Raw genomic sequence first — 141,386 nt, 5'->3', positions numbered from 1 at the left:
GTCAGGGTTACCTAAAGAAATCTCGTCTTTGAAAAACCAAACATACATACATAATACAATACTGTCTCTAAATCCATGAACATGAAAAGCATCTGTTTACTTAGATCTCCTTTCTTACAAAAATGGCTTGTGGTTTGTTTGTTTGTTTTTTGTTGTTGTTGTTTGATTTTTTTTTTTTTTTTTTTTTTTTTGGCTTATAGTTTTTACTACCAGTACTATTTTCCAAATGGTATTTAAAACTTTTTATTATCAGCCAGGTGAGTGCAGTGGTGGATGCCTGTAATCCCAGCACTCTGGGAGGCAGAGGCAGGTAGATCACTGTGAATTCGAGGCCAGCCAGGTCTACAAAGCGAGTCCAGGACAGGCAAGGCTACCCAGAGAAATCCTGTCTTGAAAACCAAAAATGAAAACAAACAAAAATGCATTGTCTATCTGATCCTAGCATACAGAAGTACAATTTATTTTTTGTTGTTTTTGATATACTGGCTTTGTATGTATGACTATTACTAAATTTGTAAAAGTTACTATTCTGGTAATTGGTAATAAGAAACTGCTATTACCATTTAATTACACATCAACACAGCTGCCATCCTAAATTTTCATCTCAGATGGTTTCATATATATGTGAGTACCCTGAATAAAAAGTATTATAGTGTTGTGAAATGGTATGTGAGATTTATATATATATATACCTTTCACTAAACTAACAAATGGCTTTTTAAAAGCCCTGCAAAAAACAAACAAACAAACAAAAAAAAAAAAACACAAAAAGAAACTGGCAGAGCTAATACTTTAATTTGTGAATCTGCTCTCTTTAGCTACCATAAAGAATTTAAAAAGTCACATTTGGAAAAGAAAGGCAAAAATCTAGACATCAAGATAGAACTATTAGAAATATAGATTTATTCTAGCTATTATTAATCATGACCTAGTTATTGGGCCTTAAGATACCAGCTTATGTCAAAGAAAATTAAGTGCATAATTTTTCTAAGTACAATACATACACTGGACACATACACATACTCGTGCACGCACGCACGCGCACGCACATGCACACGCGCGCACACACACACACACACACACACACACACACACACACACACACACACAGAGTGTCTTACTACTATAGGGGAAAACAGACAAACAAAACCAGTGGACATGGGAAGCCAGAAAAGAACTATATTCTAAGAGAGGAGTGATGGTGGTAATGAATGTGGAAATCAACACATTTCAGAGGTTAAATTTAGAGGTTTGGGTCACCATGCTTGGCAGTGAGATATGGGGTTGGAGATCTAAAGGGGAAGAGGCATAGGTTTCTGGTGAAACACAACTGGAGAGTGATAAAACAGACACTGGATGGAGGAGAGACAGAGTTTTGGAGGAAAGAAGATGAACTGTCTCAAAGGCTGGAAGGAGTGAGCCATTCTTAGCACGGTTAGGCTGAGACATGACACTCCTAGGGCAGTACTTTAAGCTACAGGACACTGGAGGATCTCAAAGAACTTCTGTCAACCTCTTCCCTAAGGTAGTCAAAGAAACTATTATCCCTCTCTGCCAAAGCTAGTGTAAAGCCTAACAAGGTCACTCTGTCCCTCCTACCTTGAGAGTTCTCATTCATGGGAGGGTCCTGCTTAGGAGGAAGGACTGCTACAGAGAGACCACAAAGAAGAAGTAGACCCTGCTTGCCTGTGCAGGCTTGTGGAGGTCAGAGGCTGACATAGGGTATCTCTCTTTACCACTCTCCACCTTTCTATTTTGAGGCATGGTCTCTTCCTGAACCTGAAACTCATCATTTTGTCTGGCCAATGAGTCCCCACGATCCACTAATCTCTGCCTCCCAGTGCTGATGTTGTCTGAGTACTAGGGATGTAGACTCAGGTCCTCATGTTGCACAGCAGTCACTGAGCCATCTCTCTAGCTCGTAACGGTTAATCTTCATTGTCAACTTGACTGAACTGAAGGATGCTTAGGAAATTTGTAAATCAGGGTTTTGCCTGTGTCTGTTAAAAACATTTCCAGGACTGGTTGGGGCAGGGAGCTTGAACAAGAAGACAACAGATACTTTCAGTTTAAGGAACTTGGATTTTAAAAGATGAAAAGAATTCTAGAAATTGGCTTCATACAGCATGAATGTATATAATGAACTATATCTCCTCAAATTATTAAAATGCTAAATTTATACTTATCTTGTCACAATTAAAATTTTAATAATTTTATATGATCAAAGTATATTAAATACATCTATGAAAATGTATTATTCTGTATATTATGTGCTCATAAAGATGTCTGAAGAACAAGGCAGCAGCATCTCCTGTCAAGCTCCCCATCATTACTTTTTATTTTTGTGGTGCTGGGAACTGAAGATGGAGCCATGTGCTGGATGGAGGTGATGCCGCTGGTGGGTCCATTCTCCCAGTATGAACTCCCATTCAGATGATGCCTTCATTAGGACTATCACGCATGCTAAGCATACACACTGCCTCTGAATAGAGCCTTAGCACCAGTGTTGCAAAACATCACAAAAAACCTCTTCCAATAATCTTTAATCACATTTATAAAGTCCCAAACCCCAACAGACTAGAGGACACTGCCTCACTTTTAAGCCGTTCTGTATACCATCCTCCCCTTACTCTCTGAATGCTGTTCACTGAGTATTTTGGCCCCTTTGGTGATCGTCCTCTTTGTCCTCCTCTTTAGTATCTGCTTGTGCTTACATTTCTGTCTCAGCTTAAACACCATCTCTTTAGAGAAGTGACAGAGGTTGAGCTGTTAGTACCACAATGTTGTAAAGCAGTCTCAGAGATTATTAACAATCACCTAAAATTTTTTTTTTGTTTAATGTCCCTTTTCTCCACTACACAGTACATGTTACACTTACCTTACCTTTCCACCGGCAGCACACTGGCACAGTACGCACTTAAATACTTGACAAATGAAAACTTGTAACAACTGCTACCACCTGAACGTAGGATTTTTAGTTTCATGGGTTAGTCTGGTGACAACACAGAAACAAGAACCCCATCACTAAGAAGACCTTTGAGGAATCACTGAAAAGAGACCATAAGAAACTAACTAGTATGAACAGCATCCCAACACTTAAGAAATAATAATAGAGAATTGTGCAAATGAAGGACCACTCAAGATGCTGCTAATCTTTAGCAAAACTAAAAGATGAGCATAAATAATTTGTAGACACTGTGAAAGAGAAAGCTGTAATCACAAGGTGTCAGTGCTGGTGCACTATGTACAGGAGACAGAACGACTCCTCCAAAGATGACCTAAAACCTGGGGCAGTGTTCTTCATAAGGCCAGGAGGAATAATGTTATAGATCAAAGATGGCGGTAATTGGCTGACCTTATGAGAAAGAGACCATCTTGGACTATCCAAGGGAGCTCAATGTAATCACAGAGTTATTTCAATGTGGAGGAAATGGTCAGAATTAGTGGGAGATTTGACGGTGGAGAGAAAGGCTGTGTGCTAGGCAATGCAAGGCAACCTCAGCATGCCAGAAAATGAAAGAGTCTTTCTAGAGCTTCTAGAAGCAGTACAACCTTGCCAATATCTTGTCTCTAGTACTCAATGCAAACTGGAGGGCTGTCTTTCTGTTGTTTTCTGAGGTAGAGTCTCAGCTACCTAGTCCAGGCTGCCCTCCAACCAGGATCCTCTAGCCTCAGCCCCACGAGTCCTGGGATTACAGATGTGCACTACCCTGACAGCTTAGAGTGAGGATTTTAAACTCTAGATCCACGAACCATGTGAGGCTTCAAGATACAATCCAACCTCCTCCTGTGCCTTCTCACATGGTGTGTATCTATATAGAGGACATGTTTTCCAATAGGAAGGGCCACAACTTTTTGTCAAGATCTACCAGCCCAAAACATTGGATTAAGATGCAGAAAATAAGTTCATGATGCTGAATAGTGATACAAGTCTACTAGAAAGCATAAAGACTAATGACAAATCAGAATTCAAAATTTGTTTTTACATGCTGAATGAGCAGGGTAAGTGAAGTAAAGACAGAATCATGTGACTTAAGATGAGACTCTATGAAAAAAGACCAAGGGTGTAACACAGAGGAAGCTGAGGGTGTCAGTAATTGAGACCACCAAAACCACCTATAGAACTACAGGCCATTACAAATAAAAAGTCACATTTCTTTTTTTATTATTTTATTTTTGTGCATATACATTTATATTATTACACATATATATAATAGATTACCTATGGCAAGAAGGACCGTGACACAATCAAGAATAATATAAATGTTACATTCTTAGTGTTTTGGCTATTTGTATTTGACAGCTTTGAAGAAGACATCAGAAAGAGTCACACTTCTACACTGACAAAACAAAACTCTGTAAGTCCAATTGTGGACTTTTCTTTTTATTAGTTTCCTGACTATTATATTTTTAAAAATCATCACAAATTTGTTGAATTAAAACAAAAGTCTGAAAGCAACAAGTCTAAGATCGGGTATTGGCAGGGTTTATTCCTTCTATGGGTTGGAGAGAAACCCTGTCATGCCTTTTATCCAGTTTCTGTTCGTGCTGACAACCCTTGGTGCTCACCGGCTGTGGAAGAATCACTCCTATCTCTGATTAGCTCCTTCCTTGAGTCCTCTTCTGTGTGCCTCTCTCTGTTCCCTCCTGTTAGTCACTAGTCGCTAGATTTTTGGCTCATGTTAATTAGTAAAATATCATCCGAATCCCTAACTAATGACATATGCAAAGGTTCTATTTCCAAATAAGGCCACACTGAGGCTCTAGGTGGACATGACATTCCCTTTAGCCCCTTTTATAAGGGTCCTAATTCCATTCATGAGGGTTGTACCCTCATTATTTAACCACCTCCAAAAGGTACCACCTCTAAATGTTGACACTATGGGGGCCAAAGTCCAGCATAATAATTTTGGGAGGGCACTAACATTCAGACTGTAGCAATACACAAGACCCTCTGGTTGGAATATTTATAGACAGACAGATCCATTCTGAGACCTAAGATACCATATTCCTAAGAATGGCCAAAAGAAACAGGAATATGAAGTCCAAAGGTTAGAGGACTTGAGTCAGACAAGGAAGTTCTCAACTATGTAGGAACATTTAAACAAACTTTTCTTTGGGATGAAGAACACTTTGTAACACTCAGTTTTCAAAGGATGAGAGTGGTAGATCTGTCACTGGCCTTTCTCAAGTCTCTCTTAGGTAAGATGCAGCCTTGATGGGAAGGTTAGGCTTATAGATCACTGAAGAGTTAAATTCTGAGTCTGTAACCACTTCCCGTGCCTGTCTCTTTAATGACAAGTATAAAGAACTATAAAGCTCCATGAAGAATGCAAACACAAATAGTGTGCATGTAGGGATATGGGTTGGCAAGACATCAGCCAGAAGGTACATATGGTAAATGAAATTTGGAAGTCCTAAGGACCGAAGGGATATCAAATTGTTTTAGCAAGTAAACTGCTAATGATAAGATGAACGAGGGAGTAGCATGAGGGAGAATGAGGTTAGAGCTGGATTAGAGGCCAGAATCCCATCCTAGGGATGAGAAGGAGTTTAAAAAGGAGTGATATGGGAGACAGAGGCAGGTGGATCTCTGTGAGTTTAAGACCAGCCTGGTCTACAGAGAGAGAGAGTCCAGGAAAACCAAGGCTACCCAGAGAATCCCTGTCTTAAAAACAAAAACAAAAACAAAAACAAAAACAAAAACAAAAACAAAAAAAACCCAAGACTGCCCTCCCCAAAAACCACACACACACAAAACAAACAAACAACAAAAAACCAAAACCAACCAAACAAACAAAAACTTTTAGGAAAATTCTGGATACTGTAAAAGACTGAGAAAAGTTAAGAAAGAAATCAGAGACCAAAAAGAGCATGCAAAGGGTAAGGAGATACCAGCTACCTATCAGAGGCTCTGTAAATGCCAAGTACACATTCAACAGATCAACTGTGAGGAGCAGATAATAAGTGGAGTTTCAGGAAAACAAGTAGGTGTGACTCCTAATCTGTCTAAATAAGAACAGAGGACAGTGATGCCATTTACTGGGTTGGGAAGACTAGAGCACAATGGTAGTAGACTGCGGGATGAAAACTGAACTAAAGCTCCACTTGGAACTAATCAATTTGGAAAGACTAGGATATTTAAGTAAAGATACCAGACAGGCCATTAAACGTATGACTCTAGAGCCCAAGGCCTGGCCATGACTAGCCATAGAAGAGGAGGATTACAGGAGGCGTACAAGAAGGGAAAAAGAACTGTGTTCTGAGAGTTTTAGTTAGTGGTGTTGGAGATCAAATCTAGAGCCTTAGGTGTGCTACACAAATGCTCTACACTGACGGCTACATTCCTACCCCTACGTTTTGAAACAAGGCAAATTGCCCAGGCTAAGTCTTCAACTTGCATTACTTTTTTGAGCTTACCTAGCTGACATTACCTTACCTAGCTGAGATTAATCATACATATGTGCTATATATGTGACTTTCTTTTTTTAAAAAAAGTTTTGATTATTGGATATTCTTAAGTGCTTGTTGAGTTTTGCTTCAGAGTTATGATCTCAAACCTAGCTGGATTGTAAGGTCCTAGCCCCAACCCTCACCCCCAAGCATTCAGCTGCTTGGCAATAGGAAACTTGGAAAAGGTTTTTTAAAAAGGGTTTTGGCTCATCCATGATGGTGGTTTTGCCAAGTGATCTAGAATAGAGAAAAAGGGATAAATATGCAGGAAGAAGTTAGAATATGCAAGTTAGAAGTCAGGAAGAGGCAGAAACTCATTCTGTCCAGTGGGGCCAGGGAAACAGTTCAATGAATGCTAAGTTCGAACCATAATAGAGTGGTAAGGAAGGGACCTGCTAGAGAACAAGAAAAGACATACAGACAATTTGGAGCCTACAACAGAAAACTATTTTATGTTCATAGACCTAGGTTTGTTTATGAAAACAAAGGCACTAACTCTATTTCCTGATCTCACAGTTCAAGTACATATTGAGAAATTGCTTAGTCTCTACACAATCCTAAACTCCACCACATGTCACTGGAGTTAGAAAAGACCTCACATATTGGACAAACAGAACTTCTTCAAAGAAGGAAAAGAAATATAGGAACCAGATTCATTTGCTGTGAGCAGAGGGGAAAGGGAGGATTTGACATTAAGAAAAGGCAAACTCACCAGCAGTTCACAAACAAGTATAGCTACATCTCACCCCTCTGGTCCCCAGAGACAACCAACTTCTATTTTTAGCAATTCTGCTGGCTAGCCTTAACACTTCAAAAAAGATAATAGCCATTATTTCTTGGTTTATCAACTTTACACAGCACCTGTAGATTTATGACTGTCACGAAACAGGGTTGAATTCACATATTCTTCTAAATCTGTTTTGATTTTTTAAATTTCTTTTCCTGTGTGGTTAAATTTTCCTAGTGTCTGCAACCACAGACAACCTCTTGAGACCTCACCCCGTGAGATGATTCTCCCAGTGGTATCTAACATGCTTTTTTCTCTTGCCATTCCTTCACCTTTGTCATCTACTTAAATATCCTTATGGTCACAAAGTTTCTGCTCTGAAATTATAACTAATCATGATTAATCTCCAAATTATTTCTACATAGTGAAAAAAAAAAAAAAACCACCAACATAATTAAAACAAATGTTACCACCACCCTGTAAATGCACAGAAAAGGTCAATCCTTGAGCTTGGATCTCATCTGCCTTTCCAGGGCCTGTTACTCAAAATCATACTGTAGATTCCTTACTTTCCATCTTGACCAACCAGCCTGAGCTGGTCTTAGAGTACTTCTTTCATTTTCTGTTTTGTTCTGCTGTTTGAGACAGGGTTTCTATGTATATATAGTCTTGGCCATCCTGGAACTTGATCTGCTAATCAGGCTGTCTGTCTTTGAACTCATAGAAATCCACCTGCCTCTGCCTCCCAAGTGAAGGGATTAAAGGTGTGTGTGTGTCACCACTGATCAAAGAGGACTTCTTTATTTTATTTTATTTGTTTTTCAAGACAAGGTTTCTCTGTGTAGCCTTGACTGTCCTGGACTTGTTTTGTCGACCAGGCTGGCCTCCAACTCACAATGATCCACCTGCCTCTGCCTCCTCAGTGCTGGGATTAAAGGCATATGCCAACCGCCGGTTGGCTCGAGTACTTCTTATTTTACTAAAGAAAAGCATTCTTTCAACATATTCTTGGTACTTTCTAGTTTCCTGCTCATGCTAATCAAATCTTGAAGCCATCCTGCTCTTGCTGCAGGTACAGAATAAAATTAAGAATAAAAAGGGAGGGCTATAATCCAGCCATACCCATCTAAGATGTGTGTGGGCTCAAGGCCAAACTACAACAAGCAAATTTCCAGATACTTCTTCAGTCATCACCTTCAGGCAATGTCCACCCCTGCTTTGCCCTCACAAACACTTGCCTCCGCCATTTTCTAAAAAATTAACTATTATGCGTGTCACAGTGTTCATGGAGAGGTGAGAGGCCAACTCTGTGGCCGGGTCTCTCCTTCTCTTTCATGTGGGTCTAGGGATCACGCTCAGGCTGTCACATTTGCACAGCAAGTGCTTTAACCCACTCAGCCATCTTACCTGACTGCTTTCTCCCCCTCTCAATGAAAACTAATAATTTGTGTTTGTTCCTGGAGGTCAAACTGAGAGTACAGAACATACGTATCACTGAGCCTTATCCATGGCCTTGCAGTAATTTGTTTTAATCCAGAGAAATGCCATTGGTGATCTAATCAATACAAAATCCTTTTTATTTTGCATATTACTCTGAGCCCTTGACCACTGTAAACAAACTTAACACATAGTTCAAACACTTTGTATTTATTTTTGTAACACACACAGCGCTTTAAACAGTGTCCTCTTTTATGGCTGTGTAACATTCCACTGAGTGGATATATCATAATTTATTAACTCACTTGGGAAGCGACACAAAGAGGTGGTTAGAGTACGGACAGTGCCATCAGGCAGGCCTACCTCAAGCCCCAGCCCTGCCCAATTTCCAAAGCCACAGTGTGCTACTACCTCACTCTCTTTAATTCACACAACACTAATTGCTCAGCACCACTCTACTATGTTCCAAATACCATATGCATCACTGAATATACAAGAGTGGACACAAGAGACAGGGTCCCTGCCCTCAGAAACAAAGAAAATAGATACACAATTTCAGTTATGTTAAGTGCTATTAAAAATAAAAAGGCACCAAATGAAAGACTGGAGTGCCTTGAATTCCCCAAGCACCAAGAGAGGATAAGAGTACCACCTGCGGCTCTTAGGAAGCTTAAACACCATCAGCGTAAACATCAGCACCACTTGTGGAACACAGCACATACCCAATACATGTTACCTACAGTATTGCTTGGGACAAACTGCAAACACCTAAGAAACAGGATCCTCTCCCACGAGTCAGTTTAAGTCTTATGCATTTTCAAGGCTGGTGCTCTACAAAGAATTCTGATCTATTCTCTCTCCTCGTGTTCATGCTTCCTTTTCCACTCTTGAACACACAGTATGCTTCTAGAGATTGGCCTAATTCCCACCTGCAACCCTGTCATCTGGTTATATAGGTCCTATTTTTCCAGCTTCTTAAGCCTGGTGATTCTGGACTGGACATCAGTTTCAGATTTTATGGGTTTTGGAGATACATGTTAAGGCATTCCTCTAAATATCATCCAAACACTTTGGAACAAACTATATGGTCTCAATCAGTGATGTTCTTTAAAAATTTGCATTTAAGCCGGGTGTGGTGGTACACGCCTTTAATCCCAGCACTTGGGAGGTAGACGCAGGTGGATCGCTGTGAGTTCTAGGCCAGCCGAGTCTACAAAGTGAGTCCAGGACAGCCAAGGCCACACAGAGAAACCCTGTCTTGAAAAACAAAAACAAGCAAAAATAAATTTTTAAAATTGCATTTAAGCTTCATTGGGCAGAGGGTCCCAGAACAGCTTTGCTCTAGGAGTACTCTGGCCTCGCTACACGCTCCTGCTCACCAGAAGGGCTTGTACTCTGATGAATGAACCTCATGGAGTCCCAGCTTCCTGTGGGCTCCTGGAGCCATCTTAACTGCTCCTTTCTGGCAGTTCTTCTCCTAGCCTCCAGCAACTTCTTTATGCAGGTCAGTGCCCAGCCTGGAGGAAAGCCCCCTGCAGCAGTCCCCTCCACCTCTCCAGCTCTGCCTCATGCTCCTGGAGTGCTCTTCATCAGCTCATGGGACCACCTGCTTACATCTGGGCTGCCCGTCTCTGGACTGCAGCCTAGAAACTCCCAGGCAGTAGACGGTAACGGTGGGGCTCCCTTACCTTTCTCTTCTCTCAAGGATCCCCATCCCATGCTGCCTGACTTAATCTGAAACTGCTGCTCACAGGCTGTCTGGTTTTCTGGCCAGTTAAGGTTGGGAGAGAACCAGTGATCTACTACAGTCAGAAGTAGAAGTTCTCAGGTTTGACTTCAAGTCCCTTTGATCCGGTATAAGACAAGGTTAATATGTCCCGCTCTCTCTCCCTGTCCCCTCCCTTCTCCAACCCCACAGCAGGTATAGAACATGCCATAAAGAAAGGGTAGGCCTCGAATTGACAGAGAACTGCCACCTGAGTGCTAAGATTAAAATTGTGTGCCAACATAGTCTGCTAAACCTCATTTTAGACCTTTCTAGACTATAAATTCAAATAATGTTTTTCATTTTTCTGGTCTCCACACTACTTAAGTTCAATACAGTACAACAATGGAGCCCTACTCTGTCCATCCCTGCTCTATCCTCTCCTAAGACCCTGCTGTCAGCTTTGCCAGCACTGCAGGATTAAACACAAGCACTGCAGGATTAAACACAATTACACATCTGAGTCACTTGCTAGTCTTAGGCCCGGCCTTACTAGCTTGCCTCAAATGAAGAAGACAGGACACATTACTTCCAAGAGTTCAGACTGGGACAACTTAGCAATCAAAGCCTCAGTTATAATACAGCCCCTAATGGGGAAATAAAGTAATTTTCTTACAGGGGCTGGAAACATTTTATCACAAGCCCTGTAGGCTCTTCACAAGCACAAACCCTGAAAGTACAGTATGAAAGCAGCTCCTGATGCCAGCTAACACATGGGCAGTGTTTTGTAAGCCCTGCTTCAGAAAAAAACCCACCTGCATATTGAAGAAAGTCTTTCAGAATGTTGTGCCTGAGTTGTGCTACCCAGCCAAGGCTGATCTTGTCAATAAGATGACCCAAAGTTCTTTCAGGTCAGAATTTATACACATGCCCTTTCTGTGCAGACACAGAACTAGCACAGCACAAGCACAGGGTGGGCTTTTAAATTCCTTTTGATGATATTTGAAGGGTTCTCTTTGTTTTACTCAAAATTACCTCCAACAATAAGAAAAGCTACACTATTAAGACTTACGGAAAATAACAAATGCCTAGTGCACAAAAAAACTTAAGGATAATAAAACAAAGGGTGATCGTCTAGACAAACTTAATAACTGCATTTTGTGAATGGGTCGAGTGTTATACTTTAAAAAAACTAGTCATAAAAACAAAACAAAAAAAAAAAAAACTAGCCATGAAGACAGTCCATTCATCCCACTGACATTGCTATGTCTGACCCACTAAACCTCCTTTTCATGAATTATATAAAGGATGAAGTATACAACACAATATTCTTCTCTTTTACTTATTATACACAATATATAAAGTTCATATATATGAACATATATATGATCTTATAACATGAAATATATATTTCAAAAAGTATTTCGTTATGGAGCTAAGCTGGCTCTGAACCTTTGATCCTTTTGCTGCAGCCACCTGAATATGGGGTTCCACTACATATCTACATATCTGACTTTCTGCCCTACTTCTTGAAAAATATTTTTAAAATAATTATAAACTACATGTAGGATATGTGCATATAACTAACAGTTGCCCATGGGTGGCAGCGGGAGTCAGACCCCATGGAACTGCAGCCACAGGTAGTTATGAGCAGCCCAACATGTGTGCTGGCAACCAAACTCAGGTCTTTGCGGAAAGTACACCCTTTAACCACTGAGCCAGCTCTCTAGTCCCATCTCTTCTATTTTAAATAAAACTTACCTACTCCCAACTGTCTACAAGTAATTTCTGAATGCCAAAATTCAATTTATCTAGAATTTAAATATATTGTATATTGAATGTTTTAAAATTGTTTAATAAAAAACACAAAGAAAATACTAACTCTGTTGAATATTTTGTTGCTATAAAGGTGCATTTATATGTACACACAGTCTTCCAATGTCACTCATTCAAAGAGAACAGTATTCTTGGGCCAAGATACAGCTCAGTGACAAAGTGCTTAGTGAGCATGTGTGAGGCCATGAGTTTAGCCCCTAGTACTACAAAAACCAGAGCAATGTCTCAGTAATGAGCATGTATATTATGGCAGGTTTCTTAAGGGTTTGTCTCATTATTTCAGTCACATCTTGCTCCAAGTAAGAGGATCTGAGAAGACGTTCACTTGTTCTTACTAGTGAAGGATTTCTTTTCTTTTCTTTTTCTTTTTTCTTTTTTTGGTTTTTCAAGACAAGGTTTCTCTGTGTAGCCTTGGCTTTCCTGGACTCGCTTTGTAGACCAGGCTGGCCTCGAACTCACAGCGATCAGCCTGCCTCTGCCTAATCCCTGCTGGGAATAAAGTGTGTGCCGCCACGCCTGGCGTAAAGGATTTCTTTTAAAACATTCAAAATGAAGTTCTGCAGTTTGGTTGTCTCTTACAACTTGTAATCAGAATTCACTATAAACTAAAGGTGTGTGTGGCCTCTATGAAGTGTGACAGAGCTGCCCTACACCCAGATGCAACCCAGTACTGGCCTGGGCAAAGTCAGGAGAATGTACCAGCTGTGACATGTGGCTAAGCCTTATCGCCATTAACACATCTCAAAGAAGGCAATGTGTTTAACCCAAGGACTACATGTGTGTCTGTAATAGAAAGTTAAAACTTTTCATTTTATTTCGGCCAATCATTCTATACACCAGGACTTAAGGAATCCTGACCATGTCACTCAACATATCAGTTAAACATGTTTAAATCAAAATCACTAGCATAGCAATCAAAGACTTTCACCATATAAGGAAAAGCAGGAGGAAAAAGTGGAGGCAGCAAGTAAAGAAACATTTATCAGACACCTTGCTCTGACAGAAACAGAAATAAGAAGGTAGCATTTTGGGAGCCTGGTAAAGACGGTGGGTGGTTCTAGGTTTTCTGGAACATTTATATGCTAACAGAAATCAACCTGATGTAAAGGTGAAAACATACCATGTAAAAATATTGTCTATACTGTAAAGTTCAATACAAACACAACACACCCACCCCACATTTTTTCTTGCCCAGCTATTTAATTATTTTAGCACTGTTTTCAAAGCCTCCAGCTTTTCTCAGTTCTTTTCCTGAATGTTCAGACTACCTGCTCCCAAGATCATATGTACTTTTCCTGTAACTATTTTGAAATTTCTGTGTTTGGCAGCCTTCCTCTGCTATCATCAACTCCAATGTTATATGATCTCTTTCACCTTCTGTTTTTAATGTCAGTCCCCTTCACTGCTCATGAAAATTCCTAAATCCAACTTCAGATTTGTAAAGGGAACATCAGGGTCACAATAGGACCACAATTTCAAACACAAAAACCCAAGATAAACCTTTTAAAAATTATGTTGCAACTCCTCAGTCAGCAAGGTATTAGTAAGGTTTATTACTTGGCAAAGCTGTTCTCCTACGTTTTAACATCCCATCCTGATATTTCTGTACAAGGCATAAAGTGGCCAATGCCAAACTCTGGCTGCCAGCAATCTGCATACATACTAATTACATCACCACCACAGGGTTTTCTCCTTCCCCAACCCCCACTCCAGGCTCAAACAAAAAGCCAGTGTGCATGCACATAAAGCACATTTACAATGTCTGTGCCACACACTAACCAGGCCTGCTCTGCAAAGGGATTAGGGGGTTCCTAATTCAGAACTGACCATTGCAGCAAGCAGCCAGAAATCAACTATGATCAGTTCATAAACGTACAACAACTCTTTCAAAACTCCCTTTCTAAAAATGAATACTTTATCGGGGAACTTGTAAATGTTAGTCCAGAACAAAGAGCACCTCCACTCACTGATACATTCTGCTTAATGAAAAAAAAATTTTTTGTTTCAAAGTATACTTGTTTAAGAAGCATTTTAAAGTAGAATGGCAACACTTTCCAAAATGTACTTTGAAAATAGCAAAGCTTTTCAGGAAAAAATAGTCAATTTGTCCTTTATAAAGAGAGGAGAAGTAAAATTCAGTAATTCTTACATGCCTAGCTGGGCAAATCATACTGGCCTGAGAAGAGTGCTGTAAAAATAACGAGATTTTCTAACTTTACAATCAAGCCACAGATACAGAACTAACCATCATGTTAACTATTAGACAAACTGTAAAATTCTTTTGTCTTTTCAAATAGGTATTATTGTTTTTGTTTTGGGAAATAGAGTCTCACACCATAGTCCGGGTGTCCTGGGATGCACTATGGAGCACCAATCCTCCGTAATACCACTGCTGGGATAACAGGTGTCTGCTACCCCACCTAGCTTTAAATGGTGTTCTTAAACACAAATAATGTTACCCAGATTTCTACCAGTCTTTTAAAAATATGATCCTGAATGTCACCTTGGAGTCCGTATAAACGCACAAGTGTAGAAACACTTACAGGTAGACTACCTGGGGAAAGAGCCCCTCTGATTGGGAGCTTCAGAAAGATACCTTCAACAGCTTTACTCCAGGCTGCAGCCCTCCCTTTTACCAGAGCTTTTAATGGTGCTTGGCAAAGTGGTTTTCAGTCAGCTCTTGCTGGACTGAAAGACCACATGAATAAAGGCCATTTGTCCAAAGCTTGTCTAATAGGTCCACCTTCAGGGTCCCACCACTGACATCTTGAGAAATCCCGGAACAATCCTCATGTGGTAAGAGCTGGAGAGATTGTTCAGTAGTTAAGAGTATTTGTTGCTTTTGCAGAGGACATGGGCCTGGTTGCCAGCACCCACAGGGTGGCTCTTTAGCTCTAGTTCCAAAGGATCCGATACCCTCTTCTGTGGGCACCATATACACTGTACACATACATATCGATAAAATAAGTAAAAATTTTAAGGTACGATAATGATACATCATCTCCACTTGAGAGGTGAATAATCAGTTTTTTGGTTTTTGCTTGTTGGCTTGTTTTGGTTTTGTTTTTTTTTTTTTTTTGTTTGTTTGTTTTATAAGAAATGAAGCCACCAGCAGAATTATTTTTCCAGTATCACACAGGGTGCGTGCAGCAGAGATCTGATATCGAGCCTTCAACCTCACACCCCAGTGACAGGATAAGACAACAGGCTTCTTAATTCCCAGCACCACCTTTCTGTTAGATCCCCTAAAAGCATTCTCCAAGACAGGGTTTAATTTTGGGGTAACAGACAAGCAAGAGATAGGGGCACATAAAACACTTGGGAGTCAGTGAGCACCTCAAGTGAGGGCAGTGGTCTGGGGTGCCTGGGGAAACCAAGCCCAAGTGCAAACCACAGATTTCGCAACCATGTACTGCGCTCTTGCTGCAGAGGAGCTTGCCTCTCTCTCTTCCTCTTCCTCCCCTTCCACATGACCCTCATCGTTCTTTTCCCCACCAGAAAATAGTGTAGCATTGTTACCGCCATAGTTTGGCAACATTACACGTCCCAGCGACAGTGACTGGCACAGAGCAGGCAGCAAATATTTATTGAATGGAGCAAAGACAAAACTGTTTCTATGGTCAAGATGGGACCGTGAGTGCTGCTCCTAACCTACTGGAATAAAAAATGCACTCTCAGCATTTGGTCACTGGTTTAAAAATGAACATTTAAGAGCCCAGTCTAAGCTGAAGATAGACAACAAACAGTAAAGCCTTATGCCCCAAGCCAGTACGCCTCGAAAACAAAAAACCAAGAAACAGTTTAGTATGTGCTATCATACAAATGCAAGGCTCAGAAGACATATTTTTAGTATTTAGACTATAAAAGCAAACACCATTACCCTAAAGATTGCCTAGACTAGATCATCTGTACATGAATAGCAGATGTTTTTGCGGTTGTTTTCAATCCTCTCAACATTCTAAGGGTGAGAGTGGGATGGAAGATAGGAGACATCTTCCCAAAGTCCAGCCTGCCAAAGCCCCCAAATACCACACTCCACGGAGAAATGTATTCCTTAAAACACTACCAGTAATTAACAGATACAAGTTGTACATCAAATCGTTAAGTATGCACAGCCGGCATACACAGGGGGAACACAAGGCTAAATCAAATGGCTTCAAAGACAATTCCTGACCATTTTACCTCTTTCCCTCTGGGTGGGCACCCATGACCGAAGTCTTGGCTACCATCAGCTTCTCTCACGTTCTTTATAATGTGAAAATCTCTAGCGTCTCATGACAGCAAACTACTGCGGCCAGAAAAAGCCAAAAGCAACAGGGACTCCCCCTCCCCACTCCCCTTAGCCACTATAGAAAAAAGGCACGTATTGACGTGGGGGGCGGCGGGGAAGGCGGGGGGGGGGCTCTTATCCCTAGAGATTCACCGCAGTGTTAAACCAGTGGGATTTCAGGAACAAATCTGCCGATTCCAAAATACAGGTTAAGCATCTCGTCCACCATGAAGTAGTTCTGCGCCCCTGCACCACCGCCTTTGTCTCAACTGTTCCTGCAAACTCGCATTCCAATGCCCTCCAATAAACAAGCTACCTAAACGAAATTGAGGGGAATGCTCAAAGTCTTTCTCTCTTTTAATTTTGGGAGGGAAATGCAGCAGGGTTTCAGAGCCTCTTTCCCCAGCAGGGAGCAGGCCAGGCTCCACAGCGCGGGGACCTCGATCTCCCCGGGCAAGCGGCGGAACGGCGCGCAGACACCCAGCTACGCCGCCCCCGCGTCCCCCGCCCGGCCTCAGGCTCGGCCTCGGGCTCCGGCCTCACCTCCGTGGATGGGCAGCGGTGCCAGCACCTGGCCGCGGACCTCGGCCTTGGGTGAGTCGAGCCCGTAGCGCCCGCGGTCGATGCGGAACGTGAGCGGGGTGCCGCGGCCGGGCTCCTGCACCGTCACGTTGATGAGCGCCGTGTAGTATTCCTGGCTCGCGTTGTCCGCTCGCGTCGGCCACAGGCTGCAGGTCAGCAGGGCCAGCGCCGCGAGCCGGGCCGGGCCCGCCCGCGCCGCACCGCTCATCGTCCCTCCGGCCGCCGCCGCCGCCGCCGCCGCCGCCGCCGCCGCCGCCGCCGCCGCCGCCGCCGCCGCCGCCGCCGCCGCCGCCGCCGCCGCCGCCGCCGCCGCCGCCGCCGCCGCCGCCGCCGCCGCCGCCGCTCGCGGACCGGGCTCCGAGGGCCGGCGCTGAGAGGCGGGGCGGGCGCGGCCCGGGCTGCGGCGGGAGCGCGCGCGCGCCTCGCGACGAGCCGGGCACGAGCACGGCCCTCCTGGGCGCCGCGGCCCCGCCGCTCGCCGCCCTCACGTCCGCGGCCCGCGCGCGAGTACGCGCCCGTGGGTCTCTCAAGGGAGAGCGGCGCGTCAGGCCGCGTGCTTTCTCCTTAGGGAAGCTCGACGCAGAGGGACCAGGCCTGCGGACAGGAAGCCTGAGACTCGAGAAGGGTGGGAAGAAGTGGTACCAACTGTCCCAAGAGGGTCAGCAATGCCGCCTCAGGCTCGTGCCCGCCGCCGCCCGTCCCTCCAGCCGATCGGCAACGCGCAAAAAAAAAAAAAAAAAAAAAAACCGTCCACTGCGCATGCGCGGCAGAGCCTCCTCCTGCAGGAGGGCCAGGGGCAGTCCAGTCACCTGCTGGCTGGCAGCGGGCTGGGTGAACTGACCCGGGCTTCATAGCCTGCTACGACCTGGATCCATGAAGCTTTCCAAGAACCTGTAGAGATGTTAGAGATACAGCAATAAAGGAAACCAAGCTAAACGTTAACAGTTTTAAATAAAATGTCTTTGAGAGCTGACATTCCCCACTGGGTCAGTTGCATGTTGTTTAATAATTGATGTCGGTCCGGAGGGTGTTTTTGTATTTGGGGCCCAGTAGTCCTCGACACAATAAGGCATCTGAGTGGTTAGCAAGATCTGTTAGAGACAGATGTAAACTTCATAAGGTTGGTATGGTCATATGCTTCCTATATACCGCCCTCCCCCAGGATAGCCAAATCCACAGAGCCTCATTTCCTTTCTGTAAAATACATGGTACTGCCAGGCGAGGTGGCACATGCTTGTAATCCCAGCACTCAAGGAGGAAGAGGCAGGCAAACTTGTATGAGTTGGAGGCCAGCCTGGTCTACAAATAAGAGTTCCCAGGACAGCCAAGACTACTTAGAGAAACACTGTCTGGGGGGGGGGGGGAGAGAAAGAAAGAAAAGAAAAGGTAGAGTACTTGCAACATTTAACAAGAGCCATGCTCTGTTTCTCCTGTCCTTGGGCCTCTCTTCCCAGGACTGAGTGGACTACAGCCCCTATTCTCAGGTCTGAGACCCTGGGGTTGCATGTCCGAAAGTCAAAGGCATTCTTAGAGCCTACATGGGGCTTGGTCTAGTTAGAATCTCCCCTGCCCCTCCCATTTGTCATGTCCTGTCCTCTTGGCTAAAAATGCTCGTAGCCTCTAGTTTTTGCCCTTACAGGGCTCTTTAGTGTGTGGGGTGTTCATGCCCCAGTGAGAAATATAAATACTGCACAAGTCCACAGACACTATCCGATTAAGCCAGGCCAGGAGGAGGAGGAGGAGGCCCCCCTATTGACCTCTTTCAGAGTTTATTAAGGAGAAAATTGATTTGAGAGTGCTTTTAATTAATTTTTTTTAATTCAAGTGTATGTTTGCGTGCCTGTCTGAATTTATGTGCACACCGCATACACATGCTGGCGCCCACAGTGGCCAGAAGCAGGGAGTGGATCCCCTGGAGTTGGAGTTACAGAGGGCTGTGAGCTGCCATGTGAGTGCTGGGAACCAAACCTGGGTCCTCTGGAAGAGCAGTATGAACTTTTAAGCACTGTGCTGAGCCATCTTTCCAGTCCTCCTGAGAGCGTTTACGTTTACCCTGACAGTCACTGAGACCTCCACCACCACCAGCAGCTTGATTTTGTTTGTTTGAGGCAGAGTCTTGCTGTGTAACCCTGCTGGCCTGAAACCTGGCTGACCTCAAATTCACAGCAGTCCTCCTGCCTCTACCTGCTGAAATGCTGATGTGTGTGCTACCACATTTGGTTATGACCTCCTCCTTAAGAGAAGGTCTTGATGCAGACACCAGCATCTAGGGTGATGGATGGTAAAGCCACTTTGTTCTGGAGGGTGTCACTTGTCTTTGACCTCACTGTAGTAGTGATACAAAGTTGCCTTGTTTTAAAATAGTAGGACACACCCAGCAGCCTTAACCCTTTAACCGTGTACAGCTATTGGCATTAAATGCACACTCTTGTGTAACCGTCACCAGTATTCGTCTTTAGAACGCTTGTCATCTCGCAAAACTGAAGCTGCACCCACCAAACAACTCCAAAGCCTTCATGCTTTCAGCCTCTGGCAACCACCCTTCCACCATCTCTCTGGATTCAACTACTCTAGTCTCTCATACAAATGTAACTATGCGTGGTGGCACACGCCTTTAATTCCAGTATTTGAGAGGCAGGCGGATTGCTATGAGTTCGAGGCCAGCCTGATCTACAAAAGTGAGTCTAGGACAGCCAAGGCTACACAGAGAAACCATGCCTCAAAAATAAATAAAAATGGAACTATACGGCATTTTCCCCACAATTTACAGTCTGATTTTTCTGCCCCACAGATAACCATTGTAATGTACTCAATGTGTCTCTTTGTGTTCTTGCAAAATGTTTATTGTCTGGTATTATGTACTTTTCAATTTATTAATTAATACCGGGTTAGGGATGTCTTCCGTCTTTTTAGATTTATACTTATTAATATTTATGTTGAAGTGTAACATCTGGGGATGGTAAGGTGGCTCTAGGGTAAAGTGATTACCGTGAAAGCATGAGAACCCCAAAACTCACATAAAGCCAGATATGGTAGCACGTGTCTGCAAGCCCAGAGTTCCTATGGAGAGATGGGAGATGGAGACAGGAAAAGGACCAGAGGAGACATTGTCTCAAACAAGGTAGAAGGCAAGGAAAGGTGCCCAAGGTTGTTCTCTGACCTGCACACATGTACTGTGTCATGAACACATCCATGCAGACGGTGAACATGCACACACACATGGTTCCTTTTAAAAAGGAACGTAACATCTATAGTGTAGAAATCTTGTGTGTACACCCAACACTTCTTTATAATAATTGGAACAAGACAGAGAACACCATTAAAAGCCCTGAAAATCTCCCTGGCTTTCTCGGTGACAAACACCCTGCTATTTTGATTCTTGTGGCCATAAATTAATTTAATTTACGTAGATGGAACCACACAACACATACTTTGCGGTGTCTGGTTTCCTTTCTTAATGCTATGTCTGAAATTCACTTTCTGTCATTTTAATTTAGCCATATTCTTTTTTATTTCCTGTGTAGTATTCCACTATTGATTTACCCATTTTCCTACTGATGAGCACTGTTACTGATTTTTCTCTTGGGGCTATGAAAAACAAAGGTGTTAGGAGACCTGTATGTCTCTATGCTGCCACCTCCCCCTCCTTGTTGTCCTCCTGTCCTCTTCCTACTGGACTTTGAGCCCGTGGCCTTCCACATGCAGGACAATTGCTCTGCCACTAAGCTTTATCTTCAGCACATTGCTATGGCTTGAATATTTATTCCCAAACATTATGTGTTGGCAGCTTAATCCCTAAAGTCACGTGGTAATGGTGTTTGGAAGTGATTGGGTCAGGACGGTGCTGGCTGGTGAAGAGGCTGACCCATTTAGGGATTTGTGGAGCAATGGACCAGTGTGTTACTGAGGAATATGAGTGAGTTATAAAAGCAAGTGCTCTCCGGTTTGACGGCTCTGCCCCACCCTGCGATGCCTTCTGCTAGGACAGGATATAACAAGAAGGACTTTCACAAATGTTGGTGCCATGATCCTGGACTTCTCAGCCTCCAGAACCATAAACCAAATACACATCTACCCGTTATCAATCACCCGATCTCAGGTAATGTGTTATAGCAACAGAAAATGCACTGTGTCGGCAGGTTTAGGTGTTGCTTACTTGCATCTCTGAGAATGTGTGCTTTAGAGTCCCCAGGTAGGGGTGTACTTAGCTTTGGAAGAAGTACCACTGTATTCTTAGCTGTCCTTTCTTGACCCCGACTTGAATCTCTTTTTTTCTGTCTCTGTATAAGATTCTTCTGCTGTTGTTACTGATCATTTTCATTCCCAAAATATGACCACAGATAAACTATTACAGAAACTGGTCCAATGCTATGGAGCAGGCTTGCTGGAGATGTGTCCTGTGGGTTCTCCAATCCTCAGCATCCTATAGATGGCCTATAGCCCTAACCCAGAACTATGTAGGAATTGCTTCTAATGCTGGCATATTCACCTCAGCTTCTCTCTCTCCTCCTTGTGAATTATGTGAACAGCTGTGTACTCTGCATACGATGGCTTTACAGGGACAGGATCTAGGGTCCCAGAGTCCAGTCTTCGGGTCATCAGATCCAATACACAGTGTCTTACTTTTCTATTCCTGTGACGAAACACCATGGCCAAAGTAACTTATAGATGGAAACCTTTCTGGGTGATCACAGTTCCAGAGAGTTGGAACCCATGGCCATCATAGCAGGGAGCCTGGCAACAGGCAGGCAGGCGTGACTCTGGTGCACTGGCTGAGAGTGTACAACCTTACCTGAAAGTAGGAGGCAGAGAAAAGTAACTGTGGTGTGGGCCTTTGAAACCTGAAAGCCCACCCCCTGATGACACACCTCCTCCCACAAGGCCATGCTTCTTGATCCTTCCCAAACAACTAGTGACTAAGTATTGAAATATATTGAACCTATGGGGGCCGTTCTCATTCATTGTAGCTAGGTGTGGTGGCTTCCAGCTATATTCTCAGCTGGCTCAGGAGGCTGAGGAAGGAGTAGCTCAAGGTTCAAGGCTATACCCAGAGTTTCAGGCAGTAAGGGATAGAGAGTGAGACTTTGTTTCAAACAAAGTTTTCTTTTTTTTTTTCTTTCTTTTAAGATCCTCTCCTCTAGGCCAAGCTGGCCTGGAACTCACTAGGTAGCTGAAGATGACCTTGAACTTCTGACCTCCCCGGCTTTTACTTCCCAAATGCTGGAAGTACAGGTGTGTGCCACCATGTCTGGTTTTAAAAATGCTCATTTCAATATTATCCTCTCCATTTCAGTGAGTGATTTGGCCTTCAGTGAAAGCCACATCACCTGTCTTAAATGCAGCTCAGTGGCAGAGCACTTGGCTAACAGTGACAAGACCTTAGGGTCTATCCCCAACCACAAAGGGAAAAAAAATGGGAGGGAGGGAGGAAAGATTCTTGAAGGAAATTATTTGAGTATAATTCTGAAATTGATTTTTTAAAAAGTCAAAATATAGGACATACCAATAGAAGAGAGTGGGAGAGAGACACCCAGGCAGGACTGGGTTCACATCAATAATGTAGTAGAGCCTATTCTTAAATATGCAGGAATTCAGAGAGCCAATTGTTAAATCATTGGCACGCTGAAATTGACCATGATATTGGGGTAACATTTACACCATGGAAATTAACAGTTCCTAGGAACCAGGATGTCCTCAGGATTCCGCACGCTCCTTTTTTCCCTCTCCCTCTATTTCTTCCTTATTTTTCAGGGTGATTTACATAAGTGCCAGAGTTTCACATATGTGTTTGGCCACAGGTCAACTGTATGAAATCTGCTTGTCCCATTGCCTCAAGGTCAGCATCTGTCTATGAAGTATAGATAAGGTTCCTCACTCCTCTAGTTTTAACAGCTGCGAATCTGATGATGGGTGCCTGCAACCTGTCACCACCAGCCATCACTTTCCCTCATGACTTGTGTCTGGAAAGACCAGGACTTTGGAAAGATCTAGCTTGTGGTCAGGTGAGTCTGAAACTCCTGCCTTCCCAGCAACATCACTGGAACAAGCCAACCTGAGTGCAGGGATGCTCAGGTAGACCAGCATCCTACACACTTGGATACCAGGAGCCGCCCTGCTATCAGGGCACAAAACTTAGAAAATCCACAACATAGCCGGGCAGTGGTGGCGCACGCCTTTAATCCCAGCACTCGGGAGGCAGAGGCAGGCGGATCACTGTGAGTTCGAGGCCAGCCTGGTCTACAAAGCGAGTCTAGGACAGCCAAGGCTACACAGAGAAACCCTGTCTTGAAAAACCAAAAAAAAAAAAAAAGAAAAGAAAATCCATAACATACCTGTGTCATCGATTGTTGTGGAATGCTGCCCTCCACATATAAGAGCCATTACCATCTTAATCTGAGCCTTTGTGATCACCACAAGAGACCATGCTCATACCTCTTGACTCCCTCATAGAAGTAATGTGGGGATCTCTGTGACCATCCCAGCCAACAGGGTAACAATCCGCTCGAGGCAAGAAGGTAGTTCAGTTCAATACAACTAAGTAGCTCGTGTTGGTTCAAACTTTTTGGGAGGCTGACCCCAAGTAATGTATTTTAGGCATATTTAAGCAAAGCATAATTTTGGTGAAAATTTTCCTGGTGATATTTAACTCAATCCTGTGTGGCCCGTAAAACTTAAGACATGACCACATGGAACCTGGTGTATGTAATTCTGCCACAGCTAGACATGGTCTTGGGAAATGCTGGAGATCATAGAGTGTGGGGGAGTTAACTTAAGGAATACTTTAGCTCCGTATCCGTGCTCTGATGAGACTTTAGTGACACAGATATTTTGGGGGAGTCACCCACACTCCTGTAAGTAACCCCTCACTGGAGTTCCTGAAAGCAAGTTCTATAAACTCATTGCTTTACAAAGCTAAACTTGTGTGGACTTGCTTCTTTGGTTTGCTGGTGCTCAGTGTAGTGAGGACATTTTTGTTTATGCCTTTCCAAAGCAAGTTCACACAACAGTGATTCCCTCCAGAATTTAATGTTGCTTAACAAAATATGGCCAATAGGTGAAAAAGCTTTTAAAATGGCACCTGTATGCTCACTATTTGAATTTAGCCATGGTCATTACTATTTGATCATAAATGCTCTAGCTTTACAGTGCTCCCCCCATCTCCCCCCTCCCTCTCCTGAATTATTTGATGATAGCTTAGTCCATTTTCCATCATTATAGAAATACTCTAGAAAGGATCCTTTATAAAGGGAAGGGGTTTATTTAGCTCACATTGCAGGCCAGCAGGAGATCCTGTCTCCTAAAATAAGATGGGTGGCTCCTGAAGAATAAAACTTGATGTTGACCTTTGGCTGCCACATGCACATGTGCACATGAGTTCCCACCACACATGAGTATGCACTCATACACATGCAGGCATGTACTTCCACATGCAAGCACGTGCATACACACACACACACACACACACACACACACACACACACACACACCTAGAGGCTTTCCGGAGAATCTAAGCTTGTCTCCTGCTAAGGACTACACTACTTAAATTTTACCAGGAAACATACTGAGTTCTGTGATTACTTTGTCAACAAGCAAGTGCCTTGTATTCTTTTTCTGTCTAAACACTGAAATGACATCATAATTCCTGTAACCTTCCTCATTTCTCATATACCAGGAACCTAAAAAAATATGGAAATGGCCCGGACTCTTCTTACCCCTAAGTGGATGGCCTAGAGGAAGGAAGCTGGCCTCCCTCCCTTTCCTGCTAGAGTCTATGTACCCCCACCATAGACGGAGGGCCTGCCTGTCCCACTGACCATACCCACAAGTCCAGGGCTTACAGGCCATAGTGAACACTGTGGCCTTGGGGTCAGGTGAGATGTAGGAACTTCTATAAACAGATGGGCTGGGGTGTAACTCAGTTGGTAGAGTGCTCACCCAGCATGCAGGAAGCACCCAGCTTGATCACCCTCTTAAACTAGGCATGGTAGTATAAGACCTGTAATCCTAGCACTTGAGAGGTAGAAGCAAAAGACCTAGAGGCCATGGTGGGCATAGGAAGTTTGAGGTCCGATTCGGAGCCTGGTGTGTGTAACAGAGCAGAATTTAATTCTCCAGAGGATACTTGGATGAGGACATCGAAGCTCAGAGATGTAATTTCTGTGCCCAGTAGATGAGGCTGAAGCACAGGCTGGGGACGGCAAGCCTATTTCCGATTGGTCCCAGAGCCTTCCTGCATCCCATCCCCAGGTTGGCACCAGGCTGAAGATTCAGATGAACTCTGTGTTTCTGTGCCTTTGGCTCAGTCCAGGAAGCCAGAGGCTTGACACTGAGCTCTGTCCAGGAATTTGAGTGGGTTCTAGGCCTGATCCCTCCCTTGGGATGCTGAGCTGGGATGAGCTGCCAGGGTAACTGCCCTTTTAGCAGAATGGAAGGCATCACTTTGCCCTTTGTCAAGATCCCTTTGGTCGGAATGATGAATGATTGAGCCACAAAGAGCTGAGAGAGCAAGTAGGTGACAGCTGGCTGGAGCCAGGCTGGACCAGACAGCCCTCTTGTCTGACCACTGGCACTCAGGCTGACTTGAAGTGGACATCCTTAGGATTCTGATGGCTCCTCCACCAGGGAATTTATTGTACCCAAGGGGCTTTCAGCATAAACAACAGAAACAGATTTAGTCAGCATGTACAGAAAAAGAATGTTTGGGGAGAAGCTACTCAGCAGCTCATCTGCTTGAAGGGAAGGTGGTAGGACTGGCCTCAGAAAGGACAGGACACCCCCACCTGGACCTGGGGACCAGAGCAGCTGGAATCTTGGAGGCAGCTTCATCAGCATGCTGCTTCTTAGCTAAGTCATCAACAGATTTCTCTATCTGAGCCAGGTGATTACACTTGGAGTATAGACACACAAGACACCTTGACCACCAGCCAGCCTTGCCCAGGGAGCATCTGATGGCAGAGAAGAAGCGCTGGCAGAGCTAGCATGGCTCAACAGGCATGGAACGAATAAAGGCAGCCTTTATCTGAAGCAGGCAGATGCTGGCGAGGTCTCCCTGACCTCACTTCTTGCCAGGTGAAATCTGGGTATACTCCTCCAGAGGCAGAGATGGGTGTGTGAGTCTCTTTCTCCTCAGATATGCCATCTGTCATGTTTTAGGGGTCACCCCAAAAGACTCACGTTGAAACTTAACCTCAATATGTTGATCATACTTGGCATGTTTGGGAGGTAATTTGGGAAGGGCTCCTGTGGTTGCATTATGGTACTTAATGAGAAAGAGACCTAAGATAGGAGGCTTCTGGCTTTCTGTGTGACATCCAGTGCTGTCTGGGGCCTCTGTGGAGTCTCAACAGCAAGACCCTCCCTAGCTACTAAGCTGATGCATGGGACTTCCTGGCATCCACGTGATCTAACTCAGGTCTTCATGCTTGCATGTAGTGAGTCATCTCCACGGCCTCTGATTTTAGGATTTTGAAACAGAGTCTTTTTTTTTTGAAACAGAGTCTTGTGTAGCTCAGGCTGCCTTTGATTTTTCTTATGTAGTCTAAGCTGATCCTGAACACCTGTTCCTCCTTCATCTGTCTCTCACATGCTGGGATTACAGATTTATGCCACCATACACGGCTACCAACTATTCCTTTTTAAAAATAATTTATTTTATTTTATGTACATTGGTGTTCTGCCTGCATGTATGTCTGTGTGAGGGTGTCAGATCCCCTGGAACTGGAGTTACAGACAGTTGTGAGCTACCATGTGGGTGCTAGGAATTGAACCACTGTCCTTTGGAAGGACAGTTAGTGCTCTTAACCGCTGGGCCGTCTCTCCAGTCCCCCAAACTACTCTTTATAAACTTCCTAGTATGTAGTATTCAGCTATAGCATCAGAAACCATACTAAGACATGCAGGAAGGAGACTGCATCCTTTTCAGGTCACTTAGGGCCAACAGAGAGTCTGATACTTGGGACGGAGACTTGGGAGGAACAATACAGTGTGAGCTGCGAGCCCCAGCTGCTGCCAGAGTCCTAGCTGCCACCAAACCAACATTCCAATATGAGAATGAACAAATAAGCTCAGTGCACAAGCACATTGATTACAGCATTTGCTATAGGGACCAAAAGTTGGAGATAAGCTCATTTGTCTGTTAGGAAAATTATGGTGCAACAAATTTGAGGATGATTGGAGGCTATTAATACATCATGAGGCTGGAGCAACACGGAGAGTGCTTCTGCTGTTCTGTTGAGTGCAAAAGTGGGATGCAAAATATCTGGTTGTCACTGTGTTGAGTAAGACCACATGTGTGAGCAAGCACTGGAAGGGAACCAGCAAACGAAAATAAATAGCTGGGCTTATTTGGGAGAGTTGTGGGTGACTTTTTAGTTGCTTTGTTTTCTTTCTTTCTTTTTTTTTTTTTCAGAATATGTTCTGTTTTGCGGTGATAAAAGGTGACCTTCTGATGACTTATCAAGAAAGCACCGAGGAACTTATGAGAGTAATCAGATTTCAAAAGGGAGAATCAAAGGTAGGGTGAATATATGGATACTGTTGAGGTCTGAGGCTGGCAGAGTCAAGTGGTGGCTCCAAGTGACCTATGGTAAAATCCTCCCTAACAGACCTATATTATAGTCTGCTAGGCCACTCTGATAAGCATCTCTAAATTGGATGGTCTAAATGACTAGTGTTTTACCTTTGTGCGTGTGCATCAGTCTGGGTGTGTGCATGCCTCGGTTGTGAGGGTCAGAGGAAAGCCTCGGGTGTTGATCCTTGCAATCCATGTTAGACAGAGTTCTCAAAATATATTTCTATGTATATTAGTGTGCATGCCTGATGCCTAAGTAGGACAGAAAATAGTGTTGAATCCCCGGGAACTGGAGTTACAGATGGTTGTGAACTGCCATGTAGGTACTTGGGATTGAACCTGTGTCTGCTGGAAGAGCAGGCAGAACTTTCAATTGCTGAGTCATCTTTCCATGCCCAGTAGGGCTCTCTAAAGAAGAAGAAGAAGAAGAAGAAGAAGAAGAAGAAGAAGAAGAAGAAGAAGAAGAAGAAGAAGAAGAAGAAGAAGAAGAAGAAGAAGTGTGTGTGTGTATGGAGAGTGAGAAAGAGAGAGAGAGAGAGAGGGAGGGAGGGAGAGAGAGAGAGAGAGAGAGAGAGAGAGAGAGAGAGAGAGAGAGAGAGAGGGAGGGAGGGAGGGAGAGAGAGAGAGAGAGAGAGAGAGAGAGAGAGAGAGAGAGAGAGAGAGAGAGCATGTTACTAGATTAGCTCATGGGCTGTGGTGTGTGCCATTCAGTAACAGCTGTCTCACACTGCAGAGGGGCCAAGAACCAATAGTTGTTCAGTCCAACCTGGTGCTGGAGGCCTGGACAATTGCTGGACTTCAGTCTATTCTGGAATCCCAAAGAAGAAGATTCTGATATCAATGGAAGGATGCCTCTGCAACAGGATAGGTGAGAGTAAGAGCAAGTAGGCAAAATACAATCTCCTTTTTCCGTGTCCTTTTATATGGGTTGCCACCAGAAGGAGCCATCCAAATCTAGGGTGTGTCTTTCTGCTTCAATAATCTGTCAGGAGCACCCATCACAGGAGTACCCAGAAGCATGGGTATTGGTTGATTCCAGATGCAGCCATGTTGACAACCAAGGTTAGCCATCACATCTTCCAACTTGTTTGGGTAGAGTCTCTTATTTCTTTTGTTTTCTGCCGTGTAGTCCAGGCTAGCCAGCCTACAAGCATCCATGGGTTCTCCTGTCCCTCATCACACAGTAGGTGCACTGGATCACATATGTACTACAATGCTCGGCTTTACATGGGTTGAGTTACAATGCTCAGTTTTACATGGGCTCTGGGGATTTGAACTCAGGTCTTCAAGCTTGCATAGTAAGTGCTTTACCCACTGAGCCACTTAACCAGGTGGTAAATGACAAATGTTTATTTCTCAGTAGTTCTGAGAGCCCAAGATCAAGTTGCTGACTAACGTTGGGTCCTGTTGAGGGCTTTCTTCCTGAGTTGTAGACGGCCATCTTCTCACTGGTTCTTTACTTGACAAGAATGAGTACATCATCTTATTTCTTAATTAAAAAAGATGCTATTGCTATTATGTGTGTATGTGATGCGTGTGCAGGCATGCAAGGGCTATGGAATGTTTGTGAAGGTCAGAAGACAACTTTATGGAATTGATTCTCTCTTTCCACCTTTATGTGGGTCTCAGGGACTGAACTCAGGTCGTCCGGCATGCAGAACAAGCACTTCACCAACTGACCCATCTCCTCAGACCCCTTTCTCTTCTCACCAACTCCTGATTCTATCTTAAGAGCCTCATCCCCAAAGCCCCACCCACTCCCAATGACTTCCCAAGGGCCTCAATTTTTCAGATACCCCAGCATTGGAAGCTAAGGATTCAGCACGTGCATTCAGTAGGGTCAGGGGGCTCACTTTATCCCACAGTACTGAGGCCTCTCTAATGTCCTGTGTATCTTGGTTAATCCTACCTACATCTCTTTGAGGGAAAAAAGAACCATACATTTGGTTTGACTGTCTATACTTCTGTTGCAGGAAAATCTACCATCATTTCTGTACATGGAATATGAATGCTGGAAGTGTTTGTGAAGAAAACCCCGGTGAAAAACTCTATCAGTTTGGTGTTCAATGTCTTTACTAAAGGCAGAGGGGATGGGCCACAGCATCTGCAGGAGTTGTGATTGGTGGATAAGAAGCTCCTAACAAGGATGGGTGGGATGAGGTATCCAGATCTGCTTAGACTTAGGGGGAAATCCTTCAAAAAAAAAAAAAAAAAAAAAAAAACTTTGTGAACGGTAAAGTCGAATGGTGGGCGAAAGAGATCACTTGTCTGACTGTCTGGGGACCAAGGTGTTAGAAACTATTAGAGGGTCAGCCAGTGCTCATCGTAGTGTCTTCTCCCATACTGATTCTACTTTATTAAGTTATAGGATGTAAAAAATTCCACTCTTTTTTACTGGATGAGCAAGCATCCATCTCCCCATGCACCCCCACACATTTGTGTGAAGCAGTGGCCTTGAGACTTAGGGTAAGTCAGCAAACAATCAGGGTTCCCACCCCACCCCACCCCCGTGGCACATTTTGGTCTCTACAAAGCTCTGCCTCGTGTAGAGTTGGGAGGGGAGCTCTGTGTTGCCTCATCTCCTCCTTTCTCCCAACCATAGGCATCCTGGCCATTGTGACCAACAAGCTATTGACTTGAGAAGCAGCTAGGAGCGGAGCAAAGCTTCCCCTTGGTGTATCTGTCAAGGTGTCTGCACAGAGACGTAGCTAAGGGGAAAATTTGCTCTGAATGCATGCAGTATCGACCCGCAGGTATGGGCCTGGGTGAAGTAAGGAGGACAGAAGAAAGAAAGGCTGCAGGGCAGGCCTTCTCTCTCACATCCCTTCCCTGATCCCCCCCCCCAACTCTCCATTTCCTGTCTTCTCTAGCACACGCTTCTCACCCCCTACTCCCCGTGGACTGACACCTCTGAAACCATGAGGCAAACTAAATCTTCCCTCCCTGAAGCTGCTTTTTGGGTGTTTTTGTCACAGTGATGAAAGTCTTGCTAAGACAGAAGCTGTGCGCTCAGGCAGGTGCAGAAGCAAGGGAGCCAGCCGGCAGCGCATGAGCAGAGAATACTCCTCTTAGAATAGATGCTGAGCCAGCCCCTCCCCCCTTTCTGTTTTGCACTTCTCTATGTAAATCACTCTGTGGAGGATTTCCTGCTAATTGCAAACAAATGCAGTCTTGACTGAAATAAAGTGGATTAAAAGGGAATGAATTAAAAGCCGAGGTGAAGGCAAAGCCTGGATCTCGTTTCAGTCATCCAGAGATTTCCAGTGCTGCTTCAGACACCCAGATTAAGCTTCCCTAGAGGAATGAGCCCATTTTGACTCAGCTAAGGAGGAGCTGAGGTCTTGGCTACGAGTGAGAAGGGCATCCCAGAGAGCCTCAGAGCAGGACTGTAGCCTGCAGCCATCATTGAGGCCTACTGTTGCTGGAACTCCAGTTCAGTCAGGAGGAGAACTGATTGGGGTATTTATGCAAAGTCTGGGGCTTAGTCTCACCTCAGGCACAGCTATGACAGGAGAATATAGACTGGGGAATAAAAAGACATCAAGGTTAAACAATGTAAAACAATCCAGTTCGCAGAGGAAGACTGGAAGCCCTTCCTTGCCCTGGCATCATGTAATGAACAAGGCGTGCTCATAAACCAGCCTGGAAAATACGAAACAAAGGGAGGGTGATACAAAAGGCCATATACCCTGAGGCTAGAGGCTTGGGCTCTTTCCTCAACACACTAGCCCACTTCTATTCTTGGAGTGTTTTTTCCTTTTTTTTCTCCTCTTTCTGGGGAGGCAGGTGGTTCGAGACAGGGTGTGTGTGTGTGTGTGTGTGTGTGTGTGTGTGTGTGTGTGTATGTGTGTGTAGTCCTAGCTGTCCTGGACTCACTTTGTAGACCCCAGGCTGGCCTCGAACTCACAGAAGTAGGCCTGCCTCTGTCAAAAGTTTTCTGTTTGTACTCCATGACTATCAGATCCAAAGCCCCACCTTCCACCCACAATGGCCATAGTGGTGACAATGTAGTAAACAGAAGGAGTCTGGCTTAATGACTAGAAAATGGCACACCTGAACTCCAAATTCTCACAGATTGTGACAACCCCCACTGCATATGCAAATGTTCAAAAAACAAAACAAAATAACAACAACAACAACAAATCCAACTCCTTACCTCTAATCTTTACTATTATTCACTCTTGAAAATCTTATATCTTTTCCCTTTTCTTTTGGTTTTTCGAGAGAGGGTTTCTCTGTGTAACAGCCCTGCCAGTGTTCTGGACTCACTTTGTAGACCAGGCTGGCCTCCAACTCACAGGGATCCCCCTGCCTCTGCCTCCCAAATGCTGGCATTAGAGGTATGCACTGCCACGCCTGGCTGAAAATCTTATATCTCTAAGCCTTGTTTGCTCTTTGCTTGCTCTCCTCTTTCCCCGAAGCATTAAATTCAGTCTTTCAGAGCTTCAGATGTCTCCTGAGCCTGAGTGATACGGAAAGCTTGTTTCATGCTGCCCTGCTGTACTAAAAAGCTGGTCCTGGGCTTTGGTTATGGCCGTGTGACTCCAGAACCAAGCATGGTTGTTTTAAAGGTTCCTCTGTAGTCTGTGTCCTGAGTCAGGCAGGCTACCTGACTCTGTGACAAGGAGAAGGAGAGCAAAAAGAGAACAGTCCAGAAAAAAAATCATGTTCTTCAAAACAGCTTAAAAAGTGAACTAGTCCCCAAGTTGATAACTGCAGCTTGTCTCACACTCCTTTTCTTGGTTTTATTTAACTCTCTAAGTATATTCCCCTCTCTCATAGCTCTAAAACTTTTGCTGAAGTATAATTAATCTCAAGATTGATAAGACCATTGTGTAAATTTTCTGTATTTGTAAGTTCATTGGGTGTAGTTAAAAAAAAATCTGTAAAATTTGTTACAAAAAAGTTATTTTAACTGTATTATTTTTGTTGTTTTTCTTAAACATTAATAAAATTGTCTCTGAATTTTATTCTGAGTCCATTTCTGAATTCCCTCTGGCCTCCTTCCCCCCACCCCTCCCAAGCCCGACTTGGGCTAAGAACTCCCAAAAGGAACCTCAATTTCCCCAGGAACATACTATGTCCAGGAAGTCAAAAGTTGGGCTCTGTCTCTGTGTCAGCCTTGATCTCTTCTGGCATATTCTCAGCTGGGTTCATCTCACAGATTCAAACTGTGGGAGTAAAAAGAACCATATCTGAGCTCTTAGGAATTGCAGTGCAGGACACACAGGTTCAGATAGTTCTGAAAGAAATATTTTAAGGAAGCCTGGCAATGGGATGAGATTGTAGCTCAGTTGGTAGAGCCCCTGTCAGCATGAATCCCCTGGGTTTGGTCCCAGCATCCCATAATACCACTGTGATCTCGGGATCAGAAGTGAAATCATCCTCAGCTATAGTTTGAGGCCAGCCTTCCCCAAATGGGGTCTTATCTCAGAAACAAAACAAAACCCAAGGCAGAGAGATGAGCAATTAAATGAGGAAGCGTAAAAGGTCAACCAGAGTTTCATGGGGCATCTATTAAAATGTTCTGTAGCTCTGGTGGGCCACCTGCCATCTCATTCAGGGATGCCACAGAGAACTCATGGGGTAGACTGGAGCCTGTGTCTAGTCTACTGGTAGTTGACCCTCTTACTAAGAGGAAGGGCAACACAGGGGAAAAAATTCCTTAATGCTTCCAGGCAAAGTCAGGGTTAAACAAGGTGTTGGACTCACGCTCACACAGATGGAACTGCTGGCAAAAGGAAGGTTAAGGGAGACAGAGGTTTCCCCCACCCTCCCACCCCCAAGCTCAAGTGACCCTGAGGACCAGACCCTCAGAAAAACAAAGAAAGAGAAAGGAAATAGTCACTTTTTGGCCACCTACATGGTATTAAACATCCAACAGGAAAGTATAACCAAAAATAAAAATGATCCATATGTTGCTTTAACAGTCCAAAGAGGATCACACATCCAGACAGTAATCTTAAAAGATATTATTTAGAAAGCCATTTTGCCTGCGATTTTCTTCTTGATAAGGAAAATGCTGCCCAGATATAAGACATCATGACCTTGGTTTCCTTCAATACCTCAGTGCCTACTTGAAGCCAAGACAAACAGGCCTCTTACGGTTTTAAACTAAAAATCAAATGATGGCTAAAGTTTTTCTCTTTCTTTTCTTTCTTTCTTTCTTTCTTTCTTTCTTTCTTTCTTTCTTTCTCTCCTTCTTTGGAAGCCATCTGGGAGGGACCACACACTGATTCCACACAGTTCAACAGCTGGGAACATCCTGATGTATGAAAAACTAAAAAGAAAAAGGGAAAGAAAGGAAACACGAGGTCTCCTACGTATGGCGGAGGAGTTTATTGTAGATATGTAGGAGAGCATAGGCAGAGGCAGGGACATCCCGGAGAGTCCAGCGTGGTCCTGACCAGACTGAGGTGTGCCATGTGGGATGAGGAGAGAGGGAAGAGAGAGGAGCCAGGTGCATCGGCTAGGCTAGGCGGCCCAAAGGTACAAAGTGGTTGGATTATATAGAGAAGAGCAGCGTAGCCTCCTGAGCTGGAGAGTTCAGGGGAGGAGTTGGAGTATGTCAGCTTGGAGGGCCCAGTAAGGGTAGGGACTGAGTGATGCAAGGACAACACGGCAGCCAGTGCCCACTTTGATGTGTTAAATAGGCACCTCAGCCTTTGCCTTGGGTGAGTCCCATGAAAAGAAAAGCCAGTCTGGTGCTTTCTCAGAAAATTGGGAATAGTGCTACCTTAAGACCCAGCTATAACCAAAGATGCTCCACCATACAAGGATATTTGCTCAACTATGTTCATAGTATCTTTATTCATAATAGCCAGAATCTGGAAATAATCTAGATGTCCCTCAATGGAAGAATGGATAAAGAAACTTTGGCTGGGCGGTGGTGGCGCACGCCTTTAATCCCAGCACTTGGGAGGCAGAGGCAGGTGGATCCCTGTGAGTTTGAGGCCAGCCTGGTCTACAAAGTTAGTTCAGGACAGCCAAGGCTACACAGGAAAAACCCTGTCTCAAACAACAACAATAACAACAACAACACCCCCAAAAAACCAAAATAAGGCGAGATCTGCCCGATATAAAGATGTCCTTTGAGAGATTCCACCTAGTGGGGTATGGGGACAGACACTGGGGCTTGCAGGTGGGTTCTGGGTGAAGTGTTACAACCAGATTCTGGGTGAAGTGTTGCAAATTATAGAAGAGTAGAGGGATAAAAAGACTAGAGGTAGAGAGGGGGTTGGCAGGAGCTCCACAGGGAGACTATCAAGGCTGGCAGAGCTGGACCCAGGGCAGCCTGCACACACTGATGCACCAACCTAGGACGTTGCAAGCAGAGAACCTAGATCCCCTGTTCAGATGTAGCCGACAGACAACTCATTCTCCAGTGTGTGTGTTGGGGGAGGGGGAAGCAGGGGATGGCCTCTGACATGAACTCCGGTGCCCGAGATTTGATCACTACTCCTTGGAGGAGAGGCCCTGTGGGAACAGAAAGGAATGGGATGCAATCTACAGTAGAGACCTGATGGGCTGTGGTCAGCCGGTGTGGGAGGAGGACCCCACCTATCAGAGGTCTAGGGGAGGGGAAGAGGGTATAAGAGGGAGAGAGGGTGGGAACAAGAAGATAAGAGAAGTAGAATTGCCAGGAGGAGCCCAGTGGACAGAGGCTCTTGTGAGTTCATCAGGAAATTCTAATGAACTTTCATTTTTTAAAATGGCTTCTGTTCTGGCATCTCCTGGTCCTTCACTAGGACTTGCAATGCTAGTTACTTATTGCCTTTACTTCTTCACCTCTCTGTCCAGGCAGTAGTCAAGGACTTCCTTTCCTTCCTACATCTGGCTATTATACAAATGGAACTATGGATACACTCTTGGGGCCTTTCAGACATGCCGCCTGGAGTGGCACCCCCAACTGCCGCACTCTGGTGCCCCCATTCAGCAGGAAGAAGCCAGATCTGCCATCACCCCAATTCCATAATGGTAGTTAGGGTTCAGAATGGGGCTGTTGAAAACAGAGTAGAAAATGGTTAGGCAGTTTGGAGTAAAAAGCCCCTAAAGAAAAGTGACCAGTTTCTACCTTGGTTAAAAGCCAGAAACGCCCCTGAGTCTCTTGGCAGCTTCGTGGTCATAGATGCCAAACCTGTCTGGAGGCCCTGAACCCCTATCTAGTTTATAATGATTTCACAGTTACTTCTTCAGAGGGAATGCTAGAGTAACAATAAAGCTCCTTTAAGAAAAGAGTTCCTAGCCGGGCGTGGTGGCACACGCCTTTAATCCCAGTACTCGGGAGGCAGAGGCAGGCGGATCACTGTGAGTTCAAAGTCAGCTTGGTCTACAAAGTGAGGCCAGGACAGCCAAGGCTAACACAGAGAGACCCTGTCTTGAAAAACAAAAACAAAAGCAAAAAAAAAAAAAAAAAAAAAAAAAAAGGAAAGAGTTAAGAGGCTTTGGTTTTTGGTTTTGGCATCACTTCCTGTTGTTTGGCTGTTCGTCACTCCTCCACTTCCAGACATCCCTAGAGAGAAATGCTCCAGAGAACACTTTAAGGTTCCGGGTTCTGGCTGCTGTTCCAGAATCTGGCTGCTGCAGTTGCAGTCACCTTTGCTGAGCTACTTTTGCTGTTTAACGGGTCTCCTGAAATCCTGAGTATAAAGAGTGCAATCACTGCAAGGAATTAAGTCTAAAAATGCCGACTTCTCCTGTTCCCATTAACCTCCTAACTAGGGTAGGTGGGTTAGAAGGGAGGTATAAGCATTAAAAAAACAAAAACAAAAACAACAACAACAACAAAAACAAAAACAAAGCCTACACTCAATGGCAGAGCATTTGTTTACTGTGCGTTAATAAAGAATAGTCCTGGTGTCACACAAAAGAACACGAAAAAATTCAAAGTGACCAGACGAGGAAGTTTCTTATTGCAACACACCAGGGTTTTTAACAAAGGTGGTGACTGTGCCTCATTCTATTGCTGGGTCCTCGACCTCACAATCTCACATTCTTGGCGAATTCAAAATCTATATATAGGAAAGAATGTTATAGTCAAGTCTCAGGAATGGCCAGGGTTTGGACAGACAGACACATACTCAAGAGCTTCTTAAGATGGGGTGCTTCATGGAATGCTAGCCATTGGCAGGTCAGGCAACTTTGATAGGACAAAACACACACACACACACACACACACACACACACACACACACACAAACAAACAAAGGAACAAAAATAAAACAACAACAAAAGCAACTGCTTCTCACATACATAAGACCTTAGGTTTGATACCCAGCAAAACAACCAGAGAAACAGCTAAACTGTTTTACCGAGAACTTCAGTTGAAATTGAAGCTGGAGAAAGAAAGGGGCTTATCTGGCCTGGGCTGATTAACGAAGAGGAGGTAAGAAACTGTGAGTGCGATGCTTCTCGCTCTGCACCTTGAGTCTCTGGAGACCGTGTAACCCTCTGTCTTAGATGCCTACAGTCAGAAAGGACCCCAGATTCACACTCCCAGCCAGCAGCTGGAAGCATGCCAAGTCCTTCCGTGGCCTCCCCGTTCACCCCAACAGGCTCTTTCAGTGTTCTTCACGTCTTTCTGTCCTTACCCTTGAACTTCTGACCCTTTTTTGCCTCCACCTCTCCAGTGCTGGGGTCACAGGCATGCACCACCATTCCCAGTTGCTACAGTAGACTTGCTCACTCTGAGAAGCAGAAGTAGAGAAACCCTGACATGACACTGTGGACCGAGAATGGATGATGAGCTGAAGAAAACAGAAACAAAACAACTAAATATCTGGTCTTTGTTTCCAGTCCAGTCTCAGGGCACAACTCTTTAAAACCCTTGGGATTTCAGACACTAGTGTCTTTTGTATGCTAATCAGATGAGTAGCTGGTAGCCTTGCAGATAGCTTTACTTGGGAGTTGACCCTCAAAGGAACCAGCCATGTGACTAGGCAAAGCAGCCCATTCAACACTATGGCCAAAGCTGGGCACTAAGTTATTCACCAATGGCCAATGATTTAATCATTCAGGCCTGTACAAGGAAGCTGCCTTTAAAAAAAAAAAAAATCCTTAAATCATGTAGACTTTAGCCATACAGAAAGAACTACAGGCAACTAAGAGGTGCTGGCGTGGGTGGGTGGGGGTGTGAGGGGGAGGGGGGAGAAAGAGTCTTCCCCAGGGAAGAGCACACCAACTGGTTGTCCGACATCTAATGGTCAGTCCTAAAAACACCCATCTAAGTAACAAGATACAGACTGAGCAGGCTATATTTAGAAACATATGTATATAAATATACATGTATGCGTGTCATTACAATTAATGAAAGGAGAGGCCATGAATTTGAAAGAGAGAAAGGGAGGGTATATAGGAGGGGTTTAGAAGGATGCAAGAGAAGAGAAATGTTGCATTAAAATATCAAAAACAATGGCATTGGAAAAAAAAATATCAAAAACAATAAATAACAAAAAAAAAGAAAATAATTTAAAAATCCTTAAATTGCAGGTCCAAAGAGCTTACAAGTTGGTAAAAACACCAACACAACTGGCAGAGGACATCCGCAGGCAGGGCATAGAAACGCTACATTTCCAAGGCCTTGTCCTACGTATCTCTTCCATTTGACTGGTTTATGGTAATCTAATGGCTGTGCTACGGTTTGAATGTCTCCTCCAAAACTCATATGGAAGCTGGGCAGTGGTGGCACACGCCTTTAATGCCAGGACTAGGGAAGAAGAGGCAGGAGGATCTCTTTGAGTTCAAGGCCAGCCTGGTCTACAAAGAAAGTCTAGGACAGCCAGGGCTCTGTGTAACAGAGAAACTCTGTCTCGAAAAAACAAAGCCAAAACTCATATTGAAATTTAATTGTTACTCTGATGGTGCAGGGGCAGGGGGCGGGGAGGAGGGATGGGCCCTTTAAGAAATGACGGAATAAGAGCATTATCTCCTGGAATAGGCTGTGTCTCAAGAGTGAGTTATTAGAAAAGTAAGGTCAATGACATTGGAGTTCTATTGCTTCCACCCTTTTGCTGTCTTTCAGCGCGATGCCTTCTGTTATGTTATGATACAGCAAGAAGGCTTGCCAGGTATTGGCCCCCTAATATTGGGCTTCCTAGCCTCCTGAGCCATGAGGAACACATCCCTCTTCTCTGTAAATCACCCATTCTGTTATAGGTGTGCTGTTATAGAAACATACTAAGCTGTTGTTTCCAGAGTTGAGCAAAGTATAAAACAAGAATTAGAAGATGTTGTGGGAACTCTGACTTCGCGGACAAGTTGAACAGAAGTGTGGGTATTTGGAGAGTTGGAGGCATTGGTTGTTTTTAGGTTGGGGAGAGCAACAGACGGGCTTCCTAAGGAATTTGGGGGTGTCCCTATAAGCATGAAGGGCATAGCCAAGCATATAAGTACAGCATATAAGCATATAGGCATAGATATGAGTACAGAAAATAACAGATGCACCTGATTCCCTCCCTGTGACTAGAGATGGCTTGCTCTGATCCTAGGCCCAGAGTCAAGAATCTCTCCAGCACCCACACAATAGGGAAAAGACCTTGGACCACTTTCCAAGAGCAGCTTGGGCTGGAAGGAGACCTATTAACCATCTATTAGGATGCTTGGGGCTAAAAGTAGCCAAAGACCTGCCTTGGACCAGCTCACTTGAGAAGAAATCCAGAAGCAGGAAGGCCCCAGACTGTGGCTGCACATCCACTTCTTCACGTACTGACTTTGGCCCCAGGCTTTTCCCTCCCACTGCGATGAGCTGAGTACCAGCTACAACTGGAGCAACCTGCATCCTTGTTCCTGCTAGAGAGGTAGAGAAAAAGCCTTCTCTCTTCTATGTAACAGGAATAATCTTCAGCCAATTTTGATACCTACCCGACCATCCCAGACAAAAAGGGTCAACAAGGAAATGCCAAGGCTAGCTGGGCTAATCTGGGTCCCCTGGCTGGAAGATGGATAGAATTACCCCTTTGCTTACACTGGCTAGTGTGCCCGCATTTACCTTGTGAAGGAGCAGGCTGCATGCAATCAGGGTGGGCTCTGGGTAGAGATTCTCAATGCACTGTGGCCACTGCCTAGTGCTAGCGTGTGCCATGAGGACGACCTCCACCTCCTCCTCCTCTTCTATTATCCCCTCCTCTCTCCTCCCCCATTTTGCCTTCTTTCTGCTTCACCACTCTGTTCCTCCATCTCTTGTTTTCCTTTCTTGTCCTTTCCTGGTCTCTGGCAAATATTACACATGCATATATATCATACGTCAGCTGTTCTGATAGACAGTTAGGCTCACATGTGTACACACGCACAGCTGTCACCCAGTATCTTAGATGGCCCACTTTAGAATATCACAGATCAGCTGTCCTGTGAGCACAGCATTTTACTCAGCCTCATAGCTCTGGAGAGTGAAGAATCCAAGACCAAGGTGCTGATAGATCTGGTGTTTGATGGGCACGTGTTATAGACCCTAGCCCTCCAGAGACCGAAAACATGAGGATAGTGCAGGCCACAGGCAGCTGGCTTCTCAGCTTCATCTCTCCTGGGGTCACCTGCGGTCACCTGTGGTTTGCCTGCCCAAGACTCTTTTCCGTACTGCAGTTAATGACATACATAATGGCTTTCAGTTGGCCACAACTATAAACACTGTAATTCATAAAATAATGACTGGAAGCCAGGTGGTGGTGGCACTTGCCTTTAATCTCAGAGCTTGGAAGCAGAGGCAGGTGGATCTCTGTGAGTTCAAGGCCAGCCTGGTCTACAGAGTGAGTTTCAGGATACCAAAGCTACACAGAGAAATACTATCTCAAATACAAAACAGTAACAACAAAAATTATGACTGTAGATGCTATGGGAAATTTTCTGTTGTCTAGCAATACCAAAGGATCACGCTGGGAGAAACAAACTTACTGTGTTGCCAGTCATGAAGACTTTAACATTCATACATATGAGCATAATGTTGCGCTATCTCACTGCTCTATGTTTTTTCTATGTTATATTTCTTGTCTGTTTATTTGGGAGAGGGCCCTACTCTGTATAGGGATCATATAGACCAGACTGACCTTAAAGTGATAGCAACCCTCTTGCCTCTCCCTCTGATGTTTTAAAAATATTTATTTATGTATTTGTGTGGTATGTGTACGTGTGTGTGTGTGTGTGTGTGTGTGTGTGTGTGTGTGTGTGTGGGTGTTTATGTGTGTGGGTGTACTTGTGCCACCGAATATGAATGGATTTCAGAAGACAATTTGTAGAAGTTGGTAATCTCCTCCCTTGAGGGCCCTGGGAATTGAACTCAGGCCACCATTCTTGGCAGCAAGTTCCAAAATGAGCCATCTCATTGATCCCTGACACTTTTAAGTTACTATTACAATTTACTTTATTGTATGTGGGAGTGGGTAAGAAGGTATACATGTGCGTGTGCGTGTGTGCGTGTGCGTGTGTGTGTGTGTGTAGACACCAAAGGCAGGTATTGAGTATCTTCCTCTATGGATCTCTTCTAGTTCTTGTTTTGCTTTGTTGTTGTTGTTGTTTTGCTTTTGTTTTTTTTTGTTTTTTTTTTTTTTTTTTTTTTTGAGACAAGGTTTTCTCTGTGTAGCCTAGGCTGTCCTGGACGACTTGCTTTGTAGACCAGGCTGGCCTTGAACTCACAGCAATCTGCCTGCCTCTGCCTCCCTGAGTGTTGGGATTAAAGGTGTGCACCACCATGCCCAGCCCTCCTCTATTTAGATTCTACTTTACTATTGTTTTTGTTGTTGCTATTATGTGTGTGAACACATGGGTGCCACAGCACACATAGAGGTCAGAGGACAATTTTGTGGAGTCAGTTCTCTCCTTTAACCTTTCCATGGGTTGTGGGGATAGAACTGACGTAACAGGCTTGTGTGCAAATACTTGTGCCTGCTTCCTTCCACCTGACTTTTGAGACCAGGTCTCTCATTGAGACTGGAGCTGGCTACGTTGGCTAGGGTGGCTGGCCAGCAAGGCCTCAGTGTCTCATATCTCCACCGTCCCAGTATTGGCTTGCAGGTTCACACTGCCCTGCCCAGCTCTTTTATTTTTATTTTTATTTTCATATAATATGTTTGATCATATTCTTTCCCCTCTCCACCCAACTTCTCCCAGATCCTTCTTACCTTCTAACCCAGGCAGCGTCAGGTTCTTTGTCTCTGTCTGTCTCTCTGTCTCTCTGAACAAAGCAAATGAAAACAAAAACAAACAAACAAACAACAGAACAGAACAGAAAAGGGAAAAAAAAAGGAAACAAAAGAAATCCGGTAAGAGCCAGTGGTGGTATCACAGGCCTTTAATCCCAGGCAGAGGCTGGTGGATCTCTGAGTTCAAGGCCAACCTGGTCTACAGAGTGAGTTCCAGGACAGCCAGGGCTACACAGTGAGACCACGTCTCAAAAAAACCAAAAAGGAAAAAGAAAGAAAGAAAGAGAGAAAGAAAGAAAGAAAGAAAGAAAGAGACCCCATAAGAAATCATATCAAAACAAAACAAAACAAGAGTATAAAAACAAACAAATAAACAAAACCAAACACAGTTCATTTTGTGTTGTCCAACTACTTCTGGGCACGGGGCTTGCCCCAGAGTGTGGCTGAGACAGCCAGTGACACGCCATTAGAGAAAACTGATTTTACCAGCAGGGACCAATTGCAGATGTTTTCTTGCTTAGGGGTGGGGGCTCTGTCTACTTTTCTCCCCAGTGCTGGGAGCTGGTGTGCCCTATCCACCTTTTTGTTTCACTTTGTTTTTCGGGGCAGGATTTCTCTGTGTGCAGCCCTGGGTGTCCTGGAACTTGTTCTTTAGACCAGGCTGGCCTCGAACTCACGGAGAATCGCCTGCCTCTGCCTCTGGAGTGCTGGGATAAAAGGCGGGCGCTGCCGCCACCGCCACCGCCACCGCCACCACCACATTAACTTGGCCTGCCTAGCTTATATATGGATGTTTTGGATGTGAACTCTGGTTCTGCCTGCTGGTAAAGCAGCAAGTACTTTAACCCTCGGAGCCATCTCTTCAGCCCACGTTTATTTTTTCTTATATAAGACCGTGTTTGCTGTGAAATAGTATGTCAGCCGCAGCTCACGCATCTTGCGTTTGTTTATGACCCCTTGAGAGAGTGTATCAAGAGGTCACGACAAACAATGGACCTTGACCCTCTGTTTTTGTGTGACTACGTGCTGATGTCCACCCAGTGAGAAATCCCCTGCGGAAGCATTTCTCAGAATGTACTCTGACTGTTGGAAACACACACACCTCCTTTGAAGAAAAACTCTTGATTTTTTTTTTTTTTTTTTTTTTTTTTTTGCGAACACTTTGTTCCTTAGCTCTTAGGCGCACCACGAGCACGTGATCACACACCTGGTGCAGCAAGCAGCCCACCCTCCCCCACTCCCCCACCCCCACCTCACAGGCAGCTCTGACTCATCTGTTAGGCTCAGTAGGCGTGGGTCTTTAGGCCACAAGACTGTGGGCTGGCGGGGGGGGGGGGGGGGGGACGCCGGCGGGGGGCCAGATGCTGTCTTAAGATATGAGTGAAAACACATTTTAGTCAAAGATTATATTTGTCTTCAGACCGATGCAGTCATAAACATGGATCTTGTGACGGAGGGCTAGGGGGATGGCTCGGCAGGTAAAATGCTTGTAGGCCTGAGTTTGGATTTCCAGCACTCATTGAAAAGCTGGGGACAGAAATGAGTCTAAAACTCCAGTGCTGGGAAGGGGAGTGGGGGATGACAGGCAATTCCTGGGCCTTTGCTTGGCCAGTTTAGCTGAACCAGTGAGTTCCAGGTTCAGACTGTCTCAAAAACTAAGGTGGAGAGTGACTGAAGGAGACTACTGACATCTCCCCTCTGGCCTCCAGATGCATGTACACACACACACACACACACACACACACACACACACACACACACACACACACCCCACACAACCCCCCCAATAGATCATTTGGCATATTGTAGTATATATATTTAGTTCTTTTTCTATATATTTAGGTATTTCAGCATCTTAAACAATTCTTTCTAGCTCAAGAGGTTACTTTCCCAGAGCTAGCCAGTTCTTTAAAAAAAAAAAAATTTTTTTTTTTATTAAGTATACAGTGCTCTGCCTGCATGTACACCTGCAGGTCAGAAGAGGGCATTAGATCACATTATAGATAGTTGTGAGCCACCATGTGATTGCTGGGATTTGAACTCAGGACCTCTGGAAGAGCAGTCAGTGCTCTTAACCTCTGAGCCATTTCTCCATCCCCAAGCTAGCCAATTCTTAGAGATCGGGCCTGCTTAGACAGTGGTATCCCTGAGATGTACAGACTGATTAGTCAGAGCCACACCTCCTCTTGCTGGCCCTGACACCCCAGGAGGCTATCGGACTGGGTCTTAATGACCTAGACCCAGAACTAGGTACAAGGGGTTGAGGGAACACCTATCCTGGCCTGTTTTGTGTTGTTAATAACAGAGCCACAGACTGGGGAATTTAGAAACACTAGGAATTTATTTGGCTTGAGGTTCTGGAGATTGTCAAGTCCAAGACTGAGGGGTCAGTGGTGGTGAGGGCTCTTAAGCAGTGCCCTCTCCACGGCAAGAGCCTAAGAGAAAGGACAAGAAGAGGCCAACTCTTAGGACAGATTCTCTCAATGGCCATACATTCCAGTAATCGTGGCATTTACCCTGCATGAAAAGCACAGCACTCACCACCGAGCCTGTTCATATCGGGCCTCCCTGTCGCTGGGCATCAAGTTTCCAGCGCGTGAGCTTTATGGGCACATACAGCCACAATACCACCCTGCCCTAGTTCCCACCATGACGAAATTGTTCAAACCAACCAGTCCTAAATCATCCGCCAACCCCACTTTCCTCTCACGAGGAAACCATAATTAGAGTGCTGTTGTAAACCTGCTCTTTACTCTTGCCTTTCGCCTCTTGAGTGCCCCAATGTTGTGTTCATATGGCCGCATGAGGCATCATATGCCTCCTCTGTCTGTGACCTGGGAATATATGCGCTTTGTTTTCTGGAACCTTGTGTGAGCCACCCATGCCCTTGCCCGTCCCCCACCCCCACCCCGAGCTATCTATCTCACTGGCCAAGGACACTCATCAGCAAACCCCAAAGCGTGAACTCCCAGAGTTCAATCCCCAAAGTCTCACATGCTGGGAAGAGAGAACAGACTCTCAAAAGCTGCCTCCAGCCTCCATGTGGGTGCCTTGGTATGCGCATGTCTGTGAGTCCTGTCTCCAACACATAACAAATAAATAAATGCAATTAAAAAAATACAAATAGGAGATATGTCTTTTATGGAGGAAGGGGCCCACGAGGGGAAGAAGGGCAAGAGTCCAAAACATCACAATGCAGCCCTGCCTACAGGTGGGCCAAGAGCCCCATGTGGGTGTGAGCTGCAGCTCTGGTATGTGTGTGGTTATGGTTAAATATTAAATGTCTTCCAGCGTCACCGTCCTTAGCTAGGGGCACTATTTCAAGTGGTGAAAACTTTAAGAGGTGGGACCTAGGAGGAAGACGTGGCTCATTGGTGGCATGTGTCAGGGAGCTCTGCCTTGCGTTGGCCCCTTCCTGTCTCGCTGCTTCCTGCCCATCATAAAGTGATCAGCTTTGCCCTACCACCCACTCTCCACCATGATTTATGTACCTCTGTTCATGATGTAGACACGGTGGAACCAAGTGACCCCAGACTGAAACATCTAAAATGGCCAAAATAAAACCAGCTTTCTTTAAGTGAGTGGTTCTCAACCTGTGGGTTGAGACCCCTTTGATTGGAGGGGTGGTGTCTAATGACCCTCTCACAGGAGTTCCCTGAGACCACTGGAAAACACAGAAATTTACATTATGATTCATAACAGTAGAAAAATTACAGCTATGAAGTAGCAATGAAAATAATTTTGTGGTTAGGGGTCAACACAACATGAGGAACTGTATTAAAGGATCACAGCATTAGAAAGATTGAGAACCATTGTCTTTTCTCAAGTCTTTATCATAGTGACCAAAAGAAAAAAGAAAGAAAGAAAAAATACAAACAAAGTTACAAAAACACTAACTAACCCAACACAGCTATGTTCTAAGCGCCTTCCTGGAACGTGTAGAGGGGCCGCTGAGAGGACAGCCAGGCCAACAGGGAAGCGCCAGCCCTGACCAACATTGCAGGTACATCTGGATCTCTAGCCGCAGCTCAGCTGGCCTTTCCAGTCTCTTGAGCCAAAGACTGAAATTTTGCTGGGACCAGTTTGAGTTCCTGTTACTCAAACCAAAAGAGTCCTGGCAGACGATCCTATGGGGAAATGCATTTTTCCCCCCTCCTTCAAGAAGCTACTGGAATGCTTTAGGATTGCCGGCCTTTCACTTTTGATAATCTCTCTTTCTCTGGACCACTCTCGTGCTGGGTTTCCTATTGTTTGGACCCCAGACCCCTAGCATGCTAGGTGAGCAAGCTACCCCTGACTCCAGCCCACGTGGGTGTTTTCTACATGAATAACCGATGCTATTTTCTCGCTCCTCAGAGACGTTTTGCTCATTGCTTTCTCTTTTCGTTCCAAACCCGGTTGTGGTTGGTAATTTGTTTTATTGAACCATTTCTGTTTATTAAACTTTCACTGTTCAACTTACTCTGTGGGGCTAGGAACCGTGGCACATGCCTCTGATCCTAGCCCTTGGGAGGCGGAGGCAGATGCCTCTCTGAGAATTTGAGGCCATTCTGTCCTACAGAGTGAGACACTGTTTCAAAACAGAAAAAAAACAAAACAGCAACAAAAACTACTCTGTGGTTTCTTTATCCGGACAAGATGCACACATTTCGTGCCCTTCTGTGCATGCAGATGTGGAGGCCGGAGGAAAAACTCAGTTATTATTCCTCAGATTCTATCCACCTGCTTCTGAGTCAGGGTCTCCTTACTGGCCTAAAGCTCATTAAGTGGGCTAGGCTGGCTGGTCAGCATGCTCCAAGGATCTGCCTGCTCGGGACTCATCAGTTCTGGGATTATACGTGTATACAAGCACACTTGGGTTTTTTTCATGAATTTGGGGGTTTGAACTCAGGTCTTCATGCTTGCAAGGAAAACACTTTACTGAGTAAGCCATCTCCTAGCCACTGGGAAAATTTTAATTTATGTTTTTTTAATAGATATATTTCTTTTTATGTGTATTTTTTGCCTGCATGTATATGTATATGCGCAGTGTGTGTGTGTGTGTGTGTGTTGAACCTCGCTTGTGCTCTGTGTCTGTACCACCTGTTGGGAAATTTGTGTGTATAACTCTTCCTTGTGGACCCTATAGACAGATTGCCATTGCTTGAACACGCCACTGCTCTCTGGGGTAACAGAATATGACATCTACCATATCTGTTCACAGTTTATTTACTAAGACGCACTACCCAACTGACTGCAGGTGGGCCGAGTGCAGTGCCCAGGGTGGGTGTGAGCTGCAGCTGTGGTAAGCATGTCGTTATGGGTGGATATGAAATGTCTTTCAAAGGCATCTGGATTCTAGAAGACAGAGGAGTGTAATCAAGCCACAGGCCCAAGAGGAGGAGAAAAAAAAAAAAAAAAAAAAAGAAGCCCCAGACATTTCCATGATCAGCATTAATGGTCACCAGAGCAATCTATTCACACAGTTATGCTCACATGGGATGTATCTATGCGGGACATGACCCATGGGTGACACACACACGCGACACACCTGTTCTTCAGCCTATTCTATAGTTATATCCTAAAACACCCATTCGAAGTAAAAAAAAAAAAAAAAAAAAAAAAAATACAGTAAATAAACCATGCATCCTGAAGACTATATACATCTAAGCTACCAAGGAGCATCTTATGGCTTGGGTATGAATTGTTTGTTTGCTTTTTTTTTTTTAAACAAATGCTCATGTTCACAGCATGCTTCCTGGTGCAATGTTCGGAGGCAGGGCCTGGGGAAGTGGTTAGGCCACCTGGGCTCTGACTTCATCCGTGGATGACAGATTTATGGAGTCATACTTTGATGTTACTGGGAGGAGATGGGTACCAGGAAGAGGGACCTGGTTAGAGGAAGTCTCCCTCCCCATCTCCTCCTCCCTCCTCCTCCCTCCTGGCTGCCACAGGGTGAGTGACTTCCTTTTCCACACTTGTCTGCCATGATGCACCACCTCACCTCAGGCCCAGGGACATGGAGTCAACTGAGCAGAGCTGAACCCTCTCAAACCAAGAACCAAAACAGTTTTCTTTTTAAAAACTTACTTATCTGTATTTTAAAAGTGTTTTGTTGTTTGTTTGTTTTTGGTTTTTATTTTGCTTTTGCTTTTTCATTTTTTGTTTGTTTGTTTGTTTTTGAGACAGGATTTCTTTCTGTAGCCTTGGCTGTCCTGGACTCACTTTGTAGACCAGGCTGGCCTCGAACTCACAGAGGTCTGTCTGCCTCTGCCTCCCTAGATTCTCTGGAAGAGAAACAAGTACTCTTAGCTGTTGAACCATCTCTCTAGTCACTAAATGTTCACTAAATGTGCTGGCTGGTTTGTTTGTTTGTTTGTTTGTTTGTTTTTGTCAACATGACACAGCTAATTATCTCCAGGTTCTTACCTTACCTTCCTGCCTTACTTTCCCTTCCTAATGGACTATACCCCGTAAATCAAATAAACCCTTTCCTCCCCAAGATGCTTTTGGTCATGGTCTTTATTTCAGCAAAAGAAGGCAAATTAAGACACTAAGTTTCCCTACTTAGGTTTGTTTGTTTGTTTGTTTGTCACAGCGATGGAAAACTGAACAACACAGCGCTATATAGAGAGTAAGCCTATTCTCCATGTGGTGATGTGGCCACCTGGGAGCTGCTGCTCTTGCCTAGACCATGAGAGTGTCAGACTGCACAGAATAGACCACTAACCTCACAACGCAAAGTCTACTGTCTACTCAATGCATATTGTAACCATTGGAGTTACAGGTGTCTGTACAACCGCACGGAGATGCTCCTGTGGGGTTTATTCACATGAAATGCATCTGAACAGGTTCAGAGATGGGCTCAGCCCTTTGCATCAGACACATAAGCATGTTTTCTGGTCTTGTGTAGTATGTAAGAGCTATCTATAAGGATGCTTATCACAGGATTGCTTTTCAAGGTATCTCTTTAAGCAACCAAAAGCAAGATAAACACTCATCAATAACAGAATGGCTGTTTCAGTCAAGGCCATATCTATCATGGATTATTATAGTCGTTAAAAGAACGATGAAAAGTTTTCTTTTAATTTGGAGGGATTTCAAGGCTCATCAGTGGCTGAGAAACAAGATGTAGTAAAGGAAGGAGGAAGGTCAATGAGCTTGTAATAGATTTCTGCTTTTGTAAATGATTCAAATCCACTGTAGGTAAAGATTGTATAAGGTAAACAGAAGATGCATGTAAGAAAAAATCGGAAGGGTACATATTAGGTTACTTCAGTGAGAAGTCACGGGAGAGAGGAAGAGGAAGGCCAAGTAATAAAAGGAGAAAGAAGATCGTCAAGATCACGTCAATGTGCAGATGTCATTTGATCTCGGCAAATGGAACAATTTTTGAAAGGGTGCGTTTAAGAAGCTAGCAGTGGTTCTGTGTGGATTGGGCTTTTCATTGATTTTTTTTTTTTTCACTTTTCCTTCACATTAAAGTGGATTAGACTGAAGCAATACTCGGAATACAGATCTTCCTAACCTAGATCACTCAACTTAAGGCGGCTTGATTTCTTCATGACACTTCAAACGTGACTTAAGTTAAATCCACGGTGGGATGGAGACTCCTCTTTTTGTGTCCCCACAGTGGATTACCACAGGTGAATTAAAAAAGAAAAGAAATGTATTTCTTACCATTCTGGGGGCTGGAAAGTCCAGTGTCAAGATGTGGGCATCTGGTGAAGACCATCCTGCTGTATCCATGGCAAGGCAGGAGGCATCACATAGGGAAAAAGCAGCAGGCACATTGCTTAGACCTCTGTGCTTCTTACAAAGCCAGTAACTCCATTATGGAGGGCCTACCTGTGACCTCATCCAAACTACCTTATGACCTCATCTTACCTACCTTATGACCTCATCTTACCTACCTTATGACCTCATCTTACCTACCTTATGACCTCATCTTACCTACCTTATGACCTCATCTTACCTACCTTATGACCTCATATAATCCGCCTTATGATCTCATACAATCCACAATATGACCTCATCTAACACTATCTCATGGCCTCATCTCACCTTCACCCCAATTTCTCGTGTAGCCTCCACCTGATAACCTCATGTAACTCCCCTTATAACCTCATCTAACGCTCACCTCATGACCTTATCTAACCCTCCTCATGACATATATATGACTATATATGACTTATGATGCTCAAACATCATCTCACATCCTTATGACCTAATCCCACACCCCTCTTGGCCTATTTTAACACCCACCTCGTGGTCTCACCTCAGGCCCACTTTTAAATGCTATCAACATTTGGAGGAATGAAATTTTTAACTATGAAGTTTATGAGGGAGGGGCCCATTGAAAGCATAGTGTGGGGTGACTGGAAGTGACACTTGGGAAGTACCATTATGGTCATGAGTGTAAAGCCCTCATAAAAAAAAAGCTTGTTGCATTACTAAAGAGGGCCCAGGGCACTGTGCATACGTTAGAGTGCAGGTCTGTAAGGGGGGGGCGGGGGGTGTTCAAAGCTAGCCTGGGCTAAATAGTGAGACTCTGTCTCAAAAACAAAACAAAACAAACAAACAAGAATAAGAACAAAAGAGATCTAATCTAAGGGAACTAACTCCCCGACTCCTGTCACAGGAGGACACAGTGAGCAGGCACCTCCATGGACCAGGAAGCAGGCCTCAGTCCACACTAACCCGCCTGCATCTTGATAGCATGCTTCCTTCCAGCAGAGAACTGCAGTCTGTTCTCTCAAAGCCTACCTGTCTGTGGTGTGCTGTGACAGAAGCATGAACTGACCACAGCCCAGGTGGGTCACCCAGACATGGGAGATGGCACAAGTGTAACATTGTTGGATAGCCGGGTGGGGGCTGGAAGACAGGGAAGTCTTTCAGGAGCGGTTGGAAGGCCATGTTTTTCATAATTTCTCCACCGTAAATGTTTGCCAGTGCAGTTAGCTAAACTGCACCCGTGGTACTCGCCAGACTAAAGGGTCTCGGCGCTGTCCCGGTTCAGCGCTTCACGCTTTTACGTGGTCATTGGCTTGAACACTGCTTGCGGAAACCCAGGGGGCTGTTTTGTCAGGTTGGGGGCTCTGTCACACCCTGCATCCATTATGACTTATGGCCCTGCCTTGGATCCCTGATCCAATGTTCTAGGTGTGGGATCAGGGTTCCTGCCTCTGCCGGAGGAGGGCCACCGCAGGGGTTCCCTCATGCTGAATTTGAGAAATCTGTCCACCGTAGGACCTTGAGGCATCCAGAACGGTTAAACCTCAGATGTGCTTAACTAAATTTGGTCTCAGGATCCCTCCATATTCTACTCCACATAGAGCCATGGGCTCAGGTCATTCACAGGCTGCCGGCCCACTCACACCAGGCAAACACAGATGTGTAACAATTTAAGCAATCTCCACTCCTCACCCCTGTTTTCAGTGCATGAATGCTACCTGACCAGGTTGCAGGCAGTAGTTTTTCAAATACATCCGTGTTCTCTGGGCTTCCTCATTCACCAGGTAGTGTTCGTTTAATGAAAGTCTATTAAATTTACCATTTCTGAAGTTTCTTTGCAGTAAACATCGTATCTGGATGTCCGTGCCACAAGAAAACTTTGTTCTAGTTGCTCTTTTGAGGCAGGGTGTCACAAAGGCCAGCTTAGCCTGGTATTTGCTCTGTAGCCCAGTCTGGTTTTTGAACTGGTAGCAATCCTCCTGCTTCAGTCTCCTAGGGGCTGGAATCGTAGACGGGCATGAACTACCATGTCCAACGTAACCCCATTTCCTCAATAAAGTTAGTGGAAAGAAGGGGGTGGGATAGGGAGTAAGGGTGGGCTGGGGTTAGGGAGGGAAGTTTGGGAGTAAGGAGTGGGGGTTGGGGATAGGTAGTAGGGGTGTTAGGGGTATGGATTGAGGGGTGCTAGTAGTCATCTAGAGGGTCCCAGGGCTTGTTCCCTCCCTAGCACAAAGAATTCCATGTCCAAACAGAGAGAGAGACAAGAGTCCCAAGAAGGAGAAAATAACAGTTGTATTCCTTTGGGATGGGAGTGGCCCTCACTCTGCTATGCTCAATTGATGCTGGTTTGGACATTTTATAGAGCCTTTGGGTCCTCTTCTTTTCCTAGTTGGTCTTGTTTAGATAGCCTTTTTTTCTTGATATGTCTCTGGGAACCAGAAGCTGCCACTGGGGGGCGAGGCACACTTGCTTTCACTTTCCTTGTCTGTCTATGCCCCTCTAACTTGCCTTCACTGGCCTCATCCTCAGATGGCCCTGAGGCCCTGGCTGCCAGGCCCTTCACTTGTGTTGCCATTCCCATCAGTCTCCGTTTCCTTTCCAATCCCAGCATTCCTCTTTCTTTATTGCTCAAACGTCATTACTTTGGGGGGTGGGTTCCCTAGAACCTTGGCGTAGCTCCTCTATCCTCGACTCTTCACCTTCCCTGCTTTATTTTCTTTTTTAGCCTAATTAAAAAAAAAAACCCATAATGATAAAACATATAACACCTTTTGATCCTGGTCTAGCTCTCAAAAGAGTACCCAGTACAGATTAGAACTAGTGCGTCTCAACCTTCTTGACGCCCAGACTCGTAACGCAGTTCCTCGTGTGGCGGTGGTTACGGGTTGCTGCTTCTGATATGCAGGACATCTGACATGTGACCCCTCCCAAAGTAGTCGTGGCCCACAAGGTGAGACCTGCTGGATTTTATTGGAAGTGATTTGTAGAGTAAGTGAGTGATGTCTGTGTGGGCGCTTTCAGCCTCTGGGCCTTTGCAGGGGGTTAGTGCCTTAGCTCGGATGTTCTTTTCCTCTGTGGCCCCGTCTTGTCACTCAGACCCCATCAAGCGTCTTTACCACAGAGAGTCTCTTAGTACCCACCCCCCCCCAATGCATCCAATGCATTTTCTCCTTCATAAATTGAGGTATAATTCACGTACCATTTCATGACACAAAACTCAGCGTCCTTGCATACATGACCAGTGCTATCAAACCCCCAAGCACGCCCATCGCCATCCAAAGAAACCCACGGCAGCTCGCAGTCATTCCTCATCCTCCTGCCCCGGGTCCTGGGAAGAGATGAGACCATTCTGTCTCTGTGGACCAGCCTGCCCCAGATACTGCATGGAAGTGGGATCCACTGCGAGCAGCTTTTGTGTCTGGCTTCCTGGGGTCAGCGCAAGGTTTCCAAGGTTCATGTCATGGCGTGGAGTTCATCAGAGCTCACTTCCTTCTTCTGGCTGAAACATGCTCCACTGTATGGACACTTTGTTCACATTTACCCCCCCCCCCCCATGCCTGGATATTACGTGGTGAATGTTTGTGTACAGGTTTTTTGCACAGTGCATGTTTTCATTTCTTCTTTCCTTCCTTCCTTTTCTTTTTCTTTTGGTTTTTCAAGACAGGGTTTTCTCTGTGTAGCCTTGGCTGTCCTGGACTCACTCTGTAGACCAGGCTGGCCTCGAATTCACAGCGATCCACCTGCCTCTGCCTCCCGAGTGCTGGGATTACAGGCGTGTGTCACCACTCCTGGCTATAATGTTGAGATTCTAACAGTCTCTGATAGGGCTGGCAGTAGAGTGCAGTGAGGGAATTTCTCGCTTCAGGTGCAACCAGGGCATGCTAAAGTATCTCAACCGCCAGAAAACAAAAACAAAAACAAAAACTTAAAACATTTAGGACCGGGGCTGAAAAGATTGATGGCTCAAAGGCTGAGAACTTGCTGCTCTTCCAGAAGACCCAAGGTTAGTTCCCAGCACCTACACCAAACAGCCCACAACCACCTGTAACATCAGCACCAAATAATCTGATGCCCTTTATTGGCCTCCATGGGCAGTGCACTCATGTAGCATTCACACACGCGCACGCGCGTGCGCGCGCACACACACACACACACACACACACACACACACACACACACACACACACACCACATAAATGAAAGTAATACGTTTAAAGAATTACAGCAACAAGATGGCTCAGCTGATAAAGGCGCTCCCTTCAAGCCTGACTTGACCCATTTCCTGGACTCATATGGTGGCAGGACAGAACAGATTCCCACAGGTTGACAACTTGTCCTCTGACCTCCACTCTGGCCCTGTGGTGTGTGTGTACTTTCTTCTTATACACTAAATAAAACTTAAAATGTAAGGGCTGGAGAGATGGCTCAGTGGTTAAGAGTGCTGTCTGCTCTTCCAGAGGTCCTGAGTTCAATTGCAAACAACCACATGGTGGCTCACAACCATCTATAATGTGGTCTGATGCCCTCTTCTGGCCTGCAGGTGTACATGCAGGCAGGACACTGTATATGTAATAATAATAATAATAAAATGGTACTGTGTGGATTCATTCTTCATTAACTTTTACTTTTTAAATTGCAACTTGGTGTGGTAACCCAGAAACCCTGTCTCAAATAACCAAAATAAAAAATAAATAAATAAATAAAAATAAAAAACAGACCTATGATCCCCAACATTCCTAAGGCCAAAACACTTAACATTGTAAGTTCCAGGCCAGTTTGAGCCACACAGCAAGATTCTGTTTTGTTTTGTAAAAAAAAATCTCATTAAGCTGGGCATAGTGGCTCAAGCTTGTGACCCCAGCATCACAGAAACAAGAGGATAATTTCACTGTCCAAACCACCCTCGTCTACATAGCAGGTTGCAGACCAGTCAGAGCTCCATAGGAAGAATGTATTTAAAAAAAAAAAAAAAAAAAAGGCATTAACCTTCTTAATCTGAGTCTTGGGCACTCTGGTAAATTTTGCACCAGGCTTGTGACATACCTAGTCATTCAAATCCCTTCTGAAACATAAACCTCAGGTTGGAATAATTATTACACACAGCGGCCTCGCTTAAAGTTCAAGGAAGAACTTCGTGTGCCTCCACACTTAGCGGGCCTTCACTTCACAGCAGGTCCTCCAGCTGTGAAGCGGACCCAAATCAAACGGGGAGAAAGATCTCCCCAGGCGATCAAACTAAGACCAACCCTCCGGCCTAGGGGAGGGGAGGGTGGGAAGGAGGGACTAGATTCTAGGGCATCTTGGGATGAAATAGACGGGGGGGGGGGGGGGGGGGGGGGGGGGGGGGGTCGGATGGATAATGGAGGAGGAGGCGATGTCAGTGGTAAGGCCAGAGGTGCCTTCTAGTACCCAAGAACTCTGAGTTAGGTTTGGGCCTAGAGAGGAGCTACTGTCTTTACGTCTTTTCTGGCACCTTAGCTGCGCCCCAAGCTTGGGCTGGAGCTGAGTCGGGGGTGATAGGGAGAGGGCGCCTCCTGGTGGCTCCACGTAGCCATGCACACCCTGCAAGCCTCCATAGTAAATAACATAGTAAATAACTCCATAGCAAACACCAGGGCAGACTTGAAGAGGCCACACAAACCTCAGCAATCAGGATACTATTTTAATGCAATACATGCCACCATCCCCCGAAAAATCAATCTGTAAGCTATTTTGGAAAGCAATTTGCAGGATCTGTCCAGATCTAAAACCTTGGTCCCTGAACTCGAGAGATGGTTTAGCGGTTAAGAGAGCTCACAGCTCTTCCAGAAGATCCAGAGGTCGGTGTCCAGCATCGACACTGGAGCAATTCACAACAGCCTTCAACTCCAGCTCTAGGGGATATGCCGCCCTCTTCTGGCCTCCTTGGGTACTGCGCTTGTGCATTCCACATATATTCACAATTAAAAATAAAATATTAATAATTAAATAAAGCCTTGCTCTCTCCTCCTTTTGCACTTGTCCCTCGTTGGTCTTCCAGTGTTCTTGGATTTTCCTTTTCTTTCCCACCTGGCACACTGATCACAGACCATATCTAGAAAATAACATGACTCTAAACGACGAGTCTTCAAAGACTCCTGAGTTACCTTTTCTATATCCCTGTGACAAAATACATAACAGAGGTGACTTACATAAGGAAATATTTACTCTGACCATGGTCTCATCCCATTCTAGCTGGGAAGACATGGTAGACGTCATGGTGATGGAAGTACATGGGGCAGAGACTCAAGCAGAGAGCTCAGCGTACAAGGACTGTCTCCAAGGACCACCCCCCCCCCTTTCTGCCATGTCACCTTCCAAAGGTTTTATACCCTCCCAGACTAGGACCACCAGCTGGCAAGCAAGTGTTCAAATACACGTGTCATGGGGGGCATTTCACATGCAAGTCATGATAGCGTTCATGGACCCAGAAGGGGAGAGCCGACCCCTCTGCACACAGTGACTCACCTCTGCCTGCTAGGCTCCACCCCCTAAAGGTTCCATAACCACCACAACACACCACCAACTGAGTACCAGAGTAGTCACACACTTGAGTCTGTAGGGGACGTTTCCTACAATCCACAAACCCCCCAGAGGCCCACATGCCAAAGGCTCGGCTGCCAGCCTGCAAGGCTCTTGGAGGTGGCAGAACTTTAGGAATCGGGGTCAGCTTGAAAGGAAGTTATGACACTGAGGTCACACATGCCCTCAAAAAAGGTGTCGTGGGGACTGGCAGCTCGCCGTTTTTTTGTTTTGTTTTGTTTTGTTTTTTGGTTTTTTTTTTTGCTTCTGGGCTGCTGATGGGGCGTTTTGTGCACTGTGTGCTTTTGCTGTGACCTACTGTCTCTCTACAGGAGTCAAGCAACTGTGGCTGAATCTCTGAGGTGAACCAAAAATAAGGTTTCTCTCCCGATGCCTGACTTAGTTCAGGCTTTTTTTGTCACAGTGGCAGAAAGCAGAGGGGTACACCGTCACACCGCCACACACCTTTGACCCAGGGCCATACCCCAGAACTCCAGCCCCTCTCTCTAGCCCTGCTGCCTCTATTCTTGATATGTCACAGCCGTTCATATTATTGGGACTCTCGCGTCGATGATGTCACTTTGCTCCATTCAAACTGCTTCTATGGCTGTTTAGTGCTTTTACTACAGTGTGGATGTGTATGTGGTGTGTGTGTGTGTGTGTGTGTGTGTGTCTGTCTGTCTGCCTGTCTACTATTTCAACCATGACATATTTTTCCTGCTTTCCTTTTATTCCAATATGTTAACACTGGAGGGGTGAGTGCTGTCACACACTCTTAGGAGAGTCTGTTCATTTTTCTTGATCTTTTTTCTTCTGCTTTTCAAATAGTATACACTATTTTCATCTGTCTTTTGGTCTTCAAGCTTGTGGGTCCTTTCCATTGCCAGTTCAGGTCTGCTGTCAAGCTCTCCCCCTCCAATAACATTTGTTTTTAACTTTAACTTTTAATTTTATGTGTATGGGTGTTTTTTACTTGCATACCACCTGCATGCAGTACCAGAGGGAGCCAGAAGAGGGCGCATGATTTCCTGAAACTAACAGTCGGCTGTTTTAGCCACTATGTGGGTAGTGAGAATCAAACCAAGGTCCTCTGGAAAACCAGCAAATGCTCTCAAGCTCCGACCCATCTCTCTCTAACCCACCTCCACCAACACTTAAAACCCTCTTTTATTGTGTTTTCAATGTCAGATTCCATTATTTAAAAAATAATTTGGCTCTGCTTGTCAATATTCTGTATTTGACCGGCCATTGCTACGTACTTTCCTTTATTTCTCAAGTCCCCAGCTATTTCCACACACACACAGCAGGTGCTCTCTAACACCTCCTCTCACAGGCATTTTCTGTTACCTTCTCCCCCCACTGCCACCCCATTCATAGCGTGGCATTTCCGGTTTGTTTTGAACTCATGTCTCTTAGCTTTTGGTCGGACACTGGGCATTCAGAGTGAGGCCCTGGGCATGGATGCAGTCGGTCTGAAAGGACAGTGACTTGCCCAGGGTGCCCTGTGACTGTCTCCCACCTGTCCCTCAGCCATCTGTCTGCCTTTGGTGGTCTCTGCACCTCGCTGTTAGGCTTCCCCCTCACTGATGAGCAATCGGTCCACGGTTCACAGCGACGTCCAAGGACATGAACTACAGCACAGACTGATGCTACCGAAATGCGGGCTCCTATCCAGGAGTGGTTTCCTAGGCAACCGTGTGGTTTGCTCTGACCCCAGGAGGGCTCCCTGTGGCTCAAAAAATAAAATTAAAAAAAAAATTATTTTCTCTGGTAGGCTGTTTGCCTTATGGCTTAGTTTACCGGGATTAAGAGGGTGTGGAGTCCTGTGATTTCTTCCTACCAAGATCTTTATTGCTTTTGAAATTGTCCTTGGGTTTGAAGTAGTCCTTGAAGAATCTGGGAGATGTCTGTTGTTACAGCTTGTCTGTGGCCCACTTTTTCAGTGTGACACCCTTTGCTTTTTGAGTTGAGTACTAGGTGGGACTGTAGCCTCATCTACACCCCGCCCCCCTGGTATTTCCACCACATGAGTAAGCTGGTGTGAGTGTGACCCAGCACTCTCAGAGGAAGTGGCCAGGACAGTCATCTCTCTGTGAATGGGGCTGGGTGCAGGGAGGGCTCTATGCTGCTCAGCTGTGCTCATTCAAGGTTGCACGTTGGTAGCCCAGAGCTGGAGACCCGGTGGGAGAGGCTGGAAGCCTGTCTCTCCTGTAGGGCTGAGCCCTGGCCTGGGGACTGGTGAGGAGGGCCAGGGGGTTCTTGGCTGTGGCCCCTGGAGTTGACTTCTATTGTTCCTCATGGGAGGAAGTGGTCACAGTTCTAATGTCACAAGACTCATATGCAGTTTTAGTGGATTTCCTTTCCTTTCTTTTTTCAGTGTGTGTGTGTGTGTGTGTGTGTGTGTGTATACATGTGTGTTTGGGTGTGCTCACCCGGGCATGAGAATGGAGGCCAGATGTCAATGTTTGGTGTCTTCTATCACTCTCCACTTTATTTTTTTGAGACAGGGCCTTTCACCGAACCTGGAGTTCATCATTTTGACTAGACTGGCTGGCAGGTGGGCTCCTGCGACCTGGCCATCTCTTCCTGCCTGGTGCCGGGGTCACAGATGTGCACTGCTGTACCCAGCTTTTATATGAGGTGCCGATCTGAACTCAGGTCCCCAGGCTTGCTCAGCAAACACATTGTTACTCACTGGTCCATCTCCAAAGGCCAGATTTCCTGAGTAACCTTTCCTGAGTTGCTCCATGATCTAAGGTAATCTCCTTGCAGTTTAGAAGAAGACGTTTTCATCGCATAGAGCGGCCTCACTGGAGGAGCTCGTGCACAGAACTCAGAGTCCACGGGGCTCTGTGCAAGAACCACAGGCTCTCGGTCTTGGGAGGTCCACCCCACCTCCCACTTCAAATTATTGAAATCTTTTTGAAGTGCTGTGGATTGAACACTCAGGACTCTGTACGTTTTAAGCAAGTCATCTACCATGGTGTGTGCCCCAGCCACAAGGTGCTGGAGGGAAACACGGTTTATTTTGGGCATATGGTCTAGGCTAGGTAGCTCAGGCTGGCCTTGAACTGTTGACCCTTTAGCCTCAGGCTTTTGAGTGTTGAGAGCATACATCCCCACCTGGCTTAGCGATTCGCTTTTTGTCCAAGTATCATTCGTGTTGAAAGGCTTGTAACAGAAGCCTCTGTTTCTTTTCTCCACCTTTTCTTTCTTATCTCTAGTCCCCAGAGGTGCTCTGCAGTTACAGGAATGCCCCACCTGCTAGCCTACTTATTCGTTTGTTTGTTTTTTGTTTTGTTTTGTTGTCTTTGTTTTTCGAGACAGGGTCTCCCTGTGTAGCCTTGGCTGTCCTGGACTCACTTTGTAGACCAGGCTGGCCTCGAACTCACAGCGATCTGTCTGCCTCTGCCTCCTGAGTGCTGGGATTAAAGGCGTGCGCCACCACACCCGGCGAAGCTAGCCTACTCTTAGCTGAGGCTTCTCCTGGTGCCCTAGCTTCTCCCTTGCTCCACTTCTCCCAGCTTCTCTCTTACTACCAGCCCTCCGTATCTCCAGGGCTTCCTGTTCGTGGGGGGGTGGGGGGGGGGCGGTCACAGGTACCTTTTCTTGTCCGTGCCTGAAACACTCTTACTCACAGCTGCGGAGGTTGGGCCCCATGGTGACTGTGTTATTTAGATTCACATCTATGGATGCTGGGCTGTTTCCAGCCTTTTCTCTCTCAAACAGCTCTGCAGTAAAAGTTTAAAAGCATAAAGACCAGATGAGTCACTAGAGGTGACAGCCACAGACAGCAAGCATTTGTGATTTTGGTGGCAGCTCCCAGCTGAGGTTTGGCTACTGTGTCACCATCCCACAGGTCCCTGTGTTAGAAGCTTAGTTCCTGGGTGGTGGTACTGTGAGAGGTGGGAAGCTTTTCAAATTTTTGTTTTGTTGTTGTTGTTGTTTTGGGGGTCTTTTTCTGTTTTTGTTTTTTGTTGTTTTTTTGACACAGGGTCTCTCTGTGTAGCCTTGGTTGTCCTGGACTTGCTTTGTAGACCAGGCTGGCCTTGAACTCACAGCAATTTGCCTGCCTCTGCCTCCCAAGTGCTGGGATTAAAAGTGTGTGCCACCACCACCCAGCTGTTTTCTTGTTTTTTTGAGGCAGGGTTTCCTGGCTGTCCTGGAAATTTTAGTAGTTACAGGATTTCCCTGGCTCTCTGTAGAGTTAGCAATCCTTTACCCTCATAATCCTCCATCATTGTAATCTGCCCCATGTGCCACACAGCAAGGGACTTTCCAGAGCTGAGTCAATTCAGGTGCCATGTCCCTGGCCTTCTGGACCTGTGAGCTAACTAGACTTCTTGATTAAGTTAACCTCTTCAAGGATTCTGTTAAGGGAGTAAACAGTGAATACACCCTGTCAAAGTTCCATCTTTGGAATGCATCAATTTACATTATAAACTGGGATGCTTGGGCAGCCTTCATGGAGGGTTGGATGTAGACAAGTCAGTAGCCACTATGGAAGGCCCGAGCACTCCCCACAGCTGAGCGAGCCTGCGTGAGGAGCTGCTCAAAGCAGAGGAGACCATCTTGGCCAGATGCTGCTGTACCTCTTTCAGAATTCTAGGGATTCCTCATGGGCCCGAGGTTGCCTATGTGGCCAGGAAGCAGGGACAGACAAAGACAAAGTCTCATACTGAACTTTCAGCTCAGCAACTGGTACAACGGCTGGCCAGTGAGCTCCAGGAATCTGCCAATTTCTGTCCACCCAGCACCAGAGTTACAGATGTGCATCACCAACACTTGGCTTTTACACAGGAGCAGGGCATCCACACTCAGGTCCTCACATTTGCACCTCACTGAGAAAGCCATCTTCCGGCTCCACATCCTATTCTGAAAGTGTATTGACACATTCCCGGGGATGATCTGCGAACCCCACTCTGTACTCTATTGAGGCTCATCTTGGGCCTAAGGCTCAGAGACACACTATGGACACTCGTGCGCAGGATGGACGTACAAACATGTTTACTCCGACTCTAATGTTTACAAGGGAGCTAGGCAGCAGGTTGTAATATACACATTGCCAACTCCACGACTCCACGGTTTGTCTCCTTGACTTGCTTTACCGCTGTCGCCAAGAAGGTCATCCTGATACCAGCAGGATGCAGAAGGAGATGGGTGACTGCACAAACAAGCCCACTGGGGTGGTGGGGCAGCGGGGAGCAGGACAGGAGCCCATCAGCAGGGGCTAGAATGGGCTCTGCGCTGGCACAGGCACGTCTCATGTTGCACCGTGATGCCTGCTGTAGGTACAGAGGCTCCCAAGCCACGGGGTGACAGCACATGTCACTCCACAAGACCACGTGATTGCAGTCACCCAGTCGTCGGGGTAGCGTGCGTGCGTGCGTGTGTGTGTGTGTGTGTGTGTGTGTGTGTGTGTGTGTGTCCCTGTCCAGAATGGACAGATTGACAGTGTGACCCACTTGGTCATAAAGGCAAAGTTTGCCCAGGGCATGTCACCCATGCTTTTGGAGGCCCTGCCAGGACAGTCAGGGCTGAGGTCCCGTAAAAGGTTTCCTGTGCCCATGTGGCCATGGTGGCAGGTACCAGAGCACAGGGTCTGGGTTTGCAAAGTAGTGAGGCTTTGCATCAACCTCCACCCGTTGGGCCAGCTGAGACAGGGTTGGGGTGGCCTGTTGTCAGCTCCTTTGCTTCCTCCTCCTCCTCCTCTGTCTCAGCTTCTCAGGTCTTCCCCAGAATAGAAGATCTGTGGATTGAGACACACAGCAGGGTAAGGTGAGCCTCTGCCTGTGGCCAGAGCGCTTCCCCCATAGGCCACCTTCTCAGCATTGCAGAAGTGGCCAGAGAAGGGTGTGGCGAATCCTTTCGGTTCAGCCCTGCGAGTCCATTTCTTGTCTCTGACTTCCATCTGGCTGTGTTAACAAGCTGAACAAGCGGGAGATTGTGTGTGTGTGTGTGTGTGTGTGTGTGTGTGTGCGCGCGCGTGTGTGATATTTTCTGGCACAAAAATATGGACCAGGAGTTCCTGGCCCTGGGATACTCGTTTTAATCATCCCACAGACATGCAACCAGGGTCATCGGCTCGGTCTCCTTTCACTATCCATAGGCCTTGAATTCTGCTCCGATGCTCTGATCTCTCTGGTCCCAGCGTGTTCCTCTTCCTTCCTCACAGGGAGGAGCCTTATCAACAAATATCTCACAAACCCCTCAGCCTCATCCTGGCCCCAGGCAGCCCAGTTGTATCCCTCTGTGCATCTTGCATGCCCCTTCCTGGCACGCAGACCCACCTTAGAGATTTCCACCTCTCCTTTTCTGTCTGGTTCTCTGGGCTCTCACTTTCATAGGAAGCCAAATAGAGACCTAAACCAAAACAGAAGTAAACGGAAGTGAAATTACGCAACCATGGCAGGTGACCATAACTCTTTGTTCACCCAGAATTTGACCTGATTTTTTTTTTTTGTTTGTTTGTTTGCGGATTAAACTTCACATTTGGAGGCCACCATTTGCAGGCAATTTTAGGAAATAACATGGCCCCGGGAGTGCCATATGCAAAACTAAAGAGCAGAGTACGTACTTCACTTATGATGGTTTAATGTACTATTTTTTTTCTGCTCATGACGCCCTAAGGTGATGCATTTAGTAGAAAACACAATCTGAAATTTGAATTTGGATCCCCCCCACTTGGCTAGCAACAAGACATGTGCTCCTCTCTGTGAGCTGCAGCTGCCCCCCATCAGTCATGTGACTCAACCCACACAGCATATTGTGTTCAATAAAAGGACTATCCCATATATAGTGATATGATCTGTTTTATGCTAGACTAGCCGTGGGTGGCACACCTTTAATCCCAGCTCAGGAGACAGAGGCAGTTAGATCTCTGTGAGTTCAAGACCAGCCTGGTTCTACAGAGCAAGTTCCAGGACAACCAGGGATACACAAAGAAACCCTGTCTCGAAAAGCGAAACCAAACCAAACCACAAAACACTAACCAGCTGCCTTTGTGTTAGATTACTGTGCTCTTTTGCACTGTGAGCATTCTAAGCACGTCTGCAGCAGGCTGGACTCCTCTGTGATGCCCGTATGCTAGAGCTACGAGAGATGTGGCTTGGACTTATGGTATTTCCAACTTAGGATGGGCTTACTTGGATGTAATCCCATCATGAACTGAAGGGCCCTGGTATAGTTAGTACCATGATCAGAACACTGACATTGGCAGACTTTAGACACAGGATATTTCCATAACAACCAGAGCACCCATGAGCAACGGTGTGTTTTCAGACTCACATCCACTTCCTCCATTACCTCATGCTTTCTTTTTCCCTTGTCCTCTCTCCTCTCCCCTCCCCTCTGCTTCCCCACTTCTCTTTTTCTTTCTGTGATGTTGGGGATTGAACCCTGGGGCAGCATTCTACCACTAAACCACATCCCAGATGCCACCTCCCTTTTCTGACAAATACTAATCTGTTTTTATGATATTTGAAGAATATTATAGAAAGAGAGTCATATAGTGTGTGTGTGTAACACCCACATACTATATATATATATTTTTTTCAAGTCTGGAGACTCATCCACAGGTGGCTGGTATCAACGGCATGTATCCTGTTTGTGTCTGAAAAATTCCAAAGTGGGGGTGTATTATAGTTCATTTAACCATTCACCCACTGACGGACACTGCAATTGTTTTCAGTTTGAGGCTGTAACAAGGGGAACTTATAGACACTGGTTGTTCATTTTTTGTTTCTTGGGAGGCACAGATATCACTTACCTAGAATAAACCAATGACATCCTGTCAGTCGGGCATGCTGATCCTCGACTGTAATCCTAACACTGGAGACTCAAGTGTAATTTTGGAGTTAGTCTGTTTTTTGGTTTTCTTTTGTTTTTTTGAGACAGGGTTTCTCTGTGTAGCCTTGGGTGTCCGGGACTCACTTTGTAGACCAGGCTGGCCTCAAATTTACAGTGATCCTCCTGCCTCTGCCTCCCAAGTGCTGGAATTAAAGGCGTGCGCCACCACGCCCGGCCTGGAGTTAGTCTGGGCTATATAAATTCTAGGTTAACTTGAGCTACACAGCGAGAACCCACCACTACAAACAAAACAGAACAAATATCTAGGTAACTATAAAACGTGAAAAACCTGAAACCAGGACCTCTTTGTCTGCACAGATGCTCCTGGGGTTATGACACCATAATGTCCCAATAAACCTCTGCAAACTGAAACGGTTGCGGTTTACTCAGCTCATCTAACAAGCCGCAGGCCCACAACCCCAGCTCCTCTGGTGGCCGAGAGAGAAGGCTCACAAGGGCAGGTTTGCCTGGGCCACAAAATTATTCAAAGCCGGGCAGCTTAGTGAGCCCCAGCCTCAAAATAAAAAGCTCAAAAGAGGCCTGGGGATATAGCCCAGTGTTAGGACATTTGTCTGGTGATGTGTGAGACCCTGAGTTCCATAGTTCCCAGAAATCAGTGTCCCATGCTAGTGTGTATCACATGCTGCCCTCACACATGTGCCCCGACACTTGGCTCTGCTTCCTCAGGTGAGTCCCACTTCTTATACTCACTCCCACTTTCTTAATGAGGAAAACAGGGGAGTCTGGGTGTTGAAGTGAGGCTAGCTAGGCCTTGCTCTAATTCTTCCATAGGACGTAGAATTCTGACGCCGTAGAAAGACAACTGTGTTCGTTCACGCTCGCAACACAGGATGTTGAGGTGGGATGGACAGGCTGCACATGCTCAGAACGCACAACAACGATCACACTGTGGTCAGGGAGGGATCTGAACTCATGGGCTCTTGAGGTCCTGGCCTGCAACCTGCTGAGTTGGTCTTGCGCTCCTTAGCAGACAACTGGGTGCTGTGCATCAGACATGGGGGCTAGGCCTTCTCTGTTCCACTCTGGGGCCAGCAAGTATGAGTGAGATGTATCTCTGCCCAGAGTTGGTGTCCCTGCATGGTGACTGGCTAAGAGGCCACTGGACAGTCCTACCGCCAGGATGTCAAGGCCATGGGGCTACTTTACCGTCTTCGCTGAAGATGGGGGCAGTGTACAGGTAGTGGGTGATGCTTGCATCTTGCTCAAAAGGACATTCCACTTGTTTCCAGGTGATGAACTCTCCAACCTGCTTGGCCAGCTCCAGAAATTTCTGCCGGGTTTACAGAGACACAAAATGGAGCAAAGTGTGTGGCTTGCCTTGGCTCGTCACCCTTCAGTGATCTTGTGGGTCTGAGAAGGAACATGGGACCACAGGTGACAGCAGAACCTAAGAAAGGTGCTGGGAGTTCTCTGAGAATCACCTTGCCAATCCTCCTTTATCCCTCTTAGCAATCTGTGACACCTGTCACCTCAGGCTCCCAGCCTCCTCATCAAGGGGGGGTGGCGGCTGTTGGAACACAGCTTTTTGAGAACTACCTATGTACATCAGGCTAGTCTCTAACTCAGAGACATCCTCCTGCCTCTGACTCCAGACAGGTTTGGATTAAAGGCATGTGCCATCATACCTGGCTGACCGGAGCCTTTGCCCGCATGTAGCAAGAATGTGCACAGCTTAATTTGAATTTCTTTTTGTGTTTTTCTTTGGGAAAGTGACATAAGCTTGTTGACTTATAGGATGGTGTAAACGCGATTCAGCAAATCTATTTAAATAAAATTTGAGTAATTTTAAAAGATTTATGTTATTTTTAATTATGTGTGTATATGTGGGTGTGTGCACGTGAGTGCAGGTACCCACAGAGGCTAGAAGAGGGTGTTAGAACCCCTGGGGCTTGAGTTATAGGTAATGTGGGTGCTGGGAACCAAACTTGGGGCCTGTGGAAGAACAGTACACGTCCTTAACTGCTGCTCCAGTTCTGTAGCCCAAGTAAATTCCTTTTTTTTTTTTTTTTTAATCTGTGGCATTTTATTTATTTATTTTATACATATGTATAGGCATATGTGTACCTTGGTACACAGGTGGAGGTCAGAGGACAACTTGCAAGAATCAGTTTTGTCCTACCGCCATGTTGTGTCCTAGGGATGGACTCAGGTTGTTAGGCTTGGCAGCACGCACCTTCCCCCACTGAGCCATCGCAACAGCTCTAAGTAAATTCTTTTAAGTGTATTGTAAAATAGGATCATCTTTTAATATGCACAGCAATTGGTTCTAGGATCTCTTTGCCCCAACCGAGATATCCCCAACCAAGTAACAGATATGCCTCCTCTTGCATGCTTTAAACCCTCTCCAGGCAGCTCCTGACACCTAGCACAATGTAAACGCTATGCAGATGGCTTCTGTGTGCATTGTTCTGGGAACAGTGACAAGCAAAACAGTCTGTACATCTTCAGTACAGATGTAAATAAGAAATATTTTCCATCCGCCAATGCAGAACCCATGGAAACAGAAGGCTGACTATATATGTGTTTAAATAGTAAAAGTATGCTAATTTTCAGAAGGAGTTTAAACACATAGTAGCTGTGGTTTGACTGTGGTTTTGGCTTTTTTTTTTTTTTTTTTTTTTTTTCCTCCCTGAGACAGGGTTTCTCTGTGCAGCCTCGGCTGAACTGGAACTCTGTAGACCAGGCTGGCCTCAAACTCACAGAGAGCCACCTGCCTCTGCCTCTTCAAGTGCTGGGTTTACAGGTGTGCACCAACATTTGACTCTGCAATGCTCCCCACAGGCTAGTGCATTTGCATGTTTCTTCCCCAGCTGGTGGTGCTTTTGGAAGGTTATGGACCTTAGGGAGGTGGAGATTTGCTGGGGAAGTGGGTTACTGGGGTGGGGGTGGGGGGCTTTGAGGGTTGACAGCCTGGTCCCACTTGCTGTTTGGACTCTCCTTCCTGAGTGCAGATGCAATATGGTCAGCCAGCTTCCTGCTCCTTCCCCCCATGCCTTGCCTTCAACGATGAACTCTCATCCCTTTGGAACTGTAAGTCAAAACAAACCCTTTCCCCTTTGTTTTTGTCAGCGTATTTTATCACAGCAACAGCAAAGAAAACAGGATACAGCCCAAAGCTATGCCCAGGCTGGAGAGTCTGCCCTGTGACATCCCTCAATCAGCCCTAGTAGCCAGGTCTAGCCTGTACCACCTGCCCCTTCAGTGTGTAGCCACATGAGTGGCTCAAAGTCTTCCTCGGCTCCAATTCTAAGGACCAGTTCAAGAAGAGAAAATGACGGAGTCCTCACCCCGCCAGTTTTGTGTCAGGGTCAGAAAAAGCCCATCCCAGGCCCCTGGGTCCCTGCAGTCTCATCCACGTGGCCTCTAGACAACCATTTGGGACCACACGCTGGGCTGGATGATGATTTCTCCCTTCTCCTACCCCCGTGACCCCTTCCCCACCCCCATGCCCTGCTCTGCCAACTGTGGGACAGTCAGGTCTGTGGGTCACCTGAGATCTGTGCAGATACCAGCTGTAGGCCAAAAAGCCCAGGCTTGAGCTGTGGTCCTCATCAGCTGGGGACACTCACAGAGTTCTTGACAGCCTCCAAGACAGAGGCAGGGGATGAGCTTCCTACAGAGCAGGGCTTCTCACACTTCCTAATGCTGGAACCCTTTAGTACAGTTCCTCATGGTGTGGTGACCCCAACCGTAAAAGCATTTCTGTTGCTATTTTATAGCTATAATTTTGTGACTGTTATGAGTTGTAATGCAAATACCTGTGTTTTATGATGGTCTTAAGTGACCCCCTATGAAAGGGTCATTCGATCCGCAAAGGGGTCATGACCCACAGGTTGAGAACCGCCACTATAAAGCCAGTACTAGGTCCAGGATTTATGTGTCTTGGAGCTAAAGGCTGAGTGGGCACCAGGTGGGGCTAACCCTCCTGCAAGACCAGAGCCTCTTTCTTCCCACAGACTGAAAGGTTCCACTATTTGACGCTAAGCTCTGTGTGCAGGACTCTGTCTGCAGAGCCCACCTGCCTCATAGGGATGTGGGTGGGCTCTTCTGAGGCGTTCAGGAACTCCCGTTCTCTGAGTGAGTCGTGGATGTCCTGACTGCTGTGGGAACCCTGGCAGGTGGGATCTCTCACCTTGAGAGGTCACGGGGACTTCTAGGAGGAGGTGACAGTTATGAGAGTGGTGAGCTGACGGAGCAGAAAACTCTTTGCCTCTGCCCTCTGTGGTTTCTATTTCGCAGTTCTGTCTTGCTTCTTATTGGGGACCTTCCCTGGTCCCTATGTACTACACATTTGTGTGGTCCTTAAAGCACCTTGCCAGCTGCCATCTTGGTTCTACAGGGTTGCCTTTCTCTTCAGCCTGGTGCTCTTCAGGGACCAGAGTGATTTTGCTCCCTGTGCTGAGAACAACGTCCAACTGTGGCGTCTTGGCTTACCCCTGTGGCTGATGTTAGGGGGACCCGGATAACCCCACTTTGGAATGGCTGCAAACTGCGGCACCCTGACTTTCCTGCAGCTCCCATTCATCCAGCTATACAGGGGCTAGCAGTCCCACGCTGGCAACATTTGTGTGCGTGCGTGTGTGTGTGTGTGTGTGTGTGTGTGTGTGTGTGTGTGTGCGCGCGCTCGTGCATGCGTGAGCTTGTGTTTGTGTGATCTGCAGGTGAATGTGGGCAAGTAGAAGCCAGAGGACAAACTTAGTACTGTCCACCACTCTAGAGGTAGAGGCAGGCATATCTCTGTGAGTTCGAGGCCAGCCTGGTCTACAAAGAGAGGTCCAGGACAGCCAGGGCTACACAGAGAAACCCTACCTTGAAAAACAAATGAAACAAAACAAACAAACAAAAAAGACAGAGTCTCTCACTGGCCTAGAATTTACCAATCAGGCTGGGCTGACTGGCCAGGGAGCCCCAGAGGTCTGCGTTTCTCCTCCTCTCAGGACTGGGATTATAAATACCTGCCAACAAACCCAGCTTTTCTTCACATGGGTTCCTCCTGCTTAGACCACAAGCACTTTTACTGGCTCTCTAGCTGCTTCCCTTGTTTGTAGTAGCAACTTTTAGAGCTTGCCTCACTCGGTGGTGTTGACGGCTCGTGGACTCACCTCAAAGTTGACGTGCCCGTTGGGAAGGCGGTTGGCACAGCCCTCGTTGAGGAAGTAGATGTCCTTGATGAGCAGGCTGAAGAAGGGGATGACAATCTAGAAGGGAGAAGGTGAAGATCAACTCGAAGGCAAAGCCCCCCAGCAGCCCATAGCCAGAAAGGCGGAGTACAGGACGCCAAGTCCCCGCCTGCCCAGCCTGCCCCATGGTCACCCAGCCTCAGCATGCACGGGAGATCCATTGCTGCAAGTGACTTCTCCAATCAGAGGCCACAGCCCAGCTTCTAGATAGTCCCACCCTACAGTCCAACTCCTGAAGTGTGAGCCGGCTGCCCTGCTAAAACATAGTACCACCTGTGTCCTGGGAGCAGCAAAGTGGCTGATGGGGCATAACCAGGCCATGATAGTCGGAGCGGCGCAGGATGGGGCTTGGTACCTGGCTCTGCCACTGCCTCACAGTAACTGGACAGTGAGGAACCGTCTCTGGGACTTAGGCTTCCAATCTGGCTGATGGGAGTACTGAAGCCCATCAGAGTTAAGGGGAGGGCTGGGAAGCCCAGAGCGCACCTGCACCAGAGGCTCCATGGACAGAAGTCACTGCCCTTGCTGGCTGCCTTCTAATGTTCTGGCTTCTGGGCTGGGCCAGGCTTCCTAGGGCAGGGACTGGGCCAGGTAATTTGGTCCCTTGGGTTCCTATCTGATCATATGGCTATGGCTTCCTTCCCAAGGAGGTGCTCAGGGGAGCTTGTGGGCACACTAGGAGCTGTGGTTTAGTCAGAAAGAGATCTTTAGTCACTGGGCACATGCCTTTGAATTCTGAGGGTTTTTTTTTCTCCTCTTTTTGGCTCCCCTACCACAAAGTGAGCAATTGAATTTTATCACGCGTCTTTACCTTAAAAGGCTCGCAGTGATGGGCAGTGGAGGCGCATGCTTTTAATCCCAGCACTTGGGAGGCAGAGGCAGGTGGATCGCTGTGAGTTCAAGGCCAACCTGGTCTACAAAATGAGTCCAGGGCAGCCAAGGCTACACAGAGAAACCCTGTCTTGAAAAATAAAAAACAAAACAAAAAACCCTTTCAGCCAGAATCGAACCTTTTTTCTTTATAAGTTGGTCATGTCAGGCATTTGGTTACAGTGACAGAAAAAGCTGATTAATTCACAGATCCAGGCCGCCTAAGATAATATGGTCTGGAGAAGGGAGGAGCTATGAAGGCTGAAACTTGTGACCTTTGAAGGCCTCACCCCTACCTTCTCCCTGCTGCTGTGAGCGGTCAGTGAGCGGTGGGCAGCCCCCCGCAGGGCAGTCCTGTAGTTGCAGAAATTCCCCGTTGGGTCCATCTGGTGCTGGAAGGAGACAGGAAGACATCTGAGCAGCTATACTCAAGGACCTGCTAGCCACACCCTTTGGACCAGCAAACCTGTTTACCTCTAGGATGAAGAACTTGGCTGTTTTCACTTTGGCCCAAGTCTTCTTCAGCCTGGAGACAGGGCTCATGTTCATGCCGGCTGGAAGAAGGTATATAGAGCTGGGAGGGCTGCTCCAGCGTGGGAAGTCCCCTTTGCCCCCATTGGAAAAGAGGTCTCAGTGTGCCCTGACTGTGGCTGAGTGGGCAGGTGCTGGTGCACATTGTGCTGAGGTGGATTTGGGTGCATGTAACCCTGTTCCAACTACACAGCCCACTCCCCACCCCCAACCCCTGCCACGGCATCAGTACCTATTTTGATCTCCTCATTCTCTCTGTCTCTGGGTGCTCCCTGCCAAACTCTCCAAATGAACCCTTCAGACATTGACTTTGTTTCTTTTTTCTGTTTTGTTTTGTTTTATTTGTTTCGAGACAGGGTCTCTCTGTGTAGCCTTTACTGTCCTGGACTCACTTTGTAGACCAGGCTGGCCTTGAACTCACAGCGATCCACCTGCCTCTGCCTCCCAAGTGCTGGGATTAAAGGCGTGCACCACCACCGACCGGCTTGACCTTGTTTCTAAAGGAGCGCCTTCATCAGCTTCCGGCAGGCCTGCTGCTGGTCACCTAGCCCACAGCCACCCATTGCAGGGATGGCCTTTGACATGCGCTCCACCCACCAGTTCTGCCCACTTTAACCTCCCTGGTGGTCCTCACCCAGGGTTATTTGAGGCCTGGGCGAAGTTCACTCACAGATAATGGCCATGAGGGAGTTGAAGTTGCCGATGTTGAAACACTCGCGGGCCACATCAATGAAGAACTCAATCACCTGCGCTCTCTGCTTCTTCTTGGCTGGCTGAGGAGAGGACACCAGAGCTTCAGCAGGCATTTGTTCTCCCCCTTCTCTGCTCAGACCAAACACCCCATTCAACCAGCCTGGCCCTCCTGCCCTTCCCGGAGCTCCTATCACAGCGGAGAAGCAGAAGGCCCAGGGTCTGGGGACCCTTTACCGTAGAGCCAGCACACAGCTCAGAGGTGTGGAGGGCAGATGTGGCCCAGTGAAGCGCCTGTGGGGCACGGGCACCCGGGCAACACTGCAGGGGCTGTGAGGCCTCTTTAGGACAGTGCTCTCTCAAGGCTTAACTTTCCCTGAAAGATGGAAATAGCGCCATTTCCTTTCTTTCCAGTATGGAACTTGGTCTCCCCTCAGTGGGGGCCACACACCAATCATGAGTCCTGCTCTGTGTGCCTCCCTCTTCCTGTCAGAAAACCATGCTGCTGTGAGACTCCACCTTGGGGACAAGTACTTGAGACTCTCCACACCTTTCTGGTGGGTTGTAATCAAACTGTCTCTTCTGGCCCACCCTCCCCACCCCCGGGGGGGGGGCGTCCCAGGAGGGTTCCTGGGTGTCCAGCTGTGCTCTTTCCAGCCTCAACATTGGCCTGGCGTAGCTACTGAGCCAGTGACAGAAATGCGGGAACGGGGTCAGGCCAATACCACTCAGGCACATTTTTCTTGTTTATCAACACCCAAGTCACTCTAGCCACCAGAAAGTGTTCCGTGACATCACTGTAGATGCAGCACCCACGCCCCTCCAAGGTTGGTCTCTGCTGCTCCCCTGAGGCATAGTCCTGTCCTTCAGATGGCAAACACTCACCAATGACAGTGACGGAGCCAGGTGAGGTTTAGACAAAAGCTGGCCATGTCAGCCCCCTATGGGCACCACAGGTCAGTGTCTCCTTTAGCACGTGCCCAACTGCCCTGCTCACCGCTCAGCTGCTGAGCCCTAATGGGCATTAACCCTTGGCCTCAGGCTCTGTCTTAGCAACTGCACCCTGTGAGGTGTGCAGTTTATCCCGCTGTACGTCACCTGTGGGTTGCACAGGGGCTGCCTATCAGATGTTTATGCTGCAATTCATAATAGTAGCAAAATTATAGTAATGAAAACTATTTTTATTGGTTGGGGGGTCACCACAACATGGGGGACTGTATTAAAGGGGCTCAGCATCAATCAGGAAGGGTGAGGACCATTGCCTTAGGATAAAGGTGTATATCCAGAGAACTGTGCTTTTCACCTCAATGCCAGCGCATCTAACACCAGGGTGCCAGGCTTCCTGATGACAGAAGCAGACACTGGCCTGGACTTGTTTTGGAATTCAGTTCTTAAACATTATGGCCCATCTCTCTCTCTCTCTCGACAGATAAGAAGTGACTGGAGGTTGGTGGTTTGGAGGAAATCATTTCTATCCTTCAGAGCACTGAATAAACATATTCAAGGCGAGGTTAATGGACACAGAAGGACCTGCCCTCCTTTCCTTTCCGTGCACAAACAACAGCATAGCTTTAGGTTACACTTAAGACACTATGTTTAAAAAGTAGTAGGGGCAGGGGATGGAGAGATGGCTCAGAGGTTAAGAGCACTGGATGCTCTTCCAAAAAATCCTGAGTTCCATTCCCAGCAACCACATGGTGGCTCACAACCATCTATAATAAAATCTGGTGTCCCCTTCTGGTGTGTAGTTATACATGTGGACACAACACTATATACATAATAAATAAATCTTTAAAAAAAAAAGTAGTAGGGGCTTAGTAATAAATAAAGGATTTAGGAATAGATTTACTTCCAATCTCATCATTGGCCTGGACTTTTATTTTAATTTTGGTTTTTCAAGAGAGGGTTTCTCTGTGTAGCCTTGGCTGTCCTAGACTCGCTTTGTAGACCAGGCTGGCCTCGAACTCACCGAGATCCACCTGCCTCTGCCTCCCGAGTGCTGGGATTAAAGGCATGCGCCACCACGCCCGCCTGGCCTGGACTTTTAACGTGCGATTTTCCAGTTCCTAAAGGTTTGACCATCTTTACCTCCAAGTCTCAAGCACACACACAGCCCAGCTGCGTGCAGCAGACAGACTCAGACTGAGGCGCACAGTGGCCAGCCATCAGTCCTCGGCAATCTGACTTCCAACTTGGCTGGTGGGTCCACCTGAGGTGTGCTTCCAGGAGACAGTCGCTGGAGTTAAGAGGTGAACCTGGTCACGCCTGTGGTCCAGCCAAGCCCCAGGCTCGGGAGGGTTGGGATTCAGTACACCTTCCCAGCCCCCAGCGCCACCCCACCCGCCCCCTGCAGCCTCTGGCTAGCAGACACGGCCAAGTTGGCTTTACTCACCATGCAGATTTCAGTCGCTACCAGGTAGCACAGCCTGTTGAACCATTTCACGTAGGCCTCTACGTTGTTAGTCTTGTCACCGAAGTGGGGCTAGGAAAGACGTGCAGGTTGTGTCTCCTTGTCAATCACTTCTTAGAGCACAGAATCAGGCCGCAGCCATTATAGAGAACCAGAACAAAGTGACGATCTCAGAGTCAAGCAGAAACACAAGGATCTGACATGGAACCTCCTGGTCTTCTGCCTTAGGCTGGAGGCCCTGGGCTTACCTCTCCCCCACCCCCACCCCCCACCCCCAACCCTCGTGCCCATCACAGTGGGGGAGGAAGACAAAAGGGGAGGGCTGGGTATAGAGCACCGGCAGTAGACTGCACCCTCACAGAGGTGGTGGTGGGTGGAAATGCCACAGCACCAGATGGTGCACAACACGCATGAATTAGTGAGGCCGTAACTCAAAATGATGGGTATGTACACACAGAATCAATATCGATCATCCACAGATCCCGTATTTGCAAGCTTGCCCGCTGCTGCTGACGATGATTTTGCTATTCCGATAGTTTGTATGGCTTTCCCGTTCAATGGTGTGCAGGCACAGAAAGACAAAATGTTTGGGCCACTTACATAAGCATTTCCAGCTAAAATTAGACTAAATGAAGCTATTGTGTCTTGCTTCTTCTGCTTGAACTGTGAGCAGGGACCCTTTCCCCGCCTCTGTTTAGCGTTCTCGTTTCTTTTCTTTTTGTGCTTTCTTTGGAGACTATTTCTGGTGTTTTGAAAGGATTCCAAAAATAATACTGAAATGATATATCTTATTCTTAAGCACTCAAAGGCTATGGTGTGTCCCACAGAGAAAATACGTGCTAGATAACTCTCATTTATCTATGACTTGTACAGACATAGATAGACAAACAGAGAGAGACAGATGGATAGACAGACAGACAAACAGATGGAAAGGTAGACAAGTAGGAAGATAGATTAGATGCACATACAGGTAAGTGTTTCCTTTCTGTGGCCCTGGGGATGAAACCTCCCTGCGGAGGCATTCTACCCCCGAGCTCCATCTCAGACCCACGCATGAGTTGGCCTGGCCACTTGCCCTGAGTTCAGTGTTAACCAGCGGTGCACGTTAGAGGTGTGTCTTTGCACATAAGCACATAGCACGGCTAGGTGTTGATTGCTTGTAGAAAGAATTAAGAAGAGAAGTTTGCAGGAGCCTGATGCTGCACTTCCCCCAGGAGCCATGGCTTAGAATTTGCTAATTTGATGTCTGTGTTGGTGTTCTAGAACATAATTACCGGGAATAACAGAACCGACTGTGTGTGTGTGTGTGTGTGTGTGTGTGTGTGTGTGTGTGTGTGTATGTGTGTATAACAACAGATTTCCATTTGAATCTTTTCCTGAGTCATAAAATGTTTGAAGAAAAAATTCAATCTATGCTGAACATTCTATGTATTGTACATACATATGCCATCGTTTAAATGATTAAACTTAAGGTAGAGAAATATGTTTGTATGTTTGTTTGTTTTTTCAAGACAGGGTTTCTCTGTCCTGGACTCACTTTGTAGACCAGGATGGCCTGGAAATCACAGTGATCTGCCTGCCTCTGCCTCCTGAGTGCTGAGATTAAAGACGTAAGGTAGAGAAATGTGTATGCTAAAATACCAGGATAATTTTCAATGAATAGGAGGTAAATGAGAAAAGATGTAAAGAAAGGAGAGCAAACAAAAAAAACAACAACAACAAAAAAAAGGAATTCAAGGAAGAGACTGACAAATACCACAGGAGTCAGTAGGGACAAACCCTTGTAGATAAGCAATTACAATAAAACCCCATTTCTTTTTTTTTTTTTTTTTTTTTTTTGGTTTTTCGAGACAGGGTTTCTCTATGTAGCCTTGGCTATCCTGGACCCGCTTTGTAGGCCAGGCTGGCCTCGAACTCACAGCGATCCACCTGCCTCTGCCTCCCGAGTGCTGGGATTATAAAAACCCCATTTCTTGACATTTTCTAAGTCAAGGATATAAGTAAAAAAAGAAATAGAAAATTGCACATTTGACAAATGTCGCAGAGCTATTTGGAGGATCCTAACTTTGATGGTTTAACTAAGAACTTTCAACTTCATGCTGGGCTTCTCAGAGTAGAACCCCATTGAAAGTAAAGGATCTGTAATGTTTGGATAGGTTTTTTGTTTTTTTGTTGTTGTTTTTGTTTGTTTGTTTGCTTGTTTTTTTAAAAAGATCTTTTAAAAAAGATTTATTTATTAATTATATATAGAGTTTGGCCTGCATGTATGCCTGCAGGCCAGAAGAGGGCACCAGACCTCATCATAGATGGTTGTGAGCCACCATGTGGTCACTGGGAATTGAACTCAGGATCTTTGGAAGAGCAACCAGTGCTCTTAACCTCTGAGCCATCTCTCCATCCCCATTTGGAAAGATTTTAAGGCAACAAAACAAAACAAATCTTCGGGAAAAGTACCATGGAAGCAATTAAGGGTAACCACACAAAGATAAGAGGTTCAATTTGGGGGTAGGAGAGATGGCTCAACAGTTAAGAGCACTGACTGCTCTTCCAGAGGACCCTGGCTCAGTTCCCAGCACCCACATGACAGCTCACAACTGTCTGTAACTCAAATTCCAGGGGATGGGAGAGGGAGAGCTGGTCCTGCCCTGAGGGCATGGGAGCAGCAGAGCAGGCTCTGCCATGATGGCACGGGAACAAGACCTGATCCAGGGCTCTGAGTGGACCTCACCCCAACATCTACCCCATGTATGACCTGCTGGAACACATGAAGGGGCTGGACCTGCAGATTCACAGATTAAGAATCACTTTGACACAGGGCAACAATGGGCTATCTGACAGCAGTCCCAGTGAGGATCTGTTAATGATAGCGTAGGCCTCCAACCAGACCAATGACTCGTAGCAATGAACATTTGCAAATAAACATATGTGGACAAAAGGCTATACTGCATGATTCACTACAGCTTCTGTGACAAGATTGTTTGTTTGTTTGTTTTATTTTACTGGGGGGAGGAGAGGGATTTTGGTGCATGATGTGTAAATCATAGACATTCAATAAAAGTAAAAAAAAAAAAAAATTCCAGGGGATACAATACCCTCATACAGAGATATACATGCAGGCAAAACTCCAATGCACATAAAAAATAAAGATATATATATATATATATATATATATATATATTTTTTTTTTTTTTTTTTTTTTTTTTTTTTGAGGACAGGGTTCTCTGTGTAGTCTTGGCTGTTCTGGACTCCCTTTGTAGACCAGGATGGCCTCGAACTCACAGTGATCTGCCTGCCTGCCTCTGCTTCCCAAGTGCTGGGATTAAAGGCGTGCGCCAGCACGCCCAGTGAGACATCATTTTTTTAAAAAAGTTCCTGACTATATGCTATTTAAAAAAAAAAAAAAAAAAGAGGTTCAATTTGGCCGGGCGGTGGTGTCACACGCTTTTAATCCTAGCACTCGGCAGGCAGAGGCAGGCGATCTCCGAGAGCTCAAGATCAGCCTGGTCTATAGAGTGTGTTCCAGGACAGCCAGGGCTACACAGAGGAAACCCTGGCTGAAAAAGAAAAACACACAAAAAAAAAAAAAACACACAAAAAAAAAAGAGAAGTTGTTAGTTAGGAAACTGTCACAAATCTAATCCTGTCTGTGTGAGCAACATGTCTTTATGTTTGGTAAAGTAGACAAGAATTACACCAGGCTTGCTCGCATCCACTTGTAATCCCAGCTGTGTGATTGCTATATTGATAAAGAAAAAAAAGATAAATAAACTACAGATTATCGTAAAGAGACACCAATGTGGATGTGAGGAAACTTAAGAGAATAGTTACCAGTGAGTAACTTTATATCTGTAAATGTGAAAATTTAAGGGAAAAGGTTAAATTCTTGAAACAATATAAGAAGTTACAAAACAAGTTAAGAGGAGCCAGCCGTGGTGGCGCACTCCTTAAATCCCAGCACTCGGGAGGCAGAGGCAGGCGGATCGCTGGCCAGCCTGGTCTACAAAGCAAGTTCAGGACAGCTAAGGCTACACAGAGAAACCCTGTCTTGAAAAGCCAACCAACCAACCAACCAACCAACAAACAAAACAACTTAAGAGGAAAGAAAAAAGCAGGAGGCTGAGGCAGGGGGATCCTAAGTTCAAGCCCTAGCTGAGCTAGTTAGTGATCCTGTCACAAAATAAATAAAGCAAAAGGAAGGTTAGGAGTGTACCTCAATGATGGAGTGCCTGCCTAGAAAACAGAAGACTCTGGGTTCCATCCTCAGCACCACTTTGTGGTGGGGAAAGGAGAAACTGAAAACCTAAGTAGTCCTATAGTTACTGAATAACAGCAAGAGTAAACAAAGAAACAATCTAACAAGAAAGTTCTGAATGGGTCAATGAAAGTTATTTTACTAAGAACATGTCTGTCTCAGATGTTTCCCTGGCAAATGCTGATCAATGCTCCAGTAATAAGAAATTCTAGTCTTTTACACATAATAGAGAAAAGAGTGAGAGAAAATCTAACCAAACACAGGGTCAGGAAGAAAAGTACTAGATCAATCTCACTCATGAGTAACGAAGGTAGAGTCTCTACGTAAAACAGCACACAGGACCCAGGGACGTGTGGAAGAGACAAGGGCTTCTCTTCTCCCAATTCTGCTTACCTCAGAAATGTAAGGTGGGTTCGACATTGATTAAAAAAAAAACAAAAACAAATAAAAACAATCACTCGATAGGTTTTTGTTTTTTCTTTTTTTCTTTTTTTTCCTGAGACAGGGTTTCTCTGTGTAGCCTTGGCTGTCCTGGACTCGCTTTGTAGACCAGTTTGGCCTTTCACTCACAACGATCCGCCTGCCTCTGCCTCCCGAGTGCTGGGATTAAAGGTGTGCGCCACCACGCCCGGCTCACCCGACAGTTTAGAGGGGAAGCAACACGTGAGTTCTGTGGCAGTGCGTTATTCTGAACATCCCTCTTACATCCGAGGGACGGGAACTTCTGCTAGACCTTACAGCCACCGTAACAACACACCTTGCACTCACTTGAGACTGATATTCTGCTGTGTACTCAGCCTGGCTATTTAACCTGCCTCTAAGAGAACAAGGCAATAGCCATCCTTGTCTTAGATTTCCCACATAATCAGCTTTTACAGCCTAAGCTGATGCATAGCTTTGACTTAAATTATATACTCTTCCGTGCCCCTGGCCCAGAGCAATGCATGTGCGTTTGTCTGAATGCTGTGCTAGGACAATCATTTGTTGAAAATTGCGAACAGGAAGAAAGAGGCCTTGTACAATAAATATTTGCCACAAATACATTGGAGATGTCAGTCTGTGCACAGTACTGTTTGTTATTTGGGTCGGTTGGAATCGGCAGTTTCATTCTTTGTGAAACTCGGTTAAAGTGTTTCTGTACAGTGCCCCTCATTCCTTGCTCAGAGAATTAAACATTCTGTTTAATAAAGGAGAGCAAAGTCCTCTGCTGGGGACAGATTCATAAGACGGCATTGAGGCAGGCAGAGTCAGACTCATCGGCAGACAGCACAGAAACCATACGCTACGTGGAGAGGAGTGGAGAATTCTCATCTGGGCTCACTCTTGATCAAAGTGTTCTGAGAGGGAGTGCTGGAGTCTTTCTGAGACTATCTCTAATGCCTTTAATCTAAGACAGGGTTCAACAAAACTCACGAACCATGCATATGGGGCCTCTCGACAAACTAAGAAGCAAGGCGCCTTTCCGACACCTGAAGAAATAATCTAAAAGCAAACGCACTGCTAAAAGCATTTCTTTTAAAACTAGGAAAAGAAGGATGTCATTTCTCAAAACTGTTTGACGTGGTGGCGAGGAGCAAGCTGGTGCCTTAAGCAAAACCAGGCAGGGGTGTCCCGCGTTAAGTAACAATCTTAGCATTTCGGAGACTTAAAGTGACAACAGAAGGCTGGTCTAAAATTCATGTTCCTCTTATACTGCTGGGGTTTCTATTTACGGCTGCCACAGAACTAAACCGAAAACTGTTTCCAAGGCTGAGGGGATGGCTCAGCAGTTAAGAGCACTTGCTAGAGGCTCCCAGCACCACGTGGTGGCTCAGCAGTAGAACACCGGCCCAGCATGCAGGAGGATCCAGGTTCAATCCCTAATACCTAAAAAAAGTCCTATTCAGTATTCTCAGTTAAAAAAAATTGACATATAAAACCAACCAACCAGGGCTGGAGAGATGGCTAAGAGGTTAAGAGCACTGACTGGTAATCCAGTGGTCATGAGTTCAATTCCCAGCAACCGCATGGTGGCTCACAACCATCTATGTGATCAGACACCCTCTTCTGGCCTGCAGGTGTAAATGCAGGCAGAGCACTGAATACATAATAAATAAATAAATAAATAAATAAATAAATAAATATTAAAAAACAAACAAACAAACAAACTACTGTTCTCTTAAAGGTGAGCACCCGAACCGACTCCTGTTTTGTTTTTTTGTTTTGTTTTGTTTGTTTTTTGGTTTTTCAAGACAGAGTTTCTCTGTGTAACCTTGGCTGTCCTGGACTCATTTTGTTGACCGGCTGGCCTTGAACTGGCCTGCTTCTGCCTCCCGAGGGCCGGTATTAAAGGCGTGCACCACCACACCTGGCTCCAACTACTGGTTTTCACTGAATATAACTTTGACTTGAAAAATCACAAAGGAACTCTCATTATTTAGACCTTAGCATTTGGCTGACTTTGCCCGATAGTGAGTAGAAAGCCTGTCACTTCCAAGAAAACAGTCCACAGCATTTGCTGTCAATGGTTAAGTTGAAGCTTTCAAGAGAAAATTGGGAATTTACAAAACCCTTGTCTACCTCTGGGAGCCTGACAGCATCTGGGTTTCCGCAGATTTTCTTCCCAACAGTGGGGAGATTTGCTTCACTCAGTGTTTTTTAAATGACTTGTGGTGCTACAAAATCACATATACAAGTTGCGTGACAGTCCGGTGGATGTCACAGTATATGGAAAACTCAATCATATGTTTTTAGATCCCATGTTACACTGAGTGTTTAAAAATGAGCACTGGCAGTGTCTAACAGGAATATGGACAAATATCTCATAAGAATGTCAAATATTTCAAATTTTCAACTATGAGATTTGATTCCCCTCTCCCCAAGAGTTGACACTAGGATGGAACCTAGGGGTTCCTGATGACCCTGAGCTCCAACCCCCAACCTGAGGACATACATCTTCATAGTGGATGCCATTGCTCATCTGCCTCTTAAAGTCATGTGATCTCTACCAATAACGCAGAGAGCCTCATTTTCTGTCTAGCTTATGATTCTTGCTTGTCTCCGAGGCAAAACAAAAACAAGCACTACAGCATTTAATTTGCACTACTTTTGTTAGGTTGTAAATAGAGGAAGCTTCCAGTGATGGCTGGAGCTAGCCTGTTGGTTAGACATCCTGCTCCGGTGTCTGGGCCCTTCGGAGGTAAGAACTAGCCCTTCTAAAGCCTACTGTGTGGCTCAAACTGCCTAATCTTTTCAAGCACCGGGCACCAGCCGGCACTTCCCGCAGTGACCGCTAGAGGGCATAGGCGCCCATCAAAAAAACGCTCAAGAAGAGCCCGCAGGTCCCAGGCCATGCAAGGTGCACCCAAATCCTCTCTCTCTCCCCAGTATTGGTTGAAGCCTTCCTCAAGGTGACAGCAGACTTCCCGACCACCCTTAAACTCTAACTGGGTGGGTAATCTGATGGGGTACGTCCAGTCAGTCCCCTGGGGCTCCTGGGACTCAGCACTGCTGCCATCTGAGCTGGAAAGACCTGGGTGGGGTGGCCAGGGGTTTCCTCGGCTGATGCCCGTGAGATCTCTCCCCTCGTGGCTACCACTTAGAGGAGGCCACTGTAGTCTCAGCCCTTCCAAGAACCCTTTACCTTTGTGCCTGCCAGGGGGTCCTTGTTCACAAAAGCCTGGACAAACTCCTCGGGCCCAATGTGTCTCAGTCGCTCCTGCACGGGGAGGGGAGAAGAGTCAGAAAAGAGGGGAGGTGTGTGTGTTGGAGGAGGAGCACATGTGGTAAGGCTGCAAGGGCACAATCAGGAGTGCAAGTGTGGCATGAACATGGCCACTTCCCTTCATGCCCTCTCTGGGGGCCCCATGTGTTTGGGGCGAGGTCAGCTCATCCCTTTTACCAGCATGAAGGAGGGCTTAGCTGCTGCCCTGGAACTCTGGGAGGGCAGCCTTCCCCACCACCACCCAATGTGGATAAGGCTCAAACGGCAAGTTCCTTAAGCCCGAGAAACGCACACAGTGCATGGTATCAGAATGAGAGTTTGAACTGTTCTTAGTCTGGACCTTTTTTTTTTTTTTTTTTTTTCTTAGTCTGGACCTTTATATTGGCATCTCCAGACCGCCTGTCCCAGGCCCAGAAATGCTGAGGGATTGCTCAAGGGTCTTCTGCAGAGGGCCCCTGGGCCTTGGACCCCTGGGCTATGCTGAGATCAGGAAAGACAGGCTGCGAGTGGTATTTGCTATTTCTAATTGCTCGCTCCCTTCCCTGGGGCCCACTCACCAGCTCCACATGGGTCAATTGCTGGGCCAGCGTGTAGGGGTCACTGCAGACACCCAGGAGCTCCCTGTGGATGGAGGCTGGTGGCTTGGTCCTGTATGAGATGGGCTTGTCGGCCCCTACCAGGCCTTCTGGCCCCTGGCCAAGTGATGCCAGCTTCTGATGCAGAGTCTGCAGGAGCTGATGCATCCTGTTCCCGTAGGTCTGGGGGGTGGGGGGGAAGGAGAGAGGGCATTCAGGCCTGAATACCCACATCCCAAACGCAACCCTAGCCTGCTGGATCCTGGGCTCCAAAGTGTGTGTGTGTGTGTGTGTGGTGTGTGTGTGTGGTGTGTGTGTGTGGTGTGTGTGTGTGGTGTGCATGTGTGTACGGTGTGCAAGTGTGTGTGTGCGTGTATGTGTGTGGTGTGGTGTGTGTGTGTGTGGTGTGCATGTGTGTAGCTTGCATGTGTGTATGGTGTGCAAGTGTGTGTGTGTATGTACAAGGCCAGGTACCAGCAAATATCCTGTGACCTGTCCCATCCTGAAAAAGGATCCTACATTGGACATGTTGGGACCAAAGTGAAGGCCAGTTGGGGAGAAGGATGCAGAGTTCCAGGTGGGAGATGAGAAAATGCCTCAGGAGACAGTCTCTGGCTAATGTGCACCAGCTCCCTGGGCCACAGGGCGGAGTAGGGCAGGCAAGCCAGGCAAGGAAGGCAAAGGAGGAAAAGAAGGCATGGACAGGCCCTGTCCCGAGGGACTGGACTCTTATTGGCTCCAGTGGGAACCATCTTGCTCCTCAAGCTGGGCTCAGAGAGGCCTTCCCCACTAGCCTAGTTCTCCTGCCTCAGTCCCTGGCACTGCTACCTTCCTCAGTGTGTCTTCTTTTATAGGACCCCAGCTAACACAATACTGCACAAGACAAGAAGTGCCATCTCTGTCACCAGAGCCCAGCCTGGCTCAGGGCACGCAGCATGGGATTTGGTAAACACGGAGCTCGGACTGACAGCCCTGTGCCCTGAGCTGGGGGTCAGACACAAGAGGTTCCCCAGGGCACCTTCTGCTCACAAGGGGAGAGCCATCATCTCTCCTTTGAAGACCCTATTTCTTTCTTTTGAAAAAGATTTGTAAAATTAAGAACCAAGTTAGATGCATATGTGTTTGTGTGCATGTGTGTGCACTTCAGCGCAGGTGCCCTCAAAGGCCAGAACAGGGCCTCAATCCCTTGGAGCTTGGGTTACAGGTAAGGCGTGAGCTTCCCGGCTGCTTGAAAGTGAACACTGGTCCTTTTGCTCTTAACCACTGAGCCATATCCGCCCCAGAGATGCAAGCGATTTCTAAAGGGAGGTGCCATTAGCCTAGCTGGGTTTATTGAAACATCCTCATATCCCAAGAGTTTTAGCCATTAGCCCAGGATAGATCCATGAGTGTGTTAGCCTGTGGGCAAATGTCACTTCCGGAGCTGACTCCACTTCTCATGAACCGAGGGGGTAGCCTGGGAGCTGGCCGAGCAGTGGCAGGCAGGTGGGGAACCTGTTCTCTCACTTGCTCTTGTGGCTATCTGTGGAGCTCTTCTCCTGGCCCTAATTACAGGTCCTTAACCATTAGCACTGCCTGCCAGCCTGGCTCTGTACGGGGAGCAAGTAAGGCAGTGAGAGGGAGGCCTATGCAGGTCCCGGGCTATGGGCCTTTGCAGGTGGGTCACAGAGCCGCTGCCGGGCCACCAGCGCATCTGAAGGCCACGGGTGTATTCTATTCACTACCTACTATTTTTGCCAGGTCAGAAGGGAGAGGTAGAGACACGGGGCCTGTTTCGGCCCGTGGATTCCTTCACAGCTCTGCAGGTCTGTGCTTTTCCTTGGGCTCCAGAGGGCCCGTTGAGGTTGTACCATGCAGTGTGGGGAGAGAAGGGCCCAGAGGAGGCTGGAAAGAGACTTAGGTCCTGGGTGGGAAGGTACAGGAAGGGGAAGCGACTTCCACTCTGTGTGGCTCACCTCGTCACACGGGGAGATGCGGCCCACCACGTCCGTCAGGTGTCCGATGGTGGACTCCTCTTCGAAGTCCCGTGGGAAGGTCTCAGTCCACTCAGCCAACAACTGGAGCAATTTGGCACCAAACTTCCGGACTCGGGTCTACAAGACAAAGCAGGAGCAGGGGCCGCTTGATGGGGTGTAGTGAGGCCTCAGGGCCCTTGCAGGGGTTGAGGTAAGCCTCGGGCTATCTGTGTCCTGCAGCAGGGCGAGGACAACAAACTAGAGGATGGCAGGGGAGGTGTCCCCTTGGCTCTGCTTACACAGGGGATGGGAATGAGGCAGATACGCATTTTGAAGCCAGGTCTGTCTCATTTCTGCTGCCCATAGCATCCATGGCCTCTGTTTCCTCAGGTCAGGGTATCTTAGTTTTCCCATGGGGCTCCCTCTCTTTTCCCAGACCCAGGTTCAGCTGATTCGGCTCAGGGATGGCATCATGTGAAAGCTGGCCAATCAGATCCTAGCATTCTAATTCATTATGTGGAACGACTGGCACACAGATGAATGTGTGACCTAAGCTAGGCCAATGAAATCTCAACCTTTTACCTTTACTGACCTTTCCAGGTGACTGAAAGGTTAGAAGGTTACCCTGACAAAGGAGGCCACCTAGCACAGTGCAGGAGAACCTGATGGCACAAGGTGAGGCCTGTGGTCCCAGATGAAACCAGGGAGGAACCTCAGAAAGAGAAAATCTATGTCTTAGTGCTGTGATTTGGGCCCCTCAAAGAGAAGTGCCTAATGCTTAGGCAGGTACATGGGTCAGCCATGTCCCTTTGCTTGGGCCAGTTGAAGTTAGATTTCTGCCACAGTACCCAAACGCCTGACTGACACAGGTGTAAAAAAAAAAAAAAAATCATAAGTTGGGCTGGCGAGATGGCTCAGAGATTAAGAGCCCGGGCTATTCTTTCAAAGGTCCTGAGTTCAAGTCCCAGCAACCATATGGTGGCTCACAACCATCTATAACGGGATCTGGTGCCCTCTTCTGGCCTGCAGGTATACATGCAGGCAGAACACTGTACATATAACAAATGAATAAATCTTAAAAAAAATCATAAGTCACAGTGAGACAGGGGGAGGGGAAAGGGTCTGAGGAGCCATGGTATGGAGAGGTCATCCATCTCATACAGAGATGGAGGGCAACCGGAAGGAACCCAGCAGGTGCATGGGGCTATCCCAGGCTGCGGGTGCTAAGAGCCCTACAGATTAGGCTCTAGGGACTCAGGTCTGGTTTAATATGATCTCATGGGACTCTGGAAAAACGGCACAGGGGTCAGGGGGCCTATCCGTGCAGGTTCTGAGCCTCAGATAAGTCAGAAGTTTAGTAGGACAGAGCAACCAGTTCCTCCCCCAGAAGCTGACACTGTGAGGCCGTGCCCAAGGGATGCTCTCAGAGGCCCCGCCCCCACCCCCCTGCCCCTGGTCTGCTCAGCTCTTTACCTTGTCCAACACCGGCTTGTCTAGCTGTTGCTGCTCTATGCACAGGTGGCACACTCGAGCCAGGAGCTCCCGCGGCTCGATGAAGAGACGAGAGCTCAGCAGGAAGGTGAAGACGTAGGCTTTCTGGTGATGATACCACACATTTTCATCAGAGCACAGAGGGTGTGTCGCCAGCCTGCCCCAACTCCCCAGGCCTGTCATCTGCAGCGTGTTCTCTCCTGCCCCTCCCCCTGCCATCTGGCTCACCTACCTCGGGATAGTAATCGGCTGTGGGTACGAGGTGCTGAATCAGGGTGTCCAAAGAGGCTGAGGATGGAGCTCCGTCCAGGAGGGACTGGCCAGCCTGCTCGCCTTCTGTGGATTCTGTGGGAGGCGGGCTGAGGTTGCCTGGGGTGACCATGTCGGAGGCACTCAGCGTTCGGGGCATGCCTGCCTGCAATGGCAAGAAACAGTTGGGGTAACCTGAGCCAGTGCCCACTGATTCCCTGGGTTCCAGGCTAGAGGACCCTGCCTCTCACTGTCCGCCTAAGTTCAGTGAGCACAACGTGTGAGGCAGCCGGTGTCCCCCACTTCACAGCCCAGCACCCATTCTCCATCGTCTTGTAGCCTTCCTAGTTCTCCCCTCAGGAACAACCATAACTTTCTCCAGAACGATCTCTTCCCGGAAAACACCTCCATAAAAGTCGACTTCTGTCTCATCTTCACAATTCAAGCTGGGATTATACAACTCACAGAAAGCCTCCTGTTTCAGATTCCTCTAGTGCCGGCACTACAGAGGTGAGCCACCACACACAGGAAAAGTTGTTTTTCCAAGTCCTTAGTTGTCACCATATTCCCCCCAGCTACTGGCTACAGAAATCAGCTCAGGGATGATCCTGGTCCGGGCTAGGGGTTCAGAAAAAAAAATTCCACATCTTCTTTGACGATAGAAGCTATTGTCCCCCTGAGATCCTACTGCCTTCATATTGCTGAGGTCATCTTGTCTCTATGAGACACTGGGAAAATAGGCACACCCTTTTTTGCGGGGCAAGAACTGGGATCAAACACTTGTGCATACCGCCTGAGGACTCCGCCACTGAGCTCACATCCCCAGCCTCTTTGCCACTCTACATTTTGAGGCAGGGTCTTACTAAGTTGCCCAAGCTGGCTTTGCGTGTTCTCTGTACTGCAGGCAGGCTTTGAACTTATGGTCCTCTTGCCTTAGCCTAAATGGGGGCCATCCCCGCTTCCTACTCCCTTCCCTCTACTCCAAAGCCATGCCTGACCCCTGGTGGACGTCAGTGGATATTCATTGTGAGTCCTGTTGTAGGGGTGAGAACTTCTGCCCATGGCGGTATAGTGAAAGACCCTCTGTGGGCATTACGATGCTTTCTCCGTACAAGCCTCCTCTAGACCAATGCTGAGTGCCTCCGTGGCCTGGCCAGCAGAGGGGTTTTGCACATTTTTCCAGGGAGCCTGTGCTTGCTCTCAGAAATTCTTCCACACACCCCTGTAGGTCTGTGAGTGTTGAACCAGCTCCAGTCTAGATAGTCAGGTCACCCCACTTTCTCAAACACAAAATCTTACAGGATCACCCCCCTGAAAGGCTCTGGCTTTGGCCTTCTTTTTATGTCCCCCAGTGACTCTGACCTAGACATAAGAACTAGACCTTGCACATGAGGTCAGAGCCCACTCAGGGATGAGAGGAAAGCCGTCAGAGAGCTGCCCATGGACTAGGAAGGGGTGTAGTATTAAGAAGGGCTTGGTCCATCCATGTGGATGGCAGCCTGGACAGCCCTGGCCTTGGTGATAGTCACAGCTTTGTCTCTCATCTCCTCGGCAAGCTACAATCAATTGTCAGTCCTGAACATGTAAACTTCACAACCCCGCTCTGGTCCATCTGTGTGGGGCAGCTGGTGCAGATGAAGATTCCGGAGGAGGCGGGTTCCTGAAACTTCTTCGTGGAGATGGCGGCCATCTCTAGACACAGCAGGTGCAACTCTGTCTCATGTATGGGGCTCAGCATCTGCCTCTAACTCCACAGGCCAAAACTGGTGCACTCAAACGGTCCCCTCTCCTGTGTGATGTCTGCCACCTCTTCACCCTATAGCCTGCCCTGGAGCTTAGTCCAATTTTTTTCCCCAAGATGGGCCAGTGACAGCATGGAGATGACACTAAAACTCTCTGTGACCAGGCAGCTCAGTGGTCTGCCAGGTGGTAGGAGAACCACAGAGGGAGGGATGCTTCCCAAGATGATGGGGGAAGCTGTCAGGATACCTCTGGGCCTGGCGTAGAATTGAACACTTGATGCTGGGTCCATGGAGGCGGGTGGCTGGATCCCCAAGTTCACACTAGGAGCCGAAGGAGTATCCCACAGGGAGGAGGTTGGTGAGGTCACTGGACCAATAACTGAGGGCAGGAATGAGTTGTGGATAACAGGCCTGGCACGGGACCAATGTAGGTGAAGGTGGGGTAATTATGAAAAGTGTGCTTAGGTGGCTGAGGCCAGGTAGCAGGTCCTGAGTGACAAAGTGGGGAATGAGGAGAGCACAGGGTGATGGGTACATCACACATTTCCAAGAAGCACATCAAAGCCCCAGGACCTGCCCCAACATGTCCTTTCCTGTAAGTATGATGACTTTTTGATTAGCTTCTTATCTATTACTTTATAGCTCCTCCTCCTCCTCTTTCTCCTCCTCCTCTTCTTCCTTCTTCTTCGACAGGGTTTGTCCATGTAGCCTTGGCTGTCCTGGACTTGCTTTGTAGACCAGGCTGGTCTTGAACTCACAACAATCCACCTGGCTCTGCCTCCCAAGTGCTGGGATTAAAGGTGTGCACCACCATGCCCGGTGCTCTATAGCTTCTTTACACACATGCAACATACACATTTATTTTCCCTCTTCTTTATTTACACACAGAAAAAAAAAAAAAAACCCAACAGAGTCCCCACACTCTCCAGTTCTAGGTTCTTTTTATTAACAATATATCTTGGAAATCTTTCTGTGGCAGGCCAAGGTTTGTTTCATTTTTTGCTTAAAATATTTTATTTTAATTTTTAAACCATATCATTCACTATTGGTATGTCCAGGAGTAATTCCTTAAAAGCCAATGATGAAGCCATCTCAGTGTTCATCAGTGCATGACTATATAAATAAAGTGTATTAGATATATATGATGAAATATTATTCTGCTTTAAAAGAGAAGACAATTCCAATATGCCTTACAACATAGAGAAACAGTGAGGACATTAAGCTAAGGGCAGAAGCCAGTTACAAGAAGACAAAAGCTGGTCTGGGGAGACAGATGAGCAGTTAAGAGTATATACTTCTGTGACTCAAAACTGCCTGTAACCCAAGCTCCAAGGAACCCAATGCTGCCCTCATTTGGTCTCCACGGGTACCTTCACTCAGTTATGTGTGCACGTTCTCCCCCACCCCACCCCCCACCCCCAGCTGTTTGAATTGTTCTCTTGTTCTTTTTTGGTGGCACGAGGCTTGGTGTGTAAGCTGGATACAGGCACAATGTGGTTCTAGGAGAACTCCATTTTATGATGTGCCAGCAGGCTCCACAGTGCTGTAACATACCTGAGACAGTCAATGTATCAAGGTAAACAGTTTATTTCATACCACTGTTTTGGAATTTCCATTTTGGTCAGTGACCAGCTGGTCTCAGCGCTTTGGTCCAGTGGCGGCACCATGATAGGACACTTAGTAGAAAATAAAATTCACAGCCGGGCGTGGTGGCGCACGCCTGTAATCCTAGCACTCGGGAGGCAGAGGCAGGAGGATCACTGTGGGTTCGAGGCCAGCCTGGTCTACAAAGTGACTCCAGGACAGCCAAGGCTAACACAGAGAGACCTTGTCTCGAAAAACCAAAACCAAAACCAAAACAAAACAAAAAAACAAACAAACAAAAAGAAAATAAAATTCACTCATCTCTTAGGGATTAAAGAGGAGGAGGGACTTTGAGTTGAGGGGTATTTAAGACAACGTGTAGAAGTAGGAGGGGTCTTTGGTGGTTCTTTAGCTTGGGATTTTAGCTTGGCTCTTAGCTCTCTAGCTCTGGAGCTCCTGAGCTCCTGAGCTCCTTGGATTTTGGGGCCTGGAGCTAGCAAGCATTTGGCCTTGGTTTGTTTGTTTGTTTTGCCTTTTCTTCCTGAGCTACTGAGCCTTTTGGGCCCATTGGGAGGTGAGCTGAGTAGGAAGGTCAGCTGGGTGCTTTCTTTCTGCCTCTCTGAGCTAGCCGGTTTTTCACCCCCAGCATCTGGATCCTGATTCTTTATTGGTAAAAATAGAGCCACCAAGGATTTTCAATTAAAACAGGCAGGCATGTTGGAACAACCCTTTTGAACACAGCTGGGGTGAAGGTGGTACATGGTGCCACTGCTTTTGAAGTGTACCAAGATTTGGTTTCATATGCCAAGCACTTCATATCCCATCGCCCTTTCACACCCATAAAATCCTTGGCAATCAATGCATTTCAAAAATGCACAGGGGAAAGGCTCTGGAGAGAGAGGCGTAATGTTCTGGCTGAAACCTGGCTCATCACTGAAGTGGTCAAGCCACGATGTACACTGCTAAGTCCACCCTGTGGCTCGTACTGACAAGGGTCCCCTTGTTTTTCAACCTAGTGGGAAAGCTGTTAGTTCTTTATCGTCGTGTGGATTTTACTGTGTTGAGGTTGTCATCTCCTGGTAGTTTTGTCATGAACAGCGTTCAACTTTGCCAGTTCTGTTCTACACCGAGATGACTGTGCAGGTGTATATGTGTTTCCTGTAAATGTGTATTATGTCAGTTTTTAGTTGAACCATCCTTGCATTCCATCCATAAGTCCCACTTAGTCTTCTTGTATGATCCTTTTAATGTGCTACTAAATATGGTTTGATAGTTCTTGTTGTTGTTGAAGATTTTTGTGTCAATGTTCCTAAAGAAATACTGTCCTTGATTTTCTTTTATTGTAGGGTTCCTGCATCAGACCAAATGCTTATCCTATAGAATGAGCTAGGGAGCGTTTCCCCCTCGGTTATTGATAAGGGTTAGAAAGGATTTAATATTAGCTCTTCATGTATCTGACAGTGAAACTACCAAGTCTTGGGCTTTTCTCTGTTAGTGGCTTTTGATTACTAACCCAGTCTCCTAAGCAGTCTCACAGCTTCTTCAAGTCTTCATCTCTGTAATTTGGATGCCATAACTTTTGTGTTTCTAGGAATTTCCATCTGTTTCATCTAGGTTATTCCTATCTATCTATCTATATATATATATATATATATATATATATATATATATATATATATATATATATATAATTGCTCATGGCATTCTGGTTGTCTTTTCAATTTCTGCAGAATTGGTTACATTCAGTTGTACTTCTTTCCCTAGAAGTTCTAGAAAAAGTTGAGTTCCTAGCTTTCTCTCAGGGCCTGGAGCAAGCCTACTGTTTGGGCAAATGTCCAGGGTCTCAGCAAGTCCAGGGCATTGGCAAGGCTGCTACTCAGCTGGGATGCCTCTTCAGGAACAGGGTACAGCCTGTGTCCTTAGGGGCTGGGGCACTGAACACAGGCTTGTTTCCAAGGGTCTGGATGAAGAGCATGCTCCACCTAATCCAGACATGGTCTGACCTCCATAAGTTTCAGCAAGAAACAAAGTCTGAGTCTCTTGATCACTTAATCCTTAAAGGATGATGTTCTTTCATTAGTTGGTCTCTTGCTTCACAGTAGCAAACCTAAGCCTTAGGTGGTAAGTGAGTGGACAGGCTACCAGTGGGAGACTAATGGACATCCCTGGATCCCTGGGCTCCAACTCTGGACCAAGCTCCTGTCCTGGCTCCTGTGAAGTGGGACTTGATAAATGTTGAGCTGAGGACAGATATGGCTTAAATACTCAGCAAGGCTCAGAGTCTGGGAGCCGAGGAAGGACCACCCTAACAGGAGGACTCCCCAGCACAGCACAGCCTTCCAGGTGAGGATACCTCTGGCCATGGCCTGCTGGATTCAGCTGAGGGAGAGACTCCAGTGCCCAGCCCCAAGCCTTCTCTTGCATGGATAGGAAGGAGCACTGTGGGTGGCTGGGGGACGCCACTCTATGCTAGTATATGGGCTTTGACCAGGCCATCTCATTTCTCATTCCCTGATCTTATCTAGCTCCTAGGGCCCTTTCTTCTTTCTTGGGGAAAAAACTGGGAGTGAGGAGGAGTGTCTCATTCTTAGGCAGGTGACAGGACTGGCTGGAGAGGAGCACTGCGTTGACTTATCTGGGGCTCACGCTGGCAGACCCTGCTGTTTCCACACTTCCAGAAGCAGTGGTTTTGGAAAGCTCAGGGCACTTGCAGGCAATCTGCTGTTGCAAGTGGAGAGCATCAAGACTCACTGCAGACGGCTAGCTGAAAATAGAGCTCTCCAAAGAGGGATAAGCCGGCTTCTCCCCTGCTCCATTATCCATCCCCAGCCATGCTGACAATCATTTCCTAAGCTTTGCATTGAAGAGCTGTGTCTCACTTAACTGATCTCCCAAAACCACAGCAGAGGACTGTAGTTTCTACTTGCCAATCACCATGCTTTTTAAATTTTGGTTTGAGGCAGGTGTCTCTCTTTGTAGCTCTGGTTGTCCTTGAACTCGCTATGTAGACCAGGCTGGATTTGAACTCACAAAGATCCACTGGCCCCTGCCTCCTGAATGCTGAGATTAAAGGCGTGTGCCACCATGCCTGGTTCCAATCACTGTATTACTTATTGTTGTTGTTAATTTAAATGTTATTAATTTATATGAGTGTTAACCTGCATGTATGTATATGCATCATGTGTGTGCCTGGTGACCATAGAAGCCAGAGACTGTGTCAGATCCCCTAGAACTGGAGTTTCAGACATTTGTGAGCCATCATCGTGTAGTTCACAAAAACCCAGGTCCTCTGCAAGAACAGCGAAGGTTTTTAAGCACTATCTCTTCATCGCCCCCCCAACCCCACACCAAGCCCCACTGCCACCCCCCATACCCCTCCATGCTTCTTTACTTCTGGAAATTACTTTTGTGTTGGTTGGTGCCCAAATCAGGTAGAACAGAATCAGGGCAGGGGTAAATGAGACCTCGTTAGTGAAAGTGTAGCATCCCCTTCCCTTGGAGCTGGTGACCCAGGTCACAATCAGAGTGACTCCTGAGCCTTGTATGGAAGTGATCACAGAGAAGTGTCCTTCTGATATCCCCCCATTAATTTAATAACATTATTATTATTGTTATTATTATTATTATTATTATTATTATTATTATTATTATTATTATAAAATGAGCATCTGTGACCTACTTCCTAGGCTAATAGATGAGCATTGCTGGTACTGATAATTTATCATGCCCTCCTTCCATCACTCCCACTATTCACCCTAACCTTTGCTCGATAAGTGGATAAGCACTGTGATTTTTGTGCTAATAGCTCCCTTGCTTTTACTGATGATTTTCCCTATACATCAATCACTAAGCAATATGGCAATATGCAGCAATATATTGCCTAATTGTAGGAGACTTAGGAAATGAGTTTACTAGAGACTGAGAAATGCATCATCAGGTGATTTCATCATTAAGTGAGCACTGGTCCATGCTTACACAAATCTAGACCAGATCCAGATAATGCAGCCTATTATGTAGGCTGTGTGTGTGTGTGTGTGTGTGTGTGTGTGTACCTGTGAACTGCTCCTAGTACTATGAGGAACAAAAAAAAATATGGCAGAAAATCAAAGACAAGAGAAAATGATCCAATCAAGAGAAGTTGTGTACACGTGACATGGTATACTTATTATCAAGGGTGATGCCTGGTATTGCCAAGTTGATTACGTTTCAAAGCACCTAGGAGATGGGTCCCCACGCATGCCTGCGGGGGCTTATCTTGATTATATTAGTTGAGGTAGGGAGACCTTCCCACCGTGGGTATCAACCACACCTTGAATGGGATACTGGACTGTATAAACGGAGGACAGGAAATGAATAGCAGCATGCGTTCACCTCTCTCTTCTGACTGTGGATGAAATGTGATCAGCTGAGTCAAGCTCATGCTGCCTTGATTTACCTGACATGATGGGCTGTACCTTGAACTGTGATCCAGAATAAATAAGCCTTTTCTCCCTTATGCTGACCCTGTCTGGGTGTTTTATCACAATGTAAACAACAACAGTGGCGGCAAATAAAAAACCAGACATCAAACATTAACAAGTGCTGTGGTTTACATTTAAAATGTCCCACCCAGGCTTATGTGTTTGAAAACTTGGCTCCCAGCCGGTGCTGCTAATTTGGGAGATTGTCAAACCTTTGCACCAAGGAGCTTAGCTTGGGGGAGTGCAATAGATCACTCAGGGTAGCCTTAGAAGGCTGCGGCCACCACTGGCTCTAGTCTGAATTCTCTCGCTTCCTTGTCTGGACACCATGTGAGGTCACAGCTCCTGTGACCATCGCCAGGTCATGCCTTCCTTGCCATAACAGAATAAGAAGAAAATATCCTGATGCCATGAGTCAAGATACCGTCTTTCCTCCTTATGCTGTTTCTATCAGGCATTTTGTCATAGCAACCAGACAAGTGACTGATACAGAAAACTGGCTCCCAGAAGCAGAGCCGTTGCAGTGATAAACCTGACCATGTGGTCCAAAGGCCTGACATGATGGCGATGTAGGGGAGGAGCGTGGAAGAGCTTAGAGATGTGAGGTAGAGAAGTCCTAGAGAGCTTAATGGGCCATTTGGGTACATGTTTAGATAGATGCTGATAGAAATGCAGACAGGAAAAAAAAAAAAGAAAGAAAGAAAGAAAAGAAAAGAAATGCAGACAGTAAAAACAATGCTTATGCGGGTTCGGATAGGAACAAGGACTCCCATCAGGGATAGAAATAGAGGGCATTTGTTATACTCTGGCAAAGAATTTGGCTATGTTCTGTCGGTGTCCAGAAAGTTGGGGTGAAGCTGATTTCAGAAGTAATGGATTAAATGGTTTGGTTGAAAATATTTCAAAACAGTATCCCATCCAGGCTGTGGCATGGTTATTACCTGCTGCTTTTAGCTAGATAAGCAGAGAAAATTTGGAAAACGTACAGCAAAAAGATGTGGAAAAATGTGCAGCTTGGCAAATAAAAGAGCTTGAGCAGATTTAAGGCTACAGACAAGGTGGGCACAGGCCGAGGACCTATAATTTTCAAAGAGAAAATGTACAGTTTATACTGCGACCACAGGAAAGGTGCTTTGCTGGTGAGATGCTTTCCACTGAAACACCGTTTAAAAAAATTCAGGCTGTAAAAACACAAATACATTTGAAAGACTTTTCTTCAAAAAGAGAAAACGTTGTGCTCAAGGTAGGGGGCCTGAGCTGGCAATAAAGCTTGGTATAACTCATGGGTTGCAATGCCCAGTGCCAGAGCTGTGAATCAACATTTCAGAAGAAAAGCTTGTGAAATCAAGCCATGGGTAACAGGATCAGATCCCCTGCATGGAACTTAGAGTGGCTGTACACAAGGCTGTAAGGAGAATCCCGAGTTGTAAGGAACCTCCTGGATGTTGGAGACCCTAGGGACATGGAATGTCTGTTGACAGAAGCCTAAGAAACGGAGGGGCGCCTATAAAGAGAAAGCCTGTGTGCTGAAGGCAGCAAGGTGCAGAGCTAGCCAAGCCTGTTGGGTTGATCTGAGATCATGAGCCACCATGAGGCCCTACACCCTCTCTGCTTAGATGGGAGCCACTCTGCCATGCTTTCTCAATCATGGTGGACCACAGCCTCCGAAAGTGTGGGCCAGAATAGGTTTTTCATCCCTTCAGTTGCTTCTGTCAATATTACATCACAGAAAGGTGAAAAGTAACTAATACATCAAGGGTCGTCCATACGTAGTCGTATGTGCTATGTATTCTATGTGCAGTAACAGCACAGTAATTTTTGCCACCAGCACAACTATGAATATTCAAGCAAGCAATGTATTGCACTATCACATCATAAGGTAATAATCTTCTGTCATATATGCAAACTATTATTGATCAGATGTTATATAGCACTTGACTGTACTTTGAAGACAAAGGCCAATTGCAAGACCGGCCTGCCTCCTCTAGACAGAGGCTCCAGGGAAAGGTGTATGGATCAGTCTCAAGGCTGTGGTCTCACCTCTGTTTCTTTCACAATAGCCAGAGACATTGTCAGCAAGGTCACCAGAGAGTCTTGAGGGCAGAAAAGGACCCAGCACAGCTGGGAGCCTAGCAAGGCTGAGTTGCCGACTAGACCCTAGACGTATAGATGAGATGGTCAGAGGGAGGGCCTGCCCTGTATTCTCAGTTCCTGAGTTCACGGTAGCCGGTCTCCAGAACTTTGAGGGGGAAACTGAAAACTTCTGTGAGTGACATGGATGCCCTCAGAAGAGCAGAAAGGGAGAGACCCTCTTTATCATCTCATGAGTATGAAACAAATGCTGTTGACAACCTGGGCCAAGCTCTCCAGGGCTTCCGTCCACAGGGCTACAACACAGCCTGGTGGAGAACAAAACGTGGCTGCAAGACTTACTCAAAATCAGCGGCAATCAACATTGGTGAAAAAACAGACAAAACGGACCAGCCAGCCTAGAAACAGACCCCACACAAGTACAGTCAACTGGTCTTTGGCAAAGAAACAGAAGCAATAAGGAAAGAGAAAATAGCACCTCTGCCACAAGTGATGCCAGGGCATCTGGATAGTCTCATTCAAAAATTAACCTAGAGCTGGTGAGATAGCTCAGTGAGTAAAGGACTTGCTACCATGCCCAGAATTCTGAGTTCTATCCCCGGGACTCACATGATGGGAGGAAAGAACCGATCCTGCAAGTTGCCCTCTGACCTCCATGCTGTGGCATGCATGTTGCTCTCCCCCTAATAAAATGCATAAAAGAGAAAACAGTGAATATAGGCACAGACACCACATTCTTCACAGGTATCAAAACAACTTGATCTCTGGGTTTAATGTAAAATGCAGACTTTCAAAACTCGTAGAAGAGGATGTAGGAGAAAATCTGGGTGATTTTGGGTTTTTCAGGTTCAATGCCAAAGACATGATCCAGGAAATAGAGAGGTAATGTTCTGGACTTCATTAAGATGGCTAGACATGGCGCAGGTGGGCTCAGTACACCCAGAGGCTCGCCTGCCACCGGGCCATGAAGTAATGCCCAGAGGCTCCATACCACATGCCGCGGGTGAGTGGAGGACATTCAGAGGCCAGCCCAACACCCCAGGGCATGGGCAGGCTGTAGCATAGGAGAGCTGGCCCCGTCACTTGTCTGACACCGGTGGCATGGACATGGAGAGATTCCCTTCATCACTTAGAGTCAGGAGCGCCAGCGCTCCAGGACTGTGAGAGCCGAAGAGCTTGCTTGCCTCTCACTGGCTGCAGCACTTGGGAAAGTGAGCTTTGCATCTTACCTGGGCAGCACAGTAGAGATGGTCCTGAAGGTGGTGGCATGGGTGAGACAGCCCCAAGAGCACAAAAGCTGGCCCTACCCCTCACTGGCTGCAGCACTGGGTGAGTGTGTGTGTTTGGAGAGCTGGCAGGCTGACCAACTGAGCTAGCAATCAGGCCCAGAACCAGGGCTTTGAACTGGCCCACCCCAACATCCACCCCATCTACGATGTGCTGGAGCATGTGAAGGGGCCTATCCTGCAGATCTAAAGCTGCAGGACCTCCATGATACAGGGCAACAACAGGATATCCCAGAGCAGTCCCAGGGAGGATCTAGTATTGATGATATAGCAGAAGCCAGAGGCCTCGAACCAAACCAATGACTCATTGCAATGAACATTTACAAGTTAAGATGTGTGGACAAAAGGGTGTGCTGTGGGACACCCTGTGACATGCTAGAGCTTCTTCAACAAGCTGTTTTTTATGATTTGGGCTTTTTTCCCTTTTGGGGAAGGTTACAAGGATGGAGGGTGGTTATGAAGAAATGGAGAGATGAGTGATACTGGGTGACATAATGTGAAACTCACAAAGAATCAACAAAAAGATTTTTTTTGTTTTTCGAGACAGAGTTTCTCTGTGTAGCCTTGGCTGTCCTGGACTCACTTTGCAGACAAGGCTGCCCTCAAACTCACAGAGATCCACCTGCCTTTGCCTCCCTGAGTGCTGGGATTACAGGCATGTGCCACAACATCTGGGTACAAAATTTATTCAAAAGTAAGCTTTTTAAAAGGTGGGGTTTTTTATTTGTTTGTTTTTTAAAAGATGGCCATTTTCTGCTTCCGAAAAGGTGCTGCCCATCAAGAGATTAGAAAGAGGAAACACAGACAGGAGGTAAGTGCCAAGTCACAGCACCTTCCCAGTTAGCCTCCGGGGCTTTCTGACTGGGTACCAAATGCTACCAGGCTCCTAGGCATGCTATGGCAGAGTCTTGTGACCTTTCTCAGTCTGTGGTCAGGGGCTGGTTCCCCCCAGAGGACGACTTAGCCTGTATTGCAGACACAAAACCATTGCTTCACTCCCTAGTCTCAGCCACCCGGCTCCTTTAGTGGAAGAAGGCCTTCAAGCTACCCACACTCACATCACTGTTCCACACAACTCCAACATCACGCTTCATCCATGCCAGCTTTGCCCATGGGGACTGGCCATATTCAGTATGCTTATCACCAATAACGTGCTGCTGCAAAGCTTTAACTGCCTTTACAGCTGGAGGGACGGCTGAGCGATGAAGAGTGCCTCCTGCTCCGACAAAGGGGACTGGGGTTTGGTTGCCAGCACCCACCTCAGGCAGCTCACAGCCACCTTTCATTCCAGCCCCATTGGCCTCTGTGAGCGCCTGCACTCCTGTGAACATACCCAAGTACAAACAGACACATACGCATGCAATTAAAAATAAAATAAAATCTTAAATAATAAACTGGCCTTAAAGCTAAGAAATACGAGATGAGTCACTACATAGAAGCATGGTGTGAGGTAATGTAGACTGCCTGCATCCCTACGGATCTCTGTCCAGCAGTAATTCATGCACAGCTCAGGAACCCACCCATAAGAACAGGCAGCCCCATAGCGCAGACTCAGAAATGCTTCCTACAAATGCTTCAGACCCTCTTCCTCACCCTGCAAACAGCCGTGCGCATATTTATAGCGCCCTTATTTACAGTACAATACAATGTGGTGATAGTCAGGAACTGTGTCAATAAGACAGATGACAGAAGGGGGCACACGCTGGCAAACTGGCACAGCCTAGGAAGGTCGTGGGTTTTGAAATGAGGCGGAAAGGAAGAGCATTTCTTAAAACAGTGACAACTTCCTACCAGCATGCCTCTTTCCCCATTTTGTCCCCACACCCACAGTGGCTTTCTGTATACTGTAAATTCATCGTGGCAAAATATTTTAGATGCTCGTACCATAAAGAAGTATCTAAGATTATGACTATGCAAATATATTTATAGTAATAATTCTACTATATTTTATGTACATCAGCACATCATAGCACACATGTCAAATCTATACCATTAACAACAACAAGAAGACAAAGTCCTTCCATAGTATGCAGAGTAGATAAAAGTTCCCAGGCTTGAGGGAGAGGACATTGCAGGAATAAGGGTTGGGGTAAGGGATGGGGTGGGGCAGATGGATTTTTAGGGTCCCATTGCAACTTTGGGGGGGGTGAACACTGGGTAGACCGATGGGTGGAGTCTTAAGTCAATAGAAACATTTTCCATGAGAGGTGTTGGGGTGGATGGATAGCAAGAAATGGCTATGAGCCCTTCTTTTGGGGACTCCCTCTCTCACTTCATGCGGTTGACACCCTGTCATTCAGAGCTCTGGAAGATGCTGTCTTCTGGAGAGGAGTTCACAGTTCACCCCAATCACATCTGCCCTGCAGGTCCCTCAGCATTATTTCACGAGGATTATTTTTTTCTGCAGCCTCTGGCATCTACTGAAGTCCTTGTTTGTTTTTCATTTCTTGTTTTTGTTTTTTTTTAATTGACTTCTTCCCCGTCTCCACATAAGGCTATGAGCCCAGGGAGAAGGCCTCTCACATATAAAGCCATGATTCCAGTGCCTAGAAAGTACCGGGCAGCCGGAAAGTACATGTCTGAAATGAAAAGTGAGCCACTGAGTGGATGACTGTTAGCTGTGTTTTTATTTGATCATCAACTTGCTGTGTGGCTTGGACAGATTGCCTCTCTACTCTTAGTCTCATTTCCCTCTCTGAACTAGAAGGGATGGGAAGGTGGGGTGGGGGGTGGGGTGGGGGTGGGGGGGTGTCCTAGCACTGGTCTGCTGAGTAGCATGAGAATTATAGAAAATCATTAGCTGCCTGGCTTCCTGCTCACAGGCCCCACCTTCCTCTTCCTGAAAGTCAAGATGATGTCACTCACCTCCAGCTCCTCCTCTTTGTCCTAAACTATGGGATTAGCACCTACACCTAAGTTCCTAAAGCACAGGGGCAGGCGGGGAGGTTACAGACCTATGGGGCCAGGTGGGAGGCTCAGGGAGAGGACATTTGTGCTCAGCACACTGCATTCCAGGTTCAAGCTCTGGACTCCAGTCCCAGGGACCTCAAATGGGTGGAGAGGGCCACAGACCATAAGCCACATGGCCATTCATAGACACACACAGAAGACCCAGGTGAGAAACCCAGAGCAGCTCAGAGCTAACCAGCTTGCTCTGCTCACCTCATTGAATCAGAACGGGTTTTTTTCTACATCAGAATGATCAGAAATAGGTTTGTTTATTATACTCCTATTTTGGTAGCATTAGTTTTTTTTTTTTTTTTACTCTTGCATTTTCATATTCGTTTTTAAATTACCTTGGCTACATCTGTATAAGACAAAACCAGAAACAAACAAAACAAAGCCAACCACCAACAAATCTCCTCTGGGATATTCGAATCTGTAGGTTTATTTGATGGAGAGCTCTTTATTTAATATCTTTACTATGTTGAGTCTTCCAATCCATAGAGAATGTATACCTCTCTAATTACATGTATCTTTGACTCTTTCATTAAAGTCTTACAGTTTTTAGCATACCAATTTCGTACACAGCTATGGTTATTCAGGAATGCTTTGTGTAGTCGGGGATATAGCAACCACACTGTAGTTCAATTTTTTAAAAAATGTGTGTGTGTGTGTGTGTGCGCGCGTGCGCGAACACACACATGCACACACCATAATGCATGTGTAGAGGCCAGAGGACAATCTGAGAGAGTTAGCTCTCCCTTCCACCATGTCGACCCAGGAATCAAACTTAGGTCACCTGGCTTGGTGGCAGGTGCCTGTATCCACCGAGTTACCTCCTTGATCTGTGTTGTTCATAGTTAAAATATTACTGTTGAGTGTCATCCAAATGGCTCAGTGAGTAAAGGCCCTTGCTATTCCTGATAACCTGAGCCATTTCTCAGCCTCCTCTGCTTTTCATCATTACAACAAAGACCAGAGGCAATCAACTTATAAAGGAAAAAGGCTTATTTTTGCCTCAAGTTTTCGAAGGTTCAGCCTGTGACTGGGCAAACTGTATTTAACTTTTAGTGGTAAGACTGCTCAGGGGAGGAAAACTGTTCACCTCATGGTGGGTGCAATGTTGACATCAGTGAGGGATTATCTATATTGCATTAACTGAGGTTGGAAGACCCACCCTAAAAGTAAGGCAAAAAGGAAAAAAGAAGCGGACCACACTCACTGCTTCCCAGTTCCTGACTTCAGATATGATATGAACAGCTGCCTCAAGCTCCTGGTGGCCTGAGAGTGGCGTTCTCCACCCTTGCAGGGTAATTCCATTCAAACTTTTTCCCCTCAAGACAGGGTTTCTCTGTGTAGCTTTGGCAGTCCTGGACTCACTTTGTAGACCAGGCTGGCCTCAAACACAGAGATCTTCCTGCCTTTGCCTCCCAAGTGCTGAGATTAAAGGCGGGTGCCACCATGCCCAACTCAAACTTCTTTTTTAAAGTTGTTTTTGGGGCTGGAGAGGTGGCTCAGCGGTTAAGAGCACTGACTGCTCTTCTAAAGGTCTTGAGTTCAATTCCCAGTACCACGTGGTGGCTCACATCTATCTGTAATAGGATCTGATACCCTCTTCTGTCTGATGCCCTCTTTTGTCATGAAGACATACAAGGGAACAGAGCACTATATACAAATAAATAAATATTTTTAAAAAGTTATTTTTGTTCTTGAGACTATCTTAAAAGCAATGGGTTGCCACAAGGCTTTTACATACCTCCTTAGTTTTGATTAACACATCCACTACCCCTCCTTCCACCCCGTTCTCATTTGTCCCTTCAACCTCCAATGCTCCCGCTTTTAGTACATATTCATTCTATTGGCTCTGCTCCCCTGTATGAACCCTAATGCATATAAAAATGATTTTATAAAGTGTCTTCTGAGCAGGGGTGCTATAGAGAGAGAACTGGAAGAGGTGGAGTAGGAGGTGGGTGGAAATGAGCCCTAAGGATGCAGATGGGGTTCCTCTTCAAGATGCACACACAACCCCACCCCTGCGCCGCCCCAGGGCACAATAATGATGTTGAGCTTGTGTAAGCATGGATTGGCATTAAGGACACACACCCGGCTCAATGCCACCAGGACATCTTACAATCTGCCCTGGCCTTTCTGCTGGCTCGGAGCGGCCAACTCTTTAGGCACCAACCCCACCTGCCGAATATTCTAAGCCTCCCCTTGCTTCCCTCTTGTATCCATGGGGACTGAAGCCCTGCCATGCTCACCCTCAGGAATGAAATATACAGCCTCTTCTCATTCCCACCCCACGGCTTGCTGTTCTCTTATTGGAAACATCCTTCTGGCTCTTCCCCTGGCTGCCTCTGCCCCCTTCCCGAGAGGCTTCCCTTTGACCGATCCTCTCCTTGGTCCTCACAGCCCAGTCCCTCTCTACCCTGGACCGTATACGTCATCTCATAATAAGAACTAAACTGCAACATGAGTTCTAGAAAGGTCAAGCTATATTGAAGCCATAGTACCTTTGACGTGTGCTTGGCTCCTGGTGTCCCCAGACTGGATATCCTCTGTACCCAAATAGCTGCTAATTAGCCTATTCTTGCTCATGGTTGCCTCACCCCAGAACACTGGGCAGACTGTGCCAGTGCTGGCCAGAGACACAAGGAAATAAATGAATGGACAACGCCATTGGAGGTGACTGGAGGAGCAGCAGATGGAGGGAGCTGGGTGTCAAGGCATCGAGGAGAAAGCTCAGTATGTGCCTGGCTAGAGCCCAAGGGTGACAGCAGTGACCTGGCTGCCTCTGCAGGGCTGACCAGCTGGCTGACAGCTGGGATGGTGGAGAAGCAACACTGTTGGTGAGGCGAAAACAAGTGCCTTATTTATTGTGGGGAATGAATATCAGACCGTGCATAGATCCTACTCGCCCTTGAGACCTATGATGTGACAAGTGTCCAGAGACAGAAGTTCTGTCTCTTTGGATTGCCCTTACACCAGATAAAAGGTGCCATCTTTTAGGCCTACCTGCCCTGCCTAAGCATGGCCACCTTGTCCCTGCTGTGACCCTAAATCAGCCACCGTGGCTTCTTCACCTAGTACACCTCCTGTGGAGAACCTCTGCCCAAAGCCAGTCTTCTAGAGGCATTTTTTTACTCTCTGTAATGTGCTGGGGCCCCCATACCACTGCCCTGCCTCCCTGGTCTCCGTCTCTTGATGCCCAAAGACTCTCTTTGTGCAGCCAAAGGGCTTTACCAGCCGCCTAGGCCACATCCCTTTCTTACTCCAGTCCTCAGGGTCTGGTCATAGTATGGTGACCCCTCTCTGTGGATCTGTCCCTCAGGATGGGGCTCCCTGCTCTTGACCTATTGCCCCCACTTTCCTCCTTCCTTTCTCCTTCCTTTTTCTTTCATGAATGTGTTCGTGTGTGTGTGTGTGTGTGTGTGTGTGTGTGTGTGTGCGCGCGCGCGCACGTATGCATGTATGTACGCACATGGAGGCCAGAGATCAGCGTTAGGGTGCTTTCTTCAATTGCTCCTCACCTTATTCCTTCAGACAAGGTCTCTCACTGAGCCTAAAGCCCACTGATTTGGCTAGATTGGCAGCCAGCCCGCCCCAGGAATCCTTCCCAGTGCCAAGATGACAAGCTTGGGCCGTCTCATCTGGCTTATTTACATGGTTGCTGGGGAAGTCGATCATGCTTTCGTAGTATCCTTTACCAGCTGAGCTATCTCACCAGCCCTGTGCTGCCCACGCTGCCTTTATTATAGGGGGAGTCAGCTCATCCTGCCTCAAGCATCCTTGTCCTGCTAAGGCCTGGGTTGAAGGGTACTTCTGAGTTTTCCACTAGGTAGGGAGAGCACTGAAGGCTACAGTTACATGTTCTAGGATATGGAGACCACTGTGGGACACAGGCCATTGTTCTCCATAATTGACCCTGTCCTGGCTAGGGCTACTATTGCTGTCATGAAACATCATGACCAAAAGCAACGTGGAGAGGGAAGACTTTATTCGGCTTACAAGAAGTAAGGGAAGTAACACACAGGACAGAAACCTGGAGGAAGGAGCTGAGGCAGAGGCCATGGCATGGTCCCACTTACTGGCTTGCTTCCCATGGCTTGCTCAGCCTGCTTTCGTATGGAACCCAGGACCACCAGCCAAGGGATGGCACCACCTGCAGTGGACTGGGCCCTCCCCTACCAATCACTAATTAAGAAAATGCCCTCCCTACAGGCTTACCATCTTATGGAGGCATTTTCTCAGTTTGCAGGTCCCTCCTCTCAGATGACTCTAGCCTGTGTCAAACTGACATAAAATTAGCCAACATAGACACATAGAGCTTTCTCTAGTCCCAGCATAGGATTCTCCCGGGGAGCAAGACCCTAGTAAAACAGAAGATGCTGAGAACCACTCTCAGAGGGGAGGTTTCTGAGCCTCAAGAGCCTGGGATGCTCAGTTCCCTTTGGAAACACCACAAAAGAAAGAGAAGACTCAGGAAGGAGTGTGGAAGGGTGAGGGAGCTAACTGCAGAAGCAAAACTTGACCTGCTCACACCAGGGGTGCAGGGCATTAGCATGGCCAGAGCAGCGACCTTGTGTTTGGTCTCTGAGGATTGGTACATAGGGAATATGTCAACAAAGACCACAGTCCTTCCTCCTTACAACCTGGGACCCCGATAGAACTCAGGAGAGGACCAGACACCCTTCCTCTGACAAGCAGAGCCCGCCTGGGGATGTGTCTGCCTCCCTTGGCATGTCCATTCCACCCAAGGGCGTCACTGTGTGGGCACCTACTGTCAGCCCTGGGGCTTTGGGCTTGGCCTCCTGCTGTAGCTCAGCTGAGCCATCCTGAGCCTCCCCCCTGTGCTGCCCCCCCCCCCGCCGTGTCCCAGTGACAGGCACCCTGAAGAGATGCTGCCCACCCACCCCCCACTCCTCCAGAGCCTAGGGCAAAAATAGCCAGTTCCATCTCTAAATGCCTTCATGAGTCACCCACACCTCCTGACAAACACCTCTCAGGCTCTTTCCAGAACGGGGAGCATCAGGCAAAAATAAACACTTTAGCTTTCCTCTGCGGGCTGTGGGGATTATTTCCAAGGGTGGGTCTGGGAGACAAACTTTGGGTGAGGTCTCAAGGGCCTGCTTTCCGGATAGCGGCAGAGTGTGAGCCCTCCCCAGGCAAGAGAGGGGGTGTCTTCCCACTGACTGGCTGCAGAACAGCCCCCTCCATGCTCCAGGTCTCAGATTACACATATTTAAAGTGGGGTCAGAAGCCAAAGAGGGTCAGTATTCCAATAGTAGGGTCCTGCTCTACTCATGTCACCCAAAGGTGGGCTAAGGAGGACCAGGAGGACACCTTTTGTGATGAGGGAGACAGTAAGGAGAAAACAGCCCCCGGATGTCTCAGGACCCTGCATGCCCACCTGCTGGATGTCTAGCCAGCTGGTCACCCCAGCTTTCTACTGTCTCTCAGGAGCCATCTCTGAGAAGCATCTCTAGGCCTGAGCTGCTGTCCTGAGGCCCTGGCCTCCGCTGAGTTCAGAATCCAGGCTCTGGCTGAGTGCCATTGTGTCCTGGTGTCCACAAAGTGGCTAAGGCAGTGGGGGTATATATTGGGGAACAAGGGTGCAGGGGTCCCTAGCAGTACTGACACCAAGTCCACAGCAGCTGTCTCTTCCAGATGGAGTGTGCATTCTGACTTTACTCACCTTCCTACAGAGCCACAGAGCCTACACATGAAGGTGCAGCCACCTACCTGGGGCCTCTTGGCCAGCAAAGAGCCAGCTCCCCACTCTCCTTTTCTCTAGAATTCCTGCCTAGGGCTGTACCCCAAGCTGGGGTCCATTCAACATTTCCTTCATGCACCCAGCTAGGCACAGTGGTACCCTCTCCACTTGTCCACGGTGTTCACTTCCAGTTCTTCTCAACGTTCCCTCTCTCCACACCTTTGCTTGGTCCATACCGTCTCCCTGGACTCTCCTTCCCTGTCAGCTGGCCTGGTAGAGGCCCTTCAGGTTCAACCCATGTTCTTTCCTCTGGGAAGCCTGTCTTAGCTCCTACCCTGGCGGCCTCAGCTCCTTCCCCGGGCTCTGTACGGTCCTTTGGGTGCCTTTGCCTTTCAACAAATCCTACTTCTCCCTGGCTAGTTCCTACCCTGATCCCTCACACTTGAGTCCCCTGAACTGGTTCTGGCAAGGACTTGCCAAGTGCATACTTATAGTAACTCCAGATAAGTGACCCTGAAGCTACTGGGATTCACGGTGTTCCTTTTTCTTATTGATTTACTGGTCTGATTTACCTATTGGTGGCTTTCATGACAATGCTTCCTTGGAAAGCTAGGGGGACTGGCCAAATCAGGCACACATTCATGCCCGGTAATGTCTGTTGGCCATGGCTGAGTGGTCTGTCTATAGACTGGGGGAGCCACCATCACATTGCTGTACCCCACTGCTGCACCCACATCTTATGACATCTTCTGTGGCTATCCAAAGTCTGGGTCAGGGAGGGACACCAGGACAAGTGTTCTGGTGCTTGAGGACACACCAGAGATGAGATTCTCACAATGTTCAGGTAGAAGTGACTACATGGACATCACTACTTGGGACCTTTCTCTTTCAGCTAGAGCTGTCTACCAAGGCTACAGAAATCCTTAATTAATGAAGAATTAAGAATCAAAAATAAGCCGGGCACAGGGTCACATGCCTATAATCCCAGCACTTGGGGAGGCAGAGGCAGGCAGATCTCTGTGAGTTCGAGGCCAGCCTGGTCTACAAAGTGAGTCCAGGACAGCCAAGGCTACACAGAGAAACCCTGTCTGGAAAAAACAAAATAAATAAATAAATAAATTCTATTACTCCTCTAATTCTGGAAATTTGAGGGAATGGATTAAAGCCTATGTGTGCATGTATGTGTGTGTGCATGTGTGTGTGGGAGTTTGTGCATGTGTATATGAGTGTGTGTGTGAGTGTGTGCATACATGTGTGTGAGAGTGTGTGAGAGTATGTGAGTGTGTGCATGTGTACATGTGTGTGTATGTGTGTGAGTGAGTGAGTGTGTCTGTGTGTGTATGTGTTCACAATGGTCATCTGTAACTCAAGTAGATGGGTGTGGGGAGCCCAGGGACACAGAGTGGGCTCAGAAAGTTGGAGAATTGTGAACCTGCTGTGGCAACTGGGGTGGAGCCTAAGAATCCTACCCTCGGAGTGATTTGGAGCAAGTCTTTGTGGAGGGCAGGTCTTTGTGGTATCCCTAGAGACAGTGGGACTCAGAGAAACACCAAATGGCCAGCATAAAGCTCAGGCCGTATCATATGGTGTGGGCTCGAAAAATACTGAGACAGACACCAAATAAGACCCGAAATAGCTGAAAATAACTCTGAAAAGCAAGAAGCTGCTTTGAATATTTCTCATTTTTTGCTGGAAGAGTAGGCTCTCGTGGCTGAACTTTAACAAATTCGTCACCGTCTTTTCTGGGAAGGACAAGAAAGATGAAGTCATTGGTGGTGTGATAAAACAAAGAATCATAGTGTTTCCTCAGCCTTCCCTTAGAAAAGACAAGCGTGTAGAGAAAGGGCCCTTGTTAGAAAAGCTGAGAAGACGTGTGTGTGTGTGTGTGTGTGTGTGTGTGTGTGTGTGTGTGTGTGTGTGAGTGTGTGTGCCACCACGCCCAGAAGCTCCACATAGAATTCTGGGCTTGGTCCCCTTTCTAGGTTACAGCCTCTAGGACAGTGAAGCCATTGCCCACAGCCAACACCCAGTGTGTGCACAAAGACACAGCCACTGACCTCCTTCTCTTCACCTAGCTGCTAAGGATTTTAAAACATGCTAAGATGTGTTCACATGAAGCCGGCATGAGAGTCCACCCACCATGAGAGATGTACAACTCAGTGTCTTTTGGTATAGTCATAGGTTTCTCTCTGATGGCTCATGGACATTCCTGCCCATGCCCATCCTCATGGCCGAACCACTGTGCCTTGCTTATTAGTTTTCTGTGCCTCTCTGTGTGTGTTCATGGGACACACATGTGTGGAAGTCAGGGGTCATCCTTGGGTGCCATTTTTCAAGTCCCACACATCATGCGTTTTGAGACAGTTTTTCACTGGCTCATCAACTAGGCTAGCCTGGCTAGGCAGAAAGTCCCAGAGACTGCCTGTTTGTGTACCCAGCCCTGGTATTACAAGTGCTCATCACCACACTCAGCTTTTTGCTTGTTTGTTTGTTGAGACAGGGTTTCTCTGTGGGATAGTCCTGGCTGTCTTGGAGCTCACTCTGTAGACCAGGCTGTCCTCGAACTCAGAGTACACCTGATTTTGCCTCCCAACTGTATGGATTAAAGATGTGCACCACCACCGCCCAGCTCACCCAAGCTGTGAAGGCGAATGGCACAAGGGCTGCGGTTCCACCACAGAGCACCCAGCCTTTTCCCACCAGCACTGCAGCTTTATAGTGAGTTTGCACATTAGGAAATGTGGGTGCCATATTTTGTTTTTCACTCAAGAGTTGGTTATTTGGAGGCCCTTGAATTTCCATATGAATTTTAAGGTCACCTTGTCAAATTTTCCAAAGAACTCCTCTAAGGCTTTTTACAGGGTTGTGTAAGACCTACAGTGATTGGGGGAATTTGCCTCCCTAATAAGGTCATCTCACAGTACTGGAGCTTGAGGTGCCCTACCACTTCCTTATATATTCTCCAACTTAATATTTTTTAGGCTAAGCTTTACATTTTAAAAAAAGTTTTACATTCTCTTCTTCCTGTGTATTTTGTGATTAATGCTATTAAGCAATATCATTATTTATACATATAATAATTCTTACAATAATTCATACAAGGTAATTGTGCATATTTGTGGGATACAATGTGAAATTTCAATACATGTAATTATCAAATGAAGGTATCTGCTATATCTACAGCCTTATGTGGGTAGTATATTGTGGTGAAAACACTAAAACATCTTCTCTTGTAGGGCAGTTCTGTTGCCATCTACATTCCACAGAAAGGGAAACTGAGGCTTCAACAGAGCATTCCCTGCACTGCACCATGCAGCAGGAATGTGAGGCGATGGGTCAGACTTAGCGCCCCCTCTGGACCTAGACTGGTAATTAATTTGAGCATCTTTTGAAGAGGGGTTTGGGGTTTCCTAGAGATGAGGTCTCTGTTTCTGATTGGGGGTAGGGCCAGGTAGATTCCCAACTCCTGGGCATACTTGAGGTCTTGAAGGCTCATCGTAACCAGGTGCTTAGATTTGAGCCCCTCTCACATGTACTGTGTGACCCTGAGTCATGCTGAGAGCCTGGCTTTGGGCTCAGGACCTTCAGGTTACTCCATGTCAGTGCCTGTGAGTTGAAGGAGCCAGTTCAGGAATATTCCCTGAGGCTGAGTGCTCCCCATGCCACTTGCCCTGTTAATTACACTTTAAAACGAGCGTTTATACTCACCACGGTATCTGTGGGCTCAAGGATAAAATGTGCTAACTACATGCTTTTTAAAATTCATTACAATAAACACCTACTAGCGACAGAAGACAGTGACGGATGGGGCGTTAATTGTATCTGGTTCTTAGCTGACCCAGAGAGGACACAGCTGTTGGGGTAGATTTAGACCATGGTGGACTACAGTCTCTTAAGAGGATGCCCCTTAGACTGGGTCTCAGTGCAGCAGGTGGGCCCTAGAGACAGAGGCAAAAGCCGGGGCAGCCCTCCCTGCTCTTTGCAGGCTTTTGGCAGATAGACAGTTCCCTGGAGGGCACTTGATCCAGCCACGCTAAGTGCCCACTTTAATCTTGCAAAGACGGGGCCTCACCCGGGTCCATCAATCCTGTCATCAGAATAATGACTTCCGGCCACATCTCCGCAGCTCTGGGCGCAGCATGGGGCCTCTGGTCAGCTCAGGCAGCATCCATCACACCCACTCAGCTCTGCCAGGATAGGAAGCAGGGAGCTGTTGTGTGGGTTCAGCTGAGCTGGGCCGGTGGTAGAGGGTCCCGGCTTTCTGCACGTGCTTGTGTGTGTGTGTTCTAAAATAAATTCAGCAATGATAAAATATAGAAATGCCACAACCCTAGAGATGCCAGCTCTTGCCACTGGGCGGGGACAATCCTCTCTACCCTTCCTAGCTTCTCCAGAGCCCAAGGCCTGGCTTCTGTCTCTTGCCTCACCTTAGTCAACCTGGCCTTTTAAAGAAGAAGAAGAAGTCTGAAGGCGAGGGATTGTGAGGAGTGGTAATTTTAGTATGTACGGAATTGGGGTGGCAGGCAAGACCCTGACAGGGATAAAGAGTTGCAGCCAATTACAGTTTCTTCCGGAAACATCTTCTAGGAGAAGATGCATTCAGAGTCCTCTGTGCACTGGAATGCTGCCCGCTCCGTTCTCCTCCCAGCCTTGCCTCTGTCGCTTATTACTCAAGCTGAACTCACTGAGTGCCTCACTGGTTTCCAGCAGCTTCCCCCAAGGAAACAGCCTGTTAATTGTCTCCACTTTTAGCCTCCTCGAAGCTCCAGCAATGTAGGCCCTCAGAACACACCACTTGCTCGAACCTCCCAACCGGGTTACAGGGAACACGGGCACAGAGTGAGGCTACTGTGGAGTAAGCCCTGTGTGTCACAGAAAAAACCCAGCTTGCTCGCCTCTTGGGTCCCATGCCAAGGCCTAGCTGTGCCGCAGCTGCCCCGGGGTTGCAGCCTCTACGGCTTCCGCCTGGCCTGCATCTGTTCTTCCTCTGGACAACAGAGCCATTTGTCCTTCGTCTCTGGCCTAAGACAGGAGGACACACAGTCCCGATGCCAATGGAAAGGAGCTGCCCGGGTCTGGGGCAGTGTGAAACGGTCATGAGATCCAGGCGTGGAGTGTTGGGCTGTGAGAGCAGAGCCTCTCTCCTGCTGAGGTCAGAGGGAAGAACGGGAGGTGGCTTGTTGGGAAAAAGTCAGAGAGGCCGAGACCATGTCTTACAGAGAACCATTCCTGAGGTCCACCCTAGACTTGACTGTACTCTTACAGTTACGAAGCCAGGAGCCTCTCCTTCTGTGCTTATGTTTGTGTGAGGCAGGTTTCCACGCCTGTAACAGAACCCTAACACCCAGGCTCTAGAGACTGGCATGGGCCTGGAAAGTACTACCACCATCTAGTGGGGGCTACACTGAGCCAGGTTCACGCTGTGGGAAGTTGTCTATAATAGAATACCAGAGACCGGGTAGTTTATAGAGAAAAGTTTATGCTGGCTCATGTTTCTGAAGGCGGAGAAGTCCAAGAACGTGGTCCTGCTCGCCACAGTGTGGGAAAGAGAAGGGAGAGGTGTGGGGGCGGGGGTATGCATGAGAGACAGATCATCAGGGGCTGGTTTACGATGCACCTGTTCTTGTGATGGTGAATTCACTGAGAGTTTATTCGGGGCTGTTACAGTGGCATTATTCTCTCTGTGAGGGTGGACTCTTATAACCCAAACACTTCTTAAAGGTCCTACCATCTTCCCAGACTGTTGCATTGGGAATCAAACTGCAATGTGTGTGTGTGTGTGTGTGTGTGTGTGTGTGTGTGTGTGTAACATGTGTGTACATGTTCACATGTGTTTGTGCATATGGGTGTACATGTGTGTGCATGCATGTTGGGGCCAGAGGTAGACATCAGGTGTCTTCTGCAATTACTCTCCACCTTATTTTTTTTTTTTTAAGACAGCATCGCTCATTGAACCAGAAGTTAACAGATTCAGCAAGACAGGCTAGCCAGAGAGCCCTGGGGACTTTCTGTCTCTGCCTGCCTAGATCTGGAATTACACGTGTTGTGCATGGCTTCTTTTCCGATTTATTTATGAAGTGTGTGTGTGTATGTGTGTGTGTGTGTGTGTGTGTGTGTGCGCGCATGTGTGCACGCACCATGTTATGTGTGTGGCGCTCAGGAGACAACGTGTGAAAGTCGGTTGTCTCCTTCTACCATGTGGGTCCGGGAGGAAGGTCACCAGGCTAAGTGATAAGTGCCTTTACCCACTGAGCCATCCGGCTGGTTCGGCTTTGTTTGTTTGTTTAATATGAATGTTGGTGACCTGAACTCAGGTCCTCATGTTAGTGCAGCAAACACATTATTGACTGAACCATCTCCTGGCCCTTCAACACGAGTTTTTAAGGGAACACACCACGGTCAGAGCACAGCGGTAAGGCAATGGCTTCACACGGGCTGATCAGAGGGAAAATGGGAGGGTCCTTGCTGGCTGTAGGGTCCTGAGGAGGTCACTTCTTTCTACCCTACCTCACAGGCTTATGTGCACAAGTGACTTCCGGTCTGAAATTTAACAGCAGGAAGGACTGGGGGATGGGTATCATGGGAGCAGAGAGATATGCATGCACATGAGCTTGTGGGAGAGGAAGTAGAAGGCAGTGAGTACCATGGCCCAGAGAGAGCAGGCTGAGAAGTGCAGCAGCATCACACCTGGAACAAGCCGAGAAGACCCTCACCAGGAGGCGAGGGGTAGGGTGGGAGTGGGTGTGGCCAAAGCCAAAGAGCAACCCTGGGGTAAAGAATGGGCACTGGCCAGAGGGAGAGTCAAGGTCCGGAATGAATTGGACTGAAGGGGTAGCAAGAAAGGGCTGCAAGTTGGAAAGATCAGGAAGTAACACCCTGGGCCATGCTACTGCTTGGATGGAGGTGAGGATCACTGATGACACATGAACCCTTGGCTCCCAATGTCAGAGCAAGATATATCCTTTAAGGACACCCCGCTGCGATCCAAATCCTCTAGCCAGGCCCTGCCCATCATAGCCCAATGGTAAAAATTAGCTTCTTGTTCATCTAGGCACTTCTCAATGACTGTTTTCAACAGCTGGGGTCCAAGCCTTCGACACACAAACCTTGTAGGGGACTATACCATGTTCATGTTTCAGTTAAGAGAAAACGTACAAAAGAGCTGGAGCAGTTGGGAGAGGCGTGAACTGTATGAGGGAGTCCTGAAAAGGGAGGTGGTCTTGGCAGTGCAATGAAAGGGTTCAACGGGTCAACAGGGAATAAGCTGGTCAGTGGACCGGGGGTGCAGAGCAGGGACGAGATCTAAAGGGCACTGAGAACCTCAGGGTGTGAGCATCCCAGGCTCCGAGGATCCCATCTCCAGAGCAACTCTAGAGACTTGCATGGAAGCAGAAGCCAGCTGGAGCTGGTACCTTTGAGCCTGGACTCAGTAATTATTCTGAGGACCTAATTCAGAAAGAAGATGGCCAGTGCGGCAGCTGTCGGCTGAAAAAGACACAAAACCCTGACCACAGCACTGAGCATTGAGAAGCGATTCATCCAGCCATGGGTGTGGGGTAAGCAAGTGAGCAGCCCACAGCTGTGGAAGGAACGCAGGGGCCTGGGGCAGAATATGGCTGAACAGATCACTGAGAAAAGTCAAACCAGCTAAGCTTCACTTAGGACAGACTCTTCACAACCTACAACCCAGAGAAAAGACCCAGAGGTGTCTTCAACTACCTGGGTGGGGGAGGTAACAGCTTTGTTTTCTAGGTTACCCTGTGTGCATTTCTGATTTTTCCTCTAACAATGAGCTCGTATCTTTTTTCTTTTCTTTTCTTTTTTTTAACAAACAGAAAATAGAAAAGTGCTCTCAGTGTAGAGGAGAAAAGAGAGAGAAAAGAAAGAAAGGAGAGATGAGGGAAGGGTGAGGGGTGATGGAGGTGGGGCCATTGCACTCCACGTGTGTGCCCCACAGCCTGGCTCTCTGGGCAGCCTGCCGGTGCTGAGACTTCACGCAGCTCTGGGGGGAAGCCAGCCAGCCAATTACTCTAAAAGGCGGCAGATGTGGTCCCCTCTCCCTCCAGCCACTTATTACTCTGCAGAGGTAATAACGCACGGGAGCATTTAGGGCATATTTGAGTATGACAAAGAGCAGGGATGATGGATTCCAAGCCATTTGTCAAAGTGGGAGTTGGCATGAAAGGTAGCCCCTTAGCTGCCTTACAATTACAGCTACCCCAGGCGCCCTCTTTTCTGAATCCAGCGGCCCATCACAGCTGCCCTTTGATATGAGCTCCAGGGCTCCAGGTGGTCAGAACACTAACCGGCAACTGCACTGTACTTTACAGTTTGCAGAGTCGGTTTGAAATGCACACCCCACCTTAGGGTTTTGCAGAATCCGGCTGCATGTACACTCTTTCACAGTTTACATCATCGGACTGACACTATGTCACATTTACAGTGTGCAGGGACAGACCAAATGGAGATGCTACTGACCCTGGGTCCTAAGGTCTCTCCTACAAACTTAAGGAACTAAGTCTCTGTCCCAGACCAGCCACTGGGCTACTGCCAGTGGGTTATGGATAACAAACACATGCATCTCTAGTACCTCTGGCTCCACTTTCAGACTCAGTTGTTTGTATGATGTTTTTGCTGAAATACAGCCTACGGCCTGGGATGGACAGATATTTGAAGGAGCCAGCTAGGTAAGTCTCCCGATGACATGACCATACTCAGGCCAGTAGCACCCACACTAGAAAACAGATGTTTCCAGCTGTCTGCAAACCCACTGGTGTCCCTTTCCACTAAGCTCTGTGTTCCAACCACGAGGGAACGTGAATGAGACTAACTACATTGCTCTACACTCCAACTTTCAAGTTTTAAACACACTGTACCCAGGCGGGGCATTCTCTGAGCATAGGAGGAAGATGCAGGTCAGCCCTGCATGGCTGTCACCATGAACACCAAGAGGGGCCACAGGAAGAATTGCTAGGCACCTGCCCACTTGCTGGGCCACGCCCATCTGGGACTCACACTCAGGAATGAGGACCTTTTCTCACCAAAATATATGTCAGGCATCCCTAATCTAGAAATCTCAAATGCTCCAGAATCTGAATTTCTTTGCGTGTCAACATGAACTTCCCCACTTGTGGAAGTGGAGATGCCCCACCCTGGAAAGTGCACGCTTTAGTGATATTAGAGAGCACAGCCCGCAGGCTGTATGTTCAAGTTCTATATGACATGTCAGCAAGTCTTGTGTTGCACTTACTTAGATCCTATCCCCAAGACATCCTACTATGGAAGTGTAAATCTTCCAAAATCTGAAAACAATTGGAAATTGGAAACACTTCTCCTCCCCACGTACGTTGGATGAGAGATACTCAGCCTGTGTGGTTTTTTTGTTTGTTAGTTTTTTTGTTTTGTTTTTTCTGGTTTTTGTGAGACAGGGTCTCTCTGTGTAGCCGTAGCTGTCCTGGACTCGCTTTGTAGACCAGGCTGACCTCGAACTCATGGTGATCCGCCTGCCTCTGCCTCCCGAGTGCTGGGATTAAAGGTGTGTGCCACCATGCCCGGCTACAATTGACCCTTTCAAGCAAACAGCTGTAATGTAGTGTGGGGTTTACAGACACATGGTCTAGAGGGGGCGATGGTCACAGCACTGGGATGGCTGGACTGTGTCTCCTACACAGATGACAGGCTGAAGATCCAGCCCTCACTACCTCAAAACAAGGTCCTGTTTGGAAATAGGGTCCTAGATGACACACTAGAGATCTTTGGAGAAAGGGAACATCCAGAGACACAGGCACACAGTGAGAAACCCCTGTAGCAGTGACGAGAGACTGGAGAAGTGTATCATCACGTTGGAGAACACAAAGAATCTCAGGGAAGTCACTGGAAGCTGAGAGGAGGGCAAGAAAAGGACGTGTCCTCTTCGGTTCCAGAGACACCGTGACTCTACTGTCGTCACCTTTAGAGATATGTTTTATTTTTTAAATTGTGTGTATACGTACATGTATATACATGTGAATACAGATGCCCACAGAAGCCAGAGGAGGACACCAGGTTTCCTAGAGTTGGGGTTACAGGTGGTTGTGAACCCCCTGACTTGGGTGCTGTGTATTGAACGAGGGGTCCTCTACTGGAGCAATGAATGCTCTTCACCATTTGTCCATCTCTCCAGCCCCGATGGCCATCTTGATTTCGGCATTCTTGCTTCCATAACTGTGAGAGAGCACATTTCTATTGTTTTATGGCGTCCCCATTTGTGACACTTTATCAGAGCTGTTAGGAAACCGACACATGTGCAAAGGCTAAGAGCCTTTGGAAGGATGCTGGCACGGGGCCCACTTGCTCTATCAGGACGTGCAGCATCCTTTGAAGAGCAGTGGGAAGAATTCTAAGGCGGCCCTAAATTCGCACCCTGGTGTACCTGGATTGTCCCCTTGTGTTAGCTTCTCTCCTTGAGTGTTGGCAGGACCTGTCAACGTGATGGATGTCAGTCCTGTGATTAGGTTACGTTCTCTGGCAAAGATGAAGGGAGTTTTGCAAATTGAATTAAGGCCGTTCATCAGTTGACTGAGTGAATCAAGAGGGAGAATGTCCTTAGCAAACCTAACCTGATAAGATGAGCTTTGAAAAAGGCCAGACTAAAGCTCCTCTCATCTTGAAGAAGCAAGCTGTCATGAGTTCTGCAGCTCCAAAAATGAAATAAAATAAAATAAAATTTAAAAAATGAATTATATATAAGAGCCTGGAAGAAGACCCTGGATCCCAGATGGGACCCAGCCCCAGCCCCAGACTTGTAAGTTTATAATGGGAGGACCTAGATAAACTGTCTGTGAACACTAGATTCTTGGAAAATCAATAATAAACGAGTAGTTTAGTGACATTAAAGAATAGATGACAAATTTGTGGGTTGGGGACATAGAAGAAATTTGGGGGTAGGAGAGATGTGCATACAGGGCTTATATATGAGATTCTAAAACACAAAAGTATGAAAATAGATAAGTAAATAAACATGATTTACATTTTAAAGATGCTTAAACGTTTGGGTGGCACATATGTACTATGGTCCTTAAGCACTGAAACAGCATAATAAAGGGCTAACATAAGACAGCAAAGGACATTAACTAGAACCACAAATACCTACTTAACCCAAAGGGTGTTAGGAAAACATGACAAAAGAAACAAATAACTAATGAAACAAATAAAAATAGATTGAAGGAGGTTGGAGAGATGGCCCAGAGGTTAAAAACATGCACTGCTCTTGTAGAGGGCCTAGGTTTGATGGCTAGTACCCACACTGGGTATCTCACAGCCATGTACAACTGCAGCTCCCAGAAATCTGATGTTCTCTTTTGACACTGTAGGCAAAGACTTGCGTGCACACTTGTGCACACGTACACACACACACACACACACACACACACACACACACACACACTTTAAAAAATAAATTTATAGGGCTGGGGAGATGGCTCAGCAGTTAAGAGCTCTAGCTGCTCATCCATAGGTCCTGAGTTCAATTCCCAGCAACCACCTGTAATAAAATCTGATGCCCTCTTCTGTCTGATGCCCTCTGTTATCATGCGGTCGTACATGCAAAGTAAGCTTCTGTAGGCTTTCTATAGGCTTGGACTCTGGAACATTCTAGTTGGGTTCTCTGCTCATGTACTCACACAGGCTGAAACTAGGAGGCTGGCTCATTACCTCCAAAACTCATTTTGAAACCTGGTCCCCAGTGTAACAGTACTGAGAGGTAGTGGTCCCCTTAAGAGCTGACGGGCCGTTAGGTAGGATGAATGCCTTTCTCATGGGAATAGGTTAGTTACCGCCACAGCAGGCTGTTGTAAGGCAAATTTCTCCCTTGGGCTCTGCCTCTTCCTCATGGTCTCCCTGTCTCTCCTGCTTTCTGCTGAGAGTTGATACAGCTCGAGACCCTCACCATTGGCTCGGCAGATCAATGGCACCTCACCTTGAACCTCCAGCTCCCAGAACTGTGTGCTGAAGTAAATCCCTTTTATCTATAGATGTTCTACTGTGGGGTTTTCTGTCAAGCAATGGAAGATGGCCAAGTCCCTGGTATAAGTATGGTCTGCTGTCTCATCTGCAGCAGGTCCTCTTCTTGGCTCACCAGCTATCGGCAGGATTCACGCCCCTATAGCAGTAACGTTGAGGGCCTCGGTTCTAAGAAGCCATTCATCACCCACGTGCCACGGCAGAAAGAGAATGTTCTGAGGTTTCTGATCTGTTCTTCTTTCAAGGACTTGCCAGAGTCCATCTGTTTCCCTGTTTTGTTAACTCAAAGCCAGCTGACTACTGACCTTGACACTGGCAGAACCCTGTCTGCCATAACATACCCAATAGCCAATGTCTCGAGTGACAGTGCACCCTGTTACTCAAGGGACTGACTTGGGCATCATGGAGCAGGGACTTTTCTTTTGTCCTAGTGCTGGGGACCAAATCCAGGGTCATGTGCTTGTGAGACAAGGGTTCTGCTGTTGAGTTAAACCCCCAGATTCTTGAGGCAGCAATCTTTTTTGTCTATTTTCAACTGATTTTTTAAGGTGTGTGTGTGTGTGTGTGTGTGTATGTGTGTGTGTTTATAGGTGTCTGCAGAGGTCAAAATTAGGGAAATGGATCCCCAGAAGCTACATTTACAGGTGTCTGTGAGCTGCCCAACATAGGTACTAGGAACTGAACTCCAATCCTCTGTAAGAGTATCAGCACTCTTAAATGCTGAGCCATCTCTCCAGGCCAAGGAGGAATTCTTAAGGACCATCTTAGAATGCTGCCTACCACGATAAGGAAGTTGTGGTATATCTATAAAATGGAAATACTACTTGACAATGAAGAAGCAGAAATTCTTGATACATAGAAGAATGTGAACACAGTAGTCCTTCTTTATACATGATTTTACTTTCTGCAGTTTTAGTTACCCATGGTCCACCAGGGTCTAAAAATAATAAACGGAAAGTCCCATAAATAAATTATCCACAGCATTTACTTGGAAATCTACTCTGGGTGTCATGGTCAAGTCTTGTACCATTGCATTCAATGTTGCCTGGGACTTGACTCCTGTCTTTGTGTCTCTGAGGTGTATCCATGCTTCATATGCCACCCACCCATTAGTTACTGAGTAGCCATTTCAGCTGTCATACTGCTGCTGGTACAGTGATTGTATAGGCTGTTTCTGACATCCAGTGAGAGTCTTGGAGCATACTCCTTGTGATAATGGGAGATTACTGTGCTTAAGGCAAGCATGAGAAATACTTTCACAAATGCTATATGTTGAAACACGCCACACACAAGAATGCATTGTATGCTAATATTATGTTTTTTTAAAAGGATTATAAATCTGATGTAGTAGAGAACTTGAAAACTTTTTGGTTTTTATTTGTTTATTTTCATTTTATGTGCTTTGGTGTTTTGCCCACGTGTATGTCAGCGTGAGGGCCTCATATCCCCTGCAACTGAAGTTACAGACAGTTGTGAGCTACCATGTGGGTGCTGAGAATTGAGCCCCGGTCCTCTGGAAGAGCAGCCAGCATTCTTAACTGCTGAGCCATCTCTCCAGCATCCAAATTTGAAAATGTTAAAAATATGTTTTTCAATTATGATTTTTATGAAATCCAAATATATATCAATTGTTTCTGATGGAAGCAACCTTGAAATAAGGAGGTGCTGTATCACAAGAAAACACAGAAGACTTTTTCAAGGTCTTCTAAGAGATATAAAATAAGTCCTTCCTCATTTTTATACTAGTTTTATATTGGGTGGTAACTTTTTAAATATATACCAGTTTAAATAAAATATAGTATTAATATTCTTTTTTAAAGTATTTATTTAAGGCTGGGTATGGCGGCATACCCCTTTAATCCCAGCCGTCAGGAGGCAGAGGTGGGTGGCTCTCTGAGGTTGAGGCCAGCCTAGTCTACAAAGCAAGTTCCAGGATAGCCAGGGCTACACAGAGAAACACTACCTCAAAAAAACCAATAAAATAAATATTTATGTTTGTGTATTTGTGTCTGATGTGTGCATACACGTTCACATATGTGTGGGTGCATGTTTGCACATGTGTAGGAAGGTCAGAGGTTGATGTTTGGTGCCTTCCTTCCTTAATCATGCTTTATACACTGAAGTAGGGTTGCTAACTTGAACCCAGGATGCCTATTTAGCCTGCTCCAGGCCGCACTGTCTCTGCCTCCTGTGTGCTGTCAATACAGGCAGGCCCTCCACATGGGTGCTGAGGATCAGAACTTGGGATCATGTGCTTGCGTAACAAGTGTCTTATTCACTGAGGCATTTCCCTAGACCCCAAGCTTTCTTTTTAATTCAACTACTAGAAAAGTCCAAGAGGCCCATAGGATCCACATGCTATTTCCACTGGACCAGACTTCTGCGGGGCTAACTACATAGGGATGCATAGGAGATAGACAAATGAACTAAGTGACAGTCCAAGAATACAACCAACCAAATCCGAACACATGGGATTCCCTGCAAACATCCTTATTTCTCTTAACAAATCAGTGGACCAGCCACCAAAGACAAAAAGGAACAAAGGAGAGTTAAGAGCTGTAAAAAAGTTGCTGGGCGTGGTGGCGCACGCCTTTAGTCTCAGTACTCGGGGAGGCAGAGGCAGGCAGATCTCTGTGAGTTCGAGGCCAACATGGTCTACAAAGTGAGTCCAGGACAGCCAGGGCTATACAGAGAAACCCTGTCTCAAAAACCTTAAGAGAAAAAAAGTTGTAAAGAGCAAAAGCCACATGTGGAACCTGAATCATTAGCGGGCTGGGGAGATGGGTCAGTAGGTCAAATGCCTCTGCTATGTGGGCTGATTCTGAACCCCCAGAACCCATGGAAAACCCATGGACGTGGCAGCTCACATCTAAAATCCCACTGCTCCTACTGTGAGACAGGAGAATCCCTGGGTGCTTGAGAGGTAGCTACCCTGCTATACTCAGCAGCGAATGACAGCAAGAAAGCAAAAGCTGTCCTCTGACCTCCACATGCATGCCATGGCATGTGAGCACTCATGTTCTCATGTTCACACACATACATATCACAGAGCGAGAGGGAGAGAGACAGAGACAGAGAGAGACAGAGACAGAGACAGAGACAGAGACAGAGAGAGTTGAAAATTCATTTTGAAGTAACTGGGGCCTGGTTTCCATGGTTTGAGTGTGTCCTCCCAGGGGTCATGTTTCAGAAACAAATCCCTATATCCATGTGTGGATGGTATCTGAAAGTGGGGTCTTCGAGAGGTCTCTATGGTTTGGTTGGTTGGTTGGTTGGTTGGTTGGTTTTTCAAGACACGGTTTCTCTGTGTAGCCTTGGCTGTCCTAGACTCACTTTGTAGACCAGGCTGGCCTCGAACTCACAGCGACCCGCCTGCCTCTGCCTCCTGGAGTGCTGGGATTAAAGGCATGTGCCACTACCGCCTGGCTGTCTCTATGGCTTGCAAGGGTTGGGCCCCCATGATGGTATTAGTGGCTTTACAGGAAGAGGAGGAGAGCCTTCCCGTGTGAAACCCTCTGCAGTGCTGTGAGGGAAGATTCTCATGGGACACCAGCTGGTGACAACCCCATGCTCCTGGCCTTCCCAGCCTCCAGAGCCATGAGCCTAGTAGACTTTTAGCCATTACATACTATACTAACTGATCTTAGGCATTTTGTTGCAGAAATAAAATATTTATTACTAAACTGTTACCAGTTTCAAGAAATACATCAATAATACTAGGGTTACGAAAATACAGTTCCTATGTGCTCAAAGATACATATTGGAGGCTTAAGAGGACTTGGGATGGGGCCTTAGGCTTGCCTCAAGAAGCTACGTGGAAGTACAAGTCAGAGAGCGTGAGTGGATGAGCTGGAGACACAACTCAGTCAGTACAGTGCTTGCCACACAAGCATGAAGACCTGAGCGTGGAGCCCCAGCACCCGCATACAACTCCACCAGAACCGCTGATGTGTGCCTATAACCCCAGAACTGGAAGCAGAGACAAGAAGGTCCCCTAGGGTTCAGTGGCCAGTCGGTCTAGCTAAACTGATGAGCTCCAGGTTCCACAAGAGCCATGGTCTCCATAAAATGAAGAGTGATGAAAGACACTGACCTCAATCTCTGGCCTCTACACTACACGTGCAGGCTAGCACGCAAGCGCACTCCCGCGCTCGCAGGTGAACTGGGAGCGAGCTGGGGGATGGGAACCGTGTTAGTTATATTCAGCCTATTATATTCTCTTTCTGTTTTTGAATTTTTCTGTAAGGAAAGGTGGTGGGGAGATGAGGAGGGCCTCTGACTCTCTTCTTGGAACAGCCTGGATGCTGTGTGACCTTGGGCTTTGGCAGGCACACCTGCTGGGTCCTGATCTCTGTGTGAGCTGAGGGGGGGGGGGGGGGGGGGATGGCAGGCTCCCTGTCGCTCTCTCTCCTCATTAAGGTGAGTGGCAGCCCCGCGGATCACATTCATTATGTGAAATGTGCCTCTGTCAACGGCTTTGCTCATGGAATTGGTTATGGCACAATAACCTAATTTGTTCCTCCTTCTTAGACTTGCTGTTTACAAAATAGAAGTACATTTTCCCCCGCGAACATTTCAGAACAGCAACCTGAAGCACTTGGAGCCCCTTCCATCACCCAGAGTGCTATACAGTTTGGCTGTGCTCGTGCCCAAACATCTGTTTGCAAACCACAGGCCACTGGGGACCTGCAATTCTTGTCCCCTGAGCAGCTGTCACACACTCTGTCATCTCAGCCTCTTTAAGCCTTTCCCGCAATCTGCCTTGCACAGGCTCACAAGACCTCTGTGTGTGTGTGTGTGTGTGTGTGTGTGTGTGTGTGTGTGTGTGTGTGTGTGTGTGTTTTTCCTATCCTTAAGGGACTTGTCAGAACAGCCCCATTGCCAGAAGCACTAAGCTGGGGAAAGCCCTGGTGTGGTCTGGACATGGCCACTTCCCAAATGACTGATGGGCGCTGCTGCAGGATACTCAAGCGCTGAGAAGTTAAACAGTCTGATGGGAATTTGTTGCCAGGAGATAGCAAATCCCTCGGGCTAGGGGTGGGGATGCACTACAGACTGTGAGCAACCTCAGAGGACCAAGAGCCAGCTCACTGTCCCCAATCCTAAAGCACAGTGGTCAAGGCGCAGGGCCCTGGACCTCACCTCTGGCTTCTCTACCTCTTGTGCATGGAGTTTGCAGAAGGTTGGCAGGGCACCATGGGAATGGCTGAACCATGGCAGGGAGGGTTCGGGTAGTGAACACAGAAATACAGTGGGGTGGTAGGAGAGAACGCCCAATGCTCTACAGCACTGTGGGGCCACTCGCTCAAAATTAGGTTAGCATGCCTCAGTGGCCAGAGAGGAAGGATTTGAAGAGCAAAAAAAAAAAAAAAAGGTCACATTTGAGGAGATGAAAAGGAGAACTCCCTGGGCATGATCACTGCACGTTGTGTATGTACATGGTAGCATATTGTTGCAGCCTATAAGTAAATACTAATAACTAAATCTGAAAATAAATATTTTAAAGGTAGAAAGGGAAGAAAGCCTGGAGCTCCCTGCACAGTTGATATCACCTTACCTCAGCCACTCAGGCTAGTGATGACAGAGTGGCCCAGTGCTTGATGCAGAGTGAGACCTGAGACCAGGGTCTTCTAGAATAGGACCTAACCATTACTCCTTCCTTCCGTCCCCAGATACATATATGTGGGTTGACCCCTGTTTGACTTTTGAGTACAGCTGGGGCATCATGCCCCCATATCAGCTTCCCTTAAGTTAATCCCCACTTCAACACACACCTACACACACAAACATACACACACACACACAGAGCCTACTGCAAAAAGGCTTCATTAGTCAGTGGTATCCAAAATGAGAACAGTCCATGGAGAGCAAGGCGGAGGGTGTCGGGACTCGTCTCAATATTTTATTATAGACTGAACATCCAAAGTGTGGACTGCTCCCAAATCTAAAGCTTTACTGCACCAATGTTGGCGTAATGTGCTTGTGGACTGTGAACAGTTTGCCATTGTTCATTTAAATGTTGATCTCTCTACTCCACTATCTGGATAAACCGGACATTGCATTGTGATGTTTATTCTAAGTATCTCCTGTTTCATGTCACCATTTGTTCTCTCTGTTGTCAATAAAACAAACTAGCCAATGCTGAGCAATAACAGAGAATAGGGTGGGGCATCCTGATCCAGTGAGGGGAGGAGAAAGAGAAGGAATGAGAGGGTGGAGCCACGAGGAGTAGAGTGGAAAACATTGGGAGACATGAGCAGGGTCTTGGAGATGATTTAAAAGCAAATATAAAGTGGGAATTCAGAATGGGGGGTGGGGGAAGCTATCCTAGCCATGGAGGTTTAGGATGGAGTAATTAATGTGCAGCATTATGCTATAGGCTAATAGATCCTGGTCTCTCTGTGTGGTCATTTGGGCTTAAAGCTGGATAAGGAGTAACTACTGATTTTACTAAAATAATAATTCAATATTCAATATTAATATTCTTTCAACATACTGACAAAACAAGTGGAAAATTCCACACCTGATGTCATGTGACAGATGCAGTCAAAATGAAGGTACAGTAAAAAAATAAAAAATTGTATAAAACGATCTTCCAGCTATGTGTGAGAGCTGTACAAGACTTCGCTGTTTAAATCTGGGGACTATTCTCAACATGCCTTATTATGCATATGTAAATAATCCCACCCAACGCCCAAAATCCCGTAAGCATATAAACTTCTGGTTTCAGGCATAGGGATGAGGGACAGTCAACCCTTGCTTGTTGAAAGGATCACGTTATACAATGTTACTGCATGAATGGGTAGCATTATGTCGCGAGCCACAGTAGCAAATTAGAAACCCAGGGGCTCTCTGGCCATTCAAGCAGGAATGTGATTAGTCATTGTCTTGTCAGGGTCTCTACTGCTGTGATGAAACACCATGACCACAAAGCAAGTTGGGGAGGAAAGGGTTTATTCTGTTTACACTCCCATGTCACTGCTCATCACCCGAGGAGGTCAGGACAGGAACTCTGACAGGACCAGAAGCTGGAGTTGGGAGCTGATGCAGAGGCCATGGAGGAATGCTGCTTACTGGCTTGCTCCCCATGGCTTGCTCAGCCTGCTTTCTTACAGAACCCAGGACCACCAGCCCAGGCATGGCACCACCCACAATGGCCTGGGGCCTCTCCCATCAACCACTAATTAAGAAAATGTCTTACAGACTCTTCTTTCAGATAACTCTGGCTTTATCAAGTTGACATAAGACCAGCCAGCACAGTCACCTATGCCCCTACCCCAGATCTAAAATATTTGACATTGACATTTTTTATTTTTAGATTGAATTAAGATAACTAATCATTAAGGCATGTATGTGTGCGTGTGCGTGCGCGCGCACGCACGTGTGTGTGTGTGTGTGTTGTATTCCTGTGTATATACACGCATGCATGTGTAGAGGCCAGAAGCATCTGTGGAATTGTCCTCCTCTACTGTGCTTTGCCCTGTTCCCTTGGAACATGGTCCTTCAGTGAACCTGAAGCTCACTAACCCTGGTGTTCACCTTTTCTGCTAGGCTGTCTGTCTAGTGAGCACCCCAGGCCCGACTTGTCTCCACCCTGAAATACTGTGGTATTTCACACATGCCAGCCATGCATGGCTGTGCTTTCTTTACATCGGTGCTGGGGACTCAAACCTGGGTCTTCATGATTATACAGCAAGCAGTCTAACCCACTAAGCCATCTTTTCATCCCTATTAAGGCACTTTTTATGAAAAAAATTATACACACACACACACACACACACACACACACACGGTTATGGTAAATGACAGCTGTTTTGATAGAGGTATGACAAAATCAAGCTATTGGTATATTTTGTTATATGGGACGTTAAAAACTCATTCATCTATCAAAACATTTTCTCTGAGAAGTAGGCATCTCTAAACAGTACATTGTATAGCTGGTTTTTCCATTTTACAAAAAATGGTGTTACCCTCTATGCACTACTTTGTAATCTAACACGATGTATGTGCAATTGCATTGCTTCTGGTTGTTGCTATGGCAAGCCAGGTATTGTAACTCACACTCATAATTCTCCTGTGGACAGACGCCGTGGGGGCAGGAGCACTGCCTTGCAAGTAAATGCAGCAAGAACCAATTTCACTAAGTGGTTTCACACCCCTACTCAAAGATGCTAAGGGTCTCCGTCACCCACATCCTTACTAGTATTCAAATTGCCAGACATACTGATTTTTACTGTTAGAATTTCTTAAATATTTGATAGGATTCACTGTAGAAGGAAGGCTCCTGGGCCTGATATTTTCTGTCTAGGAAAAAAATGCAATTATAAGTTCAATTTCTTTAATAAAATAGCATTGTGCAGGTTTTCTCTTTCTTGTTATTTTTGATAAGCTGCAACTTTCAAAGCATTTGTCTATTCTACCTAAAGTATCAAAGTCTTGGTATATTTCTAAAAACACCTTGCTATCCTTTCCTCGTGTGTGTGTGTGTGTGTGTGTGTGTGTGTGTGTGTGTGTGTGTGTGTGTAGGTAGGTAGGTAGGTCGGTGTACATGTGTGTGTGTAGGTAGGTAGGTGTATGTGTGTGTGTGTGTAATTAGCAATGATATTGCCCATATTTATTCCTGACATTGGTGATGTGTTCTTTCTCGCTCCTGCCCTTCTCTCTCTCTCTCTCTCTCTCTCTCTCTCTCTCTCTCTCTCATCAGTCTTGCTAAGAGTTGACCAATTTCATTAACCTTTCCCAAAGAGGATTTCTCTACCATTTTTCCCACCTTTACACATGTCCATTTCTCATAAAACAATGCTCACAAGGACCCGGCACCCTGCACAGTGCATAGCAGGGAGTAGGCACTCAATAAACACTCTCTACTGCAAAGCAACAGTGAACTGTAAGCATTTTCCTGCATCACTCAGGCTTCCCGAGACCCAGCATCAGCACCAAACATACAGCCAGATGCTGTTGGCTGGAGGCTGACACTGATGGAGTTCCCTCCAAATCTATAATGGAAGGGCCAGGTCACATTCTCCATGGCCAGCCCAACCTCCTACGTCTCACCAACCTTCCTTAGTCTCTCCGGAACCATGGCGCCTTTCCTAGAATATCTCAACCTAATTAAGGCATAAGAAGGATTTTACCTTAGACACTCGAGAGTACCCATGTTCCCAGAGACACACCATTGTGAATCACACAACTGCTGGGTGCAGAAAGTACTGATCCTGAGCAGAAGAAGAGAGACTGATAGAGTGCTGATCAGAGCAGTGCTGCCTTCACGTGGTGGACTCAGGGTGGAAAGGACGGTGTCTGAGAGTTCTTAGCAGTTAATTTCTTCTGTTCTCATACTTCTCCTTAATCCTTTTGGGGTGTCTGCCCTCTCTGCAGCTTTGGCATTTTAAATCAGAAAAAAGAAGCCCTGTTTACATGGTCATGATGCTGACAGTCTTTTATCAGATTCACAGAACCTAGAATACCTGCTGCCCTGCCTGCGCACCAGCCCTCAGATGTGGCAACACATATAAAGCACAGCTGGAGCTAATGTGCCCACGAAGAAGGAGGAGGATAACAGGGGTGACAAAGGGGCTGGAGAGATGGCTCAGTGGTTAAGAGCACTGCCTGCTCTTCCAAAGGACCCAGGTTCAATTCCCAGCACCCACATGGCAGCTCACAACTTGTCTGTAACTCCAAGACCTGACACTCCCACACAAATGGACATAAGTTAAAATTAAATAAAATATTTTTTTAAAAAAGGGTGACAAAGGCTGGGATGTTGGCTCAATTTCCTTAACCAATATATTTTATTACGAACTTGTTAACCGAGCGTACGTCACTTATAACCTGACTAACCAAAACATTAGGAAAAGAGGATTAAAGAATAACAAACCTGTAAGGATATCAGTTCCGAGGAACTATTCTCCTGGCGTGATCAGCAGGATTTCTTCTGCTGGACCTGGAGTAACCAGGACTTGGAACCTCAGCAGGAGCCAGGAGCCCCAAAACCTTCCCTCGAGCGGTTCTCTCTAGGAGCGTCTCGAAGTGCAGCGATGAGCAGCCAAAACTATCCCAAGTCTCCAAAGGCCCCGCCTCCAGTTCTGGGCTCATTTATAGATCTCCTCCCAGAGTCTGTTCACGGGATCTTTTCAGCTGGCAAACAATCAAGCTCCCGCTCGAGGCGGTTTGTCTTCTAGTGGATTAACCTCACCTGTTCTCACAAGACCGTTCAGATCCCACACTTGGGAGCATAACAAAAACAGGTTTATCTCTCCTTCACTGGGAGGTGGTGGCACACGCCTTTAATCCCAACACCAGGGAGGCAGAGGCAGGTGATTCTCTGAGTTCGAGGCCAGCCTAGTCTACAAAGTGAGTTCCAGACAACTAAGGCTACACAGAGAAACCTTGTCTTGGAAAACAAAACAAAAAAGAAGACAAAGACCCCTGAAGTCATCTTTCTCTCCCCTAGAAAGCAAGGGTTCTCAACCTGTGGGTTGTGACCATTTTGAGGTCACGCGCCAGATATCCTGCAGATCAGATATTTATATTATGATTCATAACAGCAGCAAAATTACAGTTATGATGGAGCAATGAAATAATGCTATGGTTGGGGTCACCACAGCATGAGGAGCTGCAGTAAAGGGTCGCAGCACGAGGAAGGGTGAGGACACTGCTGCACCCTTGGACCACAGGGGTCTGGATGCAATTTTGAGGAAGCAGCTTTCTGTTTTCTTTAGGAAATGCTTTGACTATGCCGGATTCTATCGTACTAATGCGTATCTCTTGAATATTGGCTTTCAAGTGGCATACTTATTCCAGTAACACTCTTGACACACTCAATAAAAATAAATACCAAGCAGTAAGACTCAGAAATTTTTTTTTTTCAAGGTAGATGTAGACTCGGTAAACTTTTTTTTTTTTTTTTGAGACAGGATTTCCTCTGTGTAGCCTGGACTTGCCTTGCAGATCAGGCTGGCCTCCAAATCACAACCCACGGGCCTCTGCCGCCCTGAGTGCTGGGACTAAAGGTACGTGCCACCATGCCTGGCTTGAGTACACAATTCTTTATGAAGTTTTCACAAGTACTGAGGCTGATGATGTCTCCAAGTCCCCATAACAACATCTTACCTAGTTTAGGAAGAAATTATAGTAATTTACAATCAGCCAATCAGTCCTTCAAAGAATCAGGGGCAGAAAAAGATCAAAACCAGAAGCACTCACTGGTCATGCGCTCTTCTTTATTTATTTATTTATTTTCCAAGACAAGGTTTCTGTATGTTATCTTGGCTGTCCTGCACTCACTTTGTAGACCAGGCTGGCCTAAAACTCACAGCCATCTGCCTGCCTCTGCCTCCCGAGTGCTGGGATTAAAGACGTGTGCCACCACGCCTGGCTTCAAGCACTCTTCTTAAAGAACTGGTCACAAGCTAAGCTTTGTCCAAGCAAGGGATGACACAAGACCCTCTAGCTAAAACAGATGTTAGCAGCCTGAAATCCAGCACCACAGTGGCCCATCTCTATGGCACCCACACAGCATCCCTCTCCTTCCAGCCCTGGAGAGTGGGTGGGAACTTTCACTTTCCGCTGCCTAGTAAACCACATCAGGTGATAGGAAATTGTGTCCATGATTATATGATGTCACCGTTTGCCAAGTTATGTTTTGCTCTGTTGGGATGTTGCCCTGTGATCTTTCCTCACTGACTTAGTGGAAGTGGTCATGGTGAAGGCTCCCACATGACAAGGAATCGGAGGTGGCCCCTGGAAACTGTGGGTGACCACGGAAGGTTGAAGATGTCCTCCAAAGTCTGTGTGTTGATTTCATCCCCAATGCAGCAGTGTTAAAAGGAGAGGCCTGGGTTGGAGAGATGGCTCAGCAGTTAAGAGCACTGGCTGCTCTTCCAGAGGACCTGGGTTTAATTCCCAGCTCAATAAATAAAATAAGTTTATTTATTTATATCACACATGGCAACTCACAATGGTCTATAACTCCTACTCCAGGGGATCCATGAAGGGGCCTAATGAGAGGTGAGCAGGTCAAAGGGCTCCATTCTGGCCAGGACCAGCTCTGAGTGAAAACGAACACGTGCTGCTTTAATCCAACCACCGCTGACAAGTTGTGACACAGCTAACCAATACAACCACATTGAGTCGGAATGCATCATGGCCACGTGGGATTGGTTTCAGGGATGCATGGATGGCTGAGGGCTAAGACTCAGGCGTATCTACCCCTAATACAACTCACTGTCCCTGAAGTGCCCAGGAGAAATAACTGCTACGTGAATACACATGCTTCAATACAAACACATTTCTGATAAAATAGGAATGAATAAATGATACTCCATTACACAGTGTCAGTGTGTCCCTCAGAGGCCATGTGTCACAATGGCCTGTACTCATGTGGCATATGCACATACAGACACATAAACAATAAGTAAATACCCCCCCTCCCCCAGTTCAGTATTGAATCTTGGATGCCATGGGCATCTTTAGCTTGTTCTAAGGCTAGTGAAGATGCAGGCTTTAGGGGAGTGTATACTGCCTGCTGTGTGTAGAGATAGGACCCAGGGGCTCGGCATGATGGCACAGATCTTTAATCTCAGCATTTGGGAGGCAGAGCAGGGAGGCCTCTAACTCTGAGGCCAGTCTGCTCTACATACTGAGTTCCAGGCCAACCAGGGCTACACAGTGAGACCCTATCTTTAAAACAAAAATAAGGTAAGAACACAAACAAACAAACACGGGTGTTCAGCCCTTATGAATGAGCTGTCATGCTTGTGGGATGGGATAGGTACCTCTAGAGTGAGTCACTAGAAAAGTCAACTTCTCTCTCTCTCCCTCTTTCCTGTCTTTCCTCCTTCTGCCCTGGGATGGCCAGGCACAATGGCTCTCACACATGTAGTCCCTTAATTGTGGACTCCCAGCCTTCAGACCATGAACCAAATGCACAGCTCCCGTTTGCAGTTCACTTGGGGTTTGGTATTCTGTCCCAGAAGCAGAACACAGACTAAGACATTTCCTTCCTATCTCCCTCCCCACCTCCCCTAAAGCTTACATCTCCATCAGCCTTAAACAAGCTAAAGATGCCTGTGGCACACAAGATTTAATACTGAATTGGCGGGGGTGGTGGTGGGATTTATTGTTTATGTGTCTGCAGGTGAATATGCCACATGAGTACAGGTGATCGCACAGGGCAGAAGAGGGCACTGGATCCCCTGGAGTTGGAATTACAGGTGTTGTGAGCCACCTGCTGTGGGTGCTGGGAACTGAACTCGGGCCCTCAGCTCCTAACTGCTGAGCTGTCTCTCCAGGCCCAACTGAAAGTATGTGGCTAACTTAATTAGACGAAAGCAGCAAATACCTAAAAATTAGTAGAGAAAAGTGAGACTGTTGAATTTGTAGATGACAGCACACCCAAGCTGTCTACAAATCACAGTCTACAATCTCAAGACAGGCAGAGAAACCAATCACAGTAGAAAAAACATAACATGTGCAGGGGGAATCACCAGTTAGGAGATACAACGGAAAGAAGAGATATTTATAATGACAACAAGCCAGGTGGCACTCTCCTGAATAAAGAAACATAGAAACCCTGTTCAAGGGCAGCTTCGCCATTGGAAGGTGGCCTTGAGACAGAAAACCGTCTATGACTCAACTGCATAAAGATACCAGTTTTCCAGAAGCTAAGATAGACATGTAGAGCCGAGAAGAAAACTAAGCTGTGGTATGTTGACACTGCAAGCACAAAGACCCTAGTTTCATCCTTGCAACTCATTTTTTAAAGCCCAGCACAATGGCATGAGATCACTCCCCCACCCCCAAAGACAGGGTTTCTCTGTGTAGCCTTGGCTGTCCTGGACTCACTTTGTAGACCACGCTGGCCCTGAACTCACAGCGATCCTGTCTGCCTCTGCCTCTGGGGTGCTGGGATTACAGCCATACTAGGGAGACAGGGCCAAGGCAGATGCTTGGGGCTTGCTGGCCAGACAACCTGGCCTAGTTAGCAAGCTCCAGGCTTGTCTCAAAAACAATAAGATGAGCCGGGCGTGGTGGTGCATGCCTTTAATCCCAGCACTCGGGAGGCAGAGGCAGGCGGATCTCTGTGAGTTCGAGGCCAGCCTGGTCTACAAAGCGAGTCCAGGACAGCCAAGGCTACATAGAGAAACCCTGTCTCGAAAAACCAAAAAAAAAAAACAAACCAAAAAAAAAACAAAACAAAACAAAAAAAAAAAACAAAAAAACCAAAAACAAAACAAAAAACCAATAAGATGGAGGGCACCTGAAGAATGACAAATAGGGTTGTGCTTTGGCCTACACACCCACATACACTTATGCACCTGCTCACAGGAACACATACACACTCATGTACACACCAAAACCACCCAACTCCAAATATCATCAACACTACGGAATAGCTAGGAAACCTTTGAAATAAAGCGGCAGCAATGGGATACACAGTGAGGGGAGACTTTTTGTTCAACTCTTCTCCCCTGTATGATGGTCCTGGTTACATTTTTTTCTTCCCTTTAGATAAAGATAAATAAAAGAAACAAATACTTTAATTAATTAAAGATAACTACAACCTCATAAATGTCTGTAACTTCAAGGGATCCAACGCCATCTTTTGGCCTCCACACAAGCATATCCACTCACACAGACACATGCATGCAACACACACCTATAAAAGATATCTTTCAAAAAGACTGAGGAAAAAAAAAAAATCAAGAGCCTGGAATGAAAATCAAAGGTCCACCCACAGAACACAAATAGCGTACAGCCACATGGTGGAGTGGTGTGTAGTAGGGGAAAAGAACTGGAACGGTCTCTACAGACGGTGAGAATTGATTTTTAGCACAGTACAAAGCGGATACAACAATATACTAATACACTGTATAAATGGCTTGTTTGTTAAAAAGACACATGGACGGGTAATCTAGGAAGTATTTCAAATGGTTACCACTGGCAGGGAATAGAGACAAAGACACAGGGATGGAACTGTACTTCTAAATAACTTCTAAATATAGCTTTATATAGTTGTGACCTCTGAGCCATTAAAATATTTTACAGATTCAAAAATTAAATTGCATCATGAAGTCCAAGGATGTGCAAAAACAGGCTGAACACTAGTAGAAACGCACAAAACCAACACTATATCAGACTGAAAACGACCCTGGGTGCACACTCATGGACATCTGAAACTATCGTAACAGTTTGGGTTGGCAGCAGTTTACACATTTAAGTCTAAAACGATCTGTGTGTGTTCTAGGGTTTAGCAAACGATTAAATATACAGATGATTTGGGAATCAGGTTCTCACCGTGACGGAATATTAATTTCTAGCTGGCGAAATCTAGACTCGATAACACCAGGGCGGCCACGGACACACCTAACAGATAGTGTCTAAGCCCTGCAATTTACACTTAAGGGAACAGAATCTAGGTTTGGTCCAAGTACAAATAGGAGTAAGCGCTAGACCAGCTCTCAACGACACATAATGACAAGTCAGAAGGTTCCAGAAGTTGGGCCTAGCCCAAGCACCCAGTGTCTCACTGGACCTCAGTAACCTCGCCCACACTCACGCGCCCCCTCCTGGAACGGAGTGGGACAGCACTTGAACGAAAAACCAGGCTCCCTTAGCACCTGAGCTCCTCAACTCGCTATCAGCCTCCAGTTTTGCTAGGAAGAAGGCCTTTGAGTGGCTGTCCCGCCAGCGGTGGGCGGTCGGGCGGCACAACCCGCAGCCTCTCAAATAGCTCTTATTTCCCTGACCTCTTAGGCCAGTCTCCGTTCTCTCTGCCTGGCCACTCCGGCCCTGCTTGTTCTCTGCCCTCTGCACCAATAAAGCCTTTCCTTCCACTATTTAAAGGCCAAACTTCTGAGGCACCCAGATGAACATTCAAGCCCCGGTTCCGCTGACTTATCTGGTTCCAAGCCCTTCCCATCCATGACCTGTACTGCCCCAGGGATGTTGCACCTGTTTAGCCCTTTCCCGTAGACTCACTCTTCATTTACTGCACAGAGGTCTCTAGGCAGCAACAGACACCTTCTCCGGCCAGGACTAGGCTCTGCCCCCCAACCTGTCAATCTCCACTTCACTACTCTGTTTTAGGGCTAATCCTTTTACTAGAGATGATTTTCTGAAACGTCTGTACTGTGGTACATCCTCTCACACCAATGTTAGGAGCAGCGCTCAGGGCACACAGTAGGTGCATTTTCAGGGCACCTGGCAAGGTGGCTGAAGGACTAGGCTTGGAACCTGGAACCTCGCCTCTGTCACCTCATGGCCCTGAGACAAAACAAGTCCTATCATCTCCCTGGGTCTGTTTACTTGACTGTGAAGTGGAAACACGGCCCTGGCCATCAGGTGGGTCTTCCCAGGAGCCTTCCCGGACTCTCTTACCTGTTCTACAGTCGCAGGAGGCAGCTAGGGTGCAGGGGATCCCACCACCTAAGCTGCTGGGCAGACAGCAGCGTTGAGAGCACCCACCTCTCTCCAGGGCTCCTCTGTCTCCATCTTTGAGCCTGCCCCCCACCCCACCCCTGCCACTGCTTGAGGGACACACCCGGAGTCCCAGCAGATGCTTTGACCCTACAGCCCCTCATGGGCACACTGGTCCTCTGATTCCCACATCACAGGTCAACCTTGTTGTGCCCGTTTCATAGGCAGGGAAACTGAGGCCCATGTAAGAGGAGACTCTGGGCCCAGGCTGGCTTTTCTGCCACTAGCGGGTGCAGGGAGGTGGTCTCCCGCTAGCGGCGGGGGGGCGTGCCTTTCGCTGGGCCTCCAGCCGCTACGGGGCACCTCCACCCCGGGACCCGCGCCCACCCTGCACCGTCAGGAGATGGCTGGGAGTGGGGATGCCCTCGCGAGGTTCGGCCCCGCGCGGTCCACCTCCCCACCAGGCTCGCCGCGGCTCCGGTCACGCTCACTGTCGCCCGCGCGCACCTTGCCCCGGGTCAGCCCCGCGCGTGCCCGCCCGCGGCCCGATCCGCCGTCCCCGCCCACACCGCTGCCGCGCCCCACGAGCGGACCTCGCCGCGCCCCGCACGCCCTTGTCCGCAGCGCAGGTGTCCCACCCGACTGCGCGTCACTCACCGGCTCCCGGCGCTCCAGCAGCCCGGGTCCGGCCCATCGGCAGCGCCCGCCGCGCCCGCCGCAGTCGCCGCACCGTGGACCGGGCGCTGCCCGCCCGCCCGCCCGCAGCCCTCCGCGATCCCGCGCGCAGCCCGCCCGTGTGCCTGGCTGGCCGGCCAGAGCAGCGCGGTGCCCCCTCGCGGCCGCACGGGGAAGCGCGGGTGGAGCCGCCCGAGTCCGCGCCACGCAGCGCTGCCCGCTGCTCTCCCTGTGGTCTCAGCTTGCTGCCTTGTCCAGCAAGCCTCTCCTCTGCTCCTAGCTCTCGAGGTCAAAGCCGAACGTCCAGGCATGCGCTCGGGACCCCCAATGTGGCTCGCTTCTCCTCCCTTGGAGGAAATCCCGAGTACTACAACTGCCCCTACGGTGCCGTTCGCAGCCTGGTCCCTGAGTCCTCTACACTCAAACTGCCCTCTGGCCAGACCTCTTCCCTGAACCAGCCTCTAGTAACCTGAAATCCAGGTCACACTTGCCTCAAGGCTGAGTCCTGGCCTTCCACCTAGGCTTTCCTACAACAGCCACTGAACTTTGGGTGGTCTGTGTCCTCGAGTCTTATAGGCATCGGGCGGGTATCAAAAGGGTGGCGAAGACTGCATACACCCTCCTCCCTATAGTGAGGGACTTCGCAGAGAATCAGCCTTATTTCATGGCGCTGGAGACACTGGGGTGCTAGAAAGGTAAAGGGGGGGCACGACAATTTTAAGGGAAAAGGAGCCTACGCCAGACCTGGCGACCTTCTCTGGCTCCATCCAGGAGTGTCTGTCTCACTGTTGAAGTCAGATCTGTCTTCTGCTTCGGTAAGGACCTCCTGATGAACCGTGGCAGAAACCCAACCCAGTTCACTCAAGCAGAGTTTATTGGTTGTTAGAACGTAAAAAAGTCAAACTGTTGATTTCTGCAATTGTTAAATCGCGGGCGTTGAATCTTTAGCAGGGAGAACGCTGGGAGCCAAGATGGAAGGGATAGAGTAACTCCTGAATAGGGTGCAGAGCTGGGTCGTGTCCTCGAGTGTGGCCCTAGGCACAAGTTTTAATCCCAGCTCTGCCCAAAGCGTTCCTTCCCAGCAGGCCCTCCACTGTACTGGCCCTGATTCCTAAGGAGCACCATGCTTTGGTTGTCCACACGGCATCGGCATCTCCCATTCACAGGGGTCTGGACCACAGGGTGGTCATTGAGACGGGATGGGAGGGAGAAGCAGGCGGCAGGAGCCAGTGAGGAGGGGCCAGGCAGAGAAGTGAAAAGTATTGACCCCCTAGACAGGGTCAGTGAATGGGGCAGATCCAAGGTGGGGGGCGGGCACTTTCCAAGGAAAACGCCACAGGGGTTGGTGATCCAGGGTAGGAGACCATGAGAGGAGTGGGGCTTCCAGGTTGGGGGGATGTGGGGGGGGGGTAGTTTCCTATGGGGTCGTTGTGAGGATTGCTAAGGAGCCCTTTTCCCAGCAGGTTGTGAGACTGTGTAGGCAAAGGTCCCAGGAGGTTCCCAGAGGTCGATAGGCTAGTGAGTGCATCTGGGGTTGGGTCTTGAGGGGTCAAAGAAGGAGCCCCCCCTTGGACAGCATGTCTTCCTCAGGCTTGTTAGAGATGCATCAGGCAACTCAGGAAAGAGCCTGACAAGCCACAAGGTGGCCAAACAGGATCACCAATAAAATGCAAGAACAAAAAGGACAGAACTCTGGACTCCAGCCAATATATTTTATTAACAGAACCCATAAACTGTCCATTTGTGAGTCTGGTGAAAGCCCTCCAAAGTTACTACAAGGGCAGAGCACTAGGAGAAAGCCACCCTATAGTCAGCCACAAGGAGGTGTGTGTGTGTGTGTGTGTGTGTGTGTGTGTGAGAGAGAGAGAGAGAGAGAGAGAGAGAGAGAGAGAGAGAGAGAGAGAGAGAGAGAGAGAGAAGACTGTGGAGAAGGGGGGAAAAAAGAGGAAGCCAGTATGTGTACACAGATGCAGTATGAGCGTGCACGTGGTAAGTGTATGCAGTATGTGGTGCATGGTGGAGTGGTGTTCTATGTGGTACACATGCATGCAGAACCCATGCGTGTGATATGTATGCCGTACGTGGCACATTTGCATGTTCGTTCTATGTACATGACCATGGGTGGCATGTGTAGCATTGGGTGCATGCGCGCGTGATACGTGTGCGGAGTAAGTGTGGATCTGAATGTAGGTGTGATGGGTTCCCAGCACCATCATGAGGCTGGCCGCTAAATAAAGGATGTATCACAGATGGGACCCCTGGCAAGGAACCAGAGATAAGACTGAAGGTTGCTGAGGTGGAAGGAGATTCCAGGGAGCCAGGGCTGGAGCAGGGAGGGAGGGACAGCTTCATAAAGGATGCATTGTTAGGATGGTGACCCTCATGGCTAACTAAAGCCTGCCTTCCAGGAGAGGCTGTGGGAGCTGTGCTGCCTGCAGATGGTTGAGATTACAGAGGGCACAAAACGGGCCTGTTACAAAGTACCTACTGGAACACTCAGATTCTTGTGGGTCCCACATCAAACCCAGTCACCTCCCTCCTCTACCACACAAAAGCCACAGGCAGCAGCACCTTTATACAGTTTGTGCCCTGTGCCTGAGGTTGTCCTGCAGGGTCAGAGAAGCCCCCGGGGTCCCTGCTGGGCCATGGCTATTTGCACATCTATGGTTATAAGTAAAAACAGAAGCACTGAGGTGCTGTAACCTCTGAGTGCTAGACATTGGCCCCCATACTTCCACATGAAGCCCTGCTGCCTTGTGAGGAGCAAGGCTGACTGCCTCTTACTAGGGCTTGACTGCGGAAATGCTTCCCATTTTGTCGGACTCTCAGTCCCCAGCTACAGATGCTGCTTTGGAGGCTGCGGCATCGGGGAAGGTAGGACCCAATGGGAGGGTACAGATCACTGAGGAGTTCGTTCACTGAGGAGGTTATTCTGGTACCCTCCCTCTGCCTGCTGTGAGGTGAAGTTCCTCCTCACATACTGCAGGCATGATGGTGCTCTGTCCAAAGACATGGGACAAAGTGACCGTGGCCTGAGGCTTCGGAAACCACGAACTGAAATGAGTAATCCCTTCTCTTTTGCTGTTGGCTGTTCTCTGTTCGTGATGAGAACGTACACTAAGAAAAGTGTTTGCTGTAGCTAATTCCTACGGCGTGGTCTTCAGGCCTTTGGAAGTGGTGGTGGTGGTATTTGAAGACTTCAGAAAAGCAGGCTAGAGAAGTTCTAAAGTATTTTATGCTCATCGGAATGGGTACTTTGGGTGGGAAGTCGGGAGATCAGGAGGACTCCAGGGGGGATGGAGACAGTGAGGACTGCCTCTGAGGCTTCAGCCAGGCAGGAGCACAGTGCTGGGAACTGGACCAAGGCTGCTCACGCTGCAGTCTGGCGAAGAACTTGTCTATTTCTACATCCTGGGACTTTATGGGAGACAGCTTAACGTTAACAAGACAAATCTCTCTCTCTCTTTCTCTCTCTCTCTCTCTCTCTCTCTCTCCCTTCTTCCCTCCTCCTTTCTTTCTTTCTTTCTCCTTTTTCTTTTGGAGACACTGAAAATTGAACCCAAGGCCTTGTACATACTAAGTAAGTACCCTACCACTGAAATGTATCCACAATCCTTTTTCCCCATTATTATTATCACTATTATATATTATTATATATATAATTATTATATATTATTATCACTAACTTCCTCAGGCTAGCCTCAAACTTGTTTGGTAGGCCAGGAATCCTCCTGCCTCAGCAGCCTGAATAGCTGAGAAGACTGTGGAACCAGGTCTGGCTTGCCATAGGAAATGTGAACACAGCACATACACACATGGTGGCATGGACATTACTAGCTGCTTTTGGCCAGATTCACAGTGAGAATCAGCAGTAAAAAGAGATTTGGAAATATGCATCTTAGCCAGGCATGATGGGGCACACCTTTAATACTAGCATCCAAGAGCTAGAGACAGGAGGGTCTCTGTGAGTTCAAAGCTAGCCTGCTCTTCACAGTAAGTTCCAGGATAGTCAGGGGTACATAGAGAGACCTTGTATCAAATAAATACATAAATAAATAAAGATGCCAGGCAAGGTGGTGCACACCTGTAATCCCAGCATTCCACGAGGCAGAGGCAGGTGGATCGCTGTGAGTTCAAGGCCAGCCTGGTTTACAAAGCAAGTCCAGGACAGCCAAGGCTACATAGAAAAACCTTGTCTCAAAAAGAAATAAATATTAAAGAAGAGAAAATTTAAAAAGCAAGTAATAAAGAAAGGTGGAAAGTGTGGCATCTAGTCACACAAAGACTCATGTTTAAAGTTGAGAACAAAGAAAGTAAGATTGCTAAAGAGGTTTGTGCATTAAAAATAATTCAAACACTCTCATCTTGAAAGCTATGGTAGAATCCCAGTCTGGTCCCGAAAGGTCCCCCCATCTATTTGTCTGTCTATCCACCTGTCTATCAGTGTCCATTGTCTGTCTGTCTGTCTGCCACAAGGTGAAGGTGCTACTGCACTATAGTGCTCTGCCAGATGCACAAGACCAAGTAAACCATGAACTGGATCCTCAAAACCTTGATCCCAAATAGACAATTACTGCCCTGAAGTTGCCTTTTCTTCCCCAGGGTATTCTGTCATAGCATGGAAAAGGGTGACTAATACAGCGACTCTGAGCCATTAAATGTTCTTATGCTTGTATTCAAAACCAGCCCTGAGCCATACAATGACCAACAGCAAGGCCTGTGCCAACAATCTCAGATTGGAGCGCTCCTTTGCTCCTAATGGCATTAAAGGGCTCATAAAAATATCAGCAAAGGAAGGGAGGGGGCCGGAGAGAGGAAGAAGAGGAGGGGAAGGTTTCATGTTTTAGTGCTTTTGTGTGTGTTGGAGCATGGAGGTTAAATTCTCCCTAATGTATCTGCTGAGTTCTGTTGCTATGGGCAGGGGTGGGTGGAGCCTCTCTTCTCTCAGACATTGAGAGAAAGTGCAACAGGCACCGCATGCAAGCCATAGAAGGGCGGTGAACTGGGCCTGAAGAGCCACTGTCATTTTTCATCTGATGGGAACCCTTAGCACTTCTGAGCCTGGCAGAGCCCGAGAATCCATCTTAGGTCCTGGCAGGAAGCCACTGCTAGAGAGACAGGAAAGTCACCAGAGACTCTGGAAGTTTTGCAGAAGCAATGCAGCCAAGTTGGAGACTATGGACACAGGGTTGCCAAAAGAAGACTGTCTCCCCAATAATACATTTGCCCAATTTTGAATGTGTGTGAGCGAAGGAAAACTCTTTCACGGGGCAAAGCTGTTTCCTACAGTTTCCTACAGGCTCCGGGAACAGGTACTCAGGTTCACTCAAACTGGTACCAATAGCAATGCTTGCCTGGACTGAAGTGGTCCATGTGTCAAACAGAAAGGAGGGAGGAGGACTGTTACCAGTGAGGGAAAACACTGCATGGAGTCTGTACTTTGTAGTGGAAGTTTTAGTGTTTTTAAAAACTCAGTTATGGCCGGGCATGGTGTCGCACACCTTTAATCCCAGCACTCGGGAGGCAGAGGCAGGCGGATCACTGTGAGTTCAAGGCCAGCCTGGTCTACAAAGTGAGTCCAGAACAGTCACGGCTACACAGAGAAACCCTGTCTTAAAAAAATACAATAAAATAAAAACTCAGTTATGTTATATAAGCAGATGTGGGAATATGGGGCAAACTATTTGCTTTGTGCAGACTCTGAGAAGGGCTCTTTGCCAGCTGCAGATAGTTTAATTCTGAGGACTCTGGAGAGGGAATAAGTACCAGAGGCAGGAAAGAAAGGGAGCTCCGAGCAAGAAGAAGGAGACTGCTGCTCCCCAGTGCTGATCCTGGATGCTGTTGATGCGTTTGATGCGAAGTTGGAGACGTCCTGACACAAAGAATGTTATTGCCCCAAGGAACCCCATGACCCTAACCAGCAGGACACAGCTAATGAGAACTATTCCCAGCAACACATGGTGGTTCACAACCATCTGTAATGTGCTCTGATGCCCTCTTCTGGCCTGCAGGTGTACATGCACTGTATATATAATAATAAATAAATAAATCTTAAAAAAAAAAAAAGAAAGAAAGAAAAGGGAGGTAGAGGTATAAAAACCCCCGTTAAAATGGATTTTTAAAAGTATTCTACAGTACTGAAACAAAAACTCATGCTGTTTAATGCACCATAAGAGAGTTAACAGGGATGGGGATACAGCCCATTTGGCAGCGCTCTTGACTGACATGGGTTCAACTACCAGCACTGAAAAGAAAAAAGAAAGAAAGAAAGACAGACAAACTATGGGAGATGTGAATATGCAAGGCTATATAACAAGTGTAGTTGTTATGAGCAGAACTGGAATGAGCAAACAAGGCCTCTAAGATAACAATGAAAATATAAAATAGAGGAAAAGAGATAAAATAATTTTTAAGAGGAAAAATGTTTCATTGAGATTTCTGAAGGGGTTGAATAAGACATTCTCAGGAGTTGAGGCCATGTACTGCTCTTGCAGAGGACCTGAGCCTGGCTCCCAGCACTCACGTTTGGTAGTACTCACAACTGCTTATAACTCCAGCTCGAATTGATCTGATGCCCTCTTCTGGACTTTGAGGGCACCCCATTCATGTACACATATGCACAACACACACACACACACACATAATTAAAATTAAAAATAAACTCTAAAAAGTAATTTCACCAAAGAAGGTATTTACATGTCACTAGATATATGAAAAAGTTCTATCTTGAATAGTC

The 141,386-nt window shown here is 46.9% G+C and overlaps 2 protein-coding genes across 2 annotated transcripts in view; both read right to left on the bottom strand.

Moving 5' to 3' along the window:
- The window catches only part of Rnf130 (ring finger protein 130), a 103,532-nt gene extending 86,302 nt beyond the window's left edge, over positions 1 to 17,230 (bottom strand). Inside the window, 1 exon segment of the mRNA XM_051168201.1 lies at positions 16,972 to 17,230. Coding sequence (XP_051024158.1) covers positions 16,972 to 17,218 — 247 coding nt within the window. The 5' untranslated portion in view covers positions 17,219 to 17,230.
- A 44,329-nt stretch (positions 17,231 to 61,559) lies between these two features.
- Rasgef1c (RasGEF domain family member 1C) lies at positions 61,560 to 134,685 on the bottom strand. The gene is made up of 14 exons (XM_051167961.1): positions 134,633 to 134,685; positions 85,721 to 85,903; positions 85,471 to 85,593; positions 83,998 to 84,135; positions 82,025 to 82,225; positions 81,387 to 81,461; positions 73,495 to 73,584; positions 71,083 to 71,185; positions 70,356 to 70,435; positions 70,178 to 70,273; positions 68,934 to 69,029; positions 64,978 to 65,101; positions 62,253 to 62,325; positions 61,560 to 61,711 (listed from the first exon to the last, which is right to left on the bottom strand). Exons 2-14 carry the CDS (start codon positions 85,895 to 85,897, stop codon positions 61,687 to 61,689), a joined length of 1,401 nt encoding a protein of 466 aa, XP_051023918.1. The 5' UTR covers positions 85,898 to 85,903; positions 134,633 to 134,685; the 3' UTR covers positions 61,560 to 61,686.
- Between the last annotated feature and the right edge of the window lie 6,701 nt (positions 134,686 to 141,386).

The sequence above is a fragment of the Acomys russatus genome, chromosome 25, assembly GCF_903995435.1.
Source record: "Acomys russatus chromosome 25, mAcoRus1.1, whole genome shotgun sequence".
NCBI lineage: Eukaryota > Metazoa > Chordata > Mammalia > Rodentia > Muridae > Acomys > Acomys russatus.
The sequence above is the reverse complement of the archived record's forward strand: the minus strand, read 5'-3'. Positions and strand labels throughout refer to the sequence as shown.

Bases quoted from the DNA above. Each gene is read 5' to 3' on its own strand.
- Rasgef1c (XM_051167961.1), bottom strand. From the start codon at position 85,897: ATGCCCCGAACGCTGAGTGCCTCCGACATGGTCACCCCAGGCAACCTC. The intron at 81,462-82,024 runs GTGAGTGGGCCC...CTCCCCGTGCAG, and splicing joins AATTGACCCATGTGGAGCTG to GAGCGACTGAGACACATTGG. The intron at 73,585-81,386 runs GTAAAGGGTTCT...CGTCTTTCCTAG, and splicing joins ACCCCCTGGCAGGCACAAAG to CCCCACTTCGGTGACAAGAC.